General features: G+C 49.9%; 5 protein-coding genes across 23 annotated transcripts; all 5 read left to right on the top strand.

Moving 5' to 3' along the window:
• The first annotated feature begins 4,731 nt into the window (after positions 1-4,731).
• On the top strand, positions 4,732-41,537 carry Spire2 (spire type actin nucleation factor 2). The gene is made up of 15 exons (NM_172287.2): positions 4,732-5,039; positions 18,659-18,702; positions 26,038-26,394; positions 28,542-28,619; positions 28,733-28,897; positions 29,662-29,748; positions 30,129-30,252; positions 31,361-31,530; positions 32,092-32,281; positions 33,269-33,384; positions 35,038-35,172; positions 35,342-35,409; positions 38,855-38,882; positions 40,697-40,812; positions 41,191-41,537. Exons 1-15 carry the CDS (start codon positions 4,784-4,786, stop codon positions 41,411-41,413), a joined length of 2,157 nt encoding a protein of 718 aa, NP_758491.1. The 5' UTR covers positions 4,732-4,783; the 3' UTR covers positions 41,414-41,537.
• A 1,253-nt stretch (positions 41,538-42,790) lies between these two features.
• Tcf25 (transcription factor 25 (basic helix-loop-helix)) lies at positions 42,791-76,193 on the top strand. 12 transcript variants are annotated; one of them, XM_006531297.2, is made up of 19 exons: positions 42,791-46,083; positions 53,419-53,580; positions 54,546-54,620; positions 55,344-55,462; positions 56,368-56,433; positions 60,584-60,666; positions 61,684-61,814; positions 62,798-62,897; positions 63,600-63,693; positions 64,941-65,033; positions 65,151-65,256; positions 67,570-67,729; positions 69,026-69,113; positions 70,002-70,160; positions 70,535-70,625; positions 71,284-71,363; positions 72,644-72,716; positions 73,077-73,208; positions 75,166-75,834. In XM_006531297.2, exons 1-19 carry the CDS (start codon positions 45,892-45,894, stop codon positions 75,172-75,174), a joined length of 2,013 nt encoding a protein of 670 aa, XP_006531360.1. In that variant the 5' UTR covers positions 42,791-45,891; the 3' UTR covers positions 75,175-75,834. The 12 variants fall into 12 exon arrangements, with proteins under 12 accessions (XP_006531360.1, XP_011246789.1, XP_030099590.1 ...); XM_011248487.2 differs by having other exon boundaries at positions 75,169-75,834; XM_030243730.1 differs by having other exon boundaries at positions 73,095-73,208.
• A 2,907-nt stretch (positions 76,194-79,100) lies between these two features.
• On the top strand, positions 79,101-82,763 carry Mc1r (melanocortin 1 receptor). The gene has a single exon (NM_008559.2). It carries the CDS (start codon positions 79,529-79,531, stop codon positions 80,474-80,476), a length of 948 nt encoding a protein of 315 aa, NP_032585.2. The 5' UTR covers positions 79,101-79,528; the 3' UTR covers positions 80,477-82,763.
• Positions 82,764-83,571: 808 nt separating this feature from the next.
• Positions 83,572-94,034, top strand: Tubb3 (tubulin, beta 3 class III). The gene is made up of 4 exons (NM_023279.3): positions 83,572-83,681; positions 90,112-90,220; positions 90,959-91,069; positions 92,626-94,034. The coding sequence occupies exons 1-4, from the start codon at positions 83,625-83,627 to the stop codon at positions 93,699-93,701; spliced, it is 1,353 nt and encodes a 450-aa protein (NP_075768.1). The 5' UTR covers positions 83,572-83,624; the 3' UTR covers positions 93,702-94,034.
• A 20,940-nt stretch (positions 94,035-114,974) lies between these two features.
• Def8 (differentially expressed in FDCP 8) lies at positions 114,975-139,095 on the top strand. 8 transcript variants are annotated; one of them, NM_001253783.1, is made up of 14 exons: positions 114,975-115,070; positions 118,142-118,203; positions 119,336-119,382; positions 119,807-119,931; positions 121,320-121,417; positions 124,764-124,913; positions 126,248-126,389; positions 127,433-127,597; positions 128,425-128,552; positions 128,690-128,803; positions 130,370-130,450; positions 131,536-131,676; positions 131,836-131,945; positions 133,483-135,918. In NM_001253783.1, exons 2-14 carry the CDS (start codon positions 118,189-118,191, stop codon positions 133,583-133,585), a joined length of 1,419 nt encoding a protein of 472 aa, NP_001240712.1. In that variant the 5' UTR covers positions 114,975-115,070; positions 118,142-118,188; the 3' UTR covers positions 133,586-135,918. The 8 variants fall into 8 exon arrangements, with proteins under 8 accessions (NP_001240712.1, NP_001240713.1, NP_473387.1 ...); XM_006530975.3 differs by having other exon boundaries at positions 114,987-115,070; positions 118,117-118,203; positions 133,483-139,095; NM_001253784.1 differs by lacking the exon at positions 119,336-119,382 and having other exon boundaries at positions 118,117-118,203.
• Positions 139,096-140,163: the final 1,068 nt, after the last annotated feature.

Below are 140,163 nucleotides of genomic sequence, written 5' to 3' on the forward strand. Positions count from 1 at the left end.
ACAGATTAACTTCTAGAGCTTTCCCATTTATGGCTGTATAGTCATCAACCCACAGCCATCCCCCTGCGCTGCTACTCCAGAGGATGATTTTCAAAGCACCCAGCACAGAGCATGGGCAAAGGGATATATAACCCAGTTCCTTCCTATCAAGTACCCAAAATCCTCACTACCCTTCCTCCACTTATTGATTTTTTTTGTTTGTTTGTTTGTTTGTTTTTAGGGACAGGGGCTCACTGAATAGCTCTGGCTGATTTGAAATTTATTGTGTAGACCACACTGGCCTTAAAGTCAGAGATCTGCCTGCCTCTTCTTCCCAAATCTTGGGATCAGAAGTGTGCACCACCATGATTAGCTGCCGCTCCTCTTCCTCCTGTCTTTCTTTTCTTTAAGATTTACTTATTTTATTTGTGTGAGTACACTGTCGCTGTCTTCAGACACACCAGAAGAGGGCATCGGATCCCGTTACAGATGGTTGTGAGCCACCATGTGGTTGCCAGGAATTGAACTCAGGACCTCTGGTAGAGCAGTCAGTGGTCTTAATCTCTGAGCAATCTCTTTTTTTTTCATTTTTAAAAAAAAATTATTTATTTATTATTTTATGTAAGTACACTGTAGCTGTCTTCAGACATACCATAAGATGGTGTCAGATCTCCTCATGGATGGTTGTGAGCCACCATGTGGTTGCTGGGACTTGAACTCAGGACCTACGGAAGAGCAGTGCTCTTACCCGCTGAGCCACCTCTCCAGCTCTTTTTTAAAAAAGTTAAAAACCAAGATGTTTTGTTTCTAAAAATCCACATAGAAAGCTGGAGGTGTGGAAAACATATTTCTTCTTTATTTTAGTTTATTACTTGGTTTTTTAAAACAGCATTTCTCTGTATAGCCCTGGCTCTCCTGGAACTTGCTCTGTACAACAGGCTGGCCTCAAACTCAGAGATCTCCAACAGGCTGCCTCTACCTTCTAAGTTCTGAGACTAAAAGCATGTACCACCACCACCCAGCTAGACATATTTCTCCCAATTGTGTTCAACTTCAAAATTGTATGCAGACAAACTGAATGTTTTAGCCCAAGTGTCACTTTGTTTGTTTGTTTGTTTTTGGAGACAGGGTTTCTCTGTGTAGTCCTGGCTGTCCTGGAACTCACTCTGTAGACCAGGCTGGCCTCGAACTCAGAAATCCACCTGCCTCTGCCTCCCGAGTGCTGGGACTAAAGGCATGTGCCACCACCGCCCGGCTCAAGTGTCACTTTTAACTGAAGGAAACAGCCATCTTAACAGACTTCAATTACAAACAGGTAGAGTTCATTACTGCACCCAAGAGCACCAATCAGGTCAGAAGACAGTTCATCTAGTCACAGGACTGAGGTCAGTTTAATTAGTCTTTGAATTGATCTGCTCTTTGATTCTGATGACCCACTGTAAGTCACCCTGGGCTCCCAGGTAGAAATCCTTCTTGCTACTATGGTGACTATTAAGAAATTTGGGACTAATGTCTCACCTGAGGTCCATTTCTGGGTTCCTCTGACACTGTGAGCGATAGATAAGTAAATGGCCTGGGAGGAAAGAAAGAAACGCTTTCTGTAAGTGACCACAGTGCTGACTAACACTTCTGCTTCCTCATGTTGGCCGTGGCTAGGAGGAGTTAGTCTTTAGATAAGAGGAGATAGATAGCAGAACCTAACTTGTATATTTATTACGGTCAGGGCTTGGTTCAGTTTTACAGTGTTTACCTAGTATACACAGGCCATAGACACACAACTATCCTCAGCATCATGAGAACATCACAAAAACATGTATTCTCTCTGTGTGTGTGTGTGTGTGTGTGTGTGTTTGAATGCACTTTGAATGTGCATGTGTAACCCATTGTTTAATTATTATGGGATGTACTTAGAAGCACTTAGGGATTTTCTTAATAAGTTCAGGGTGAAAAAGTTAGCAGCTTCCTATAGAAGAACTCAAACACTTGAAGCCAACAAAGAAAATTCAAAGCTTTAAGAGAAAGAGAGTAGGCATGGAAGATACTTTGTTGCTGCGACAGAATTCCTTAAGAAACAACCAGCAGGAAGGAGAATTGATTTGGCTTTGTTGCAGTCAATGGTCACAGGGCTTTGTGAGTCCTGTGTGGTGAAGCAGGGCAGAGCAGAGTAGAGTGCTTCACCTCGTGACCTACTGGGAGAGAGAGGGACAAAGTCCTAGAACACGGCCTAGTCCCTAAGTACTTGCTTCTGGTGACCGACTTTCCCTAGCTAGGATCCACCTCCACGAGTCTGCACCCCTTCCCTGAGACTATTTAAATGGCAATTCTAGGGCTGGAAAGAAGCACAGTGGGTAAAAGCCCTGCCACACAAGCCTAACTATCCAAGTTCCATCCTTGGAAACCACAGTGGGAGGAGAGAATCACCCACAGAAGTTGCCCTCTGGTCTCCACACACATGCTAGGGCAATACGCATCTGCCCTCATATCACACACAGACAATAAAAACCAATAAGAAATATGTAGAAAAAAAAAAAGAAATATGTAGAATATCCATTGATTATGTCAGAGTCCTCACGATCCAATTGCCAATCTATGGTTGGCGCAAACAGTTAAGGCTCAAATCTTTAAGGCATGAGCCCTGTGATGATAATGGGAAATAGTGTGCTGCATCCTAAATAACTTCCTTGTGGATAATTTCCATCCTCTGCCCATTCACTTCACTGACACCAGAATGATGCATCTCCTGTGGGTGCTTCTGCTGCTAAAGTGGGGCAAGGCAGTACCACTGAGGGAGCCTGGGAGATGCCCGCACACATACACACTGCCTGACTTCTGCCTGGTCTCTTGCTGCCCTCTGGGTCAGGGACCCCCACACACTGGGTCTCCCTGAGAGGCACTTCCTTACTGTAAATCCCCAGCTGTGATCCATCACTCCCGGGTCACCGCACAGCGCGTGGGTGGCTCACTCCTTAATTGAGTTGTGATTCCAGGTTCTGAGCTAGTTACATCTCTCCATGGCCTCTGCATCCGCTCCTATTTCCTGTCTTGTGTGAGTTCCAGTCCTGACTTCCTTTGGTGATGAACAGCAATGTGGAAGTGGAAGTCAAATAAACCCTTTCCTCCCCAGCTTGCTTCTTGGTCAGGATGTTTGTGCAGGAATAGAAACCCTGGCTAAGATACCACCCATTAGAATTACAGAAATAGCTCTCTTACCTCTTATTCTCTTGCTCTTACTCCCTTGCTCCCCCTTTCTCTGCTTTCCCTTCCCCTCTCTCCACGTGGTCATAGCCAGCCTCTACTTCTCTACTCTCTCCCTCTCTCTGCCTTTCTACAATAAACACCTTAAAACCATTAAAAGAAAGAAAGAAAGAAAGAAAGAAAGAAAGAGGAGAAGAGAAGAAAAGAAAAAAGAGAAAAAAGGGGAAAGAAAAGAAAAGAAAAGAAAAGAAAAAGAAACACAGAAACCATTCTATGAGCCGGCCAACCAGAAACACCCTGGCCTCATCAGTGGGCGCTGTCAGCACACACTTGGTACTGTGTGACTCAGACTTTCCTTAAACTACTTGGATACAGGCTCTCATTCCTAACATAAGCAAGGAATGAGTTTCCTTGTGGGAGGTTCCTACTGTTCCTTCCCTACTGAGGTAGCCCTTGAAGTTTCTGAGGATTAGGGAAGAAGAGCCAGAGTTCCAGGTTGTCTGCACAATGTATCCTGAGCAGAGAGAACCTTCCCTTTCATTTCCTCTTCTCCAGTGTCCTTTGGTTCCGCTTAAATCTGTTGTGTCTCATAAGCTTGAGAACTGGTTGAAGGATGTCACACTCGCCCAGATATTGATTATAAACACTTTCAGGCAAAATTCATTTGTATCCTTTCTTTCCAATTGAAGACTAAGAATCCAGAGGAGATTGTCAGCCAGCCCTACACCAAGTCTCTCTCTTACAATTATGTCCCAGCCTTGTGCTTCCTAGGCGATAGTTCTACCGCAAAGCAAAGCCCGAGACCAACTGCCTTGTTATCATTTATCTCCCAGCTGTGTCTTCTCGCTCTGTTCTTCTCAACCGTCGTAAAGATGGCTGAAACTACTTTCAACAAAGCTGTGTGCTGTGCTTAGCTTGTTAACACTTTTGATGTGCCTTGGAATGAAGGCAACACACTCTGAGAATGAGGTGTTGTGTTAGCTCGGTCACATTGTTTGTCACTAAGACACTAAGGGTTTGAAGCTGATCCTTTCGAGCAGAAAAAAAGGACCATTTATGAAGTACTTCATCCCTGAAGGCTTGCATCATCTTTGAGCCAATCACACTATAGCGACCTCCTAAGGTCCAGGCCTTCCACAAAGACCATCACAGGCACTGTCTGCTTTAAAGAGCCAGAGCCAAGGGAGCGCGTGTACGTGTGCCTCTGTGTGTGTGTGTGTGTGTGTTCGTGTGCAAGGTCCCCATCATGCTTAACCCCACCCCTCTTCAGTCAGCTTTTCCTCCTCGCACCCCCAACCGGTTTCTAACAAACCTTAGTCCTCTCTTGTCCTGCACCCTCCCTCTCCGGCTGCCCCTCCTAGCTCTGCCCCTCCCCCTGGCTCGCCCCTCCCTACCGGTCTTCCCTTCCCTCCCCGCCCGGCCCCGCCTCTTTGACCATTAGCCTCCTCCTCCTCCATCAGCCCCCGCCCTCACCTGCATCTGCCCGCGAGGGGCGGGGCCGGAATGACAAAGCACACGGGCGGCGCGGGACCCGCCCCCTCGCTCGGCGGTGCGTCGCCCCGCTGTTATGGAGACCCGCCGCGCGCGCGGGCGGCGATGATGGGCGGCCATGGCCCGGGCGGGCGGCGGCGGCGCAGCAGCTCCCGAACGCGCGGGGGGCGCGGCGCGGCCCGAGCCGTGGGAGCTGTCCCTGGAGGAAGTGCTGAAGGTGTACGAGCAGCCCATCAACGAGGAGCAGGCCTGGGCGGTGTGCTTCCAGGGCTGCCGCGGGCTGCGGGGCGAGCCGGGCGGCGTGCGGCGCATCCGGGACACGGCAGACATCCTCCTGCGTAGGGACGGTTCGGTTGGCGCGCGGCTGGAGCCCGGTAAGGCGCACCGGAGTGGGTGGGGGTGTGGCCGGCGCGGCGGGCGAGCGGGCGGCCGCTGAGGGCACCCCGGTGCCAAGTGACGGGGCCTCGACCTTTCTCACATCAGCGCCCAGATAGCGCTCTACCGGACCGGGAAGGCCCCACCCTGCCCTCTGGATCTGGGACTCCTTGTCTTCCCTTCGACCTAGGAGAACCCCACAATCACACACACACACACACACACACACACACACGCAGTCTGGGATAACCCTACCAACAGCCCACTATCACACACACACACACACACACACACACACACACACACGCAGTCTGGGATAACCCTACCAACAGCCCATCGTTCTTGATGAGAAGCGGCCGGTTGGCTGCTCGCGCCCAGGGACGCTTTCCCCAGGGGAGAGTGGCTTTGGTTAAAAGCCGGAGTATCTTACGGTCAAGTCCTGAATTTCGGAAGCCTCTCCTTTAGTCAGTTCCCTTTAAGATGGTTTGGGGGAGTCTGCAGTCCTCTGGCCTTGCTCTGGCAGGGCCTGTGGGTGTTCCCGTGAAACTGGTACTCCCCTCTGGCGACACTGCAGACCTTGAGGCTACTTAGAGATGTGTGCCTTTTTCTAGGGGTAGGGAGAGCAGGAGTAATGTGCCTTGTTCTGAGTCTGTACTGAATTAATACTAATTTTTTGAGTTTAATTGTAAATGTAAGCAGAGTGTATAACCTGTGATTTAAAAAAAAAACCAAAACTTAAACAGTGAGAACCAACAATTGAGCTTTTGAAAGATTATTGTAGTCTATTCAGAGCGTTGAGTTCAGGCTCCTGTCTACTGTTCCGCCTCACTTTCCCCCTGGAGAACTGTAGTTCTAGTATGGGGCATACAGTGATAGTACCCCAAAAGTTGATACCCGGTTGGGAGCACAAAGGCAGGCTGTGTGTTTGCTGAGGGAAGGCTGGCCTCCCTCCAACCCCGAGAGCTGTGGGCTTGCAGAAATTCTCTCAGGCAGGCATCTGCGGGGGACTAGGAATGATAAGCAAGGCCAAAGAGAAGCAAAGGACAACAGCTGCCTCTGGAGCAGGAAGGGCCCATTGTGCGCACAGAGGAGCCGCCACCGTGGCTTTCCCAGGCTTCTCAGCCTATACCCATTTCCTCCCTCCCTCCACACCCCTGCCTGACACTTCCAAGCTGTTAAATTTTGCACAAAAGCCCCGATATATTGCACAGGGAAATAATAAACACAACACCCAGGTAGGCTGAGGTTTAACCTTGGCCAGTGCGCTCAGAAAGTGGCATGATTTGCATAAACCCTGCTGGGCTCCCTCTTCCAAGGCTGGCCTGAAGGGGCAGGTGCACCACCATCAACTCTTCACAGCCTTAACACTCCTGTGGCTCTGGCCGCCTCACAAGGCTATTCCTGGGCCCACCCCATTGCTTACCATAGAGAATATAACCCGGGATCTGGTTCCCAGCACTGCAGAGCAACACAGGATTGCAGGCAGCCTGCTTGGTCTGGCCTGTGATGTTTGGGACAAGAAAACTGAGGCTTAGGGTTGTAAGTGGCTTGCCACTGTAACGGTAGTGGGCTGCACTGTGAACAAACCCAGCTTAGCTCCCTGCTGGGTTTCTCTGGGAACATCAAAAAGGACACTCAACAGCCTAGCTCTCCACCCCCTAGAGTTGTACTGCCTTTTTGTTCTCAGACCAGTAGCAATTCCTGCTGGGTCAAAGTTCAGAGAAAGCACTCTATGTTGACCTTTGGGGAGAGGAACCTGTCTGTGGCAGGCACCAACTTCACTTTCTATCCACTGTTATCTTTGAATAACTATTGAATAACTCTGAATGTCTGTTGGTAAGCATACCCCATGAAGGCATATGAGCGTTTTAACTTGTTTGGGGGTTTGGTTGATTGGTTGGTTGTTTGATTTAGGACAGGATCTTGCTATGTTGTTCAGGCTGATATTGAACCCTTGAAGTCCCAGATGCTGGGACTACAGGAACTTGCTGGCTCTTGAAGGGTAAAAAAAAAAGTATTTAGCTGGAGCGAGCGGGGCTGAAGAGGTGGCTCAGTGGTTAAAAGCACTGACTGCTTTTCCAGAGGTCCTGAGTTCAAATTCCAGCAACCACATGGTGGCTCACAACCATCTGTAATGGGATCTGACGCCCTCTTCTGGTGTGTCTGAAGACAGCTACAGTGTACTTACACATATTAAATAAATAGATAGATAGATAGATAGATAGATAGATAGATAGATAGATAGATAGATAGATAGATTTTTTAAAAATGTATTTACCAGAGCAGTCTCTGAGCTTCATAAAGCCACTGAAACTTTAAGGTAGCCACTCCCTGAAAGTAGCTAGCCCTGTGTCTTTCTGGACTTGAGGTACTAGTGAATTCCCTGTGTAGTTTATTCCTGAAGGAGCTGGTTCTGATGCCAGTAGAGCGTCTTAATCTCTGCTGTGTGGGATATTGGAGACCCAGGTCAATCTCTGAGCCACGCTGGTCTGATTCTCCACCTTCCGCTTGAGACAGAGTCTCTCACTAATCTCGAAGCTCACCATTTTGACTTGACGAGCAGCTGCTTGGTATACCACTATCTCCAGTCCCCAGCACTAGGGCTATAGGATCCTGCGGCTAACCTCTGCTTTTACACGGGTGCTGCGGATCCAAATTCAGTTCTTCATGCTTGTGTGGCAGGTACCTTATCCCCTGAGCCGTCTCCCCAGCCTCCTGATTTTGTTTCTTTGACACAGTATCTCATGTAGCCCAGGCTATCTTGAATTGTAGCTCAGGATGGCTTTAAACTCATGAAGATCCTTCCACCTTTGAGTCCTGAATATTGAAATTTCAGACATGAGCTACCTTGCCTGGCAGTCTCCTAATCTTAAATTGGGAGATGTCTCCATAGTCACTCCTAAGGGTGTGTGTGTGTTTGTGTATACTTGTGTGTGTACACATACATGAGTGCAGGAGGAGTCTGCAGAATTCAGAGGTATTGGATACCCCCTGGATCCAGAGTTACAGGAGGTTGTAAGCTACCTAATGTGGGTGTTAGGAATTAGACTCAGGGGCTGGTGAGATGGCTCAGTGGGTAAGAGCACCCGACTGCTCTCCCGAAGGTCAGGAGTTCAAATCCCAGCAACCACATGGTGGCTCACAACCATCTGTAACAAGATCTGACTCCCTCTTCTGGAGTGTCTGAAGACAGCTACAGTGTACTTACATATAATAAATAAATAAATCTTTAAAAAAAAAAAAAAAAAAAAAAAAAGGAATTAGACTCAGGTCTTCTGGAAGAAGAATAGATACTTTTAACCACTAGGCCACTTCTCCAGTGTGAAGGGTGAGCAAGTTAACATGTAGAGGTACTAAAGTTATGTTGCGGGAAGGGTGACATTATTTTAATACATATTAAAGTATATGTATATATATGTGTGTGTGTGTATTATACATTGGTGTTTCGAGGTAGGGTTTCTCTGTGTAGCCCTGGCTGTCCTGGAACTCACTCTGTAGATAAGGCTTGTCTTGCACTCCTAGAGACCTGCCTTGCCACTGCCACCCGAGTGCCGTGATTAAAGGCATGTGCCATCACTACCCGCTATATTTTCACTCTTATTGCCCAACAATGCTAAAGACTAGGTACTTGCACGTCACAGAAAAGTGGTGGGGATGGGTTAGAATGTGTGTCCATAAGGAGGCCAACACTCTGGGGTCCTCTCCCTCCACCTCAGTTGTGTTCCTTGTTACTGTACTGAGTGTGTAAACGGCCACCTGTCTCACTTGGGTGCTCACTTGTCTGTCTCCCAGCCCAGTGCCTCTTTGAGATAAAGTAGATCTTTGGCTACTCTAAGAAATGTCCCTGAACCTCTGGAGTTGGAGCCCTAGAGCTTCACCAGAGACCAGGGGCTACCTGTTCCTCTGGCTTTTCTTCTTAAGATTTATGTATTTTTATGTATGTGAGTATACTGTAGCTGTCTTCAGACACACCAGAAGAAGGCATCGGATCCCATTACAGATGGTTGCCAGCCACCATGTGTTGCTGGGAATTGAACTCAGGACCTCTGGAAGAACAGTCAGTGCTCTATACCACTTAGCCATCTCGTATTACATGTGGCCCTGTCCAAGGACAGTGCTCTCCCAATCATCACGAGGGAACCCAACACTGATTAGGAGGAGGGAATTTGTCCCTCCCGAGTCTCCTGGGTGCCAGACTATTTGTAGTTGAAACATGTTTGTTGGTTGAGCCAGGTCCTTCCAATGCAGCTCCTGCTCATGTTTCTGGAGTCCTGGTCACAGCTGTGTTGCCCACCTCATGACTGCAAGGCACCCAGAGCTGTACATCCTGTGCCCCGTGAAGGTCACTCAGTTAAGTCGTGGAGGGCTAATGTTAGGCCACCTTGGATGGGTGCGAGTTGGATCGGAGCATGTTCCGAGATGCTCCTAGGCAAAGACCCAGCAGGGTTGGGCTTACTCTTCCTACCAAAGCATCTTATTGAGATCCCCACTGCACACGAAGAAACGGAAGATCACAGAGGAGAGGCAGCTGCCCAGAGTCATCAAGAGGGGCATGGCCTGGCACCTGCCTCAGAGCCAGCTTTTGTGTGTCTGTGGCCTTAGAGCACACCACCAAAAGGGAGCCCTGGCCCGAGGCACAGCAGCAGGTGTCCATGCCACACCCCTGTGTACCTTGGCCACATTCAGTGTGGGATACAATATCCAGGGTCCATGCAAATGAACCCTTGGCACAAATGCAGGCTGTAGCCTGAGGAATGCAGTTCTGCAAAGTGCCTCTACTGTACTTCTTGATGGCCAGTGGCCTATTCTTAGGACTCAGGAAGGGAGAAATGGTTTTGGGGTGGTGTCTTAATGCTATGGGGTTGTGGCAGAATGCCTGAGCGGTGTGGGTGTGAGCTGGGTATGTGTAGTTTTACCTCTGAATTAGGCCTTGCAGGAAGACAATTCTTCAAGTATATTTTCCCTCTGCCATACTGCCTGTGCCCAGGGTTGGCTGCCTAGAAGACTTCAAGACATGTGAAGGCAGGATGCTGGTTCCTAGCCCACCTACTTTTTTTATTTTTTATTTTTTCAAGACAGGGTTTCTCTGTGTAGCTCTGGCTGTCCTGGAACTCACTCTGTAGACCAGGCTGGCCTCGAACTCAGAAATCTGCCTGCCTCTCCTCCCAGGTGCTGGGATTAAAGGCCCTAGCCCACCTATTTATTTCCATGTTTTGTACTGTGCTTCTGGAAGGATAAAGCCCGGAGTCTCAGGCAGCCCGTGGAGTCCCTGTGTGACTTGCATGGTCCCGTCTGTAATAGGGGTGCAGCCCAGGTTCACTGCCATGGTCAAGGCCCTGGATTTCACCCATACTCTCTGTCACCACTCCACCCCCGCCTCGGTGTCCACAGAGAATCATTTCATTTTCCAGCACAGCGCAGGTGTATTAACAGTGCCGGCACGGTGAAGGTCCCCTCCGCCCTTCATCCTGGGAGTTCTGGTCCTAGAATGTAGACCATTTAAGCATCTCTGGCTGTTAACTGGTTCCTCAGAGAGAGTTGACCTCTGTGTAAGACATGTAAGGGGTGGGGGGTAGAGATGGCCTTGCTACCTGGAAATGCACCCTACTGGTTAGGCAAAGCAGCTGAGGACAGAGTACCCAGGAGAAGTGTTCAGCCCCTGCTTTCTCAGTCCAGTGACTTGTACTTTATTCCAGGGCAGAGGGCTTGCGGTCCTTTCTCCAGGGAAGCAAGAGGAGAGGGTGGGCAGAACTTACAAGAGAATGTATGCGGTTCCTTTGACTTGGTAAATACACTCTCACACTGCTGGCTTAAAACAACACTAACATATCCACTTCCGGCTTAAGAGGCCACGAATGCAGAATAACCTCTACCTTGAGGGTAGCTGTTTCATCTACCACACATCACAGTATATCCACAGGCATAGCCTGCCTGTGTGAGGGTATCGATCCGCTGGACCCGGAGTTACAGAGAGTCATAAGCTGTAAGCCTCCGTGTGGGTTCTGGGAGTTGAACTATCCCTGGTCTTCTGGACGAGCAGCCAGTGCTCTTCACTGCTGAGCCATCTCTCCAGCCCCTCCTTGTGATGTTGTCATACACGAACGTAGTGTATTCCCATCAAGATCTCTCATTCTCCATTTTATTTTTAATGCATTTCAAGGAAATTGTTGACACTTCCCAACCCCCCAAGCCTCCAAGCCCCCAACCCCCAACCCCCACTGTGTACTTCAGCATGGATGTTATTTGCTAGAATTTAGCATTTGCTTGGAGCCCACATGCAAGCTTGGGATGGAATCCAAGGCCTTGTGTCTGCTGTGTAAGCGCACTACCACTGAACTGTAACCAGGCCCCTAGATATTTCTTTCAATAATAATAATAATAATAATAATAATAATAATAATAAAAACCCGGCATGCAGCTGGGCATGAGGGCATGTTCTTAGGGGGTAGAGGCAGGAAGACCAGGAGTTCGGGGTTCTTTTCAGCTACACAGTGAGTTCAAGGTCAGCCTGAGCTGCATCAGATCTTGTCTCAACAAAACAAAACAGAAAGCAGGAAATGAATTTAAAACTGCACGTAACGAACTGCGTGAACGTCATGTGTGTATTCATCTCTCAGCTCTGTGCCCACACTTCTGCTGCGGAGGCTGCAGAGGTTTTACTACGTTGGTAAAGTTTCCAGAACTGGTTACCTTCTCATGGCCCAGAGCTTGGTTCCAAATGGTGGTTTTATCAACTGCTTTCTTGTTCGTCCCTGGTGGGCACATTATTACCAGGCCCTGGATTCCTACCACACTGTGTTGACTAGTTTTATGTCAGCTTGACATACCTCAACTTGGTATAAGCTGACATCATCTGAGCAGGAGAAACCTCGATTGAGAAATGCCTCCGTCGCTGGGGGTAGGGGAGGGGGTGGGGTGGAGGATGCATGCCTTTAATCCTGGAACTCAGGAGGCAGAGGCAGGTGGATCTCTGTGAGTTTGAGGCCAGCCTGGTCTACAGAGTGAGTTCCAGGACAGCAGAGCTGCATAGTGAAACCCTGCCTCTCCCCCCAAAAAGAAGGTTGGAATGGTAAGTGACCCGAAGCTGAGCACAGAAGTTTAAGTAGAAAGAAAAAAATAAAGAAAAGTTTGAGACTGGAGAGATGGTTCACCGGCTGAAAGAACTTGCTGCTCTTGTGGAGGAATTGGGTTTGGTTCCCAGCACCACAAAGCAGCAGCTTGCCCCTATAACCAGAGCCAAAGGATCTGATGCCCTCTTCTGGCCTCTGTGGGCACTGCATGCATGTGGTGAGCTTACATATATGCAGGCAAGGCACTCACATACATAAAATAAGATGGCTCAGCCAGTAAGAGCACTAACTGCTCTTCTGAAGGTCCTGAGTTCGAATCCCAGCAACCACATGGTGGCTCACAAACACCCGTAATGAGATCTGACACCTTCTTCTAGTGCGTCTAAAGTCAGCTACAGTGTACTTATTTATAATAATAATATATAAGAAAATAAATAAAATATATAAATATAAACAAATAAGACAAAATATATAAATATAAAATAATAATAATAAATAATAAATAAACCTTTGGGTTGACTGGAGCAAGCAGGGGGTCCTAAAAAATTTAATTCCCAACAACCACATGAAGGCTACAGTGTACATCTTTAAAAAGAAAAAATAAATCTTTAATATATATATTAAATATGTTATATGTGTGTGTGTGTGTGTGTGTGTGTGTGTGTGTGAGTGTGAGTGCAGGCCCCACGGCACACATGGAGATCACAGGACAACTTGCAGGAGCCGGTTCTCTCCTACCACAATAGGGACCCCAGGGCTTGGGCTCAGGCTGTTGGGCTTGCTGAAGCTCACCCTCACCCACTGAGCCATCTCATCAATGTCCCACCCCAAAGAATAGCATCTTTCTAACCTATTTTCACCCAGTTTATTTTCTTTCACATTTATTACTCACACTCTGTGTGTGTGTGTGAGACACGTCTGTGACTACGAGCATATGTGTGCCATGACACATGTGGATAACGTCCAGATCTTTCCTCCCCCCGTGCTTTTGAGGCCGGAACTCGGGTCTTCAAGCTTACAGAACAAGCACTTTTACTGGCTGAGCCATCTTGCTGAATCTAATTCTGCCAACTTCCTGCACTGTCTTCCGGCTGGGACCAGTGGTGAGGCCTTAGTGATGTGCTGTCAGAGGTTGGATATGGAGGTGTTCAGGAACACAGAAGCCAGGCCTGCCCATTGTTTTGTTTTAGCTGTTAATTTATCCTCCAGACTCCAGCCCCCAAGACTTGCCCATTGTTAGCGAATCATGAGTGTTCAAGGTTTGGGGTGCAAGGCAGGCCTGAGCCCTGTGCACTGCTGACCGGGCTCACCTCCAGACCTGCCACTGGTGGACGGGGTTCCTGTTGTAGCGAGGCACTTCCTGGGAGCGGTGTGTGGGCATGGCGCGTGTGGGTGAGCGCTTAGAGGAGCCTGCCGCTCTCACTCAGGCCGGATCAGCCACGCCCAGCTGTGGAAGAGCAGGGTGGCCACACCTGTATCCATCCCTTTGCCCCACAGAATTCTATTTGTTAAACAAACACGGGACTCTGACTGTGTGCCTTCCTGTGGGTGGTTCTCCCTCTCGGCTTTCTCCAATTTCCAAGGTTGATGTTTGTGAACCGGCTCACAGCTCAGTTTTACAGTTCATTTCTCGACAGTGGAAGCCACCCCCACCTGTAAGTGTGGCTTGCTTGCCGAGTGCCAGTCACTGGGTGTGTTTCCACCCAATCCAGACCAGCCCTCTGTGGTAAGTGATACCACTGTGCGAGAGGAAACTGGGACTGCTTAGTCACGTGATCTTTGACGCCAGTCTCTCTACTGGAGGCTGTACCCAGACCCAGGAGAAATGTCGGTGGTGTATTTTCTCTTTTCAAAATTTATTCCTTTTTAAAAAAAATTTTCGAGACAGGGTTTCTCTGTGTAGCCTGGGCTGTCCCGGAACTCACTCTGTAGACCAGGCTGCTCAAACTCAGAGATCCGCCTGCCTCTGCCTCCCAAGTGCTGGGATTAAAGGCGTGCGCCACCACACCCGGCTCCAAATTTATTTCTTGGGTTTAGCGAATCCATGTATTTTAAAATTCAGACAGCTTCTTCTTAAATTTTATTTCATCTGTATGAGAATTTTCCCTGGATGTGTGTATGTGTACCGCGTGCATGTCGGATGCCCGCGGAAGCTAGAGGAGGGAGCTGAATCCTCCGAAACTGGAGACTGTTACACGGTGCTGTGGGGCTGTCCTGTGAGTGTGGGGGATGTCGGCCCTCTATAAGAGCAGCCAGTGCCCAAATTCAGAAAGTTTAAGGGAAGACCTTGAAGGAGGCCTTGTGTTGGTGTGCCTGGATGCCCGCCCATCCTCCCTACTCACAGGCTGCCAAGATCGTGAGTGTTTCCTGCACATACCAGCACTCAGGCGTGTGTACTTCCTCCTAAAGGCAGGCGTTGCTTTCTGTTTTGTTTTTCTCCCTGAGTGGGAGCCTTGGATCAACTCAGCACACAAAACACATCTTATTGGTCCTTTATTTGAAACAGGGTCTTCCTTTCTGTGTTACCGAGGTTGACCTTAAACTTGAAATCTTATTGCCTCAGCCTCCCAGATCTGATTTCAAGTGAATTTCTTTTTCTTTTCTTTCCCTTTTCCCCCTTTCTTTCTTATTTTGGCTTTTTGAAACAGGGTTTCTCTGTGTAGCCCTGGCTGTCCTGGAATTTGCCCTATAGACCAGGCTGGCCTCAGACTCAAAGATTCATCTCTGCCTCCTGAGTGCTGGGATTAAAGCTGTGCACCACCGAGTAAATTCCTTAATCGACACCTTTCCTTGCTTTTTTCAGTGATACCTAATGTCCTGGGTGCAGGTGCCCCGTGTGTCTGTCTTCAGAGGACACTGGAGATTTTTGGTGCAGGATAGATGTAGCACTGAGTGATCTTGTAGGTGTCGTGACGCAGAGTGGTGTGCCTTCTAAAAGCCCACAAGCTATGTGAGAAGGTGAGAGAGTTATAACTGTGAGAGACTTGGCAAGCCACCTTCTGAGGGCTGTGGTCAGTTCCCTTGTCCGCCGGGGACTGCGTATGCCACATCTTCATTGCCCTGTGCCTGAGATGCAAGACAGGAAGTCTTTTGATCTTAAAAAGGATCTGCTCCTTCCAGCCTTCGTTCACTGTCAAAATACTCCCAGAAGCCCAGGCATGGGGCAGGGAATGTATAGCAAGAGGCCTCCCTAAGATGTATAAAGTCCCCTTTAGCAGAGTCAGGGGTGAAGTGGGGTTGTATCATATAGAGTGGGTAGTTAACCCTGACCCTGACCCAAACCCCAAGAAGGAGTTAGAGTCAGGAGCTCCCACCATTGCACGCGTCACTGCACGGCCGGGCACTGCGTATCCATCCGGTATCGCACCCTAGGACGCGTCTCTGCATCTGTTAGCTCACTTCTTCCTTGAGGTGATACCATGAGTTAGGCAGGAAGGTGCCATTTCTGTCCCCTAGATGATGAAGTGATATCATCCACTTACCCGTGACCGTGACCGTGAACCGGACAGAACCTGACTTGAGGAGGCAGCTCCACCCACCACCACTGGTGGCAGAGGCACTTTCCACTGGAGGAGGGGCTAGGCAGTCCTCTTACTTCCTGGATTTCTCATCTGCTATTTAAAGAATCTGGAGTGGCCATCTATGCTCAGGGCAAGGGTACCCTGCTTGGGTAAATTAGCACCAAGCTGCTTCCATAACAGAAACAATGCTGACGGAAACCATGTGTTCTGCTTCCGACTCTCATCCTGACTTAGCATTTCAGACCTAAAGGGAACTTGTTGGCCCAGCTCCATTATCTATCATCCATATGTTTTCAAGTAAATTTCTCAGTCTGCCCGAGCTCCAGTTTCCTCGTGTGTAGAGAAGATACCTTGGCAGTGGGGTGTGACGGCACACTTAGAGTCTCAGCCCTCAGCACAGAGCTGAGGACATCACTGTGGTCACTGTCATCCCAGGAGCTCGCAGGCCGTAGCTTGCTCATTGAAACCCAAGACCCCCCTGGAATAGTGATTATCCCTGTGATCCGAGCGCTCAAGAAGCCGAGGCAGGAGGATTGTCATGACTTGGAGCTAGACAATAATATCCTGTCTCAAAACAGTAATAAACAAACTCCCCAAATCTTCTGCAACTTGAAGCATAATTAGATCCATAAACAATTTTGAGACATCTTTTGTTATCTTAGTGACTATTGTACTGGCTGGCTTTGCATGTCAAACTTGACACTAGCTAGAGTCATCAGAGAGGAAGGAGCCTCAGCTGAGAAAATGCCTCCATGAGATCCAGCTATAAGGCATTTTCTCAATTAGCGATCAATGGGGAAGGGGCCATCCATAGTGGGTGGTGCTGTCCCTGGGCTGGTGGTCCTGGGTTCTATATGAAATCAGACTGAGCAAGCCAGTAAGCAGCATCCTCCATGGCCTCTGCATCAGCTCCTGCCTCCAGGTTCCCGCCCTGTGTGGGTGCCTGTCCTGGTTTCCTTTGCTAATGAAGAACAATGTGGAAGTGTAAACTGAATAACCCCCTTTTCTCACCAACTTGTCTTTTGACCATGGTGTTTTGTTGCAGGACTAGAAACCCTAACAGAGACAGCTGTTAGCACATTAAAAACATTCTACTCATGGGCTAGGACGGCTGCTCACTCAGTAGAGTATTTACAGGGCTCACAGAAGGCGGTGCTGGGCTTAGTCTCCACCGCATACACTGGATGCATTTGCACATGTCTCTAATCCCATGTCCTGGAGAGGAGGAAGCAAGAGGGTCAGAAATTCAAGTTTCTCCTCAGCTGTGTGCTGAGTTTCAAGGCCAGCCTGGACAGAGTGAGACATTGTCTTTTTAAAAATCCTATGGGGGCTGGCGAGATGGCTTAGTGGTTAAGAGCACTGACTGTGCTTGCTCTTCCAAAGGTCCTGAGTTCAAATCCCAGTAACCACCTGTAATGAGATCTGACGCCCTCTTCTGGCACTTCTGAAGACAGCTACAGTGTACTTATTTATAATAATAAATAAATCTTTGGGCCGGAGCGAGCGGGGCCAACCAGAGCAAGCAGATGTCATAAACTCAATTCCCAACAACCACATGAAGGCTCGCAACCATCTGTACAGCTACAGTGTACTCATATACATAAAATAAATAAATAAATCTTTAGAAAAATAGAAATAAAAATTCCAGCCAGAAAGCTGCTCTGGGCTGAAGACTAGGAGTCAGAACCAGCTAACGTCCACCACCCTCCCCGCCTTCCTGGCCCCCAGCGTGACTCAGCATGTGAGCTTTTCCAGGAAGCACCCTTATTCTTGCTCAGTTTTCTTTCATCTTTCCAGCGTCCGACACAGCTACAATGTTTTGTTAAGCATCTGATGTGTGCTGGGGACAGGGGACAGTCCCTGGGATGGCAGACCTCCGACAGCGTGCTCTCTCTCTCTCTCTCTCTCTCTCTCTCTCTCTCGTGTGTGTGTGTGTGTGTGTGTGTGTGTGTGTCTCGCCTCACTGATTTGGGGGCCTGATTGTCACTGATTTGGGGGCCTGATTGTTTTCCATTATTTTAATGGGGCTCACAGTCTCTATCTTTGGCAATCTTCTTGGTTCTTGATGCAATTTGAACATATTTGTGGCGTTAGCAGGTTTACTTAGCAGACGGTTTCATGGTTTGCTGATTTTTTTTATGTCTCACTTCATTCTAGAACTTAGGGACTCTGTGGTTCACGTCCTTACATGACTCTACCTTTATAGGAGATTAAAGGAGGCCTGGGGAACGGGGAGGGTTGGAAGTGGGGTAGTTGAGGGATTGCTGGTGGCCACCTTCTAAGATCTCTGGCCTGCCTCCTTGAGCCACCCTTACCTGCCAGTTGTGATGTCTGAGAGTCATCTGTTGCCTTCAGCTCCTCATCTGTGAAATGGGTGTGGAAGTTACCCATGTCCTGGGCTGGGGCTAAGCCAGTGAGTAAGCCCTTGAACGTGCTGACTCACGTCTTGGCATTCACGCTGATGTGTTTAGTAAATAAAATGCAGAGTCCAGCTTCCCATCTGCCCTCCAACCCGGGGACTGCTCCTCTGAGAGGTGCCGTTGGAAAAACCCCAACCCTTGAGTCCACCATGAGAGGTGAATTTGTTTACCCACTGGCCCAGGGTTTCTTACCTTCCTGTGTGTCCTGGCTCACAGGACCGCAGTTCTAGGGAGCCCATCTTAGATTATTGATCTTCCCTGCAGTGACAACTAAGCAGTCCCCCCTCTTCAGATGTACTCACACAGCCCTGCTGACTCTGCATCCCTGACTTTCTCCTCTGAGCTGTCGCTATGGACCGTGGGATGGAAGGCTGCCTATGAGGGTCCTCCTTATAGATGCCCTGTAGCCTGAACCCTGCCCACACTGGCTTAGGCTAGGCCTCGGGGTTTCTGTTCAAGGAGCCATGTGTCTCAGCCCATTGTGAGCTTTCTGGTGTTCCTTTGAGGATGCGCTGTACGTCTTGGGGAAGATGGAACAGACGGGATGAGCAATTTGTCTGTGGGGTCTTTGGGCTTCTAACATAAACTTGACTATTTTCTCTTGCAGAGCCTACAACCATGGTGGTACCACCAGCCAGCTCAGAAGCCCAGGTATTGAAAAGCAATTTTAAACTACTTGATATGTAATAAAATTGATCTGTTGTGCTGGATAGTTTTTGTCAGCTTGACACAAGCTATAGTCATCTGAGGGAATGGAACCTCAATTGAGGTTGTGAGCCAAACATGTGGTTGCTGGGAATTGAACTCAGGACCTCTGGAAGAGCAGTCAGTGCTCTTAACCGCTGAGCCATCTCTCCAGCCCCTGATGTTTATCTTTGTTGTTGTTTTATATGGTTTTGTGTAACCTGTACTGGCTTCAACTTACCATGTAGCTGCGGCCAATGAGGCTTGAACCCCCATCCCCATGCTCCTGCCTCAGTTTCCCAAGGTGTGCACCACTCCGCTCCACTTTCCATTGCCTTTTGGCTTTGTTTCATTTTGTTTTTTCAATGAGTTGTGATATTTATCTGTTGTGATATTCCATCTGTTTCTTCTACTGGCAATCAAGAGTCGAAACCACTTAAGTCCTAGGATGAGAAGGGACCTTTGGGGACCAGAAAAGAGCAGCGTGTGAGCGGCAGAGTTAGAAAGTGGGGTTGCAGGACAAGTGGCCCGCTCTGATGTTTTCTTCCTTTGAAATGTGGCCTTTCAAAGTATAACTTTAATAGAATAATTTATAAGGCTGTGTGTGCAGGGGTAAAGATCCGGAACTCCAGCTTCTTGGGAGACTGAAGCTTTGAGGGAAAATAAGGAAGAGATGTGAAGGGAGGGAGGGAGGGAGGGAGGGAGGGAACCTTTGCATCTATGTATCTAGTGTGATAGGATTCTAAGGGTGAGGTAAGCGTTGATCAAGGGGATTCCATGTGTTACATAAAGATAGCAACAAAGCCAGCACAGAATCTGTATGCCTCTTCCTCCCCCTCCCCCTCCCCCTCCTCCTCCTCCCTCTTCTCCTCCCTCTTCTCCTCCCTCTTCTCCTCCTCTGCTTCTTCTCTAACCTAAATCTTTCCTCAAGAAGAAAAATATTATACTTCCTTACATTTAATTAAATTGTTTGTCTATTTGGTTTTTTTGAGGCAGGGTCTCTCTATCTAGCCCTGGCTGGCCTGGAACTCACTATGCAGACCAACTTGGCCTCGAACTCACAGAGACCCACCTGCGTCTACCTCCCAAGGGCTAGGATTAAAGGCACGTGCCAATATACCGGACTGGCACTACACCTTACCAGCACACATAGCTCTGAATGCCAGTGGAAAGATACCCTGGGACCCTGGGATGTCACATCTAAGCTCACTGCTTGTGACCTATGTGAAAATCTCACTTTGATATATGTTTAGCTGGAAACCGGGAGATGAACAACTGAGCTTCTAAGACATCTGCATTGCCGGGTGGCCGTCGGTTAACTGTACTCACAGCTGTATCAAATCCTGGGTAGTTTATTTCCCTGAGTCCAGGTATGCTGGCCTGGGACATCAGCTGACCCTTGGTACCCAGAGCTCACACAGGTGCAGCTGCTACCACCCACTTAGAGGATGCCTACCATAACACTCTGGTAAAGAGCTTTGAATGAGGGAGTCCCAGATGGACAGTTCTCAGAGGCCCTCATGTGAACCTAAATGCTCCATCCCCAGGAAATTACGGTGAGGGAGCCACTCAAGAGTTAAGCTTCATTCTGGCTTCTTGGGTTGCAGGAACTGCCTGGGCGGCCCCTCTAATTGCTGTCAGATTCCAGGCTGATGGCCATGCTTGAACTTGTAGGGTCGGAGGTCCCGAGAACTGGCCAGCTGCCCAGCTTTGCTAATGGAAAGCATTCTCTGGGTTCTAGAGAAAGTTTCCAGTGAGTTGGGACAGAGAAAAGCTTTCACCAAAGCGGCCATCAGATAAGAGGCTTGGCTGGACTTAACCCTTCCCCTGGCTTGCTGCTCGTGTAGGCCAACAACCAGGACCAAGAGTGGCGTGGGGAGACTGGGTTACTTTTCTGCAGTGTGCATTGGGATGGGGGGGGGCGGCTTCCGGCTTGCTTCTCAGTCATGTGGAGCCCCTGCCAGTGCCACAGTGCTGAGCATCACAGAGCCCTGAAGCACACAGAGATCTTGTAGCACCTCACTCCTACCTGGCATCTCCCTCTACAACAAATGAATTTACTGTGTGAGCTCTCCATGTTTCTGTCCCCTTACCTTGCTAGCCCCCTCCCCTTCCATGATCATACCCAAGAGCAGTCCTGAGATGGTTCCTAGAGTCTCCAGTTTCCCAGAGCGCTCTACCCTGGCTGCTGGCTAAAGACCTGCCGTCTTCCACCCGTCGGGTGTGACCAGCCACTAAGTGATAGCGCCAAGCCTACTCACTCTGCATTCACTGGTGTGCCCTGGAGCCAGTCTGTGACTCTATCCTGTTTCAAGTAGAGAAAGCCAGAGTGGAAGCAGCCCAGGGATGGGCCAAGGCTTTGCTCTATCATGGCTTTACCCTTTCCACCAGTCCTCTTGGAACCTTAGGCTCCAGTGTCTTTTGAGATGGCCATGTAGGACCCAGAGACCTTATCTCTTGCCCAGCTCTGGCTTTGACCTGTTATTGGTCTGCCTGCCTCAGGCTCAGGTTTCCTGGGATACCGGGCTAGCCAGACATGAGTGGAGAGACCACTGGTGCATGAAGAGACTGTAGAGCATAGCACAGACAGACCCAACACTCAGGTCTCGCCTGTCCAGCGTCTAGGTGGGATGAAGTGGCCTGAGCTCTCCACGCCTCTGTCCTTCTGTGTGTGAGATGGGAGGTTCTATCAGGGCAGCATAGGAGGAGTTTTATACAGGCCCAGCATAGACCTGTTATTTGTGTGTGCCTTTGATATTCTTTTCTTTCTTAAAAAATATTTATTTTGTGTATACAAGTGCTTTTTTATGTCTGTCTGTCTGCCTATCTATCTATCTATCTTGCTTGCATGTATATATGTTGTTGTACTTTGTGCATACCTGGTGCCTGAGGAGGTTAGAGGAGGGTGTTGGATCCTTTGGAACTGGAGCCGTGGACATTTGTGAGTCACCATGCAGGTACTGGAAACTGAACCCAGGTCCTCCGTAAGAGCACCTAGTGCTCTTAACCATCGAACCATCTCTCCAGCTCCAGATAGTCTGCTCAAAGAAGGAAAATATGAAAACCATTCATTCAGTAGTACTGGAAATTGATCCTCAGGTCTTGCATGTGCTAGGAAGTATCTCCAGCCTCAGTTTATCTTTTTATTTTGTGATGGGATTTCACCAAATTGCCTAGGCTGGCCTCAGACTTGCAGCATAGTCCAGGCAGGTCTTGAACGTGGAATCTTCCTGCCTTTGCCCCCTGAGTACCTGCGATTATCAAACGGTGTCACCAACTTCAGCCTGCAAACCTTATAGTTGTATTTATTTGTTTTGAGCCAGGCTTTCATTCTGTAGCCCAGACTGGCCTCAAGGTCAGAATTTTTTTTTTTTTTGCCTCAGCCCCTCACAGGCCAGGATCACAAGTCTGTGCCACCTCAGCCAAATGTATCAAAGCCTTTGAAACATAAAAGCAAGTGTTAGGCAGATTAGGGCACTGTTAATCCTCCTTGGGCTCAAATGTGCTAGCGCCCATTGCAGTGTTCCCATGTCTGATTAAACCTAGCTGGTGGAGGGGATAGTCACATGGGCACAGAGAATCGAGGCGCAGCCAGCATCTGGAGAGCAAACATGAGAAACAACGTGTACTCCCCAGCCACTGTCCCCAGGTCATTGACGGCAGCTCTGAAGATAGCTCTGAGGGTTCCTTGCCAAGTGAAACAGAAATGCTGAGGTAAGAGGATGCTACAGAAAAACCTCAAGGATGTCTAATGTGCTTTAAAAAAAGAATTACTGGGGCTGGAGAGATGGCTCAGCGGTTAAGAATACTGGCTGTTCTTCCAGAGGGTCTGGGTCTGATTCCCAGCACAGACACGGCGCCTCACAGTGTCTGTAACTTCAGCCTCGGGGGACCTGGCATGCTCTTCTGACCTCCACAGGCACTGCATGCATGTGGTGCACAGACTGACAGGCACCCAAAACACTCACATACATTAAAAATAAAATTAGAAATAAAATGAAAGAAAGCTAAAAAAAGACTTGTTATAAGGTACAGAGGCACATGCTTAGAATCTCTTGGGAATCTAAGACATGAGGCTTAGAACTTTGGGGCTATCCAGGGCTACATAGCAATACTTTGTCTTGAAATAAGTATTATGGAGAACTTCAGGAATGCAGTCAACTGAGGCACCAATGGCTCTCACAGTGAGTTCCACCAGTCCCCAGGTCCTGACCATGTGCCTTCCGTACCTTCTCGCTCTGTCATGTGCCCTCAGTGTGGTTGCTTTGTTTCCACTTTGGTCAGGCTAATGTATATTCCCAGAAAAGTTATGTTCCTGTAAAAAAGATGCGAAGCTGGGTGTGGATGGCGAAGCACAGCTGGGTGTAGATGGTGGAGCATGGCTGGGTATGGATGGTGGAGCACAGCTAGGCATGGATGGTGGAGCACTGCTGGGTGCAGTGTGGAGCACTGCTGGGTGTGGATGGTGGAGCACAGCTGCAATCTCAGCACTCAGGAGGCTAAAGCAGGAGGGTCATGAGTTTGAGGCCAGCCAAAGCTACATAGATACCCTGTCTCAAAAGCACAGGCTTGTGACCCCCCCAGCACTGGAGGATCGGGAATACTAGGCTATCCTAAGCTACATGAGGAATACTAGGCTATCCTAAGCTACATGAGAAATACTGGGCTATCCTAAGCTGCATGAGGTACTACCTCAAAAAACAGACAGACAAAAATAAAGAGAGGGCCTGGAGAGATGGCCTCTCAGCTGACAGCACCATCTGATCTCCCAGAGAACATTGGTTCAGTTCTCAGCGTCCACATGGCTGCTCACAAACTATCTGTAACCCCAGTTCTCGGGGATCCCACAGCCTCTTCTGGCCTCTGAGGCTACTGTGTGCTTGTGGTGCATAGAGATACATGAAAGCAAAACACCAATCAATACACAGAAAGCCAAAAGAAATTAATTGATTAAAAAAAAAAACAAAAAGAAAGGAAGAGAAGAAAAATAGTGCTAGAGACTTAGCTCAGTGGTTAAGAAAACTTGTTTGTTTGTTTGTTTTTCCAGAGGACCTGGGTTCAATTCCTAGCACACACATGGCAGCTCACAGCTGTCTGTAATCCCCTCTTTACTACAGAGGACATTAGACACATACATGGTGCACATACATACATCTGGACAGAACACTCATATACATTAAAAAAATGTAGTCAGGCGTGGTGGCACAGGTAGAGAGAGGCAGGCGGATCTCTGTGAGTTTGAGGCCAGCTTGGTCTGCATAGTGAGTTCTAAGACAGCCAGAGCTAGGTAGAGAGAGAGAAACTCTGTATTCAAAAACCAAATAAATAATAAAAGTAAAGGAAGTATAATATTTTTCTTTTGGGGGCAAGATCTAACAATAGCCCTGATTGGTCTGAAAGTTGGGCTAGCCTCAAACTCACAGAGTTCCTCTGCCTCCTGAGTGCAAGCATCAAAGGTGTGAGCCGTTACGCCCAGTGTGGCGTCATTTCTTTGTGAGTACAAATGTCAAACTGTTTTCACAGTGAGGCGGGCTGGGTTACTGTAAGAAACTCCTCAGATAATCCGAAAGGGAAGATTTGGCAGCCAGTGGGGCTCAGTGGTAGAACGCTTACTCAGCATTCCACATGGCTCTGGAACTCGCCGAGGTCTGCCTGACTCTGCCTCCCAGATGCTAGGTGTATAGCCATGCCCAGCCTGGCCACCTCTTAAAAAGTTTCAACAGTTCCCCATGGAAGCAAGCTGAGGGCGAAAGCTTTAACACACGGGCCTCTGGGGGCCGTCTAAGAATTCAACGCAGGGGCTGGGTGTGCTCTAGTGGTAGAGCACTCACATCATGTGTGAAGGCCTGGGTTTGATACCCAGCACTGCGAAACAAAACCCCCAGCCCCCCAAACTACAGTAGGTAAGCAGCCTCACGGCCCGCAGTCGGAGTCAACTGGCCTTTGATTTACGACACACTGCTACGTGACACGAGACGCCGGTGCTTATCTATCTAGATACTTCATTCCTAATCATATTGGGGGGGGGGTATATACACAAAGCAGTCAGCACCAGAGCCAAGACAAGTCCTTTCCTTTTACATAGAGGCATCATGAGCTGTCCCATCCCAACTGTGCCCCCGCTCAGGGAGCTGATAACCCTTCTATTGAAGTGAATGAATGGGCTCCGCTTGCTTAGAGTCCAGCCGATGCAACCACAGCGTATAAAGGCTTTTCATCCGATCTGTGGTGTATGTGTGTGTGTTTGTCTGGTCCCTGTGTTATGGCGCCCCACTGTGGGCACATGCCACCTTGTCTCTGCTAGGAAGAAATTGTGACTAGTGTTGTGCCCCGATTCTGAGGGAAACCTGGAAGAGCTAGAGAATTTCGAAGGATGACTCAGATCACGATCCCCCACCCCGCCCCCTCTACAGCGTAGGTTCAGGGTGTGTGACCCCCGGCTTGGGTGCGTTAACACATACAGAGGAAGTAGAAATTTTTGAATGCTTAGGGTGAAGAGGAGGGGAGGCAGGTTAGGTAAGTCGTAGGGCAGTACTGTGAGGCTGGGAGGGGGATTAAAGAGTGTCTTTTGTGGGGCCATCAGGAACTAGTTTTGTGACCGGCCATGACTGACCGTGACCTCTGATTATGTCTTTTCTATGATTTAAGCGTGGGACCCTACTCTCTTTTCTCCAAGAACAGGCACCAGCTGCACCCGGTTGTCTGGCCTGGTGCTGGCCTGGGCGCCACTGAAGGGGAGGAGCTCTCGTCATTTGTCTTACTTGGGCTGGCACTCGCGGCTCCTTGAGTCCCCTGAGCGGCTAGGGAGGTGGAATGAACCCCTGCGTTTGCTGCAATGGGGAGAGAGGAGCAGGATTCCTGAGGGGCAAACTCCAAAAGTGAGCCTAATAGTGCATTGCTGAGGGAGAGATCCTAGGGGGACTGGGGACTTCTACAGGAGGGTGCAGAAGCTGGCTGTCTGTGCACCCCACTAGTTTATGAGCAAGTCTGGTGTGGACATAGTTTTCCATTTCTCTGGGTTAAATACCTGGGAGGGGAAGGTGCCAAAGCCATATCCAGTGCATATTGGTAAATATTTGCCTGTTTTCTAAAGTGGCTGCACGGTTTGGGGAACATCTTTTTAACAGCGGTCTATGGTTTGTGCCACGATGATTCCCCTGTGGCAAAGCTATGCTGAGATCTCCTCTCCCTGCCTCTCTTTCTGTCTGGTATCTCATTGGTCTTGTGGTTGTGGGTGCTGCTGGTTGCGGGCTCCAGTAACCTCGTGGCTCAGAATGACCGTATGACACCTCTGTCCCTTAGATGGTGCAGTCACTGGGCTTTGCCATTTACCGTGCGCTGGACTGGGGGTTAGATGAGAACGAGGAGAGAGAGCTCAGCCCGCAGCTGGAAAGGCTCATCGACCTCATGGCCAACAGCGACTGCGAAGACAGCAGCTGCGGGGCAGCGGATGAGGGCTACGTGGGTCCAGAAGAGGAGGAGGAGGCTGAGGGCGGCCCCCGAGCTGTGCGCACCTTTGCCCAGGCTATGCGGCTGTGTGCTTTGCGCCTGACCGACCCCCACGGCGCGCAGGCCCACTACCAGGCAGTGTGCCGAGCTCTCTTTGTGGAGACACTGGAGCTTCGTGCCTTCCTGGCCCGGGTGAGGGAGGCCAAAGAGGTGAGCAGGATGTGGGCTGCAAGTGGTTGGGCTGCTGATGGGCGGAACTGGGTTGGGGGGGGGGCGGGGGGAACTGATGTTGGACGGAAAGGCGGAGATGGATGGGAGGTGGGCATACAAATGGGAGGAGGTGGAAGTAAGGAGGTGGTGGGGTCCACCTTTGGTCGTCCAACAGGGAAGATCCTTGGTGCCTGACTGTACCTTCCACGGAATACCTCTAACTTTCCCCCTCCCCCAAGCTGGGCACTGTCCTAAATGTTCATACGTTTTTAACTTGATGCCTTCTTCCCACCGGGTTTTCAGAAGGAAATCAAAAGTGACTCCTAGCCTTTATTTCTCCTGTATCACCCGGGTTCTTCTAAAGTAGCCACTGCCCGCCCAGACCTCACTTTCAGCTCTGCAAGAGGGAGATCTGCTTACCTGCTGGCCTCTACCAGCCCCAGTTCCTTTGGAAAATGTGGTTCTAAAGATACTTGAGGAAGAGGCTATTCTTCCCTTGCAGAACCGCACAGGCAGGCCCATGGGCTCGGAGCTGTTGGGGATGGGTAGGTGAGGGAATCTCTTCAGGGCGTTTGCTGTCCTTGCCAGAGTCCTACTTCATCCTTTGGTAGTTCTAGGTCCTAAAAATGAACAGGTGCCACCTCTGAGAGTCAGGGTTCCCAGTCCCAGTGCCGAAGCCTGTGTAGAGGCTCCTGAGCTAGATTCCTCTAGGTCGTCCTGATTTCCATAACACAGTTAGGGCTTGACACCTTTTGACTGTATCCATTCTTTGTTGAAGACGTTGCTACTGCTTGAAGAGAGCCATTTTTTTTCCCTGTGAAGTAGGCTGTCCTGCTCCCTCCCCAACATTCTACTAATGATGGAGGTGGGCGGGGACTTGGCAGAGGTCAGGTGAGGCTCACTTCATTCTGTCTTGCTCAGGTAGATGCTCGTTTTTAAGTGAGTTGATGCTGATCTGTGAACCCACCTTGCCCTTTTCTGTGCTGGATCTCTCTTCCTGTAGCCTAAAGGGGTCATAGCTAGCTAGCATCCTGGCCCTCTGGAACCGGCATGGGCTCTAGGGGTGTTGGAGTAATGGAGTTTAGGCTTGAGCCCGTCGTTGATCCTCAACTTGTAACTACCACATAGCCAACCTTGAAAGGCTCTCTTGTCGGCTCCCAGGAGTCAGTGCACCGTGCCTGCCTCCCCTCTCCACTCCTCCCTGGCATCTTAGAGACACTCTTCTGACTATGTCCCTGTGGCTGTCCTCCATTCCCTTTGCCCCAGGAATCCCACACAATAGTGTGTCTCAAAGCAGTTTGGCAAGTAGCTTGGGGTGAAAGCCGGGGTAACTAGCTGGCTCTGTCCTTAGTGGATGGGAGCTTTTAAAGAGTAGATATTTCTCTGTAGTGAGGACTTAGTGAGAACAGATGCCCCTGGCTACTGTCTAGACCCAGAGCCACCAAGATAGTAAGTCCAGCATCTTCCCCCAAATTTCCATGAGTCCCTGGCATCTTCCCCAGACCCTCACCATGATGTTAGCACTTTATATCTGGACTGCTTCCTGGGTCCTGCTGGCAGCTCATCCTGTCATCTGATTGCCATCAATTCCACCCTTATTTGAAGACATAAGACACTTGCCACGCTACTCTGGGCTGGGGACTTAGAACAGCAGCCAAGGGAGCAGATACAGCTTTTGACACACTAGTATGTAGTGTGGGCTGTGCATAGAGAAGCAGCCACAAGCACACCAAGAGAATAGATGGGCTCACGGCTTGGCTAGGGTGTTCTGGGATGCTGGGTGAACTGAGATCTGGAGGGAAACAGGGGCGGGGGTGTTTCCTGTGCAGGACTGTGCCCCTCTGAGACATGTACATCAGATGGGAGCCTGTGCCATGTGGACACGAGGCTCTTTCCAGGCCCTGCTTAAGGGACGTGACCAGAGAGGAATTGAAAAGTCTCCTGTGCCATTCCAAAGCCAAGGGACAGTTTCCCAGATCTTTCCCAAGCCCCAGAACCTGGGTCGGGCACCTTCATGTGTCTTTTCTAGCTGGCCAAGTGGTAGATGCATGGTAGAGAAGTGCCTCCTGCTGGATGGGATTCGCAGGGCCCTGCTGTGTCCACCCTTCTGCCACTTCCACACTAACCAGCCATATGTATGGTCCCAGATGCTGAAGAAACTGGGGGAGGAGGAGCCACGGGAGAAGCCACTGGCCGAGCTCGACCACCTGGGACACACAGACTGGGTAAGACGCACACGCCTCCTGGCCTGGGACAGAGAGCACGGTACACCCAGAGGGGCTCGTGCTGGCAGGGCCATAAGTGCCAGGGCTGAGGCCGTTGTTGTTTCCTGGGTCAGGCCCGGCTGTGGGTCCAGCTCATGCGGGAGCTCCGTCACGGGGTAAAGCTGAAGAAGGTGCAGGAGAAGGAGTTCAACCCACTGCCCACCGAGTTCCAGCTCACCCCCTTCGAGATGCTGATGCAGGATATCCGTGCCAGGAACTATAAGCTGCGCAAGGTCATGGTGAGCCACAGCCCTGTCGCCCTCTCCAGGGGCCTACCCATTCCCCTCTGCAGGGTCTTGTCCTGCTGCCGTCTGCCGGTTGCCGCACCCTTCTCCCATTGCTTGCCACTCCTTGTCCCTTCGCTTGTGCTTGATCAGAGTTTAAATTAGGGCAGGAAGAAGATTCTTGGGGATCCGGAGGGGCCCTTAGAGCCAGTCACGTTTTTTTCCATTTTACACACATGCGCACAGCCTTATGTGCATTGGGACCAGTCTTAATATTTAATACAAAGAAGTTCGCTTCATTTTTTTCTAAGATTTATTTATTATATGTAAGTACACTGTAGCTGTCTTCAGACACACCAGAAGAGGGCATCAGATCTCATTATGGGTGGTTGTGAGCCACCATGTGGTTGCTGGGATTTGAACTCAGGACTATTGGAAGAGCAGTCACTGCTCTTAACCGCTGAACCATCTCTCCAGCCCAAAACATCCCATGAGATGGGCTCTTCAGCACTGTTTCCTGAAGAAGCTTTGGTTCCGGTAGTTCTGGCAGCTGAGTGTAGGGCTCATTAGGCCTTGAATGCTGTAGCCACTGCTGGGTGTGGCCCATGCATCTGCTATGCACCTGTTAGAGAAGAGCTGGGTCCCAGGGAGCGGAGGCCAAGGGAGGGAAGTTGGCTACGAAGCCCAGGCTGCAGTCAAAGCTGTGTGAGCCACCTTGGTCACCGTAGCACCAGCAGTTGGCCCTTGCGAGCTCAGCGTGGCCCTGCTCCTCCTGGCAGGTCGATGGGGACATCCCTCCCAGGGTGAAGAAGGACGCACATGAACTTATCCTGGACTTCATTCGTTCTCGGCCTCCACTGAAGCAGGTACCCGCTCCACACCTTCTCCTCTGGCTATTCTGGGGCCTGCTGCTCTCCCGGGACCAACCTAGGGGGGTGTCACCTGCTTTCTGAGGGATGCCATTGGGGGCTCTTTTGCCCGTTTGCTGGAAGGTTGGGCGTGTTCCTCAGCATAGGGCTTTTGGGTCTACGTCTTCTTCCTCTTGGGGAGACTTTTTGGCCTTTTACACCCCACACCACGTGTGCGCGAAGCTTCCTTGGGCAGTACTTCCTTCTGGGTTACTGAGAGGCAGCGCCCAGTCTCCCGCACTACTCCAGCGTTTCCCTAGAGCGGGGTGGGGGGGGGTGGCATATCACCACCTCCTTCTCCCCCCCACCCCCCACTTAGTGTGTCATGTTGGCGGCAGGTCTCAGAGAGACAACTTCGCCCTGTACCACAGAAGCAAAGAACACTGCACGAGAAGATCCTGGAGGAAATCAAGCAGGAGCGGAGGCTTCGTCCAGTCGGGGCCCAGCACTTGGGAGGCCGTGGTGAGCGGGGGCAGGGTGCATGATGGGAGAGAAGACATCCCTGTAGACCTGGCTAGGGCCACAGATCAAATCTTGGGATTGTTTTTAGCCCTCAGAGCTCCTTAAGTTTATTTTATTTTATTGTAATTTTTTTTTCTTATAAACCTGTGAAGACTTAACCTATAGAAGTGAAGCAATCTTGCACTCCGGGTGCTGATCTGACTTTTTGCCTTTGTGTGTTGTTATAATGGATGACAAATCTCGACACTTGAGAGGCAAATGAAGTGAAAGCCAAGTTTCTAAGTGATTGGCAGCCAGGTGTGTGTTCAGACATCTGAGACCTGGTCTTTCCTGCAAGATGAGGCTGGCGAGCTCAGCCCTGCTTCTTCGGGGCCTTTGGGAGGCTGGGTGGCTCTCCTCTCTAGGCCAGAGTTACCCGTTGTTAATGGATGGCCAGCCTTTGGGTCCCCCTTCTGAGTGGAGAATTAAACCAAGTGGTGCTCATTAAGCTGTCCATGCCAGAGGCCCCTGATCATCCACCCCGGCACCCCCACCTCTTCCTCCTGCTCACCGTCCATGTCTACTCCTGTCTTCCCTTAGCATCCACTGCCTTGCCCCTCCCCCCCAGTTCAACACCTATTCTTTTTATGTATTCTGAGAGGGGGTGGGGAGGTCTCTCGGTGTAACCCTGGGTGGACTGGAATGCTGTGTAGACGGGGCTGGCCTCAGACTCACAGAGATACCTACCACTGCCTCCTAAGTCCGCCACCACTCCCAGTTCAACATCTGTTCCTGCCCTGGCCTCCGTGTCCTCCCCACTTCCTCTCCACTCCTGCACAGGCCTCCTTGTCTTCCCTGGTCACTGTCCATGTGTACACTGGACCCTTGTCTTCCCTGATCACTGTCTATTCCTCCGCTGACTTCCACATCTTTCTCGTTTGTGGTCCACCCCTGCCCTGTGCCCCCTGTCTTTCTTGCCAGTCCTGCACTCTGGCTTTGTGCTCCATGCCCTCCCTGCCCCACATCCACCACTGCCCCAGCCTCCCTGCCTCTGCTGCTCCCATCCACCTGTGCTGACTCCCTCTCCACTCACCGTCCACCCCTGCCTTTTTTTTTTTCCTGCCTTCAGGGTTTGGTTCCCTGCCCTGCATCCTCAATGCCTGCTCTGGGGACATCAAGTCCACTTCCTGCATCAACCTGTCTGTCACCGATACTGGGAGCGGGAGTCAGCGCCCACGGCCCCGGGTCCTGCTCAAAGCCCCCACCCTTGCAGAGATGGAAGAAATGAACACGTCTGAGGTCAGAGAATAGAGATTCTTCAAAAGATCATGCTGACAGGGCCAGGAAAGGCTTAACAGGACAGGGTCTGTTCGGTCAGCTGAGTAGGCCTTCTCTAGCCATTGGGTGGCAGGTTGCCCCTTCCCTAACTTCCAGCTCAGAAGTACCCTGGATCAGAGGGCCAGAGCCCTCTGAACAGCACAACCACAAAGGCTAAAACTGGGAGTTGTTTTCTCCTCGTGGCCAGATGAGTAGCCTCAGATGACATGAGGAGCTGGTCCCAGGGAGGCTCCCTGGCCCCTAGGATGGCAGGGGACCTCAGTGCTGGCCATCTCCGAGGGCTCAGCCTCCTGCAGAGCTGCCTTCTCCAGGATTTTCTGGTCCAAAAGACCAGAGAGCTAGTGGTGTATAGAGAACCTAGGCCTCAGTGGGCTCAGTCAGTGCCCTGGATTCACTGCCTTGGTCCAAGGATGAGCAAGAGGACATGGAGACAGTGGTCAGAACTGGAGGCGGTGGTCGGGAGGGGTCAGTGGTGATGAGGGGGCAGCAGTCAGGAGGTGGCTCAGCCCAATGTGCTTTCAGGAAGAAGAGTCCCCATGTGGGGAGGTGGCACTGAAGCGGGACCGCTCTTTTTCGGAACACGACCTGGCCCAGCTTCGGAGCGAGATGGCATCTGGCCTTCAGTCAGCCGCTCAGCCCCCAGGAGGGACGGAGCCACCTCGGGCCAGAGCAGGTAGCATGCACTCCTGGAGGCCCAGCAGCCGAGACCAGGGTAAATACCGCCTTTACCAGTGCCTGCTTCTCTCACGTTCACTCCACGGACTTTGTGTTGCAGCCTGGGTCTCACGACTTCTGTGAGGAGGCAACTACCGAAGGCATGGAGCTGTGCCCTTCAGGGAGAGGGCACGGCCCGTCTCCACCTAAAGCAGGCACACTTGCTTTCCCTTTGAGACTAACCAGCCCGTATTCATTGCGAAACATTTTCTAAAGCACTTGAACCCTTGGGGGAGAGATGGCTTTCCTACTGAGGCACAGTCACCAGCCCCTGTCCCCACCAGAGGGCTTAAGCTAGAAGCAGAGGCGCTGGCCCGGTTGCACGGGGGTTAGTCCTGTCAGTTAGTGGCTGGACTCGCCCGGAGTGTTAGAAATGGAGTCCCGAGAACATGACCAACCAACCCAGAGGATTTTAGCACGGCCACAAGTTTCAGTTTAGTAGAAGTGTGCGTAGCCGTATCAAGTCAGGCAGGGACACCCAGTGAGTCACTTTCATCTCTAAAGGAGTCCCGTGTCTCCGGGAGGTTAGAGCTCAGCCTCATGCTCTCACATGACAGAGTTCAGCCACCGTTGATCAGCAGAACCCAGTGTTCATTCAGCACCCCGTGCAACTTGCCGCACATATTTTGACACCAGGAAGTGAAAACTCTGGAGGAATGCGAGTTTTTTCATGTGGCTTCCGTACAAAATTTTAAGATTAATTTTAAAAGCTTTTTTTATCTTATATGTATGGGTGTTTCACTAGTATGTCTGTGTACCGTGTGTATGTATGTGTGTATATGTATGGTGCCTGGTACCTGCTGAGGTCAGAGGAGGGTGTTGGATCTCCTGGATCCAACACCATGTTGTGATTCACCATGTAGGTGTTGGGAACTGAACCCTGGCCCTCCGCAAGAACCGCTGAGCCAACTCTCCAGCTCTCCGCTTGACTTTTAGCCTGCTGGCCATCCCCACTGAGACGCGCACGCTGTCGTTCTCTCTCCAGGTTTCTGTCCTGTGAGCGGCCAGTCCCAGCCTCTCCCCAGCTCTGCCTTGCCCAGTAGCTTGAGCTCAGTGGATGGACCTGAGGCGGCTTCACCAGATACCAGACACCTGTGGCTGGTAAGTGACAGGGCAGGTTGCCCGGGTGGCCTCTTCAGCATCAACTTCATCCTTTCTTTGTGCTCAGGAGGAGGAGATAGATGTGCAGCATCCCTCCCATGTGGCTGGGTTCCTCAGGGTCTGGTCCCTGATGCTGGTGAGATTGTTCTTTGCTGCCACTTGCTGGTACACATTGGTACTGCAGCCCCAACTGCAGAGACTTGGCTTTCAGATGGACAATAAGTGGGATCAGGATAGACAATGAACCCTGAACTCTTGGACTTGGGGTCAGAACAGTCTTTCAGGGAGTGTGCTGTTGGCTGGGACTTTGACATGCTGGGTCCCGTGAGTTTTGTGTTGTTTGTATGAAGAACTAATAGTTACTACTGCCCGAACGAGGTAACAGGTAAACAACCAGAAGAGAGCATCAGATCTTGTTACAGGTGGTTGTGAGCCACCATGTGATTGCTGGGATTTGAACTCAGGACCTTCTGGAAGAGCAGTCAGTGCTCTTACCCGCTGAGCCATCTCACCCCAGCCATAAATACCACGAGAAAGAAGCTGGGAGTCCTGATGCCTCGCATGGGGTGGGGCATGAGAAACTCCTGGTGCTGTTCCAGGACTAACAAGCCCTGTGCAGGGTTACCCACTGCACATCCGAGGAAAAACATCCAATTTCCTCCCTTGTGGCACTCTGTGTGCCGGTCCCCACCCTACCTCCGTGAACAACAGCTAGCATTTTGAGTTGTGTGTGCCATGTTGAGAACTGTATGTTATATTGCCTCAAGGGAGCTGAAACAACCCCATTTTACAGAAAAAGTAGGCTTAGAAGATCTACTGATGAGGGGCTGGAGAGATGGCTCAGTGGTTAAGAGCACCGACTGCTCTTCTGAAGGTCCTGAGTTCAATCCCAGCAACCACATAGTGGCTCACAACCATCCGTAATGAGACCTGACACCCTCTTCTGGTGTGTCTGGAGACAGCTACAGTGTACTTAGATATAATAATAAATAAATCTTAAAAAAAAATCTACTGATGAGATTTACGTTAAACCAGATAACTCATTCACTCATAATACTGAGTTAGGGCAGATGGCCTGCCTGGGTCCAGAAGAGCACACTCAGAGTCAGGCAGGCAGAACATACCCAGGGCTCCCAGGGTCAGCACAGATCAAGGGAGAGGAGGATTGAAAGATTAAATGATGGGGCTGGAGAGATGGCTCAGCAGTTAAGAGCACTGACTGCTCTTCCAAAGGTCCTGAGTTCAATTCCCAGCAACCACATGGTGGCTCACAACCATCTGTAATGTGGTCTGGTGCCCTCTTCTGGTGTGTCTGAAGACAGCTACAGAACTCATATACATAAAATAAATCTTTTTTAAAAAAGAAAGAAAGAAAAGGAAGGAAGATTCAGTGATGAAGGCCTCCCGAGAGAAAGGTGGAGTGTGTATTTCCCAGCGGGATGGAGCTTCAGTATGGATGGGGTCAATGAGGACAAGGATGGAGTCCTGGGGACGTGGGATTGGAGAACCTTATGCAGTAGCAGGGCCTCCTTGAGGCAGATCCAGCCCCCAGCAGTGAATGAGCTGATACCATGCTTTAGTAAGGACTGAGACCAGGTTAACTGGGGGGTCCCCAGGGCGTTGAGCAAGCAGGACCCTACCCCTCGCCCACAGGAGTTCAGCCACCCTGTGGAGAGCCTGGCTCTGACTGTGGAAGAGGTGGTGGACGTGCGCAGGGTGCTGGTGAAGGCGGAGATGGAGAGGTTTCTGCAGGACAAGGAGCTCTTCAGCAGCCTGAAGAGGGGGAAGGTAAGACTCGGATGCCCTTGGTGCAGGGCAGGGACCGTCCTGAACCACGGAGAGTCTCCCGAGTCTTACTTGGTGCTTGGGTAGAAACCCCAAGGCAGTTACATGTTGGGACTGGGCCTGGCTCCTGGGGTTTCACACAGCCGTGCTCTCACCTGGCCTCTCCCTACAGATTTGCTGTTGCTGCCGAGCCAAGTTTCCCCTGTTTTCCTGGCCACCCACCTGTCTCTTCTGCAAGAGGTGAGCTTCTGTCAGCAGACGGTCTAACCAGGGCATGATCCACCACATCCAGCCGATTCAGTGTTTTCTTCTCTCTGCCTCTGTCTCTGTCTGTGTCTCTGTCTCTCTCTGAGACAGGGTCTTACTGTGTACCCCAGACTGGCCTCAAACATGATCTGCCTGCTTCAGTTTCTTGAGTCTCAGGGACTATAGGTGAGTGCCACCATGCCTCATTTAGGTTACATTTATTTTGATTTGTTGGCTTGGTTTTGTTTGTTTGTTTTGTTTTGTTTTGAGACTGTTTCACTATGTAGCCTTGGCTGGCCTAAAATTCACTATGTAGACCAGGGTAGGAACCCATAGAGGTCTGCCTGCTTTTGCCTCCAAAGAACTGGGATTAAAGGCCCGTGCCACCAAGTCTGGCTTAGGTTAGATTAGTGAAGGGACATCCATGTTTAGCCAAAATGGGGTAACAGCCACTTTCTAGTTGAAACAGGCCCAAAGAATTAAACAAAGAGTATAAAACAATAGGCTTTAAGACTGGGTATCAGGTTAACAGTAAGAAGCTGACAGCGAGCTTGTGCCAGCCTGGGGATGTTTGCCTTCATCAGCTGGACCTGGGGTAGGAGCTAGGGCAGCTGGAGATCTTAGAAAAGGAGAGGGAGAGGAGAGAGCAGCACAGAGAAACCTGGAGATCTGCCTCTGAGATGTACGTGTGCACAGAGCAGTCACATGCTCGTAATCCCAGTATTCCAAACACTGAAACAGGGGGATCATGAATTTGAAGCTGGCCTGAAGAAAAATAATACTTATTTAATAACTCCACTACTTCAAAAGAAAGCAAAAAAATGAAAAAAAGGAACAAATATATGTGTAAAAAATAGCAAGATGATAAACATAAACACAATTCTGTCCAACTACTACATCAACTGTAAATGGCCTAAATAACCCAATTAAAATGTAGACTATGCTGGCATAGCTAACCTGCCACTGTCAACTTGCTGTGGAAGAGAGCTATGAATGTAACCCAACACACAAAAAAATTTACATTATAAAGTAGAGCTTTTGTTGTTTTAACTGAAGTGTAAACTTTGTAGATGGCCATGTCAATAGGTTGGACATGGGACCTGGAGAGATGTGTCAATGGTTAAGAGCTCACACTGCTTTTGCAGAGGATCTGGGTTTGATGCCTGGCTCTCACAAGGCCACTATCAACTGTCCCAGGGCATCACGTGACCTCTGCAATCACTGCATGTTGTGCACAGACATACACGCAGGCAGACACCCATAAAATATCATAAAATAAAAATAAAGGTTAACATTTTTTTTAAAGTTTGGACATGCCTGAGTTGTACACTTCTGAGTTTGAGTAAAAAAGCAAGACCCAGAGCTAAGATACAGTGGCTCATAACTGGAACCCTGGAACTCAGGAATCTGGGACAGGAAAACTGACAAGAATCTGAGACCAAATCCTGTCTCCAAAAAAACCAAAGACAATGAAGAAAGTAGATTTTAGAGCCAAGACTATTTCCAGTGATAAAGCAGTTCGTCCCCTAAGAAAGAATCACAATCTATATCATTAATAATCATAACAGATTCCAGGTACAAGCAGCGAAAATTATGCCACCTCAAGGAAAACTGAGTGCTCGTTCACATTTAGTGATCTCAGCACTTCTCACTCAAAGATCAATAAAACCAATAGACAGAAACGGAAGGAAACAGGAGACCTGGACAGCGGGTGCTTGAAAACGTTCCACCCGACAGCGCTGAGTGCACACTTTTTGTGGACTGTACGTGGGGCGTTTACCAAGGTTATTATCTTGGGCCACGAAGTGTGTGTCAGTATTTAGTTCAAGCTGAGCATGGTGACACACACCTGGAGCCTGAGCACTTGGGAGATGGAGGAGGGAGGATCAGGGATTCAAGGTCACTCTTGGCTGTACTTTTGAGTTTGAGGCCTCCAAGCTTGAGACGCTGTCTTTTTAAAGGGTAAGCAGGGGTGCTGGAGAGATGACTGGGCAGTTAAGAGTACTTGCTGCTCTTAAAGGACCCTGGTTTGAATCCCAGTACCCACACGGTGGCTCACAACCCTTCAGAACTCCAGTTCCAAGGGATCTGGTGGCCTTCTTCTGACCTCTACAGACACCATGCAAACATGCGATACACATACATACATGTAGGCAAAACACTCATACACATACAATTAAATAAATAAATCTTTAAAGCTTACAGCTGGGTGGTGGTGGTTCACACCTTAAACCCCAGCACTAGGGAGGCAGAGGCAGCGGATCCCTGAGTTCGAGGCCAGCCTGGTCTACAGAGTGAGTTCAGGACAGCCAGGGATACACAGAGAAACCCAGTCTCGAAAAACTGGGGGGAAAACAAAACCCCAAACCCCAAACCCTGCAATACTCAATTCATACAAAATATGTTCTGTGACTACAATGAAATTAAATTAGGTTAACCCAGGGATTTCCCCTCCCGCATCTTCAGTCTGGATATTTAACCTAGGGTGAGGGCTTTATGCATGGTAGACAAGCACTCTCTTGAGCCACACTCCCAGCCCCAACCTAGGGATTTATTGATGGGAAAGTAATTATAGGGCGTCCTTCCCAAGGACCATGGTCCATTGTTTTGAAAAGGAATTTTGACAACCTTCATTAATATGGAGAAGAGCCCAGGGTACATTTATAGAATAGTTTCTTTGTATCTCATTGTAATGAATCACATATGTTTTATTGGTATATACCTAAAGCAGTCTGAAGGCTGGATCTTACAGAATGGTTATCTAAATTTAGGGTTGACTTTTTTTTAAAGATTTATTTATCTATTATATCTAAGTACACTGTAGCTGTCCTCAGATACTCCAGAAGAGGGCATCAGATTTCATTACGGATGGTTGTGAGCCACCATGTGGTTGCTGGGATTTGAACTCAGGACCTTCAGAAGAGCAGTTGGCGCTCTTAACCGCTGAGCCATCTCGCCAGCCCCTAGGGTTGACTTTTTACAAGAAGGAATTTGTTATCTTTTTAATGAGGAACAGGGCCTTGCTATGTAGCTCAGGATAGCCTCGAACTCACAACCCTCAGTGCTGGAATCAGAGGTCTGTGTCACCGCGCCTTGCAGGCATTTACTTCAGAAGTTGAATATGGGACTTTTTAAAAAATACTAATTGCTGTATAAAATTGGACATTGTACTTGAAGCCTTTCTACTTAGATGGTGCTTCTATGGTGAAAGGCGCCAGAAATACTTGAGGCCAGAGAGTCCCGAGAGGGATGAGGGGCAGAGGGTAATGAATATCCCCAGGGAGATGAAAGGACGTGGGGTAAGATGAAAGGGAAGTGCCGGTGCCTGGGCTCTGGCTGAAGTGATGGTGGCTGACTCGGACATGAGGGGAGGATGAGGAGGTTTCTCCTCCCCATACTTCCTTACCACTGACATAGTTTTTTTCTCTATTCCTTCCAGAGCTGTGTGCACTTCCTGTAGCGTAAAGGTGAGGATTTGGGGGAACCTTTCTGGTCTTGGTGAGGTAGGATGGGACACCAATTGGATGTGTTGGGCAACCCCCGCCCCCTGTCCCACGAGGCCCTTCATCCAGTCCCTTCTAAGAAGGAATCCGCTCTTATTCTTTTCCAAGACTGCAACTAGTGTGCTGGCTTGTTTTGATTGTAAGATAGTCTCTCATAAAGTCTGGGGTGACCTTAAACTCTCTCGACTTTGAACTTCAGCTCCTCTTGTCTCTGCCTCCTGACTGCTGTATTTCAGGCAGGAACCACACACCTGCCCCAAGACTGTATAGGTGTGTGTGTGTCTATGTGTGTGTGTGTGTCTAAGTGTGTGTGTGTCTATGTGTGTGTGTGTGTCTAAGTGTGTTTGTGTCTATGTGTGTGTGTGGTGTGTGTGTGTGTGTGTGTGTGTATGTGTGTCTATGTGTGTGTCTGTGTGTGTCTGTGTGTGTCTGTGTGTGTCTATGTGTGTGTGTGTATGTATGTGTGTGTGTGTGTGTGTGTGTGTGTGTGTGTGTGTGTGTGTGTCTTTTAGGCAGGGTCTCACTATATAACCCTGGATGAGCTGAAACTCACTATGCCTGGCCAAGACTACAAATTTTTAAAACCTTTAATCTTAAAACCTTCAAAGGTAGTATTTTATTTTATTCTATTTTAGATTTTTGAGACAAGGTCTTCCTGTTTATAGCACTGACTGGCTTGGAACTGGCCATGTAGACCAAGCTAGCTTTGAACTCAGAAATCTGCCTGCCTCTGCCTCTTGAGTGCTGGGATTATAGGTGTGCGCCACCTTGCCCAGTCCTCGTAAGTAGTCTTAAAATCACTACGGTGCCAGAGAGACGCTCACAGAGTAAAGTGCGTGCTGCTGAGACAGAGGGCCTGGATTTGGCTCTCAGAACTTACATGACAGCTAACAAGTTTGCAACTCCGGTTCCAGAAGATCCGACACCCTCTTCTGTCTTCCAAGGACACTGCATGTACATAGTGCATAACAGGCAGAACCCACATATGCAGAAAGGAAAAACAAATAAGCAAAAACATTAAGCATCATGCGAGTAGGCTGGAGGCACGGTTTTTCTCTCCCCTTCTAAAAATTCTTCAATAAGACCAGGCTGCATTTAGGTCCATGCCTCTGCGCAGAGGTAATGGACAGAGACCCCTGGAAGTGTACCGACCGCTGTGCCGCAGCTTAGAAAGAGGAACCGACTTCTGCAAAGTCTTTATTTTTTTTTAAATGTTTTCTTTTTTTTTTCTTTTTAATTTTATTTATTTAATGTCTGAGTGCTCTGCTGCATATACATCCGCCTGCCTGAAGAGGGCGTCAGATCCCTCTATAGATGGTTGTGAGCCACCATGTGCTTGCTGGGAATTGAACGCAGGACCCCTGGAAGAATAGCTGTTGAGCCATCTCGCCATCCGTCTTTATATATGTCCCTGGACTACAGGAACACATCATCCTTGTCATGTGAAATAATGATTGCATTCAGAACTGAAAATCACACCCTTTGTGGTATAAAAAGATACAGTTCCAAATTTATATACATACATACATATATATATATATGTGTGTGTATATATATATATAATGTGTGTATGTTATGTGTATATATATGTGTGTATACATATACATATACAGTTCTTGACCCTAAGAAAGTTACAGTTTGGATAAGCAGGAAATGTATTGGTGCTAGATCTTCACTTAAGAATATAGGGGCAGCCCTCTGAGCCTCTAGTCCCCAGGGGTGGGAGGATGGCGTGCCTGGAGGCTGCTGAGGAACTTAGTCCCTTCCTTGTGTCGCAGATGAAGATGCCTTCCAAGAAGTATGGACACATCCCTGTCTACACACTTGGCTTTGAGAGTCTTCAGAGGGTGCCAACTACCAAAGCCACGCCAACACTGAGGAGAGATGCCTTCCAGTATGTTCTGTTGCTGGTATCCTGTGGTAGTGAAGGGTTGAAAGTAACTGGGAAACTGGGGCCCGTTCCCACAGACCTGTGCAGATCAAGCCAAGTAACACTAGCTCCAGAGGCTGCGATGGAGGAAACTGAGTTTGGGTGGTTGGGGGCCATCTGGGCTCGGGACCTCAATGCCCACAGAGGAAGGGCCTTTGTAGGGATGAACATTGATTGCTGGGTGGATGAGGAAGGAGAGAAGGAGGAGGAAGGTGAGGGGTGGCGTGGACATGAAAAGCAAGGTTTGAGATTCAGAAGTGGCAGGACAAGGCCTCTGGGAGATCCTAGCCCCGGTAGGGTTCTCTCCTCTCATGGTTCTTTCCTGGCATCTCTGCATTCTAGATCCCTGCAGGGACCAAAGTGGCGGAGCGTGGAGGAGGAGTTCCCCCACATCTATGCCCACGGCTGTGTCCTAAAGGATGTCTGCAGTGACTGCACCAGCTTTGTGGCTGATGTCGTGTGCTCCAGCCGCAAGAGCGTGGATGTCCTCAATGCCACTCCACGACGAAGCCGTCAGACCCAGTCCCTCTATATCCCCAACACCAGGACTCTCAACTTCCAATGACTGTTGTGATGGCCTCCCCACACCCCATCCTGGAACACAGCTGCCATCAGCCCCCCCACCCTTGCGCATGTACATATATACATATATAGATACATTTATAATATATATATGGCCTATATTTATATACATTGTCTCTTTCCCTACAGTTCATTCAGGGCCAACCTTCCTCCAGGACTTTCCCTCCTCCTTTCCTCTCAGGACTCCTTGGGAAGCCTGGGAGGGGTTGGGGAATGGATCTCAGAGCTCAGCTTCCCTGCCTGCCCCATGCCCTGGTTCTCTTCAGCAGTGAGTGTGTGGCAGCTTCTCTTCCCTGGGTAGACAGAACGCCTTGGTTCCTCAGTGAACCAGAGGACCAGGTCTACCTCTGAGTATGTGGGATTCTGCTGGGAAGAAGCCCAGGTGCTCCCAGGTCAAGCTTGCTCTTGGGTCTCTTGCTAGCGCTCGCTATGTGGCTTCTCCTAGGGAGATATGAACGAGCATCCAGATACGGCACTGACAGACCTAAGGAATGATTCCACTCACGTCAGCTTGACCAATCAATGAGTTTACTGAGCTTACTGTAATACAGCGAGGGGTTACTGACAGGAACATAAGTGACTCTCAGGTAAACGCATCACCGAGAAGCCCCACCCCAACATGGGTTGTCACCCATGAAAACTGCATCCCTGTAGTTCACACCCCCAGCCAATTTTCTACTTCCTATACCAAGACCACGGTGCAGCTGGGGAGGGGAAGGGGGTGGCTGGAATCTCCTGTGAGGGCTTGGTGACTTGCTTCCTATCAGGGAAAGTCAGTAAACCTACAACCATTGCCATAAGCTTGCATATCATGTTATTTCACTGCCATGGTTGCAGGCAATGCTTTCTGAAGGTTAGCACGGCTGCTCTGCCAAATGATGGTGATATCATGCTCATTAAGCCCAGAGGCAGTCCCGACACCTGGACTCAGGATGGGCCTGGGCTAAGCTCCCTGCCTGCTTACATGCACCCAGCAGAGGAGGGGGTCTCTCATCACTCCACTTTACAGATTAGGAAAGAAAAGCTCAGTAAGGTAGAGATTGATTGCTTATCTCAGAACATGCCAGAACTCCAACGGAAGCCTGCTAACTGAGCCCTGCTGGCTGACTCCAGCCTCCACCAGCTTGCTCAGACTAGAAGAGGCACCAAGGGCACAGGACTGTGACAGATGGACCTGTGCAAGTTATCTTTGAAATTGGAACACCCAGTAAAAGAGGCTAGCTCCTGGCACCCATTCATCTGAGCACCTCACAGACCACCTTTGTATTTTGACTTTTTCAAGTTTAAAAGATATGCCTATTTGGGTTACATGTTCGCTTACGTTAATTTATGTAAACTGCATGCGTGCGGGAGCCCATGGGAACTATCAAACTGGAGTTGAGGGTGGCTGCGAGTCACACATGGGTGCTAGGAACTGAACTCAGTCCCTTCGCTTGGTCTGCAGCAAGCACTCTAACCACTGAGCAGCCATCTCTCCGGCCCTTTGATTTAAAAGAACAGGCAGAAAATGTTAGGAATCAGTACTGTCACTCAGCCAGCAATGACAACACTCACATTTAACCAATTATGGAGGCTCACACTTGTTAAACCAGCAGCTGGGAATTAGCATGAGGAAGGTCACTGGTTTGAGGCTAGTCTGGGCTATGTAGCAAGCTGCAGATGTCTGAGCTATACAGTGAACTCTCAAACAAGAAGCCCCCTCATGTTCATGAAGTATTCTCATGGACATCCAGTGCCATGAACTACGTACAGTTCTTGATCTACAGACTCGAAAGCAGCCACATATCCAGCTCACACTCCAAGCATGGTGTCACCAGTTCTGATCCTCACACAACACAAATGAAAGCAATAAACTCATATTTTGGGAAACACCCAGCTGAGTTGCAGGGTAATGCCTGTGGTTGTACAGTGCCCTACAACCACTTCTGGAGGTTGTACAACAGCCTGTCCTGTCTTATGGTTGCTGGTCTTTTCTAAACAGTGGGTTGCATGTCAGCCCACTGAGCTAGCCTCAGCCTCATCCATCGGGACGATGCCAAATACAGTGGTTAGAACTGAGATTTTCAGAAGGACCAGATCTGCAGCAGTTTGGGGAGACACATTTGGAGCTAGTGGTTCAGGGAAGATCAACTCCATCCTTCAGGGTCCATGACTTGTGTCTCAGGAGAGGCAGTTCTAGACTGAGACCTCCCACTTTATTCAAAGGTAAGGCTACTGACCTGTGTAAGCTGGCCACAGCTCTGTGTGTGTGTGTGTGTGTGTGTGTGTGTTTTCAAGACAGGGTTTCTCTGTATAGCCCTGGCTGTAGACCAGGCTGGCCTCGAACTCAGAAATCCATCTGCCTCTGCCTCCCAAGTGCTGGGATTAAAGGCGTGCGCCACCACTGCCCAGCCTGGCCACAGCTCTTGATCACGGATGGCACAGAAGCCAGCCTGGTCCTGAACAGTCAGGGCGGCAGCATTGAGCCTGATGCGGAAGAAGCTGCAACTTTAACAGTGCGCAGGGAAGAGGGTTGGGGGGATGGGCACCTTGGGACAGCAGCTGTGAACCATCAACTTTGAAGTACCTAAAGATACTTCATAGTGTGGGCAGAGGGCTCAGCATCCAACCCAGGGACGAACCAAGACTCCTGGGGGAGGCAGGGTGGAGTGGAGCACACGGACAGTGGGACAGGGGGCTCACACAAGAGCAGGAACTAAGGGATTGCTGCCCTGCCTGCCTTCTCTGTCCTTGCCAACCGCCTACATTGTTTGGACTTTGGGAGTCACATGAATGCAAAACCGGGTTCTCTCTGGGAAACTTAGCTCATTAAGGCGTCTTCACCTGTAAAAGGAGATCTATCTCCCAAAATGAAGCTGGAATTTAAGATAAGTGACTGATTGCTTCTCAGCCTTTTGGCTAAGATCAAGTAAGAGCAGTGACTGGCCTAGCCCTCTCCTGCTCTCAAGCTGGGGAAAGGTCCAACCCAACCCCAGCTCATTTTACTTTGGAGGTACTCAATCCTGACTCGTCTAGGAAAGTTTTCCAAAAGTATAAAAATTGGGGCGTAGACATGAAGTAGCTCTGTAATTCCAGCCCTTCAGAACAGGATTTCCATAGCTTCACGGGTAGCCAGCGTTACAGGGCAAGATCTTGGTTTGGGTGGTGTACTGGCTAGTTTTGTGTCAACTTGACACAGGCTGGAGTTATCACAGTGAAAGGAGTCAATTGAGGAAATGCCTCCATGAGATCCAGCTGTAAGGCATTTTCTCAATTAGTGACTAAGGGGTGAGGGCCCATTGTGGGTGGTGCCATACCTGGGCTTGGGTTCTATAAGAAAACAAGCTGAGCAAGCCTCCATGGCCTCTGCATCAGCTCCTGCTTCCTGGCCTGCTTAGTCCCAGTCCTGACTTCCTTTCGTGATGAACAGCAGTGTGTATGTAGTGTAAGCTGAATAAACCCTTTCCACCCCAACTTGCTTCTTGGTCATGATATTTTGTCCAGGAATAGAAACCCTAAGACAGGTGGTGTTTTTGTTTTGTTTTAAAAAAAGGTCGGTTGTTGTTGCACACACTTTTGGTCACAACACCTGGGAGGCAGAGGCCAGCATGGTCTGCAAAGCGAGTCCCAGGACAGTCAAGGGTACACAGAGAAACTCTGTCTCAAAAAACAAAAACAAAAAGAACATGGAAAAAGAAAAGATCTGTGCCGAGGATCCCTATGTCCTTATTGTGAAAATCTTCCTGAATTAGAATACACATAGGTAGGGCTGCCGTGACTTCACACCACGGATCCACACCTAGGCAGCTCTCCCCTCACCCAATACCCCTGTAACATGACCACCCCTGTTGCGTTCGCGACAATAAAAAGCAAGCCCTAACACCTAACTCGGCTCGGTGCACGTTGTGGAGAGGAGTTACCCAGTCTGAAAGAAGTTAGGTTGGTTCTATTAAGGTGAAAACTGTCCCTTTGCAGTCTAGTAACAACGTGGAGGTGGGGGACATCGGACAAGTCGCATGGGTAGGCTAGCAGAGAGGGGTTGGGGACTGGGTCCCTCGCTCCTGTCATAGCAGAGGTCTTTGCACACGGGCCTTGCGGCGTGCGCACCTGCTCTCACGGCCTCCTCGCCTGCCCCACCCCTGCCCGCTCGCCCCCAGGCTCGCCCCCGGGAATCGCGTTCGTGCGGAGCAGCGCTCTGAGCCTGCGCGTTGCTGCCCGCCGCACAGCCGGCTTTCTGAAAGCCAGCCATCTCCAAAGCCGAAGCACCGCACCACGGCCGCCGCTAGGGCCCGACTCTCGCGAGAGCTCCCTGGGCCACCCTTGCACCTTCCCCGACTCCACGGGGAATTGGGAGGAAGTTCCGGAGAGCCGCGGCGCGCAAACGCGACACGCCAATCTTGCGCCAGCGCGCCGCAAGTGCGCAGGCGCCGCCACACTGCTGCTCTTCCTCGTCCCTCTGCCCACATCAGGCTGTCGGGTCCTATGTCGCGCCGGGCCCTCCGGAGACTGAGGGGGGAACAGCGCGGCCAGGAACCCCTAGGGCCCGACGCCTTGAAGTTTGTCCTCCTTGATGACGATGACGCAGAGGAAGAGGGACCAAAACCGGGGCTGGGTGGCCGGCGCCCCGGGGGTGCAGGGAAGGAAGGAGTCCGTGTCAACAACCGGTTTGAGCTGGTGAGGAGCTGGGCAACCTGAGGGGGGGGAAATGGTGGGGGCATGACGTCATGCGAAGGGGCACAAAGTTGGGTCTGGACTGCAGTCGAGTGGGCGGAGAGAAGGGACTGCGCCGCATCGGGGAAGGCGGGTCTTCAGCCGCAGGGTGGGTGGGGTGAGGAAGCCGTGTTCCCCGTCCGAGATCGAGTGGAAGGTGGAAGAAAATGCCGAGCGAAGGGGCTGCTAAAGGCTAACGGGGGTGCCGACAAGGGGCTGAGTGACAGGACTTTGCTGCAGCATAGGGCGTGTCTCGCGGCTGTGTCCAGAGACGTGACGTGACGCAGGGCAGGACGGGGCAGTGACGTCAGAGTGGGCGGGGCGTGACATCCGAGACAGCTAAGGGGGAGGGGCACTGTGGATGGCGAGTGGGAGGTGGGGTTCAGTTGGGTCTAGGCTTCACTGAAGGAGTAGGGTTGTTCTGTCCGGGGCAATGGGATGGTAGGGTAGGCTTGGTTTCATTTCTGCGACTTGAGGGAGGTCTCTCTTCTGCAAACATTTCGGCTTATTCATCACAGTACTTCTGTGTGTCCCAGCTACTTGTACCTATCGTATCGTATTCCTCGCAGCAGAAAATTGGGTAGCAGTCCTGAGCCCCGTGTTTTTCCTTACGACAGACTGACCTGGGTCTGCAGTTTCATATGTGTATAAATTATGATTCTGACTTCATGTGTGGGCAGATAATATGTCTTTTCCTCGTATCTCCAACTTCCACATATGGTAAGGTGTCAGTGGCCATTTTCGAGTGAGTAAAAAGATGTAATGTGTCTGAGACTCTCAGTCTTGCAGTGAATTGTCTCAGCTAGCTGGGACACACGGAAGTACTGGGTCTTCCTCAAGTCGCAGATATGAAACCATGTCTATCCTACTGTTGCAGCACCCAAGACAGCACTACCCCCAGTTGTCCCCAGCTTTTTATCAGTTAGCAGGTTTAAAAGTTCCTAGCAAAGATATTGATTGGTGTGAGAAATGTCACAGACATTTTGGAAGTTTGGTTCAGAGATTGTTTATTTCTCCCATAAGGAAAGGAAGGGATCTGTCCTGTAGTCTGTGGCGATGGTGAAATATGTCTTCCCTTGGTACAGAGAACTCGCCTGCCTCCTCTGACTTTGAGCCTGAGAGCAACCCCCATTCCTACTGTTTCTTCTCCCTTCACTAGTACTTTTCTTAGATTTACTTTTGCTTATCATCATTTCTTTTTCAAGACAGGGTTTCTCTATGTAGTCTTGGCTGTCCTTGAACTCACTCTGTAGACTACTTAGAGATGCTGTGTCTCAGACTCGGAAATTCGCGCACTTCTGCCTCCTGAGTGCTGGGATCAAAGGCATGTACCACCACCACCCAGCTATGTTTACTTTTAAACGTACACAAAAATTAGGAAAATACAAATAACCCGTATGCGCCCATGGCCCAGTTTCTGTCAGTCTACATGCCTTTAATATAATTTTAATCCCATTTCTCTTAAGAGGTGATTGCAAAACAGAGCCTAGATATCCCATCATTCACCCATCTGTAGCCTTCCTTGTACTGGGATTCCTCCCTTGACGGCAGCTGGGGTTCACTCTCAGACCTTAGGGATCTGAGACCATTGGTTCTTAAAGATTTTACAGCTCTCCTGAACTTGTCCTGCACTTCGCTTTCCCTGGTTCTTTACGGCTTTCACCTTTAGCCTTGGCTCCCTGTCCTCTGCTTTTGCCTCCCTCTGTCCCATCCCTGACACTCTCTCAAACTGGTCAGTGGCCTCCTTTTCATATGTCACGAAGTTGGCAATCTTGCCACCTTTGGGGCCCAGGCTACTGACTGCTCAGCTGCTTTGAATTACACTGCTGAGGTAGGCAAGCGGGGCGGGAGGCTGGTGATACAACCCAGTGGTGAAGGGCCCTTGCTGCTTTTCCAGAGGACTGGCGTTTGGGACCAGGGAATCACCTACAGATCAGAACCAAGGCTCGTGGTAGTAGACGCCCGATACAAAGGGAAGCAGTATTTCCGAGGCTGCACCTGTCAGCTGTGAGCACAGTTCAAGGCCTCTGGAATATTCAATGTTGAATATGGGTCGTCTGCCTTACGGTTTGGCAGACAGTTCTATTCCTCAAGGCAGCTGGGGTGGGGAGATTTCAACAATTGCCAGTTAGAGAACCAAGATGCTCTGTCCCCCAACGTCTTTGCTTAGCTACAGGAAATTAGCATCAGAATGTGAGGAGGTTTTTAACATTCGTAGAGTTTCTAACAGTGCCTCGAATCTGTACAGTACTGGGGTGGAGCGAGACCCCTTTATCTGTCTCAGGTCACAGGGAGCCTTCATTGCTGCTGCCACCATGAGAACGCAGTGATAGCTCTCCATTCCCAGCAGGTGTCTGCTATGCTAAGACACTTCTCCCTGACCTCGCCTGTTAGTAATCTTGCTCACTGTTTCAGCCGCCCTGACCTGCCTTTGCCTCCCCCGTCTGGCTGCGGTCCCCTTTGCTGAGACGCTAACATGAGACTTCCCCTCACATGGGCATGCTTACCCTACATGATATGATATGAACAAGGTCTGTTCTTACCATGTGCCTACCTTTACAGCCATCCCCATTCACCTTCCCCCTGGCACTCACCACCGGCCAGGCTGCGCTGCTCTTCTGTGTACGCTGATTGTGTCCCACAGCTAGCATTTGTTCCTTAGGAAAAGACTGCTGCTCAATGATGTACCACCGCCCCTCAGGACAGTGTTCACGTCTATCTGTGCTGATTTTAATAAAACAAACTACTACCCAGGCAGTGGTAGTGCACGCCTTTAATCCCAGAGTCAGAGGCAGGCAGATCTCTGAGTTCAAGATCAGCCTGGTCTACAGAGTGAGTTCTAGGACTGCCAGGGCTACACAGAGAAACCCTGTTTCAAAACAAAACAAACACTTGCTATTGGTTTTTTGGTTTGTTTTGTTTTTTTGTTTTTGTTTTTTTGAGACAGGGTTTCTCTGTGTAGCCCTGGCTGTCCTGGAACTCACTCTGTAGACCAGGTTGACCTCAAACTCAGAAATCCGCCTGCCTCTGCCTCCCGAGTGCTGGGATTAAAGGTGTGCACCACCACTGCCTGGCAACAAACATTGGCTTTAGACTTGTGTACAGGTCAGTGCTGCCTGTCCTGGCTATCCTTCTTTGTAGTCTGAGAGCCTGGATAGGACACTGAATGCAAGTTTGGGGGATGTTCTTGCTAACAGGTGGGGATGTCATGAAGCCTGTGCGAGCTCATGGGTGCGTCCTGTAGCATGTGCTGGGCATGTGATCAGCACTCAACAGAGTAGATGTGTCCTGTTGGAGATGGAAGGGGCAGAAGAGCTCTGCAAACACATGACGGCAAGCGGCTTGTTTGATACATTCTTAGGGGTGGACGGGGAAGGACAGAGATGGCCTAGGGCCATGCCAGACTCTAGATTAGAAGTCATCTGGACCATTTCAATCAGAAGAGTTTTTAAAAATCAGTTTGTTGGGCTGGAGAGATGGCTCAGTGGTTAAGAGCACTGACTGCTCTTCTGAAGGTCCTGAGTTCAAATCCCAGCAACCACATGGTGGCTCACAACCATCTGGATTGAGATCTGATGCCTTCTTCTGGTGTGTCTGAAGACAGCTACAGTGTACTTAATTATAATAATAAAATAAAATCTTTAAAAAAAATCAGTTTGTTGCTGGATGTAACAGCTCATACCTTGGATCCCTGCATTCACGAGGATTTCTGAGTTAGAAGACATTTCGGCCTACATATCAAGTTCTAGGCCAACCAGAGCGACGTGCTGAGACCCTGTCTCGAGAAACCAACTGATTGAAGTTATATAATAAAGTGCATGGAGTATGGATACCTTCGACGTCTGATGTGGGCTCCCCCATGCCCGGCCCCTTGCTCAGGATGTACCTCTGAGGTTTATTCAGTTCTTAGTGTTTATTGTTTGCTCCGTGTTATTGCTGGACAGTAAGTAAGATACTCTTGTTCGTTTTGCAGGGATGGGCTTGAACCCAGGCTCTTGGGCAGGCTCTGCAGTCCTTTTTTTTTTTTTTTTTTTGAGATAGGGTTTCTCTGTGTAGCCCTGGCTGTCCTGGAACTCACTTTGTAGACCAGGCTGACCTCGAACTCAGAAATCAGCCTGCCTCGGCCTCCTGAGTGTTGGGACTAAAGGCGTGCGCCACCACGCCCGGCTAGGCTCTGCATTCCTGTTTGTTTGTTTGTTTATATGACTTGGTCACCTGGGCATGGTGGTACACACAGAGGCAGGCAGACCTCTGTGAGTTGAGGCTAAGCAAGTCTACATAGTAAGTTCTAGGACAGCCAGGGTTACATATAGAGATGCTATCTCCAAGAAAACCAAAATAAAAACATAGTTATATACATATAGACTATGATATATATGCAGTATATAGAAATATATGCTTAACATAAATAGATAAGAAATATAAATATAAAGTAAGTATATTATAAAGTAAGTAAATATAAAATATATAAGTAAATATATTTAATATCTGTAATAAAATATATATTTACATAAACATATAAGTAATAAACATATTAGTAATAGAAACATAATTATGTATATTTATGGCAAATTTATGTTTTTATATATAAATATATAAGTAATATAAATATATAGCTAATATATGTTATAAACAACATTGTATTGTAATATATTTATAGATATAATATTAATTAATAGATAATATATTTATGTACTATAAATAATATAGTTATATAAATATATTACTGTTATATGGTGGCGCATGCCTTTAAACCCAGCACTCGGGAGGCAGAGGCAGGCGGATTTCTGAGTTCGAGGACAGCCTGGTCTACAGAGTGAGTTCCAGGACAGCCAGGGCTACACAGAGAAACCCTGTCTCAAAAGACCAAAAATAAATAAATAAATAAATAAATTGCTAATGTATATAATAAATATATTAGTAATATATTTATATTACTTGTATATGCACATACATATACATTCAAAAGAAAAAAGACAATAAATTTCAAAAAAATTGACTCAGTTGGGTGTGGTGGCACATGGAGGCTAATGTGGGAGGACTGATGTGAGTTCAAGGCCAGCCTTGATTATGTAGTGAGACTGTCTTTAATAAATAAATAAATAAAAATTGGATGGGCTGGAGAGATTGATGGCTCAGTGGTTAAGAGCTCTGGCTGCTCTTCCAGAGGTCCTGAGTTCATTTCCCAGTACCCTCATGGCAGCTCACAACCATCTGTAATGGGATCTGACGCCCTCTTCTGGTGTGGCTGAAAACACCGACAATGCACTCACTTATTTAATAAATAAATCAATCTTTAACAACAAGAATAAAAGCTAGAGCTGGGAGGGGTGACACTTGCCTTTAATCCCAGCAGAGCCAGAAGCAGATCTCTGATCAGAGTCTGATTAGAGCTACACAGAGAAACCCTGTCTCAACAAAACCCAAACTAACCAAAGAGTTCAATAGCACTTTTGCACATCACAGTGATTTCATAATTTCAGAACAATGTATAAATCACTCCCTAAGCTCATCCAAACCTACATAAGCAGGATTCCCCACAGTTGCCGAGTATGAGGGGCACTCACATGACTGCCCTCCTGACACTAGTTCCAACTGCAGGGCTTCTTAATTGGTGAGAAATACAAAATTCATTTTCTTCTGGCTTATGGCTGCGAGCGTGTACAGAGTGAAGCGCCAGAGCTGTGCCTGCGCCTCGCTGTTGTGCACAGGTGACACTTCTCATGCATTGACGGTGTGTGTGGGCATTCCCAGCCTGAGTGTCCATGTTCAGGTTTCTGTTGTTGTTTGGCCCCAGGGGTTACAGGATGAGCTGTGTACATGGTATATTGGTGGGATTCACTAAAGGGGGCTTTACTGTACAGCTCCCATGACTGACCTGGGTCTGCAGTGCTTCAGGAGGCTGAGTTACTGCCTTTGGATACCTCAGATCATGTTGCTGCCATTGACTTGGCTTAGGGCCCCTGTAAATTCTCTGATCAGTGTATGTCGATGCCCCAGTGGAGAAGACATTACTGTGGAAAATTACTAGAGGCTTAGACGTTAACTACACAGAAGCCAGAGCAAAGGCCGGGCCTTTATTTGGATAGGACAAAACGTATTACAAGACTATATGACGTGGAACTAAATATTTACTGCCAAAGCAGTATGTTCAGTGGCATGAGGGTCGTGATGGGCAGGTTCTTTTTTTTTTAAATAATCATTATTTTTATATGTATATATATGCTTTGTCTGCATGTGTGTCTGTGTATCACATGTGTGCCTGGCACCCAGGACAGCTTGAAGAGTGCATTTGATCCCTTGGAACCGGAGCTATAGATGGTTATAAGCATCCATGTGGGCTCTGGGACTCAAACCCAGGTCTTCTGGAAGAGCAACCAGCGCTCTTAACTGCTGAGCTCCCTCCCGTCCAGGGTCATTGGTTTTCGTCCTCCACCTGATGAGGCCATCTCTAGCAAGGTTTGCACAATGAGTATTACTGTGAGGAAACACAGAGTTTTTCAGCAATGAAAAAGAAAATGTGGATGTTCCCAGGTGTTTGGTCACATCTGCCCTATACATGTCTGTTATTACACCTGGTTCCTAGGTACATAATCACTCTTCACAGTGAAGAATTCTGCTGGCTTCTACCATCACAGAAAGTAAATTCTCTTCACAGTGATGGAAGTCTTACAGTTAGAAATAGTTTATTGAATCTGGAGATGGCTCAGTAGTCAAGAGCATTAGCCGCTCTTCCAGAGAACCCAGGGTTAATTCCCAGCACCCACATGGCAACCTACAGCTGTCCAACTCCAGGGCTTATGACACCCTCCTCATGTCTCCGTGGGCACCAGACATACATGTGGTGCGTATGCATGCATGTAGGCAGAATATACATAAGAGAAGAAATTAAAGTCCCTGCATGGTACTCAATAAATGGGGTCACTGTGGCTTGGGGATTCTGATTGTCATGCCTAACAGTGATGCACATCTTCAGTGCACTGACTAAGCCAGAACTCATCACAGGCTTAGAGATGTGCTGGTGCTGTGTGGGTCAGGCCCTCTCTGTTCCCAGCTCTCTCTGTTCACAGTCCTCCCTGTTCACAATCTTCCCCATTCACAGTCCTCCCTGTTCACAGCCCTCTCTTTTCCCAGTCCTCCCTGTTCCCAGTCCTTACTGTTCACTGTCCTCCCCATTCACAGTCCTCCCTATTGACAGTCCTCCCCATTCACTGCCCTCTGTGGTTTCAGCTGGACGGAGCCTCCAGGTGTGCTGCACTGGGACGCTCAGTTGCTTTCATCTCCCCATCGTTTTTGCAGATAAACACGGAGGATCTTGAGGATGACCTTGTGGTAAATGGGGAGAGATCTGACTGTACCCTGCCGGACTCTGTGTCATCAGGGAACAAAGGAAGGGCTAAACATGGAAACGCAGAGACCAAGCAAGATGGAGGGGCCACCAAAGCAGGGTCCTCGGAACAGGTATAGAGGATCAGTCACATGGTATAGAGTCACATGGTGGTGGGACACTGTGAGGCCTGCCAGAGAGAGAGCCCCGAGGTGCTGGCCACATCCACCCTGCACTACCAGTTTCTTGAATTCTTCCGAATTTGAGCTCAATTGTTTGGTTGCCCTGAGGAACCTGGGTGGGTTTCCTGTAGAAATCTGAAGGCCAGCAGTTGCATAAGTGTGTCCACCTGCTCTTGTGGGAGAGCCTGTGCCTGATGACCTGATGAGAACATGCAGCCTGGTGAAGCTCGAGTTCTCACGGGACTTGGCTACAGGAGGTGTTGTGGTGGAGCAGAGGCCTCATAGAGCCCCTGGCCCAGGGAGCCCCTTCTGCAGGGGTGGTAGAGCACAGCAGGGAATGGTTGCCAAAATGAAGATGGGATGGCAGCGTCCAGGTGGCTGGGTGGTCCTGTGAGTCATCTACTATAGGTCATGGGAAGGCCCGAAGCACAAGGGGCAGGGATATGAGGGAGGACTTGATGGGGACTACCACAGAGTGGGTTGGGGATTGGGGTTGCTTACATTTTTGTTTATTTGTATATTTTATTTATATATTATTTTGGGTTTTTGAGACAGGGTTTCTCTGTGTAGCCTTGGCTATCCTTGAACTTGGTCTGTAGACTCTGCTGGCCTCAAACTCAGATCACTTGCCTCTGCCTCCTGAGTGCAGGGATTAAAGGCCTGCACCCCCACTGTCCAGCTTAAATTTTTTATTTTTATTTTTTATTTGTTTTTTTAAATTCAGGTCTCACTGTGCAACCTTCACTGCCCTGGAGATCTCTATATAGATCAGGCTGACCTCAAACTCATGGAGACCTGCCTCTGCCTGTCTCCTGAGTGCTGGGATTAAAGGCTGTGCCACCAGGCCTGGCTGCTGGGTAGTTCTTAATGTTTATGATTTTATTTCTTTCCATTGATTAAAATGTCTCTTCCATTAGTCTAATGCAAGTGGCAAACTCCGAAAGAAGAAAAAGAAGCAGAAAAATAAGAAAAGCTGCACAGGAGAATCCTCGGTATGTTGTCCAACAGTCTGGTTCCTCTGCCTGAGCCGCACTGGTCCCTGCTGGTGCCTCAGGCTGGCCCTCGCAGGAATTTTCTCATTGAGCACTTGGCTGGCTTCCCAAGGGTGTAGCTCAGAGATGAGGAGAGCAAGGGGGAAGACCACGTGCACATCCTGCATCTGGTCAGTTCCCTGTGCTCCCTCGTGAGCAGACCCCATTCATTCTTGGGCTCTGTGTTCTAGGGCATGTGTTCCTTGCTCATCTGCCCTTGCCTCGTCCTGAGGACTTGAAGTGAATGTAGAGCCCAGGCGGACCCACCATTACCAGATGGTGCCGTCCTCTTCCTTCCTCATGCCCTGTGTCTTAATTCTGGAAAACGTCATAGCTTTGTTACTGCCAGTGAGGAGTCATGACTCAGTTTACCCAAGGAAGTCAGCTCCTCCAGAAGACACAGTGGTGTTCTGGCCTGTGGTTTCCAGGGCCCTCTTGTCTGAGTCTGGGATTCCAGCTCTTGTGGATTTCTCTGGTGAAACATGTCTCCTTTGTGTGTCTGTGCAGCGTATGATACTATCTTCTAGGAAATAAGCCAATATAAGGATTCTATTTCACAGTAAATCATTCTGTCACTGGGAGTATCACATTGGAGGTCAACTCAGAGCCAGGTGCGGTGGCACATGCCTAGAATCCGAGCAGTAGGAATCAGTGCAGTGATTAACGGCTTGTTCTGGCTTTTAGGAGAATGGACTAGAAGACATCGATCGCATCTTAGAGCGGATTGAGGACAGCAGTGGGTTCAGCCACCCCGGCCCCCCTCCACTGAGCTCCAGGAAGCACGTCCTATATGTGGAGCACAGGTATCTCGTCCGCCCTCACTCCATGAGAGAAAAACGGTATTTAAAAAAAGGCAGCCTAGGTTGTTGTGGTGCACGCCTTTAATCCCAGCACTTGGAAGGCAGAGGCAGGCAGATCTCTGTGAATTGAAGGCCAGCCTGGTCTACAGAGTGAATTCTAGGACAGCCTGGGCTGCACAAAGAAAACCTGTCTTTAAAAAAAAAGGCAGAAGAAAGTTTACTGTCTTTTTAGTCAGGTCTCCTGGCAAACACCTGTAACCTCAGCCCCAGCGCCTGTGAAGTAGACACAGGGCCAGCCTGGGCTGCGGAAGATGAACTCCAGAAAGAAAGTGTACTGTATGTATGGAAAGTTGGGGGAGTGTACACCTAGCACGTGGCAGAACCTGGATCCCATCTCCTGTACAGCTTCACACTCGTTCCTCAAAAACAAAACAGTGTAGAGCTGGGCCCGGGGTTTACACTTGTAATCCTAGCACTCGGTGGCCCGAGGCCGAGTCCCAGGTCAGCCTGGGCTACAGACAAACAAATAAGCGTATTATTAAGCATCTAAGAAGTGATGAGGAAGAAGCACTCCTCCATTTTCCAGAGGGCTTTCCCCCTGATGTCTTGGACCCCTGAACTGTAGAGCAGCGTTTCATATTCGGGTGGGTCCCCATCTGTTGCTCTTCCATTTACTCAGGAGTGTATAGTTCCTGCCACAGTTGTTGCCAGCTTTTTGAAAATTGGTCTCAGTGTGGTCAAAGCTGACAGGGACCCCGATCCTCCTGCCTCAGCCTTCCAAGTCCTGAGAGTATAGGCGTGCACCACCACTACAGGACAAGCTCCCTACGAGGCTCTTAGGTGACTTTAGAAAAGTCCCCAGCACTGTAAAAGGACATAACTTTTCTCTCCAAACCCTTGTCTCACAGACACCTGAATCCAGACACGGAACTGAAGAGGTATTTTGGTGCTCGAGCGGTCCTGGGCGAGCAAAGGTGAGGCCCCGCTCAGTCTGTGGTCTTCAGGTTTTGTCGCTCTTTCTCACACTCTAGATGGAAGGGTGTGTTGAGGGAAACTGAGGCAGAAAGTCTGCCATGGGTTCTTCACAGGGGGAACATATTTACATCCGTAGTGAACGAATAGAACTCTTAGCATGAGGTTTGTGGGATCACTGAGGCTCCTGGAGCTGTCTCCGTCCTTCTCACCTTCCTCTCCAGGATATGTATCGTATTTGCAGAGATGCCAAAGACACCGTGGTCGCCGATTTAATAGTTCCTAGTGTCGGGCGTTATGCCACAGGGACGGCGGTGCAGTGTGTCCCATGGTTCCCTAAAGGAAGAGAGCACAATGGTCCACCTCTGGGAAAGTTGTTAGAGGTGTGCATTCTCTCTGCTTCTCCCTCAGAAGGCCTAGGGAGCCTTATCTTTGTTTGACTGTTTATAATAGGATCAGCTCTGAGACCCAGGTCTTGTCTCTCAAGTGCGATGATTATAGGCTTATGCTGTCATTGTCATTAATACTGATAAAATATATAAAAATATAGTGCTTCATGAGAGTGCATGCATAAAGTGGCTGCCTGTCTGAAAATGTACTGTGTACATGCAGTTACCTGCAGAAGCCAGAGGGGGCGCCAGGTTTCAGGAATTGTAGTTAGATAGTGTTTGGAGCATTCATGTGAGGCCTTCTGGGAGGGCAGTGAGCTCGAGCATTCTAAGCAGCTGAGCCCCTTTCCAGTCCTAGCATTGTCTTTTTCAGTTTTGTGGGTTTTTCTTGGTTGTAAACAAGAACTTCTTGTTAGAAAATGGAGTCCGTGTAGCCATGTGACCTTTGACTCACCACACCCCGAGTTATTTTTGGTAATTGATTATAGCTTGCAGGGCACGTGCCAGTCTCTGCTTTATGTGGCCATGAGAGAACTCAACTGGCGCTGTGACATCCTGTCTTGCATCTCCGGTTTTCTGTGTTGTCATTCTGTGTGCTGTGACATGCCAGGGATGGTTAATTACCCCAGATGCTGGCTTGTGAGACATCCTGTGAGACAGACCTGCTGCCTGCTGCCCTCAGAGGAGTTGTGCAGCTTAGATCTTAGACTCACACTTCGCCAGGGTCAGGCCTTTACTTTCCCCATGGCAAACGCAAGATGGTTTGGGTTTTGATGTTGTTGCAGCTCCTATTTCTTATAAGGCTCAGGCCTTGAGGCCACTGCTTTTCCTTTGCTCCTTGCTGCTGTTTTCTTTGTGTTTCCTATGTGGTTTCATCTGGGCTTTTTTGTTCTTTTGTATTTATGAGATAAATCTCACAATGTAGTCCTACTTGGCCTGGAACACCAGACTATCCTGGAACTCAGAGTAATCCACCTGCCTCTGTTCCCCAGGTACAGTGTATGCCCCCGTGCCTGGCTTACCTATTTATTTCTTGTTTTATGTTTTTAATGTAAAATATTTTAACTCTTATGTCGTCTTTTGGGAACACTGATGAAAACCTTTTCTATTTTAGATGTTCCCTTTTGGGGCTGGGACTCTAGGCTCACTTGGTAGAGTGCTTACTTAGCATGCTTGAAGTCCTAGGTTTATCCTCAATACTGTATAACCCAGTCATGGTCACACACGCCATCTGCAGCACTTGGGAGGAGGGGGAGGCGGCAGGAGAACCAGGAGTTCAGAGCCATCCTCACTGCTGAGTGAATATGAAGCTAGCCTGGATTACATGAGCCCCTGTTTGTCTGTCTGGCAGGCAGTCTGGCAGGCAGGCAGGCAGGCAGGCAGTCGTTCGGTCTTTCTCCTTCCTCACCCTTTATTGAGTCCAGTAACCCAGCCATAGGATGGGTCACATTTAGGGTAAGTCTTTTCGGTTAGTTCATAGAGATATGTCTTAGTAATTCTAAATATTGTCAAACTGACGACGAGGGCTTACCCTCCTCCCCACTCCACTGCAGCCATGCTCTGTCTGTCTGCCATGTTATTATAGTCTATATGTCCTGTTTCTGTAAATTAGAGTTACTGACATTAATAATTACATTTATTTCATCCTATGTAGTGCTAGGATTAGACCCACAGATTACTAAGTCCGAGTGCTCACTGAGCATCCCTCAGTTCTGGTCCTGAACAGCTGAACAGCTGCGGCTATCACCACAGCCATAGTTCCTTTGGTTGTTTTTCAAGACAGGGTTTCTCTGTGTGTTCCTGGCTGTCCTGGAACTCACTCTGTAGACCAGGCTGGCCTCAAACTCAGAAATCCACCTGCCTCTGCCTCCCAAGTGCTGGGATTAAAGGTGTGCGCCACCACGCCCGGCTTCTTTAAAACTTTAAGTTGGGCCAGAGAGGTTGCTCAGTGAGTATGGCTGCCTGCTGCCAGGTTCAGTCAGAATCCGAAAGGATGGAAGAAGAAACCAATTCCCCCAAGTTGTCTCCAACCTTCACACTGGAACCATGGCACGCATATGCCCACACATGTGTGCATGAGTGTGAACACACATGCTTATATCAAATGTAAAAAGCAGGCCAGAGAGCGGACTCAGCAGTTCAGAGGTCTTGCTCTTGCAGAAGACCTCATTCTGTTCCTGGCTCCCACAAGGTGGCTCACACCTTCCACAACTCCACTTGCAGAGACCTCGCACCCTTTTCTGACCTCCACAGGTACCAGGCAGGCTGTAGTACTCATACATACATGTTTACAAAGCATATACATAAAACAAATGTAAAAAAAAAACGAACCTTTTAAAAACACTGTCCTTGGCTAGACAAGGTGGCTCACACATGTAATCTCTGTACTTAGGAAGCTGAAGCCAGGGAATCTCAAGTTCAAGGCCAGCCTAGGCCACGTCAGCATTTTCCTTTCAGTCTCCACCCCTTCCCCTGCTGCTCTGAGGCAAAGCCTAGAGCCTCCCCTCCTCCTGGTATGGTCAGTGCTCTTTTGGGGGACTCGACTTCCTGTTGAGTCCAAAGCTCCTCCCCAGGCCCCTCTGGACATGGCCACTGCTCTGTGAGGCTGCAGCCTTCCAGTGTTCCTCCAGGTTTCCTTTCCACCTCAGGCTGCCCCTCGGGTGAAAGGTTCACTGCCACGTCCTGCCAGGGACCCCGCTCTTGAGTCAGCTGCCTGCCTCGTTCCCCTTCAGATCTGACTGCTTCTCTAACACACTTCTTTTTTCTCTGCAGCTTTTTTATTTCGTTTTGAAGCTTTCCTATCTTATTCCTGGAAGTACAACTTGTTACTCATTCATTTTTGCCATAGCTCAGATGATCCAGGAAGCATAGAGAATATCACGTGTTCATGGGTCACTCATTCAGGTCACCCGGAAGAAAGGCAGCGCCTCCCCACCTTGTCACTGGTCACTGTCTGATCATACATGGGAGGGTTTGGCTCCTGTGATCTATACAAGATCTATCTGAGGAGCCTGGCCTTCTTCTTCCTGCAAACATTAGGTGTTCTTCTGTTGGGCTAACGCTCTTCCCGAGCTGCACCGGTGCCTCCAGTATTCTTCTCCATTACCATAGCTTCCATTTCCCACTTTGTTTGTTAGTCACACATTCAGCTTGTCCTCAGGTCCTCAGCACTAAGCCGGAACCAAGGTCATCTGATGCCCTGGGGAGCACGCCACAGCTCCCTCCTGTCAGCAGAGCAGCAGCACGGCCTGTTCCTGTCATCCTAAGTCAGGCTTTCATTTTTCTGGTTTCCTTATTGATGGTCCCACCATTTCATTCAAGGCGTGGTCTTACCCTATAGCCTCGGCTGTGTCTCTACTTTATGCAAACCAGGTCAGTCTCAGACTCAGAGATCCACCTGCATCTGCCTCCTGAGGACGGGGACTAAAGCAGAGCCCTCAGGCCTGGGCCCCTCCCTCTGCCTGCTTATTGGACTGCTGGACTTATTTCTCTTTTACTTTGTTTTTGCTGAGGATGAACCGAGAACCTCCTGTGTACTTCACCTCCAGCCTGAATTTTCTTTGTTTCTCTGGTTATGTGGTGGTGACTACCTCTGCTGCCAGTGATGTGTCCCGTCCGCACACTAGACACCCTATTCATTTCTCCTCCTTGTATCTTCCCTGCCTGCAGCTTGACTTTCACAGTTCCCGTGGGCATTAGGTAGACCAGCATGGTCCCTAACCACCAAGGAGACTAAAACTGTGCTGTTTTCTGTTTAACCCAGGCCTCGACAGAGGCAGCGTGTGTATCCCAAGTGTACATGGCTGACGACCCCTAAGAGCACCTGGCCCCGGTACAGCAAACCAGGTATGTCCCCGCTGGATTAGGCAGTGGCTTGGGTCCAGAACTAATGCTCTCAGTTCTCCTGGGCAGTCAGTTTATTTTAACTTGTTATGGTTTTATATTTCACAGCCAGCTACCAATTGTGTATAATTTAAAGAAAGAGGGCAGCGGTATGGACAGAGGCAAGAGAGCATGCAGTAAATAGCCTTGCTAGGTAATTGGCTCTATGGCATGGAAAAGTATCCGGTATCTTGATTGACAGACAAAAGAGCCCCTCACAGGGCAGAGGCAGGGAAGTGCATATTGGTGTGTGGCTATCCTGGTGATAGTGGTAAAGTGGGCCCGCCCCTTCCCAACAGTCCTGCCTCTTCTGTGCCTGTGAACCCCTGTGTAGGAGCCCTGGGCCTGTACACTGGTGCCTGACAGTATCTTCTGTTGATGCCAGGCTTCTTGTCGTGCCAGCAAGAGCACCTGTGCACCTTTGCGGGCGGGGCTATTGACCATGGGTTCATGCCAGACTCCAGCCTTAGGTAGAACCACTTTAGGACGGGAACTTAGAGTACTGGCCTGTTTGATGGAAATTTACCAGGGAAAAAGTCCCTGTACACCCAGCCTTGTCTCTAAGGAACAGCGACCAAGAGTCCCTGGTCATAAGTCAGAACCACGTGCTGGACCCGGTGCCATGCTCACTGGTGCAGTGCTCACTGTACAGCCACTGTGGGTGCTTGGCTCCTAGCCAGCCATAGCCACCTGCACATTTCCCTCTGTGTATACTGGGTGGATCTGAGGAGCAAAACAGACAAGACTCTAGGGCTTGGTGCAGCTCACACAGCTAGAGCAGGCCTAAGCTCTCTGCAAGAGCTCTTGGCAGATGTTAGCTTATGCCTGTCAGGAGTGTAGCCCCAGAACTGGCCAACCTGCCCCAGATGCTTTAGTTGAGCTGTATTCGTGTGACATACTTGTGCCAAGAGCAACAGGAGAGTTGTGAATGCCTAGAGCGAGGTGCCACAGCCTGCCCTCTCTGAGCAATATTCCTTGCAGGTCTATCAATGCGGCTGCTGGAGTCCAAGAAAGGCCTTTCTTTCTTTGCATTTGACCATAATGAAGAATACCAACAAGCACAGCACAAGTTCCTGGTGGCTGTGGAGTCCATGGAGCCAAATAACATTGTGGTGTGTGACCCTGCAGCTCCTGACGGATGGGCGGGGGGGGGGGGGGTGTCCAAGTGCTGTGCTGCGCCTGGGCTGGGTTCTTCTGGGATGTGGGAGTTATGTCTGAGGGACGACTGCTTCCCCCTAGTGTGGAAGACGCCTGTGTGCAGAGCAGTCAGATCATGTGTTCAGAGGAAGTGTGTTTGGGACTAATGGTATATATAGCCTGTCCTCAGAGGAAAGCCACACTCTGCTCTCAGGTCCCTTCTGGGAACTGTGTGCAGGGCATTGTGGGATCTTTTCCCAGCTGTATTTGCCTGTAGCTTCGGTGATGCCGCACGGGGACTGCTTGGTCCCCTTCTCCCAGGCAGCCTGTCCCTTCTGTGATGCAGCAGCCTGCGTTCTGTCTGCTCCATCCTTGGGCCACACTTGAGTTTGCAATCACTGGGGACAGCGAGAAGGTCATCCTCTGTGCCTTTGTGTACCTGACCCCTAAATGCTGTCGTATTTCTTTGGAGAGAAGAGAAATTCTGGTTTCCATTGCTTTTGATTGGGGCATAGAGAGCTAATTAGGACCGTTTCTGAGTTCTCACCTTGAACTAGATCAGTGGTTCGCCTGAGCCACACCACCACATACTCTGAGTTAAAATTGAACTATGAGTTAGGCATGGTGGTGCACGCCTTTAATCCCAGCCCTGGAGAGGCAGGGTCATGTGGATTGCTGAGTTAGAGGTCAGCATGGCATACATAGTGAATTCTAGGCCAGCCAGGGATACATAGTGAAGCCCATATCTCAAAAATACATACATACATACATACATACATACATACATACATACATACATACAACAATTAAAAACAAAAAAACAAACTATGACTTCGTTGTGATCGTTTGTCCCAGCATGAGGCATGGCCTTATGCCCTTTGGGGAGCATGTTTCATGGGGTTTCTCTAGGGCTACGTGCTACCTGCAGCCTTTCTAGGGCTGTCTTCCATTCCAACAGGTTCTGCTCCAGACAAGCCCCTATCATGTGGACTCCCTGCTGCAGCTCAGTGATGCCTGCCGCTTTCAAGAGGATCAAGAGATGGCTCGAGACCTTATAGGTTAGCCAGCCCCCTGCACCTGCCGCCGAGCAGCTCCGGCTTACGGGCGATGTTCCATGAAGTGACAAAGGATGTTTCATAGAGAAAGAGTCCATATGCCATAGGATTCGCTCGTGTAAAATGTACCGCTCATTGTAGTTAGTGTATGCAGCCATTCAGCCATCACCACCATCTGCGTCAGTCAGTTTTAAAGCAGGCCCTACTGTGCTCTGCGGTTGTGCGTGAAGGGTGGAGTCCATGCGTCGAGAGGCCCTAGCTTGGCATCCTTCATTTGCCACCTTTGTGGTCCCAGCTGTAGCATGTATCACACTTCTACCTGTTTGTTGCTATATAACTCTATCTGTGTGTAGACCAAATCTTGTGTATCTGTCATCAGTTGATGGACGTTTAGGTTGTTTCTCCGGCTGTTGGGAATGTGTCTGTGCAGGTTTTGTGACGATGCATGTTGGCGAACAAGTGGGTATGTGGTATTAGCAGATCACAACACCAGTTGTATCTCCTGGTATAGGAAGCTCTCCCTCTGCAGCTTACAGATGTATGTTGCGCTAAGCTAGAGTCATTCAGGAATGCCTAGGAAGTCTGTGTGCCATCCCTCATCAGGGTCCCAGTTACATGACCTCCTTCCTTCCAGAACTTTCCTTGTTGTGAATTTTTATAATCATTGTGTCTGTGACACCCCCCTCTGGTGTTTGTGGCCCACAGAGAGAGCCCTGTACAGCATGGAGTGTGCATTCCACCCCTTGTTCAGTCTCACCAGTGGAACTTGCAGGCTGGATTATCGCAGACCTGAGAATAGGTGAGTCTGGTCCACCCTAGAGTGAGTAACGGGTACCCTCAAGTCACATGAGTGACTGTTGTGATACAAGATTGTCCTGTCCCTGGGGATGGAGCAGGGCTCTGAAGGTCCAGGGTACCTTTTAAGCTTTGACGTGTTTCCAGCTGAACTGCAGAGGGCTGGCTCAAAGAACCAGGCATCAGACTGGCCCCAAATTAAACCTGTTCAAGTTACAAGTGAGCATAACAAGCCATGGAGCAGTGAGACCTGGAGTCATGCTTCTCATGGCTTTGGAGGGACCCCCCCCCCCCCATCCCAGGGAGGTTGAAGTTCTGCAGCGCACTTTGTGGCTGTGTCTCCTGGTTCTGAAATCTGAGATGAGCTTAGGTTTAGCTTGACTTCAGAGATCACACAGGGAGCACTCCCTTCTGGCCTTCTCTGAGCCCGACCACCCTCTGGTTTTAGCTCATGCGTGCCCTTCCTTCCTTCCTCTGCTTCTCTGTATATCCCTGGGCTGCCGTAGCAGGCCATCCCCCACCTCAGTCTCATCCACTGTCCACTGGTGCACTGAGTGTTGGGTTTGGAGCTCCTTCTCTGGGCTCCCAAGTACTTATTGCTGTGTCTCTTCTAGTTAAACTCGCACTTCTTTGAAACAGGTTCTGAGTTACGTTCACCAAGATAACTAAAGCCACCCAGCTTTATGCATCTACGTGTAGTGCTATGACAACTGTTAAGGTTTGAGCATGTGTTAAGATTATAATTATACAGGTTTAATTGCCTGCCTTTTAAATGGCAATCTGTAAACAACTAGCAAGAAGACAGATTTGCAAGCACAATGGCACGGGCACAGTCTCAGCCCTGAGAGGTCAGCCTTGGTGACATAGGAAGTTTGGTGCCAGCCTGGGCTATGTAAGATCGCCTCTTAAGAAACCAGGAAAGAAAAAAGAAAAAAAAGTCAGGAGTTTCACATACACTTGGTTAGAGCCAAGCGTGTGGCACCTATGTAGAGACTTGGCGTCCAGCGTTCAGAAGTAGCTCTCTTGAGCCAAGGATGGTTCAAGGTCAGACTTGGCAACATAGTCAGATCCCATCTAACACCAGAAAAACTTCATTCATGTGTAAGTGCGTTTATAACTAAACAAAGAGGACATATTTCCTGGCCACTTAGGAAATTGGGGGACGGGGGGGACGGGACACAGTGCTGGCCCCTCGGCCATGTTCTGTTGCTTTTCTGTCACTCTAACGCACGGGAACTGTCTCTGACCCAGGAGCTTCTACCTGACCCTCTACAAGCAGATGAGTTTCTTGGAGAAACGTGGATGCCCACGTACTGCGCTGGAGTACTGCAAGCTCATCCTGAGGTAAGTATTCACTTGGACTGTGTGGCCGCCTGTGCTCACCACAGACCCGTGGGGACTCCAGCCGTGACAGCATTTCCTCTGTCTCCCTTGTTCTCCACACCCTGCTGCCTCCGGAAGCCTTGAGCCAGATGAGGACCCCCTGTGCATGTTGCTGCTTATTGACCACCTGGCCTTACGGGCCCGGAACTATGAATACCTGATTCGCCTCTTCCAGGAATGGGAGGTACGTGTAAGCCGTGGAAACTCGGGCCTTGAAACCGCAGCTGTGGCTCCTTTACCTTTCTGGCCCACACTGTGTATGTTGGGGGACAGCCTTAGGACAAGATGCTGGGAGCCTGACTCAGAGTGCAGGTAGAGCAGGCAGATCAGGTAGACCGGGTAGATCGGGTAGATCGGGTAGATCAGGGCCTCCGGCTTTTTTGGCTCCCTTGTTATTACTTTTGCTAAAGATCCAGTCTTCCTAGAGGGTGTTCCAGCAGCCCTGTGGGAACTTCTGTCCACAGACCTGAACTGAAAAAGTGTGCAAAACAGTGGTGCTAGTGGTGATGAAAGGTTGGGGACACCCAGGACTCCCTGTGGTCACACAGGTAGCAGTCACGACGCAGGGTGCCATATGAGACTGGCACAGGCAACCTCTGTGCACAGACTCACATTCTGCAGAAGTCCTGGACAGACAGACATATAACCATAACCAGTCCCTTGTACCTTGCCAGATTTGCCTGGAAATAAAACTGGAGGGTGAGCTGGACCGCACTGCCACCTGGCCCAGCTGCTGTGAGTGCTCTCAGCACACACTGGGTGCCAGACAGTGCCAGGAAATAACATAGACTTTCCAGCCCGTGACTGTGGACATGTTGCAGTGACAGTTTGAGTCTATTGGGTTAGCTACCATGCTTTAAGATCAGCCTGGCCATTCTCCATAATGCAGCTACCAGACAGTTTAAAGGAAGACAGGATCCCATTCAGGCCACGTTTGGTTCTTGGAAAGAAGGGATACATGGGTTCTGTGCTGCTTGCTTCCAGCAAGGGGCCAGTAAGGGAGTTTTCACAGTACATATTTTACATTAACTAGAAAGAGATAAAACATCTTAGGTTACACCCTGCTTAGTATAGTTGGCCAGGAGATTTGCTTCTTGGGATCTAGTTTATCCTTGGAGCTCATGAAGAGGACAATTCTAGGACATCTGTCTCTAGGAGACGTCGTGTGGGGCTGCAGGGGAGCAGTCATGGCTTCTGTAGCTGTACGATTCTGATGATAAAGGTTCCCGGGACAGAAGGACGAGGACAGTGTCTCGGTCACTCAGGTGCTCACTGTAGAGAGTGAGGGTGTGAGTGTGGGTATCCAGAGCCCACATAAAAGGCAGGGCACGGTACCGTGGGATGTCACCGAGTTACTGCAGGCACGGGGCAGGGGCATGGCTAGCAGTGGATGAGCTGCAGGTGTGCTGAGAGGCCTTGTCTCGGAACATGAAGGGAGGGAGCCACAGAGAGGGCTGGGTGGGCAGAAGCACTAAGCCCGATGCCCTGGTTTGAACCTTAGAACCCACATATGGAAGGAAGGGGCTGACTTCTGCAGCTTATCCTCTGGCCTCTGCCCACGCGCCATGCTGTGCATACACACACACGTGCCCCGCTGTGCATACACACACACGTGCCCCGCTGTGCATACACACACACGCGCCATGCTGTACATACTCACACACGCGCCATGCTGTGCATACACACACACGTGCCCCGCTGTGCATACACACACACGTGCCCCGCTGTGCATACACACACACGCGCCATGCTGTACATACTCACACATGCGCCATGCTGTGCATGGGTGCATACATACACCAAATACATAAATAGAATTTAAAGGTCAGAATAATGAAATATAATTGCAGAAAGACACCAGAATTGACATTCAGCCTCTGCACTCATGTACACATGTGTGCACCATGCATGCATGCACACTAGAGATGACATATACACGCACTTCTCTCTCAAAACGCAGGAAGAAAGGAGGGCACTGGGAAAGGCTTGTGTTAGGTGGAGTCAGATCCTTCTCTGCTGAATTGGCTTTGTGAGCTTTGTGAGCTTTGTGCTTCCAGAGCTGAGGTGCCTGACCCTAGAAGCTCTGAGCCCACCTGCTGCTGTAGCATCAGTCATCTGACTGGGCTGATCCCTGCCCTTCTGTGTCCCTTTGTCTGTTCTGCATGTAGAAAATGGGGTTTTCAGGCCTGGTGGTAGTGGCACACGCCTTTAATCCCAGCACTTGGGAAGTAGAGACAGGCTGATTTCTGAGTTTGAGGCCAGCCTGGTCTACAAAGTGAGTTCCAGGACAGCCAGGGCTATACAGAAACCCTATCTTGAAAAAAAGGAAAAAAAAAAAAGAATATGGGTTTTCTTATCTTAAGGTCAGAGGCCCAAGAGGAAGCAGCTATGGCATCCTGGCATACACTACACATCTGTAAAGCCCTGCACATCTGTAAAGCATGTGCTTTGTCCTCACAAGCTTGAGGCTCAGACGTCATTTCTTCCTCTCTTACAGGCTCATCGGAACCTGTCCCAGCTCCCAAATTTTGCCTTCTCAGTTCCACTGGCCTATTTCCTTCTGAGTCAGCAAACAGACTTACCTGAGCATGAGCTCAGCTCTGCCAGGCAACAGGCTTCCCTCCTGATACAGCAGGCACTCACCATGTTCCCTGGAGGTGAGTGCTGCCACCTCTTGTGGGTATGGAACTTGTCTTTCTGGGGATTGAGTCTAGATCACAGCCCTCTCCGTGCTGGATGCAGAGATTGCATTCTCCTAAAGACTTGGCTGTAGCTCTTGTTAGACAGTAATTTACAACCTCCAGTGAGCCTACTGCAAGTTTGGTGAGGTGTCGGGGGAGGGGGAGCAATGCCCTCTCTGGGAGTTAGTTTCAGGATGGGAAAGTGGGGCTTTTTCCAAACATGGTGCGTTAAGATAGCCTGTGGTACTAGAGAAAGAAAGCAAAAGTAGCATCTGGAGAGGCCCAAGGCTAGCCCAAAGAGGCCCAAGGCTAGCCCAAAGACGCTTCAAAGGGCCTTGACTATGAGTAGCCAGGAAGAAACCCTGGTGCACTTCCCAGGCGTTCTTAAAATGTGGGGCCAGGAGAATCGGGGAGAGAGAGCGTGCCCAGGTCTTTCCTAAGAGTGCACACAGAGTGGCACTGACATAAGACTCTGTGGCCAGCTGCTCCCTCTGTTAGAAAGTTCCAGAATTAATGCCACATTGTAGATTCTGAGTTCCCCGAGTCTTGGCCAGAACTCTTGCCTACCAACCAGACCTGGCAGCCCCAGGCAGAAATCCTATTTGCTGACTCAGTGAGGGCCAGTTCTGTCACTTAGAAGCTGCCTCTGCCATCTGGCCTGAGGTCGCTTGCAGGGCTTTTTCTGTCGGGGACCAGCTAACTGGGCATCGATTGGTAGCCCGTGCTCTGTGCTGCAGAGTAAGCACGTCTTCCTCACAGCCCGCTGCAGCACGAACATGTCCCCAGGAAGTCGCTGGGACGGCTGGGTCGTGTTCTGGTAGACTACCAGCATGAGAGCAGTTCGGAGATGTTAGCACTTAGTGAACAGCACTACAGGCAAAGAGAGCCAGGTTGGCTCAGTTGGTCATCCGTCGGATCCTGGTCCCTGCAGAGTTAGCTACAGTCAACCCCACTCTCTAGTCTGCCTTCAAGTCTAGCCTTCATATGATTAAAACGTGCAGCCATCTATGCTTGAAGGTGATAGACAAGAAGTATTCCTTGGATACAGATGAGATGACATGCATCCACTTCCCTAGAGTTTAGAGCTATGTTGGCGCCTAGTGTGAGAGACCCAGCCTATGTACCAATTTTGTGATGGTAGTCAGAAATGAGTCCTTTAACTTCACAGCACCCTGTGGTATATATGACAGCTACCTTCCAGTGTCTCTTGTCTTTTGCTGTGAGGCTGGGACAAGGACTGCACAATCCATGGAACCTTTGCTTCCCCTGCAGTTCTTATGCCACTGCTGGAGTATTGCAGTGTGCGACCTGATGCCACGGTCTCAAACCACCGCTTCTTTGGGCCGGATGCTGAGATCAGGTACAGAGCCCTGCAGATGTGAGACTGCGGGTCCTGCTCCCTAGAGCCCTGCAGATGTGAGACTGTAGGTCCTGCTCCCTAGAGCCCTCCAGATGTGAGACTGTAGGTCCTGCTCCCTAGAGCCCTGCAGATGTGAGACTGTAGGTCCTGCTCCCTAGAGCCCTGCAGATGTGAGACTGTAGGTCCTGCTCCCTAGAGCCCTGCAGATGTGAGACTGTAGGTCCTGTTCCCTAGAGCCCTGCAGATGTGAGACTGTAGGTCCTGCTCCCTAGAGTCCTGCAGATGTGAGACTGTAGGTCCTGCTCCCTAAAAGAGGAGCGGATCCTGTCCTGGGGGCTGCCTGCCCAACTAGAGTAGTGGAGGATGGCCCTGGAGCCACACCCATGTGCAGGGTGTTTCTCTTGTATGGGCAGGTGAGCAGCTGCCAGTCTCAAGAATGAGACCCACAGGATGCTTCCTTAGAAGAGTTGTGGGCAGGCCGTGAAGCCAGGAGGCATAAACGTGGGAAGAGAAGGAAGGTGGCGGGGCTCGTGACCGTTAGTATCATGAACTTTTCCAAGATTTCTAGACTGTCACATTTCTCAGAAACAAGAAAAAACACACAGAAAAAGCTGTGTCATGTGGTGGTTGCCACCCCTCTGCAGGTGCCCAGTCAGCAACTGTAGGCCGGCCCTTGGTGCTGCTCCACAGAAACAGAAACAGTCAGCTGTGTCCTTCCTTTCTCACATTCCTGTCCACAAAGTCCTCAAGTAACTCCAGCCAGGGGGAGTGTCCTGCTCAGCAGCTGAGGGGTCGCCGCCTTTACTCCAAGGCACTAGGCTTCTCCTGGATATCCTTTGTCTCCCATGAGCTCTGAGAAAGGTCCGCTTCAACCCTTGCTTTTCACAGCCAGCCTCCCGCCTTGGGCCAGCTGGTGAGTCTGTACCTGGGGAGGTCACACTTTCTTTGGAAAGAACCCGCCATTATGAGCTGGCTAGAGGAAAATGTCCATGAGGTTCTGCAAGCGGTGGATGCTGGAGACCCTGCTGTGGAGGCCTGTGAGAACAGGTGAGCTGAGCCTGGCAGGTCCACTAGAACCTAGCTCAGGGAGGAACCCTGCTGGCCTGAGTCCCTTCCGTGTGCCCTCCTGGGTCTTTATCGCAGACACTGGGCCTCAGGTTTCAGTTTAGCTTTTGAAGGAGCCACCAGTGGTCCTGGGCATGGTTGTTGCTGTGAAGTGTGTGGGTGTTGTGAACTTGCTGTCTGTACAGATGTGAGGTGAGTGGGCTGGTAGCACAGCTTCAACCCAAGAGTGACAAGGGAAGCTTTCCCAGAAGTCAGACAAGCCAGTGCATACCGGGGCTCTGCAGACTGGCTATGGGTGACTTGGCACTTTGCACCGTGGGCGCCAGTTTATCTGCTGTTGTCTACTCTGGCCTCAGGCGGAAAGTGTTGTACCAGCGTGCGCCCAGAAACATCCACCGCCACGTGATACTGTCTGAGATCAAGGAGGCTGTTGCTGCCCTACCCTCGGTAAGAGGGGTGTGGAATGTGTGCCGGTCATAGAATACAGCTACCCACTGGTCGGCCTGTGTGCCGTATGGGTTGGAACTGGTGCAGAACGTCTGCCCCCATGGCCAGTTTCTCTGGGTCTTCCTCACCATGTGACTACCTCGGTGAGCTATTCCAGCATGGTGTCACACTGTCTGTGACAGAGACCTAGGTCTTCCTCACAGAACCCTGCAGTAGTCCCTGTAACACACGCCCCTGCAGCAGAACCTCGGCTCTGCCCTCACAGATCCCTGTGTTTGGCCTCTAAGGTGTGGCCAAGGGTGGATCATTTGGTGAACCAGCAGCTCAGCGGGACCCTGGCTCCCATCCCTAGACCGTGGTCTGCAGTCAGCACAGTCCATCATTGGCAACATGAGTACAGATAGTGCCACCTGTGTAACGTGCCCTTTGCCCTATGTCCACTGACTGGGGCAAAATGTCACATGTTCCCCCAGACTATTCTCTAGGAGAGACTGTTCCACCCAGACCTAAAGTTTCTTGGAGCAGAAACGGCCACTTCTGCCAGGTGTTGTCACTGCCTCCCGGCAGATAGGTCAGCTCTGAGGTGAGAGCAGCTGAAGCTTTGGAATGCAAAGGTGGCCAGCACTGCTCCAGAATCTGTTTTGTGTCCTCTCCTAAGGATGTGACCACACAGTCTGTGATGGGGTTCGACCCTCTGCCTCCCCTGGACACCATCTACTCTTACGTCAGACCAGAGAGGTACCGCCCCTGCTTTGTCCTCACGCCCACACAACCCACTTTGGTACTTTGGGGCTCGCTGGGGCTGCCCTTACAGACTAGAAGGAAAATGGCAAACATGGGCTGGACAGGCCAGTCCACTGGGGAGTAGGGAAACAGTGTGACACGGAGCTCCTCGAGTCCCCAGAGGTCTGAGCACTTCCCTGTGGGTTCTGTAGCAAGTTGAGAAGTGCAGAATAAGAAGCCACCTCTGGCCTGGTGCACTGCAGCAGACAGCAGACACCACGCCTAGAACCAAAGATGGGCAGCAGTCACATTTGTGTGGAACCTGTGGGGAAAACGTCTAAGAAGCACGTGCCACACTGGGAAGTGACAGTCACCTGCTTTGTAGAAAGGTGTGCCCCAACCAAAGGGTGACAACTAGCCCTCTGCTATGTGCAAGCTGTCTCCCAAGAGCACAGTGTAAGGTCTAGTGAGTGCTGAAGGAAGGTCGTGTGGCTTTGGGGGTGGGGGGGTAAGCGCTGACGTGGGCATGCCTGTTGTGTGCATGGGGCAGCGTTAGAATCTGGGTCATGAAAGAGCTCTCTTCCCTTCCCTCCTAGCCTTCACGGCTGCCCTGCCTGGGTCCATTGCTCCCATGTCTGTCTCAGGCAAGAGCCACAGGCCTTCTAGACCCTGACAGGAGGTAGTGAGTAGAGACTTCCGTTAAAGTTTTAGATTAATATGAGAATTTTCAGTGTGCTCAGAAACATCCTACCAGGCTGTCATAGCCCAGCCATTCTAGTCTTCTACCATGCTCATGGGGTCCCCAGACATAAGTGTGACCACACTGTGCTATAGAGCTGTGCTTGGCCCCTGCAGGGGCCTCCCAGGGTTGCCCTTACCTTTCCTGTCATCTTTTGTGACTGACCCGTCTTCCCCAGCATCATATACTGTAGTCACCTTGTAGTCTCTCCATGTGACCCAGCAGATGAGGTCCCTAAAGAGCCAGCATCTGGGGCTCCCTCCCCACTTCCCTTGTTGCCCTCGGGCAGGCTAGTAGTCAGCAGTGCTGACCCCAGATCCTGATGTGCAGTTTAGGGCCCAGAGCCTGAGTTCCACTCAAAGGCTGCCTGTCCCCAGCAGTTAAGAGAGTGGGTAGGGACAGCTGACCCGGGCTGGAACCCCACAGTGTCTGTTAACTTTAATTTTCTGACCCCTTTCCCTCCTCCCTCCCTCCTTCCCTCCCTCTCTCCCCTTTCCTTTCCCTTGCTTCCTTTCTCTCTCTCTCTCTCTCTCTCTTTCTTTCTTTTAATTTTCAGGCTGAGTCCAGTCAGCCACGGAAACACAATCGCCCTCTTCTTCCGGTCCTTGTTGCCAAATTACACCACAGAGGTATGTTGATTAAGCACGCTGGTCTTTCCCCTCCCAAGTTAACATGGGCAAGTCCTGCTCAGGGTGGAGGCAGAAACGGGTGAGACTGTACCCTGCCTGTGGTGCCATGCTTATAAGTGGGGACTTGGCCTGCTGGAGTTGCGTGGCTATTCTAAGGTGAGTGGTGTGGGCTGAGAGGCGGCTCAGCATCATGGTAGGTTGGCTTTGGCTAAGTGAGCGCATCTGGCTTTCTAGAGCAGCTGCTTCTTCTTCTGGGCAGGGACTTTGGGAGGGGACAGGCTCAATCTTGGGGCCTAAGTTGCCTCAGCCGTTGAACCCAGGATCTCAAGTCTACCCAGACTCAAGTCTATCCCCACTTAGCTGTGTCTCATTGTTCAGGGGGAGAGGCTGGAGGAAGGAGTGGCCGGGGGTCCGAACCGCAATCAAGGCTTGAACAGGCTGATGTTGGCCGTACGTGACATGATGGCCAACTTCCACTTCAACGACCTGGAGGTGCCTCGGGAGGACAATCCTGAGGGCGAGGGGGACTGGGACTGAACTGTCCAGATGCTGTGCCCAGAGCCGTGCAGTCACGTTCCCGAATTCATTTCTGGTTGGAGTTAACCAGTTCCGAGTAGAAATGCTGACCATGCCATCACCCGTGTCTTTTGTTTTCCCTCTGAAGGGAGTGGGTTATACTCTGGGTGAGCTTCCTCCAGTGTCCTCAGAAACAGTCCCAGAAGCAGTGCGCCCCACACTGGGTGCACCCTATCATGTGCCTCACACTTCAGCATTTGTAACATGGTGCATAGAAGGGTTGTCCCAGGGTCTGCAGTACCAGGACCCTATCTGCTCCTTGCTAGAGGCCCCTGAACCTTCCACACATGCTACACCCAGCATGTTTGCAACACTGAGGTCAAACCCAGGGCCTGGCACATGGTCTGCTGCTGACTGACAGTCTCAGCCTGGGAACCTTAGAGGAAACTGGAAGGGCTGGAAGTGTCGCAGCTGGGCAGCTGCTCCCTTAGTATGCACTGCAAAAGCCAGCGGTGCTGGTGTTCGTGTGTAATCTCAGCATTCAAGCAGAGAGGGGGACAAGAGGGTTAGAAGTTCAGGATCACCCTCTGCTACATAATTAAGTTCAAAGCCAGTCTGAGTTATATGAGATCCCATCTCAAAAGAGATGCATGAGGGGCCTAGAATTCAAAGAGACGTTAAAAAAAAAAGAAATTGTCCTAAGCAGGTAAGGAATACTTTACAGAGATTAAAGGGTATTTGATCTAGGGATGAGTGGGGAACCCTGACCAAGAACCCGAGTCCAGTGGCAGGAACAAAGACCATAGCCAGGCAAGGCCGGAGGTCTGTGTCTCATAAGCTGTTTGTGGAAAGCTCCAGGCTGCTGAGGTGTTACAGCTGTGTCAGGTGTCTCCCAGGCAGCACTGACGGTTTGCATCCCACAAAGCCTAGCGGAGGCTCTAGTCTGTGGAGCAGAGTCTTAGCTGTGCAATGACAGCGAGGGCCCCCTAAATCTTGGTCCATTGATGCCTTCCTGGGAGTCTACGTGTTTCAGACTGGATGATTGGGTTTGGAGTACACATAAAACACGCTTTAGGACTGAGCCATTCTGATGTAACGGTACTGGCTGGCAGGCCCGATGGCCTGAATTCAGTCCCCAGGACTCATGTGCTGCACAGTGAGAGCTCGCTCCTGTAGCTTGTCCTCTGACCTCCACACAATACACTGCCAGGTGCACACCTACAGAATTACACCCAGGAAATGGAAAAGGGACAGTTTGGGGTTAAAGCACTGTGCAGAGGCCCAGGCTGTGAACTTAAAGCACACATGGAGGGTGACTCACAACTACCCATGATTCCAGCTCCAGTGTACACTTAAGGAGGTCTCTTAATAGGTGCTCTGGGGCAAGGGGCCCTGGATGTGACTGAGCAGGGGCCCAGAGCACTGCCCCTTCAGCAGAATATTGAGGGCTGACTTGTTTCCATCTATCAGCCTAATGTCATAGCCCATTCCTAAGGGGGCCATTTACAGGAGGGACTCCGTGTTCAACGTACATGCCTGGTAAGAGGTCACAGGTCACATGAATTGGTGCTGAATGTCTTTTTTTCTCCAGCATGAATTGGCAAGGCCATGAAGTCTGGATACAGGCTCTACAACTTCTGCTCGTGGGTCAGCAGGGGCCTGGGAGGGCAGGCCTGAGGGGCCTGGGGAGGGCAGGCCTAAGGGCATGGCTCCCACCAGTTGCCTCACCTATCCCTGGGTTTGGTGGGATGATCTACACCCAGTCCTGGGGAGGGTTACTGCTGAGATGGGCCTCATTCAATGTGAGTTTCCAAGTTGGAATGGCCTGTGGTGAGTTTCAGCCAAGGGGAGGAAGGACTGCCTAGGAATGGATGTATGTTGTGGAAATGACAAGCAAGCGCGGAAAACCTGGCATCCTGCCTCTTCCTTTCAGCAGCTGTAAGTCCATCCGGATGAGGATGTGACATCTGGAGCTGCAGCAGCTATTCTGCAACCACGTGACAACGAATTCCAAAATGAAGAGCCATGCTCTAGGAACAGTGAAGCAGAGGATACCCCAGGCCTTCAGGAACGTCCCACCTGCAGGCCTGTTTCCTGAGAGGCCATCAGATGATCGGCTTCAGAAGTGTTGCTCAGCCTTGCAACTGAATTCATTTCTAATGGTGAAAAATAAAACCAGTCCTTCACACCACCTGTGGATCATCATCGGGAAAAGTAACTTTCTGAGACAGAGTCTCACTGTGTAGCCCGTAGTGGCCTGGAGCTTGCTATGTAGACCAGGCCGCCCTTTACTCTGTAGACCAGGCTGGCCTCGGAGATCCGCCTGCCTCTGTCTCCCAAATGTTAGGATTAAAAGAGTGCACCACCACACCTAACCTGCATGTCATCTCAACAGCTTTAAAGTCTGGCCTGTCACCCAGGTAGGGGTGACAGTGTGTCCCGCTCCTCCCGTACCTCCCTGGCCCCTTTCCCAAGAGGCGCCTGCCTATGTGTTCTGTGCAGAATTGTTGGTCATTTGTGCATTTTCATGTAGTCAGGGAGAAAACCTGTTTGCTGCCTCTCAGAGAAAGTTCACAAGAAATGAAAGACTTTGAAACAAAAACATGGTGATATGGCCTTTTTAACTTTGTTTTTTTTTTGTGTGTGTGTGGGTGTTTTGCCTGAGTATGTGTCTGTGCACTGTGTACGTGCCCACAGAAACCAGAAAAGGACATACAAAGAGGCTGTTGGATCCCTTGGAACTGGAGTCAATATCCCTTTTTCCTTTCTATTTCTTTTTGTTGTTTATCTATTTGCTTATTTTTCGAGACAGGGTTTCTCTGTGTAGCTTTGGCTGTCCTGTCCTCCTATCCTGGAACTTGCATTTTATGTGAGGCTGGCCTGGAACTCACAGAGGTCCGCCTCCTCTGCCTCCTAAGTGCTTGGATTAAAGGCATGCGCTACCATGGCTCAGCAATCACATTTCTTAGTCAGCTTGTGAATGGTGAAAAGCAAACCTGTGTCCTCTGGAAGAGCAGCCAGTGCTGTTCACTACTGAGCCAGAGCCATCTCTTTAGCCCCAGGCATGGGCTTCCTGGGAACCTGTGCTGTCCTGTGTGACCAGAGCCAGAAGGGACATGCTCACATTGCCTGAGGGCTTTCCAGATCTAAAGACAGGGCTGAGCCTCTCCCCATTGGGATGCCGGCTGCTCTTTGCCTCACAGAGAGATGCCCCCTTAGCCAGTCTGCAGGCAGTCCCCCCTGCTAAGTAGGTACATGCTCCTGTGTGCCGTGTGTCACGTATGTCTCCCAGGGCCACTGAGAAGTCAGCCTTGAAGCATGAGCTTGAGGCTATTCGGCCCCATCACAGCATAGCCAAAGCTGGTTCTCCCGGCTCTGCTCCGCTGCTCCCTTCCCTGGAGGTTCTAGCAGTTGTACCATCAACGTCCAAACGAGTCCTGCGGCGTGCATAGTCCCCCTCCTCTCAACACTCAGCAGCAGGGGCTTGCAGGGAGGATGTGGCTGCCTCTGCCAGAGACTCTTTGGTTCTGCCTCCCTTTGAAGTTAGATTGTCTGGAGGGTAAACTGTAGTTGTCTCAAAGAGTTCATTCTGAAGCCAGAAATACCAACGTCTCTGAAAGGCTATGGCACAGGAAGTTAGGGCAGGGGGGGACACTTGGTCTTTCATGTCCCAGAAGTGAAAAGTGGCCTGCAGTCCCAGGATGCCTAGTTATCATGTGGCTTCAGAGGCTAGGCCCGCATGCCTCCACAGCCACGGCTCTGACCATCCCATTGGACCTAAGACCTCCACTAGAAGCAGAATAAGGCACAAGTTGCAGGCGGCAGACAGCTGGGTGAATGTGACAGTGTCAGCCCTGCCTCTACAGGCTTCCGTGGAGGCTTGGGACACTCAGGCCACCCAGAGTCACTATATCCTCCTCTGTCCCTGTGACACAGGACACCTGAGGGTGTGAACAGTTTGTAAATCAGGTCCACCATCCACCAGTGTGCAGGGTGGTTTGGCTAGATCTGCTAAAGCTGAAGAGTACCTGTGTCATGTCTGCAGGGTTGTACTGGTCGGGGTCATACACATAAGCACATGTGTGTGTCTGCCAGACGGTATACAGGACCTACCAACAGCTAGTCATGATGAGGCTGGCCACAGGCTGCCAAATGTCCAGCATGGGCCATCGACATGGCGGACGCTGCACAACCTGAATGTTTTAATCACCTAACTAACAAGGTGCCTTAGTGTGAACAAAGTATAAGCCTGAGGATTCTTTTCTCTATGAGGTTCTGAGACAGACAGTGGATAGTCCTGAGGCCCAGGGAGGCCCAACACAACTCTGCTGTAAGTTGTATCTTATCAAGCGATCCGGGAAAATAGACCTGACCACGTTTGACTTAGAGGGTGTCACTTCTATTTGTCATTTATTGCAGGAGTAAAGACCAACGTCTGTTAATGTATGCTTTAAGTGTTGCTCTGTGGCTTGGGAACCACCTTGTGAGCAGACGTTGCCAGAGTTGGCAAAGAAGGAACTGACTCCTAGTTGAACGTGGTCGAGCACACATTTGATGCCAGCACTCTGGCAGCAGAGGGAGGCAGGTCTATTTCAGGTTACATAGTGAGACCCTGTCTCAAGACAACAGAAATGACTCTTAAGGGGACTGTTACAGACACTGAAAGTGCCCTCCAGCGAAGCCCTGCCTCACTCCCCTGCTGCCTTTCTTTTCTTTTTTTTTCTTTTTCCAAAACAGGGTTTCTCTATGTAGCCCTGGCTGTCCTGGAACTCACTCTGTAGACCAGGCTGGCCTCGAACTTAGAAATCCGCCTGCCTCTGCCTCCCGAGTGCTGGGATTAAAGGCGTGTGCCACCACCACAGCCCAGCTTCTGCTGCCTTTCTTAAGTTACTCTCCTCACCTGTATGCAGAAGGGGCCATCCAGTGCTACTGAGACAGCATTGGATACCATGGAGAGAGTCCAGCAGCAACCAAGGGTGGGTTGCTACCACCACTGCGTGCTATCCTGACCACTATGAATAGTCACATGCCCAGCTGCTGGCCCACAGAGGCTGGAGACAGATCTGCCCTGATGTGGTTCCTGGCTCCAGGGCTAGCATGTGCTCCACAGCGGAAATGAGACTCCTCAAGGGAAGGGGTGGGGGGTGAGACTAAGAAGATGGGATGTGACTGACCAAAGCTTGCTGGCCAATAGCCTCGGGGCCCCCTCTAGTCAGTCAGCTTCCTACCACACCCAGAACTGTAGTTAAGGGAGGCTTCAGCAAGCTTGGGCCCATGAGGGACTTAAGCATCAGCTCTGCCAGAGCTCATCTGAGCCCCTTGGCATAGGGCTCTTTCCTGCCTTGGCCCTGCCTCTACTTGTTGATTCTCAAAGTTCTTGGACCAGCCCCTAAAGCTACCTTGAAGTCAGTAGCTGAGTTGCTGCTATATGAACACATCTTCAGCTTCAGGTGGAAATGCCACTGCCATTGGCACACTTCTAATGGAGAGTGGGAATGAAGGTGGGAGGTAGGGGTGCCTCATTCACACCCAGTGGCTGCCTGAGGCAGCGCAGCCTGAGAGAGAGAGAAAGGAGGTTTCAGACAACCCAGGAAAGTGATTTTTGAAGTGGGCTTGGAGCTTTAGGTAGGGCCACTCAGGGCAGGTTCTAGTGAGGTTGAATGCCTGAAAGAGATTGGTAAGTCACAGGGGCTTTGAACACAAAAGGGAGAGGCAAGACCCTGTGTTGGAGTCCAAAGCTAGTTTTCCGGTTTCTCGGTGCTGCCTCTGCCCCCTAGAGGCAGCCTGGGGCACTACACATCCCTGGCACATGCCCATCATGTGGCCACCCTCAGGAGGAGGGGCTCCAGGGATGAGTTAAAAGATTAAGAGAAAAGCTCCCTTCTTCTCCAGAGTCCCGTCTACCCTGGCTTGGCGAGGGAAAGGAACCAGACATATATCAGAGGCAAGTAACCAAGAAGTCTGGAGGTGTTGAGTTTAGGCATGTCTCTACCTGAGCCACTTGGGAAGAGACAGGGAGAACAGCAGAAGGCTAAGCTACTTCACACTGGCAGTGAGAGTCCATGAGCAGAGCTCAGGGTCCTCAGCAGGAAGTGTCTATGCCATGCCGAGGCTGGCCTGTCCAGCCAGAAAGAACACAAGTGTAAAGGAAAATCGGAGCGTGCCTGTATGGAAAGAGGCCGGTCTGAGGGATGTCAGAGACCCCCGACAACAACATGAAGTGAATCAGAAGCTGGGGGCTGATACCACCTGGAGCTGCAGCCTCCACAGACCGCTTCCTACTTCCTGACAAGACTATGTCCACTCAGGAGCCCCAGAAGAGTCTTCTGGGTTCTCTCAACTCCAATGCCACCTCTCACCTTGGACTGGCCACCAACCAGTCAGAGCCTTGGTGCCTGTATGTGTCCATCCCAGATGGCCTCTTCCTCAGCCTAGGGCTGGTGAGTCTGGTGGAGAATGTGCTGGTTGTGATAGCCATCACCAAAAACCGCAACCTGCACTCGCCCATGTATTACTTCATCTGCTGCCTGGCCCTGTCTGACCTGATGGTAAGTGTCAGCATCGTGCTGGAGACTACTATCATCCTGCTGCTGGAGGCGGGCATCCTGGTGGCCAGAGTGGCTTTGGTGCAGCAGCTGGACAACCTCATTGACGTGCTCATCTGTGGCTCCATGGTGTCCAGTCTCTGCTTCCTGGGCATCATTGCTATAGACCGCTACATCTCCATCTTCTATGCGCTGCGTTATCACAGCATCGTGACGCTGCCCAGAGCACGACGGGCTGTCGTGGGCATCTGGATGGTCAGCATCGTCTCCAGCACCCTCTTTATCACCTACTACAAGCACACAGCCGTTCTGCTCTGCCTCGTCACTTTCTTTCTAGCCATGCTGGCACTCATGGCGATTCTGTATGCCCACATGTTCACGAGAGCGTGCCAGCACGCTCAGGGCATTGCCCAGCTCCACAAAAGGCGGCGGTCCATCCGCCAAGGCTTCTGCCTCAAGGGTGCTGCCACCCTTACTATCCTTCTGGGGATTTTCTTCCTGTGCTGGGGCCCCTTCTTCCTGCATCTCTTGCTCATCGTCCTCTGCCCTCAGCACCCCACCTGCAGCTGCATCTTCAAGAACTTCAACCTCTTCCTCCTCCTCATCGTCCTCAGCTCCACTGTTGACCCCCTCATCTATGCTTTCCGCAGCCAGGAGCTCCGCATGACACTCAAGGAGGTGCTGCTGTGCTCCTGGTGATCAGAGGGCGCTGGGCAGAGGGTGACAGTGATATCCAGTGGCCTGCATCCTGTGAGACCACAGGTACTCATCCCTTCCTGATCTCCATTTGTCTAAGGGTCGACAGGATGAGCTTTAAAATAGAAACCCAGAGTGCCTGGGGCCAGGAGAAAGGGTAACTGTGACTGCAGGGCTCACCCAGGGCAGCTACGGGAAGTGGAGGAGACAGGGATGGGAACTCTAGCCCTGAGCAAGGGTCAGACCACAGGCTCCTGAAGAGCTTCACCTCTCCCCACCTACAAGGCAACTCCTGCTCAGCCCTTCAGCTCATTCAGCCTGGGCTCTCCTGCTGGGACAGACATGAAGTCTCTAAGTTAAAAGAATGACAGACAAGCCGGGCGGTGGTGGCGCATGCCTTTAATTCCAGCACTTGGGAGGCAGAGGCAGGTGGATTTCTGAGTTCGAGGCCAGCCTGGTCTTCAGAGTGAGTTCCAGTGACGGCCAGGGCTATACAGAGAAACCCTGTCTCAAAAAAAAAAAAAAAAAAAAAAAAAAAAAAAAAAAAATGACAAACAAGAGCTAAGGGGGAGCAACTACTCTTGGTGGAAGCTTCTGATAAGAGGATTTGTGGCCATGAAAACCCAGCCATAGCCATGCAGTAGGCAGCTTAAGGAAGTGAGACCCTTCCTCAGCACATGGAGCAGAATTGTAGAATGTGCATCTTGCAGGAGGGGCCTACCCATTTGCACAAGCGGTGTGGGACTGACCTAAAAATGGCTCCTGGGAATCCCAAGAGGTGGGCACCCAACTGCTCACACCAGCAGGCTACTCTGTCAAGTGCCTCCTCCACCAGCTGCAGGGGAGGCTGTTGGCTTATCACTGACCACAGCCTGTGTGGCTCTGAGCCAGGAAGCAGTTGAAATGCTAAGGTCAGAGGGAGGGAGCCTCCTTGCCATCTTCCCTAGCTCTCTCCAGAAGCTGAGTGAAGTTTGGGTGAGAGGACAGGGAGAGTGGTCACATTAGGGAGATGGGAGTCTCAGAAGCCACAGCTAGCTGCCTGCCTGATTTAGGAAACCACGGTCCCGTCTTGGCTTCCTCTATGACTACAAACTTCAGATCAGAGCAAGCAGCGGCAGAAAAAGTTTCCTCGTGCCTCTATGGTGACAAGAATCCCTTTGTTCAGGCTCCTTCTGGTTCATCCATACACTGTAGCAGGACCGTAGCATCTCAGCCCCTGATATGACACATCCGTAACCTTGGCCAGAGCCTGTCCCTTTCCTGCCCCCACCCCACCCCCCATGTGTAGGACTTTCAACCTACTTTGAGCTCTCCTGAGAAGCCCAGGGGTGGAGAGTCCCTGAGGCACACGTAGGGTGGACCAGGACCAGGGGCTGAGGTCTGTTTCTATGGGACACTGCCCTTCTGGGAGGAGGTGGGGTGGTCTCAGTGCTCTGTCAGATTTGGGAATTAGACAAGACCTTTCAGGCGTATCTGAGTCCCAGGAGAGTAGCACCTGGGGTGAACTAAGAAGCTTGCACATCCCTGAGCCTTTCTGCTGCTACAACCTGGGATTCCTGCAGCAGAGTCTATCTTGAGTCCCCACTGGTACTGAACACTTCTTTGTCCTCCTCCTTGGGGTGGCCTCTCAGTCTGGAGTGAGATGCCCTCAACCATCAAGTCAGGAAATGGCACCAGGCCAGGACCTAGCCACACTATCAGCTCCAGCCCTGCTGGACTGAGATTGGAAGCTGGTTCCCGGCAGGGCCAGCCTTTGCTGGAAGACAGGACCATGAGTCAGCCTTTAGCCTGACACCATAGCTCCCTGGGGACACAGAGAGCTCTGGCCTGATGTCATCTGTCAGAGAAGCATCCCAGGCCTCTGGATGCTTCTAAGCATCTTCTCTGTCCAGACAAGGAGACAGAGACAGATGCTCACCCAATACTTCTTGAGCCAGGCCAGCTGGAACCACAGAAAGCCACATCATGGACACATTGTGGGGGAGGGGCATCTCTTGAGAACAAAAGACCCATTTCTAAACTCGGCTAACTTGGATGCTTACCCTCAGAGAAAGTTGTATGCGCAGCCGCTCTATCCAGCGTGCACCCGTGCGTGCAAACTGGACGAAGGCATCTGCAGGTGTTTTTAAGCTTTTTAGCGGCTCTTGTGAAATGAATGTTTGTGGACCATTGAAGTGTGGTACTATTGTCTCAGATTCTTCCCGAAGAATTTTCTGTCACTGAAATATCAAATAGTCCTCATAAGGTGTCACTGGTCCTAGATGAATATTAAATCAGTGTTGTCTGTGAATTTGCATGCCCTCCTGATTCTGCTTCCCAATGGGCCCCCTCCACACACAGTCTCCTTACCTAGGTAGCTCCAGCTCACCTCGTGCCCCCTCTTCACCCTCACTTGTACCAGAAGCACAAGGGTACCAATGACATCAGGCATGGCTCAGACAAAAAAAGACTGTTCGACATGCTCCACTGAGTGGGTTGTATATCCTTAGAATTTTTCACAGAGATTTTCATGGAGCAGGGGTACTTGCCAGATACTGTGTGTGCATCCTCACACCCCAGGTACATTTGCACCCTCGGCGCAGCCCTTTGTGGAGCCGCGGACTGGTAGCCCTCTCTTCTCCAGAAAATAGTGACCTCAGAGTTCGGAGCTATAATCCGCCACCGTCCTGACTAGCGTCCCCAGGTCTGCACAGAGGTCTCAAGAAGGGTTTCGCTTCCCCTGCCTCTCCCACCTCAAGCGACTCGGCGGACTCAGAGAATATGGGTCTTGATTCTTAAGCACTTGAGAGAAAGAAAGACCCTCTTCACAAAGCTGCAGGGTGGGGATGGGGCAGGGACAAAATGGGGAGGCAGCTACTGGGGTGGGGCACTAAGGGGCCTGGGTTCTATTGTCCCCAGAGCGGATTGCCCACCGGTGGCCCCTCCTCCGAAGGCGCGGCCAGACTTGCTCCGCATTGTGCGGGCGGATCTCGGTGCCGGTGCTGATGCTGCAGAGCCTGCCGCATTGTGCGGCGCTCCAGCATTGGCCCGCAGCGCTTACATCAGCCAGCGAGGGCGGGGCAGCCTCTTATAAGAGGGCGCGGCGGAGGCTGCCGATCCTCCGCAGCCTGCTGTCCGCCTGCCTTTTCGTCTCTAGCCGCGTGAAGTCAGCATGAGGGAGATCGTGCACATCCAGGCCGGCCAGTGCGGCAACCAGATAGGGGCCAAGGTGAGGCTGAGCCGTCCGGCGTCCTGCGTCCCCACAAGCGCCAGCCCCAGGGCGGTGGGTGGAGGGAGAGAAAGGCGACTCTGGGAGCCGCTAGCGGAACAAAGGGAAGAGCCCAGCCCCTTGCCCCGCTCCTGGGACCCCGGGGTCCCCAATCGGTTCCCCTCAATCACGCCACTCTGCACTGCGCCCAGGTTGCAGGAGAAGGCTGGGGGTAACCCTTCTGACTCGCATTCCCATCCATTCTGCGCACCCACACACACCATCAGGTACAGGGGATGTGGTTGGGGGGCGCCGACTGGGCGTGGCCTTCTTTGAGGTTGCCACTTAAGCCTTGAGTAAGATGGGTGTGTCGGGCAACTTTGGGTGGGGCTCTCCCCTAAAACCATAATGACTGTACATGCCTGGATCCCCACTGGAGAACTAGACAGTCTTCAGGGAGCAAGGCCGCCCTCATATCCCCAACCTTGTTCAGCTCACCCAGTTTCCTTGCCCCACCCTGTTCCTTTGTTGGAGGAGTTCGGCCTGCACTCCAATGACCTTGATCCAGAACTGGACTCTGAAAATCTCCCATCTCTAACTGTGCGCTCCCAAGGCCTCCCAGTCGGGATTGAGCACAGAACAAAGCCGACTGCAAGGATTGCCTCAATTTCCCCTCTATTGTTAGCCCGCATCCAGGTGTTGAAGCCAAGGCAAAAGAAAAAGAAAAAGAAAAAGAAAAAAACGGGGGGGGGGCGCGGGGTTGGTGCAGTGACTCCGCAATCCTACTATCATTAGTGAGGTAGCTGTCCTGTTTCCAAGTCCTTAGGAGACTGTTCCTTACCCAAGGTCACACAGCAAGTGGCAGACAGAACTACTTGATTCCTGCAGAAGCCCAACCTCCACTTGGGTTGCATTTGAGTGGGTGGGGTCAGCTACCTCAATCTTCTCCCTTCTGAACAACATGAAACGGGAGCTTTGTCCAGATGAATGCTGGACGGGGCTTAGGGATGCTAGTTCCCAAAGGAGGAGGTTGGGTAGACAGGTCCTGGGAGGGAGGGGACGAAGCAAAGAGTACCTCTGGAGGCTGTTGCCATAGAAACCGGGCAGGAACAAAAAAGCTAATTACCACGGGCTGGGCCAGTCACGTGGCTGACATGTAAATTACAAGTTTGGCTCTTGGGTGGAGGTTCCTCTAGTTAAAGGGGAAGGGAAGCGGCACCACAGAGACTCCCTAATCACAGGGGAGACAGCTGCTTCTGCCCTACAAGGGAAATTTGGGCGGGGTTGGGGGGGTGGCGGGTAGGGGGGCATACAGAGGAAGCCTAAGGCAAGGGGCCTCAGATCAAATCAGGACTCCTGGGATGATCGCTGACAGCTGCCCTGGCCTGAAGGGAGGGTGAGGGCTCATTAATGTGGTCACAGGTGCCAGGCTTTCCCTGGACGAACATCTGCTCCTGAAAGGGCCTGGGGTGAGTGGGGGAGGGAAGGTTTGCCATCGGAAGGCCTGTTTGGTGAGCTTGCTGCATCTGTGCTGTTCTGTGCTCTCCTCTGGGTCTCCTGTTGAGTAAGGGCCTAGAAGTCAGGTCCACCACGCCCAGGCTCCGTGTGTTGCGCTATGGCCACAGAACATTTCTGAGTGCTGGACCCAGCTGAGGTCTCTTATGCTCCTCAGCACTGTGGCCCATAGGCTTGCCCATTTTTTTTAATATTTAGGGTTTTTATATATATATATAATTACGAGTGTTTAAATTTTTAATGCCAATTCTTTTTAACAATGCAAATAATGAGTAAATTTTCTTCCATTTCCACCGGCTCCCTTCTTAGTAATCAGTACAAGGCGTTTTTGGCAGGTTCCATCCAGCCCTCTGCCCTGGAAGATCTCTGAGACCAGACTGAAGGCCCAGGCCCTGTGGGACGTTACCTGCTTAGTGTCTGCCCCAGGGAAAATAAACTTCCTTGACCAGATTTACTTCCTATTTTGGTAGCTGGCCCTTGGGTCACTGCTGCGAGCTACAATGGAGAAAGTTCTCCCTAGCCACCTGCAGCAACTGAGGGAGTGGGCACAAAGAGCTGCTTTTTTGCTTATCGGTCTTTGGGTGGTCCCTGTCTTAGCACAAAGGACTGCTGGCTTCAGAGAGGTGACTGGGTAGAAGTATGGGCTGGGTGGGGACAGGGAGAGAAGTGTGAAGCCAGGAGAATTTCGGGGAAGCAGCAGAAGGGGGGCCTTAGCAATTCATAAGTTTCTCACCCGCTGTGAGCGTGTTAAAGCACCAGGCCCAGGCTGGTGCACTGTTACACCTTGTGAAGTGTGGCATGGGTGTCACCCTCCCTTAAGGCTGAGAAAGATGAGGGTTATGGAAGCTGAGTCACTCAGCTTCAGATCACACCATGGATTTGGGCAAGGCAGGAATTTTAGTCTAGGTGTGTGCAGATGTGTCAAGGCAGGCGGTGACATGTGCCCCCACCAGCAGCAGATGTGACTGGTCTACCCTTTGTGTGCTCCCTTTGTTAGGGCCTGAGCTCCTAGATGCATTCTCCTATAAAGGGGTGCCCTAGTAAGTGTCTTTACGGAGCTTTTGTCTATGACTCCTGTCTGTGCCCCATCAGCTGCCAGAACACACCCACCCCAGTAGAAGTCTCTGAAGGGTGTGACCCATTGGAGAGCCAATGGGCCCGGTGAGAAGGGTGCTGAGAGTTTTAGGGGAATTGAACATCTTACAGGGCTTTTGCTCCTGTCTTTGGGAGCCACACCCAACTCTGCTTCTGTTCATGTCCCACTACCCTGCTGTCGTTGGCGACCCTCGCCCCAAGTGGGTCAGCACCTCGGACAGCAACCCCGCGGTTTGCAGACTGGAGCCTGGAGTTTCAATTGGGTTCACTGCACCGGGTGGTTTTATTTTCTGTAGTGATGCTACTTCATTTATATAATTGTATTAATTTACATATTAAATAGTCTGCGGTAATATGTTCTTATAATGTCTTTTGTGTGCTATTCTATGTTAGTGTCTTAATGTGTAGCTCAGACTGGCCATGAACTCATGGTCCTCCAGCCTCCACCTTCTAAGTACTGGTATTATTACAATTGTATTCTACTGGACTGGGAAGATTTTATTTTTGAATCATGTTTTATTATTTGTAATTTATATGTTGATATGTTTCTCGTGTTAAAATCAAAACACCGGATAGTGGAGATGTGGCTAAAGCACGTGTTTAGCATGTAAGAAGCCATTAGGTGCACACTCATAGTTCCAGTTACTGGAGAGGCTGAGGCAGGAGGATTGACAAGATTGCTTCTTGATTCTAAAAAAAAAAATAATGATAATAAAATAAAAGGAACACTGCAGATAAGGTATCCTACTATATATTAATTTTAAAATGTATATATTTAATTTAAATAGTGTGTGTGTGTGTGTGTGTGTGTGTGTGTGTGTGTGTGTGTGTGTACATGCCTGGCTCAAATACTGATCAGAAGAGGCTATCAGACCTCTGAAACTTACACACAGTTGTGAGCCACCATGTGGGCAGTGCTTGGAACTGAGCTTGAGTCTTCTATAACAACAGCCATGTGTCCAGCCCATGGTGCACACCACATTTGTGCACACACACATGCACATGCCCATACTCACCCAAACTCAGACACACTCACACATAATTGAAACTAAAATAAAAATTTTAAATTTATTTATTTTATGTATATGAGGACACTGTAGCTGTCTTCAGACACACCAGAAGAGGGCGTCAGATCCCATTATAGATGGTTGTAAGCCATCGTGTGGTTGCTGGGAATTGAACTTAGGACCTCTGGAAGGGCAGTCAGTGTTCTTAACCGCTGAGCCATCTCTCTAACCCAAAATAAAAATTTAAAAATACACAAAAGAGATGAAATCCAGGGGCTGGTGAGATGGCTCAGTGGGTAAGAGCACCCGACTGCTCTTCCGAAGGTCTAGAGTTCAAATCCCAGCAACCACATGGTGGCTCACAACCATCTGTAACAAGATCTGACTCCCTCTTCTGGTGTGTCTGAAGACAGCTACAGTGTACTTACATATAATAATAAATAAATCTTTAAAAAAAAAAAAAAGAGAGATGAAATCCAGACCCCTTTGATGAGGGATGGCTTCTGAGATAGGTCCCTCAGAAAGATCCCTGTATGTTCTAGAGTGATGATGATCTGTTTGGACTATTTTTAGGCTTTTAAAGAATTTTATTTTTTTGAAAGATAATTCTATGAGTGTGGGTGTCTTGCCTGTGTGAACATCTATGCATACTATGTATGTACAAGGCCAGAACAGGAGTTGGATGCCCTGACCCTGGAGTCACAGATGATGGCTTGCTGCCTTGGGAGATTTTGTGAGATTTGTGAACCAATCCTGGTCCTCTTCAAGAGCAAGAAGTGGTTTTTTTGTTTTGTCTGCTTGTTTTTTATTTTAAATTTTATTTAATGTCTGAGTGCTCTGCTACATATACATCTGCCTGCCTGAAGAGGGCATCAAATCCCTCTATAGATGGCTGTGAGCCACCATGTGGTTGTTGCTGGGAATTGAACTCAGGACCTCTGGAAGAGTAGTCAGTGCTCTTAAGCCTGCAACAAGTGTTTTGGGGTTTTGTTTGTTTGTTTGTTTGTTTGCTTGGTTTTTTTTTGTTTTTTTTTTGTTTTTTTTTTTTTTTTTTTTGAGACAGGGTTTCTCTGTGTAGCCCTGGCTGTCCTGGAACTCACTCTGTAGACCAGGCTGGCCTCGAACTCAGAAATCTGCCTGCCTCTACCTCCTGAGTGCTGGAATCAAAGGCGTGCGCCACGACGCCCGGCTCAACAGTGTTCTTAACTGATGAGCCATGTCACCAGCCCACTTAAAAGTATTTTTTACTAATTAAAAATCCAATGGCACCAAAATGTAGAAAAAAAATGTGAAAAGTCTTTCTGTCAGCACAAGCCGATGCCCCAGGACTGGCACTTGCTGACTGTTTTCTGTCCTGCTTTCACCTCTGAGCTGTCTTCTCCACAAGACTGCCACAGAGAGGCCCTTTGTCTCTAGACCTTTGTATCAACAACTTATCTGCCAGTCACTCCCCTGCCTGACCAGTGATGAGGGATCTCAGAGCCCAAGGAGGCAGCCCCCCTCCCCCCCCCTCCCCGCAGGCAGGCTGGGTAGTCTGCATGTCCTGATAAAATGTCTTCCTGTGTGCAGCCCTTTCATCCCCTCCCTCCCTGGCCCCCAGAACAGAAGGCTGTGTTCTCACAAGAGCCTGTTGTCATGCAGTCAGCCCATTGTACAGAGTGGGAACACCAAAACTAAGGCCCTATGGGGCAACTATGCACCCTGCATCTCCGTACTGTCTTGCCCCTCTGAAATGATGGCAGCCCCACGTGAGGAGCATTGCGTTCTTGTGCAAGGGGCTGAGTGTAGCAGCCAGTGAGCCAACCATCCTGGGTGTTGCCAGGCTCCTGGATACGGTGGCATGTGACCTCCGACAAGCCATTCTGCTGCTGGAAACTGTGGTCCTTCACAGATCCACCTGTGGGTCACACTGCCTGAGGCTAATGAGCTATCAAGATGGACTCTGTCAGAGGCCATGACTTGCCCAGGCTCTGAGGGTCACATGTAACAGCTAGAGCCCCATGCTGGACCTGATCTCTCTGCTTCCTGTGCTTCCAGCTGCTCTGGGCAGCTTTCTACCTTGTGTGTGCCTCGAGCTGTGTAGAACCCACCTGTGTCTTGAGTCCTAGTCCATTCTAGGGACCTGGTTGTTAGTACCAAGACACTCCTAGCCCCGCCTAACTATGTGACCCTTGAGCTGCATTGCCAGGCCAATGCCCCTCAATCCCACAATCCACTTGGCTCAATTCCCACCCTCACTGGTGTGACGTCATTTTCCCTATAAATTAGGAGATCACCCCCTCCTCTCTCTCTCTTTTTCTCTCTCTTTCTTCTCTCCCCCCTCTTTCTCTCTTTTTCCTCTTCTCTGCCCTTCTACCTGCTTCGCCACCCCTCTGCCTCTGCACAATAAACCTCTCCCACGTGGAAACACCTTAGCCTGGTCTGCTGTTTGGTTTATCTGCTCAAAATATATATGTATTAATATTGCTTGATATTAATTAATTCATAAAACTGGTAATGTCCTCCAGATAGTGCAGAGAACAGGTATGCATATTTACTCTTTTCTAAAGCCTTATGTTAGATCTAGAAAGATCTCAGAGTTTTTTAATTTTACACTGAGAGCTTTAAGACTTCAGAAGAAGCCGGGCAGTGGTGGCGCACGCCTTTAATCCCAGCACTCAGGAGGCAGAGGTGGGCGGATTTCTGAGTTCGAGGCCAGCCTGGTCTACAGAGTGAGTCCCAGGACAACCAGGGCTACACAGAGAAACCCTGTCTCGGAAACCCAGACCTCATGAGAGCACAGGTTCGGTAGAGCGTCGATGTGTGATGAGCTCTTTCTTTCCTTCTGTCCTCAGTTCTGGGAGGTCATCAGCGATGAGCACGGCATAGACCCCAGCGGCAACTATGTAGGGGACTCAGACCTGCAGCTGGAGCGCATCAGCGTATACTACAATGAGGCCTCCTGTGAGTACCGCTCCACACCCACCCTGACCCCGGCAAAGAGGGCTCCCATGTGAATAGAGTCCTAGCGTCCATATCCCCACCTTTCTTGATTTACCAAGAGGCTGGCGGGTATGACTGGAAACGAGGCATCCAAATTGACAGGATAAAGAGTGGTTACCGGGCTGGAGAGATGGCTCAGTGCTTAAGAGTGGTTACTATGGTGTGAGATGAAAATATATTTAATGGTGGTGATGACCTTATGTAGTCTAGGGACAGGCAGGAGACTCAATGATACATCCTTAGCAGGGGTCACTGGGGGCTTGATTGAGGCTACTTGATAATTGATACAGTCTTTTAATTTTAATTAGATATTTTCTTTATTTACATTTCAAATGTCATCCCCTTTCCTGGTTTCCCCTCCAAACACCCCGTACATCCCCCCTCCTCCCCCTGCTCACCAACCCACCCACTCCCGATTCCTGGCCCTGGCATTCCCCTACACTGGGGCAGAGAGCCTTCACGGACCAAGGGCCTCTCCTCCCATTGATGATTGACTAGGCCGTCCTAATTGGTCTTAACCAGTATAGTAGAGCATATGACTTGAACCCACCTGCCCTGGGTGTGAGCCATCACACCATGGTCAGGCCAGAGCTTCCCATGGGTCCATGTCTATGATATAAGTTCCAGCTCTTAGAGTAACTGCAGGAGATTGATCCCTTGACTCTCTAACTCCTATCACTGAATCCTCTTGCCCCTCAGCTCACAAGTATGTGCCCAGGGCCATTCTGGTGGACTTGGAACCTGGAACCATGGACAGTGTTCGGTCTGGCGCCTTTGGACACCTATTCAGGCCCGACAACTTTATCTTTGGTAAGTTCCCCTGCTCCAGGCTCTGATGACAGAAACCTGGTCCTGGAGAAGCCAGGTTGACATACAGAGGCAGAATGTCTGAAGGAGATAAAAGTCAAGTACTGTCCCCTGGGACCCTCCCTGCACGGTGAAAGGGACCTTCCCGTTCTCCAAAGGGCGTTGGTGGTCCAGAGAAAGGACTGTGCAGGAAATAATCCCTCTCCCATATCTTACAAAGAATGAGGTACAAAACGCAGGGAGTGTTACAGATTTATGTGGACAAATCAGGGGTCTCCGGAGGGACCTGAGTATATGAGCCTGTGTTTAGAGGCTGTGATGGGGCTGGAGAGATGGCTCAGCGGCTAAGAGCACTGACTGCTCTTCCAGAGGTCCTGAGTTCAATTCCCAGCAAGCATATGGTGGCTCACAGCCATGTGTAATGGAATCTGACGCCCTCTTCTGGTGTGTCTGAAGACAGCTATAATTGTACTCATATACATAAAATAAATCTTTAAGCCTTTAATCCCAGCACTCTGGGAGGCAGAGGCAGGCGGATTTCTGAGTTCAAGGCCAGCCTGGTCTACAAAGTGAGTTCCAGGACAGCCAGAGCTACACAGAGAAACCCTGTCTCAAAAAACAAAACAAAAAACAAACAAACAAACAAATAAATCTTTAAGAAAAAAAAAACAGCAGCCATGATGGTCCTGGCGCCTATGCCCAGCCAGTGATGGGCCCTCAGTGCTCACACCGACCCAGGAAGACAGGTGCACCTCACTTCTGCTTTCAAGATCCAAGCACCATGAGCCAGTAAGATGGCTCAGCAGCAGATAAAGGGCTTGCTTTCAAACCTGAAGATCTGAGTTCAATTCTTGGGACCCAAGTGGCAGAAATAGAGAACTAACTTCTTCTTCTTCTTTTTTTTTTTTCCTCGAGACAGGGTTTCTCTGACCAGGCTGGCCTCGAACTCAGAAATCTGCCTGCCTCTGCCTCCCAAGTGCTGGGAGAACCAACATGTGTGCCCTGGCATGTATCCACCTATACACATACACATAACCACCACACACATATTCTCTCTCTATAAACAAATGTGGTGTGTTGTTGTTGTTGTTGTTGTAAGATCTTAGACTAGACTAGCAGGTGCCAGTTCTTAGTCAGTCCTCAGTTACAATAACTGCTCAGGGATTTTTTTTTTTCTGGAAAAGAGAAGTTGGCTTAGAGGGGTGAGGACAGCAGGCCAGGTGGCTGAATAAGGGACAGCCCTCATCTGACATCACAGTCTCAGCAGACCAGTGGGAGGGAAGGGAAGGCTGACCTATTTATCCAGGATGCCCCTGAGAGATAGCAAGGCCCAGGTCTTATCCCAGATCCCCATTCCCTGTTCAGAGCATCTGCAGCAGGGACCCCCTGCACTCAACAGTGATGCCCAGGGTGGAATGAGATGTTATGCAGTGCAGACATTTTATAGAATACAAGGGAACCAACTTTCTTCTAGAGGAGAGAGCGGTTGGCAGGTCCTAGAGGTCTCTGCACTGTAAACCCCCGACCTTACCTCTTACCTGCCTCTTCTCTCCTCATAGGTCAGAGTGGTGCTGGCAACAACTGGGCCAAAGGGCACTATACGGAGGGCGCGGAGCTGGTGGACTCAGTCCTAGATGTCGTGCGGAAAGAGTGTGAGAATTGTGACTGCCTGCAGGGCTTCCAGCTGACACACTCACTGGGTGGGGGCACAGGCTCAGGCATGGGCACACTGCTCATCAGCAAGGTGCGTGAGGAGTACCCCGACCGCATCATGAACACCTTCAGCGTGGTGCCTTCACCCAAAGTGTCGGACACTGTGGTGGAGCCCTACAACGCCACCCTGTCCATCCACCAGCTAGTGGAGAACACAGACGAGACCTACTGCATCGACAATGAAGCCCTCTACGACATCTGCTTCCGCACCCTCAAGCTGGCCACACCCACCTATGGGGACCTCAACCACCTTGTGTCTGCCACCATGAGTGGAGTCACCACCTCCCTTCGATTCCCTGGTCAGCTCAATGCCGACCTCCGCAAGCTGGCTGTGAACATGGTGCCGTTCCCACGTCTCCACTTCTTCATGCCCGGCTTCGCCCCACTTACAGCCCGGGGCAGCCAGCAGTACCGTGCCCTGACGGTGCCTGAGCTCACGCAGCAGATGTTCGATGCCAAGAACATGATGGCTGCCTGTGACCCGCGCCACGGTCGCTACCTGACCGTGGCCACTGTCTTCCGTGGGCGCATGTCTATGAAGGAGGTGGACGAGCAGATGCTGGCCATCCAGAGTAAGAACAGCAGCTACTTCGTGGAGTGGATCCCCAACAACGTCAAGGTAGCCGTGTGTGACATCCCACCCCGTGGGCTCAAAATGTCATCCACCTTCATTGGCAACAGCACGGCCATCCAGGAGCTGTTCAAACGCATCTCGGAGCAGTTCACAGCCATGTTCCGGCGCAAGGCCTTCCTGCACTGGTACACGGGCGAGGGCATGGATGAGATGGAGTTCACCGAGGCCGAGAGCAACATGAATGACCTGGTGTCCGAGTACCAGCAGTACCAGGACGCCACTGCGGAGGAGGAGGGGGAGATGTATGAAGATGATGACGAGGAATCGGAAGCCCAGGGGCCCAAGTGAAGTTGCTCGCAGCTGGGGTGTGGGGCCAAGTGGCAGCCAGGGCCAAGACAAGCAGCATCTGTCCCCCCCAGAGCCATCTAGCTACTGACACTGCCCCCAGCTTTGCTTCTCACCAGCTCATTAGGGCTCCCAGGTTAAAGTCCTTCAGTATTTATGGCCACCCCCACTCCATGTGAGTCCACTTGGCTCTGTCCTCCCCATTTTAGCCACCTCTGTATTTATGTTGCTTATTCGTCTGTTTTTATGGTTTGTTTTGTTTTTTTACTGGGTTGTGTTTATATTCGGGGGGAGGGGTATACTTAATAAAGTTACTGCTGTCTGTCAGATACCTCTGCCTGGTATTGGAGATTTCTTTTTCTTTATCTTTTTCTGCCCCTCTTAAAAAAAAAAAAAAGACAAGGATGACACGGAAGCATGTTTCATAGAAATAAGGTTTATTTTTGTTTCAGGGAAGAGAAATGTAGATCTAAAAGGGGTGAGAACAATTAAGGGCTGTCCTTATCTCCCCGGCTGCTGACGAAGATTTGCTCAGTAAGCGGCTCAGGTTGTATCCAGGGAGTCAGGGAGGGGAACTAGAGAAGGAAGCTCTGCGTGGATTAAATTCCACTGCAGAACCCCTGGAATATCTTTTGACTCAGAAGGCAGCCCACCCTGTTCCTGGTCTTCCCACAAGGTGACTCATATCCAGCATTCTTCCTGCTGTCTACACTGAAAGTCAAATGTAAGCAGCCATATAAAGACGCTGAAACCAGAGACTTGAACTGGAGAGACGGGGAGGGGAAGAGAAAAAAACGCAGGGAAGGCTGGGACTTGGCTTTTGAGAAGGGCTACCTGAGGGCTAGGTGGGGCTAACGAAATAACGAGGGGGGGTGGGGTGGGGGGCGGCAACCGCGGCAGCGGCAGCGGTGGTCAGGATTCAACCCTGTACTGGCTCCATGTGCCCCCTAGTGGTGGTTTCCCACAACTTCAGAATGCCCTGTATCCAGTCAGTCAGAAAGCTTGCCGCCTCCAGAGAGGCTTGCCCAGCGTTCTCCCTCCTCCTCAGGGAGAAGACTAAAACCAAGAGAGACCAACTCTTTAGAGATCCACAGTAAGTGTACAGAGCTGGGTGAAAGCAGAACTTCTAAACCCAGACGCTCGTCTGCCCACTCCCTTATGGTCAAGGGTGTTGTCAAAGCTTGAGCCCCTACCCTTTGCTTGGTGGCACCTGAAAGAATTTGGTGTGCACAGTGCTTTCTCCCATCCTCTCACCATGTGGCCATAGGTGCTGAAGATGTGCTGACCCTGGCTTCAGACTAGGGCTCTGCCCCTAGCAGGGCACCCTGTCTCCTTTTTTGGCCCTGATGTAGACTGGGCTGTGGAGTTCAACATGAATACTCCTGTGGGTTTGTTGTTGTTGTTTTGGTTTTTTTTTTTTCCTTTGGGGGGGGTTGGTTTTGTTTTTTGGTTTTTTTTTTCGAGACAGGGTTTCTCTGTATCCTGTATAACTCAGAAATCCACCTGCCTCTGCCTCCCAAGTGCTGGGATTAAAGGCGTGCGCCACCACGCCCGGCAAGGATACTCCTGTGTTGTCTCAGCTGTGGCTGTGAAACAAACATCCCTGAAATTTAGTGACCTGACCTGAAATCTGGAGTAACAATCTATCCCGTGTCAATAAAGGTTTGGTTTTTGAGACAGGGTCTCTTTACATAACCCTGGCTGTCCTGGAACTCATTATATAAATCAGGCTGGCTTTGAACTCACAGAGTTCACTTGGGTGGTGGGATTAAAGGCTGACAGTGAAGTGACTGTTTTACTTCCTGTGTGTTGGCTGGGATAACTGTGAGGTCCAGCCTTTCACTCTCGGACTTCGCTGGGATGGAACCAAACTGTCTCTTCCCTGCAGAGGCCTGTGCGTGGCTACCCAGTCTCTCCAGCCTACGTTGATTCTCTCCTCCTTGCCCTTTTGTCCTGATCCTGAGGTGAGTGGCTTTGCTCTGTCGACTTTGCACTCCGTGCCCCAGTGAGAGGGGCAAAGGGCAACAGGTCCACAGGAGCACAAAAGGTACACCTATCAGGTATCAGTTACATCCTGCAATCCTTGTGAGTGTATTAAGGGCTTCATTTGATGCCAGTAGGTATTTGGGCGGTCTGCTACATAGCATAGTGTACTGGCTGGTTTTTGTGTCAACTTGACACAGCTGGAGTTATCACAGAGAAAGGAGCCTCCCTTGAGGAAATGCCTCCACGAGATCCAGCTGTAAGGCATTTTCTCAATTAGTGATCAAGTGGGGAGGGCCCCTTGTGGCTGGTGCCATCTCTGGACTGGTGGTCCTGGGTTCTATAAGAGAGCAAGGTGAGCAAGCCAAGGGAGGCAAGCCAGTAAGTAACATCCCTCCATGGCCTCTGCATCAGCTCCTGCTTCCTGACCTGCTTGAGTTGCAGTCCTGACTTCCTTTGGTGATGAACAGCAATGTGGAAGTGTAAGCTGAATAAACCCTTTCCTCCCCAACTTGCTTCTTGGTCATGATGTTTGTGCAGGAATAGAAACCCTGACTAAGACACATAGTGTGAGGCGCAGGTGTGGCAGCAGTCCCAAGAAGACGCCAGGGACTGCAGCTAAGTCGTATGACTTGCACCTGACTTCCTCATATAAGCCACAAACATCTTGAGAGCTGCGCGTGTGTACCATGAATCCATTTTGATGGAGATATGTCCCTGCTGCCCTGATTAGCTGAAGCTTCGTGCCTGGTGAGGTGGCGTGGCCTGCTGTGCGTGGATGGGAACTGAGAGTATAAAAGTGAGAGGCCCAGGGTTCGGGGGAGATATAAACAAGGGAGATATAAACAAGGGAGATATAGAGAAAGAAGAAACAGGACTGAATAAACGTGTGCAGAAGGATCCTGTAGCAGCGTCGTTCTTCCTGGCCAGTTGGGCGCGCGCAACAACATAGATAGTGGCCCATGAAAGCTCTGGTTTACTTGACCTTGGTGTCCTCCCTCCTTCTCTCCCTCCCTTCTCTCCCTCCCTCCTTTCCTTCCTTCCTTCCTTCCTTCCTTCCTTCCTTCCTTCCTTCCTTCCTTCCTTTCTTCCTTCCTTCCTTCCTTCCTTCCTTCCCTCCCTCCCTCCCTCCCTCCCTCCCTCCCTCCCTCCCTTCCTCCCTTCCTATTTTCTTTCTTCCTTTCTTCCATGTGCATTGGTGTTTTCCCTGAATGTGCATCTGTGTGAGGGTGTCAGATTCCCTAGAACTGGAGTTACAGGTATGAGCTGCCATATGGGTGCTGAGAATCGAACCCCAGTCTTCTGGAAGAACAGCCAGTATGCTTAAAGGCTGAGCCATCTCTCCAGCGCCTATAGTTGTTCTCTCTGATTCTGTTTCTCTCTCTCTCTCTCTCCCCCGTCTCTCTCTCTCTCTCTCTCTCTCTCTCTCTCTCTATCTATCTATCTATATATATATATATATATATATATATATAATTTTTTCCTTTTCCAAACTCACTCTGAAGATTATGTTGGCCTTGAGCACAGATCTGCCTGCCTCTGGCTCCCAAATGCTGTAATTAAAGATATGTACCACCACTGCCCGGCTAAGAAGAAATTTCTTAAAATGCCATACTCAAGCTAGGCATAAAGGGGTGGGGTGTGCAGCCCATTTTTCCCCCAGGCCTCCCACTGTGACCATGTGACTCCCCTTGACCATGGAGCAGGGAAACCGGACCCCACTCAAAGGCAACTTCACCAGCAGAGGGTGGTTTCAGCTAGAGATGGGTGGGAGAGAGCAAGTGGACTCCGGTGGAAGAAGAAAGAGATTTAAGAGGAACAGCGCAGGAGTGGCGGATGGTGCTGGGGAGGAGAGGAGAGAGATCAGAGCCGTGGCGTTGGAACCACCTGGCTCCTGGAGAGAAAGGCTATCACTTTGCTCTGACATCTCTTCCCCCACCCCCTTGTCCTCTTCCACCCTCCCCAACATCAGAGGGCAACTTTGATAACAAAAACATAGTCAGACTGTAAGAGTCCAGGTTTCTATGAAGGATGGTATTCCATACTCAAATAGTACGTAAACACAAAGAGTGTTTTATTCTGCAGAAGTCTAGCATGCCGGGGTCTCCCATGACCAGAATAGAAAGACGTTCAAGTGAGCTTGAAAGACCCCCAAGCTGGGCAGTCAATCACTCTGAGGAGACCCTCCCAAGGATCAGCGAGACCACGATTCGGATGCAACAGCAAAAGGCTTTATTGGATACACGGGTACCCGGGCGACTCAGTCTATCGGAGGACTGGCGCGCCGAGTGTGGGGTTTTTACCCTTTTTATAGAGCTGGGCAGCAATAAGCGCGGGTACAGAAGCGAGAAGCGAGCTGATTGGTTAGTTTAAATGAGGCTTGGGGTTGATCCCCGGTCATCTGGGGAACCTTGAGACAGTTTCTGGGTCTCTTGAAACTGTTGTTGTTTTAGCTATTTCTGGGGACCATCTGTTCTTGGCCCTGGGCCGGGGCCCTAGTGCTTGACCACAGATATCCTGTTTGGCCCTAGTCCCGGTACTTTCCAGCCTCTCTGTACTTCCTTGTTCTTGTTTTTCTGAGAACATCAGCTCTGGTATTTTCCCATGCCTTGCAAGATGGCGTTACTGCAGTTAGCTGGCTAAGCCTTATGAAGGGGTCTTTCATTCCCCCCTCTTTCTGTAAACTGAATAAAATCTTTTATTCACGTGATTTACAATCTCCTATTGTCTTAAGTTGATGATATTGTTGAGTCAGAACCAGGGCCTGCACTACCGAAATCCTGTCTTTGATAAACTGGACCAGGCGATTGAGAATACAAGGCCCAAAGAGTAAAATTAACAAGAGGATTATCAGGGGACCCATGATGGTGGATATCAGGGTGGTGAACCAAGGGGACTTATTAAACAGCCCTTCAAACCACCCTTGTTGGGATTCAAAGAGCTTTTGTCTCTGACTCAATCTTTCTCTAAGTTTGGCCATGCTATCCCGTACCAATCCTGTGTGGTCGGCATAGAAACAGCATTCTTCTTTTAAGGCAGCACACAAACCTCCCTCTTTTAGGAATAGTAGATCTAGGCCTCTACGATTCTGTAACACTACTTCGGACAAGGAGGTCAAAGATTTTTCTAGATTAGTGATGGACTTTTCAACTTCTTTAAGGTCATCGTGCATGGCAGCCTGGAGTTGTTGGAACTGCTGAGTGGCCACTAGGGCGGTAGTCCCTGTTCCCACTCCAGCGGCAATTCCGCCCATAGTGAGTCCTCCTAATAGTAGGGCCAGAGTTAGTGAGACGGGTTCTCTTTTATATTTGGCTCGTCTTTCAAATTGGTGGTAAACATAACTAGGGGAATGGTAGGTCACCCTTGGCCAAAGCTCGACCAGGACACAGTAATCGGTGGTGAGGTCAAGTATGGTGGTTGAGATACAGGGAGTGAGTCCAGTACTACAAGCCCAGGTAGTTCCTGTGGGAGCGGCCAAATAGTAGGACCCATCGCTTGTCTTTTGGGTGGTATTACACAAGACTTGATGGGTTTTAGGGACCGCTCCTATGCAGAGTCCCTGTCCGGTCACTTCGGACAAGGTCAATTTGTGTTGAGAGGCCACAGAGCAGTTAGCTGGGGCAGAAGTATGGTTGGAGTAGGTACCTAGGACGGCAACCCCCTCGTAGTATGGGGGTCCCGATACTAGGCATAACCAGCACTCTTGGGTTTTATCAGGACTGGTGAGGTTGAGGGCTTGGTAGGCTCCTTTTACTAGATTTAACAATCGGTTTTCGACTCCCGCTGGCGGGGGTTCGGGGAGGGTGAGGGGTGTCTCGGTTGGGGTGGAGTTTGAAGGCGGGGGAGATCTGGTGGGTCTAGGCCGGGAAGGTGGTCGTCGGTCTGACAAGACGGGGTTTGGCCCTATTGGGACCCGGGGCCCCGAGTCTGTAATTTTAAGTCGGATCCCAAAGATGAGCCCTGGGTCATGTCCAGAGACGTATAGGCGCAATCCCCACCAATGGCCTGTGACCCAGGAGGTGGCCTGTTTTCCAAAGCTCGTGAACCGGATAGTTAAGGAGTTGCACCACTCATTACCTTTGCATACTGGGGTTGCCTGGTCTGAGGTTAGATTGTTGCTTACTGTGATGTAGTCCCAGGACGAGGATGGTTTCCAGGATGCTCGGCCTGTGGTTTCGCAGCCCCAAGAGGCACAATAGAAGGATTCTGGACCACCACACGACCGGGCCCACCGGGGGCGATGTGGCCCGGGGCAGACATAGAATCCTTCATTGTGGGCATGTGTCACTTTAGATAACTTAAGTCTGTTCCAGGCCGTATTGCACCGGGGAGTATATGAAGTCAGGGGCTCCTCACAATCTCTGGAACAGCCTGGCGTGGAGTCGCTGCTTCCTGAACAGCAGGGGGGCCCCGGGGGAGGAGAAAAAGGAGCCCGATATTCTAGGCCCCAATAGGACGGCCCGTGGAGGGCCAACATACAGAGATCTGGTGTGAGGTCAGGCCACCAAGTCCACAGAGGGTGATTGCCGGTTATTGCCCACACCGTTTCTCGGTCTCCATTAGTCACTTCCCAGGAGAGGTTAAAAACCTGGTGGGGGCTGTTTCCCAACGCAACGGGGTTGACCCCTCCGAGAATCAGAAGGACAATTAGGGGGCCCCACGGGTTAACCTGATTTTTAAAGGGTTTTGAGAGCGTTGTACTCTCCATGATGGTTTTATCGGGGGTGTGGTCGCTGCCTTGACGTGGGCGGCGTGTATCCATGCAGAGATGCCGTCTACCTTGAGAGCGGTGGGGGTGGTCAGTAGGACGGTGTAGGGTCCCTTCCAGCGAGGTTCTAAGTTTTTGGTCTGGTGCCGGCGCACCCACACGGAGTCTCCAATCCGGAAGGGGTGCGGTATCACTGGTTGGTCTAGTCGGTCCCGGTAGGCCTCGGCCAGTGGTTTCCAAATTTCTCGCTGCACCGTTTGGAGGGCCTGTAAGTGAGCTTGGAGAGATGGGCTATTAGTTAATTCTGACATGTCGGGGTCATGGAAGTTGACAAGGGGCGGGGGCGCCCCGTACAAGATTTCATACGGAGTCAATCCATGGGGGCCCGGAGTGTTCCGGGCTCGGTAGAGAGCTAAGGGGAGTAGGAGTACCCAGTCTCTAGTGCCAGCTGCAAGCGTTAATTTAGTTAGAGTCTCCTTGATGGTTCTATTCATTCTTTCTACCTGACCTGAACTCTGGGGTCTATAAGCACAATGTAATTTCCAATCGATCCCCAGTAAATCGGCCACCGACTGACTTACCTGGGAGGTGAAGGCAGGCCCGTTATCAGATCCCAATACCTGTGGCATTCCGAATCTCGGGAATATTTCTTCCAGCAATTTCTTGGACACGACTCTTGCTGTTTCTCTCTTGGTTGGAAAGGCTTCCACCCAACCAGAGAAGGTGTCCACGAATACCAGGAGGTACTTGTACCCATACAGCCCTGGCTTGACTTCTGTAAAATCGATCTCCCAATGGGTGCCTGGCCGATGTCCTCGTACTCTCACTCCTGCCCCGATTTTAGCTTTGCTGGCATTTACTTGGGCACAGACCGTGCAGGAATCTGCCACATATTGGAGGGTTTTGTCCCGGTTTAGCATGTAGTAGGGGCTTTCTCCTCTGTCAAGGAGTGCTTTCATTTTCTGGTAGCCGAGGTGGGTGAGCCGGTGGAGTGAGTCTAACAGTTCAAATACAAATTGGTCGGGCATCACCGGCTTGCCTTGGAAGACCCAGTATCCTTTGCTCTGGTTATAGGTGGCCCCAAGCTCTCTGAGTTTCTTTAGATCTGTTTCAGTATAATGGAAATAGGCAGGCGTATATGGGGTTGAATCCTCTATAAGGAGAGTGGATGTATCTGGAGGCGTCTTTATGGCTGCCTCCCGGGCCGCTTGGTCTGCTAGGCGGTTGCCCCTAGCCTCGGCACTATCTCCTTTTTGATGCCCCAGGCAGTGGATTATACTGAGTCTCTTTGGCAGAAAAAGAGCTTTCAGTAAAGCCAGGATCTCGCTCTTGTTTTTGATTTCTCTACCCTCTGAGGTTAGCAACCCTCGCCTCCTATAGATCTCTCCATGGATATGGGCCGTGGCGAAAGCATATCGGCTGTCAGTGTAAACGTTTAGCCTCTTACCTTCTGCCATCTTCAAGGCTTGAGTGAGTGCTATCAGTTCGGCCCGTTGGGCAGATGTTCCAGCCGGCAGTGCCCTTGCCCAGATTACCTCGGTCTCAGTGGTCACCGCTGCCCCAGCCTTTCGCTGTCCTTCTTGCAAAAAGCTGCTCCCATCGGTATACCAGGTGTGGTCGGCGTCTGGGATGGGCTGGTCGGTGAGATCCGGTCTGGTTCCATGCGTTTCAGCCAAGATCTCGAGGCAATCATGGGGGGCTCCTTCTTCCGGGAGAGGGAGTAAGGTGGCAGGATTGAGGGCCACCACTGGTCCGAACTGAACTCGGTCAGTGTCTAGGAGCATTGCCTGGTAGTGGGTCATGCGGGCGTTGGATAGCCAGCGGTCAGGGGGTTGCTTGACCAGTGCCTCTACTGCATGGGGGGCCAGGATGACTAGCGGCTGTCCCATAGTTAGCTTGCCTGCATCTTTTGTCAGAACGGCAATGGCTGCTACCATCCGTAGACAAGGGGGCCACCCAGCTGCCACTGGGTCTAGCTTTTTGGACAGGTAGGCCACGGGCCGACGCCAAGGTCCCAGTTTTTGCGTTAGGACGCCTTTGGCGTAGCCCTGCTTCTCGTCGACAAAGAGTTCAAAGGGCTTAGTCAAATCTGGCAATCCCAGGGCGGGGGCAGTTAGGAGGGCCTGTTTGATTTCTTGATAGGCCTTTTGCTGGTCTGGGCCCCAATTGAACAGAGTCCCCGTTTTGGTAAGAGGATACAAGGGGGGTGCCATTTCCGCAAACCCAGGGATCCAGAGGCGACAGAAGCCTGCCGTCCCTAGGAACTCCCTTAGTTGTCGAGGGGTCTTCGGAGTAGGCTGCCCCATCACAGTCTCTTTTCTGGCCTCAGTCAGCCATCTCTGACCCTCTTTTAGGAGATACCCCAGGTACTTGACCTGTTTCTGGCAAAGTTGGGCTTTCTTGGCCGAGGCCCGATACCCGAGGTTTCCTAGGGTTAGTAACAGGGCCCGAGTACCTTGTTGGCAGTCGAGCTCAGAAGTGGCGGCCAGTAGTATGTCATCCACGTACTGTAGCAGGATCAAGTCTGGGTGCTGGATCCGGAAGTCTGCTAGGTCTCTGTGTAGTGCCTCATCAAACAGGGTGGGACTGTTTTTGAAACCCTGTGGGAGTCTGGTCCAGGTTAATTGTCCTGAGATTCCCATCCCTGGATCTCTCCACTCGAAGGCGAAGAGAGGCTGACTGGTGGGGTGGAGTCTCAGGCAGAAAAAGGCATCCTTTAAATCAAGCACAGTATACCACCGGTGGGACGGTGGGAGCCCACTTAGGAGGTTATAAGGATTGGGCACGGTGGGGTGGATGTCTTCTACCCGCTTGTTGACTTCTCTCAGATCCTGGACAGGCCTATAATCGTTAGTTCCTGGTTTCTTAACGGGTAGCAGGGGTGTATTCCAGGGGGACTGGCAGGGTACCAGTATTCCCTGGTCCAACAGCCTCTGTATGTGGGGCTTGATCCCCAGTCTGGCTTCCTGTGACATGGGGTATTGTTTTATGGACACAGGGGTGGAGGTTGCCTTCAGAGGTATGATTAGAGGCGCCTGGCGAACTGCCAGTCCCATGCCCCCGGTTTCTGCCCAGGCCTGGGGAAAGTCGGAAAGCCAGGTGGACCCAGGAGAAGCTTCCGGCTCTGCTGAGGTCTCATGAAGCCGATACTCATCTTCTAGGTTTAGGGTCAACACCTGTAGAGGCTGTCCTTTTGGTCCCACAACCTGGGCTCCTGATCCCTCAAAGTGGATCTGGGCTTTTAGTTTAGTTAACAAGTCTCTTCCTAGCAAGGGGTAGGGGCAGTCTGGCACATGGAGGAAAGAGTGAGTGACCTTACCGGTAGCTAGGTGTACCTTGCGATCTGTGGTCCAGCGATACCGCTTTCCTCCAGTAGCCCCTTGGACCCAAGCCGACCTGTCACTTAGGGGCCCAGGATTTTGAGTCAGCACGGAGTGTTGGGCCCCAGTATCCACCAGGAAGGTGACGGGTTGCCCCCCGACAGTGAGGGTTATCCTGGGTTCAGGGGGGGGCTCCTGACCCTGACCCCCCTAGTCGTCTAAAGTCAGGAGGGAGGTCTGGGGTCGCGGTCCTCGGGGACCCCGTGGCTTCTTTGGGCAGTCTTTAGCCCAGTGTCCTTTTTCTTTACAGTAGGCACATTGATCCTTGTCAAGTTGGGGCCTCCTTCGCTCTCCCCCCTGTCTATCCTGTCTCTGTCCACTAACTACGGTGGCCAAAAGTTTGCTCATTTCTCTATGTCTCCTACGGTCCCTCTCTTTCTCTTTCTGCTCCTCTTCTGCCCTACGCCGCTCTTCCTTTTCCTCTGTCTCCCTCCTAACGCGCTCTTCTCTTTCTTCTGGAGTTTCTCTTTTATTAAAGATCCTTTCGGCTTCTCTCACTAAATCTCCTAAAGTTTTACTTTTTAAGTCTTCTAACCGCTCTAACTTTCGACCAATGTCTGGAGCGGACTGCCAGATGAATGACATAGATACATTCGTTTCTTGCCCAGGGTCCTCAGGATCATAAGGAGTGTATCTGCGATAGGCTTCCTTGAGTCTCTCTAGGAAGGCTGAGGGGGACTCATCAGGTCCCTGGGTTATTCCTTTTACCTTGGCCAAATTGGTGGGGCTTCGGCCCGCGTTTTGGAGACCCGCTAAAAGCAACTGGCGATAGAGAACTAGGTGGTTCCTACCTCTTTGGGTGGTGTAATCCCAATCGGGACGTTCAAGGGGAAAAGCAGCGTCAACCTCGTTGGGCAGTTGGGTGGGGCGCCCATCGTTGCCCCGGACAGCTTTTCGGGCTTCCAGGAGCACCCGCTGCTTCTCCTCCCCGGTAAGCAGAGTCCCTAATAATTGCTGGCAATCATCCCAGGTGGGCTGGTGGGTGGTGAGGACAGATTCAATCAATGCAGTCAGTTTACCTGGATCCTCAGAGAAGGAAGGATTATTATTTTTCCAGTTATATAGATCAGAGGAGGAAAACGGCCAGTACTGCAACTGACCATTACCCCCCAAACGGAGTGGGAAAGCCCGAGAGGTGGTGGAATCTGCCGCGGGGGGGTCTCTTTTGCCCCGCAGGCGAGACACTATGGGAGAGGGGGCAGGAATCTCAGAAGTGGAGGTGGCCTCTTCTCTGTCGCCATCTCCGTCAGAGGAGGACGGTCCCTGTCCTCCGTACGGCGGAGGGTCTTCTGAGAGAAGGTCAATGAGAGGTCCGCCATTATCGGAGAGAACCTGAGGTTTAGAAGGTCTGGGTTTTATAGAGGGGGTAAGAGCAGGGTAAAGGGCAGATCGGGGCGGAGGTTGGGTCGAAGGACCGGATGGGAGGATGGGAGCGGTTGGAGAGGGGGAGAGTTTGGGAGAGACAAAAGGTTTTACCCACGGAGGGGGTTCATAGGCAATAGCCTCCCAGGTGACAATATATGGGACCTGATCCGGGTGTCCGTGGGGACCAGGAGAGAACACCTTAGATTTAACCTGTAGAATAATGTCCAAGTTAAAAGTACCATCTTGTGGCCACCCTACACCGAAAGTTGGCCACTCGGCAGAGCAGAAGGTGACCCAGCGTCTCTTCTTGACATCTACGGACTGATTGGACGCGATGCGCTGGACATCTTCCCAGTGTTCTAGGGTCAGACTCAGAGGGGTGGTTACGGTCTGTCCCATGTTTTTAGAAGCGGTCCAAAACAATAACGAACAGACAAATAACAAAACAATACTGAGACAGACAAGACGCGCGGCGCGGTTTCGGCGAAAAACCGAAAGCAAAAATTCAGATGGAGGCGGCGAGGGCTTGGACCTCTCGTCTCCTAAAAGAACCACGTACCCCTCCGACAAAGGAGGGGCCCCAAATAGTCCGAATCGGTCAGGACTCGGACTTACTGATTGGGCCACCCAGCGGGCCCCCGATGCCTCTGAGACGTCTCCCAGGGCTGCGGTCGGGAATACGAACTCGTCAGTTCTTCCACGGAACCGCCAGATACAGATCTAGTTAGCTAACTAGTACAGAATCAGACGCAGGCGCAAAAAGTAGATGCCGGCACACACACACACGCACAAAGACAGAGACGGAGACAAAACGATCGCTGGCCAGCTTACCTCCCGACGGTGGGTCGGTGGTCCCTGGGCGGGGGTCTCCAAATCCCGGACGAGCCCCCAAATGAAAGACCCCCAAGCTGGGCAGTCAATCACTCTGAGGAGACCCTCCCAAGGATCAGCGAGACCACGATTCGGATGCAACAGCAAAAGGCTTTATTGGATACACGGGTACCCGGGCGACTCAGTCTATCGGAGGACTGGCGCGCCGAGTGTGGGGTTTTTACCCTTTTTATAGAGCTGGGCAGCAATAAGCGCGGGTACAGAAGCGAGAAGCGAGCTGATTGGTTAGTTTAAATGAGGCTTGGGGTTGATCCCCGGTCATCTGGGGAACCTTGAGACAGTTTCTGGGTCTCTTGAAACTGTTGTTGTTTTAGCTATTTCTGGGGACCATCTGTTCTTGGCCCTGGGCCGGGGCCCTAGTGCTTGACCACAGATATCCTGTTTGGCCCTAGTCCCGGTACTTTCCAGCCTCTCTGTACTTCCTTGTTCTTGTTTTTCTGAGAACATCAGCTCTGGTATTTTCCCATGCCTTGCAAGATGGCGTTACTGCAGTTAGCTGGCTAAGCCTTATGAAGGGGTCTTTCAAGCTCACAGGCCTGATTTAAAGCACATTAGGGAATTCCGAGGTAGGTTACCTCTATGTTAATCTGTTGGGCCCATCTCTACCGACATTCCATTACCCAGGTGTGTGGGCTGGAAACTTCTGGGGGTTGAGGAGGTCTGGAAACTGACGCTGACCCATTGTCCTCGCCTCAGGCCAGGAGGCAGGACAGCTTCGGAGGCCTGGACCTTCCTGGAATCACCCAGCTCTTAGAAACAGAGCTTTAGGACAAGTCTCCTTAACTGGCAACTTGAAGCCTGTCATGGAGTCAGCCAGCCTTCTCAGGACATGGTGGGTCATATCTGTGATTCCCACATGTGGGGAGCTGAGGCAGCCTGGGTTACTTAGTGGGTTACAAACTAGCCTGGGCTACAGAGTGAGCCCCTATCTCAAAAAGCCAAATCAATCCAAACTCCAAACAAAAAAACAAACAAACAAATCTTACTTCCCAGCTCAAAAGCGAGTAGTGTACCAATGGACACTTAGTGACCATTGGATGCTAAAGTTCTATGTAATGATTTGAGTGAGAGAGAAAGGCCCCCAATGTGGGAGTTCAGGTACAAAAGGGGTTAAGGAAAGCTTCCAGAACTACATTGACACCCTCAACAGCTCACATGTTTAAATATTTTATCCTAGCTAGTGGACATATTTGGGAAGAAGAAGAAGGTGTGACCTTGTTGGGGGATGTGTGTCAGTGGAGATGAGCTTTGACATTTCAAAAGGCCACACTGACCCCAATGTCATTCTGTGCCTACAACTTGTGCATCAGCTGTGTGAACTCTCAGCTCTTGCTCTAGTGACACACCTGCATGCCTGCCTCTGTTTTCCTCACCATGATGGTCATGGACTTGCCAACCCTCTGAAACTGTAAGCAAGCCCCTTAATTAAATGCTTTCTTTTGTTTTTGTTTTGTTTTGTTTTTTCGAGACAGGGTTTCTCTGTATAGCCTTGGCTGTCCTGGAACTCACTTTGTAGACCAGGCTGGCCTTGAACTCAGAAATCCTCCTGCCTCTGCCTCCAAACTAGTGTGCTGGGATTAAAGGCGTGCGCCACCACGCCCGGCAAATGCTTTCTTTTGTAAGTTGCCTTATAAAGGTCCCGGTGTTTCATCACAGCAATAGAACAGTCACTAAGACATCCTGCCATAGGAATTGATAGGCTATTTCTCCGACATTGAAAAAGGCCTAATCAAGCCAGGTTAGATTATATTAAAGGCAGGCTTATTGAGAAGCTGATCTCTGGCGAGTTCACTGGTCCCAAGGATTGAGGCAGGGGCGTTGCTATGGAGATGAGGAGTGCAAAGGGAAGAGAAGGAAAGAAAGGGTACAGAGAAAGGAGAAGGAAAAGAGAGATCAAGAGACCAAAATGTCTGGATTGTATAGGGAAGAACCTCTGGGGAAAGGGCAGCCCAGCCTTTGGGCTGGAAAGTTCAGGGTTGGGGGCAGTGTATGCCAGGTAGGATGCTGGCAGAACCTGGAGGCCAGCTCTGCTTTGGTGTGTCAAATATGCACCTCAGTCCCTTGTCCCCAGGATACAAAACCAAACAGGATTCTGAACTGGCACAACACTGAAAAAAAAAATTAATAGTTTCCTAGATAATCAAACATAAGCTTCCGTTTCTGCTGAGCATTCGTCGAGAGAAGCAGAAGCACAAAGACTCTGCACAAAGACTTGCACATGGGCAGTTATAGCAGGTTTATTTGTAATAGCAAACATTGGCAAACAGCCCGGATGTTCATCTCCAGGTGAATGGTCTAGCTGTACCATGAGCCTAACAGTAAAGACCAAAGCATCGCCGTCTGCTGTGACGGGGGTGAGTTTCAGTTCTGTGGAGTGAAAGAAGGTAGAAAAAAATGAATCCACACTGCTTAGACTCATTTCTGTAAGACTACAGCAAATCCAACCCAAAAGCAAGCATCAGCGGCTCTCTGGAGGCGGGGGGAGGATAAGGAGGGAGGTGAAATGTCATGAGGAAGCGTGAGAGGATGATGGGTGAGTATACTATCTTTACTACTGCTTTCTCGGGTCTATACATATATCAGCACTTTTCAAGTATGACATTGTATGTTGATTGTATCCAATTTTTTTTTTTAAAGAAAAATAAAAGTCTTCATTTCACCACAATCAAAGCCGGCCTAGTTATGGCTGGGCCAGAGCTCCCTCCTTTCCCATCTGTTTTTACTTCATCTTCTGACAAATTTAATTCTGTGGGTGCAACTCCTGGAGGCCTCTGTATAATTTAGCTTCTTTCTTTCTTTCTTTCTTTCTTTCTTTCTTTCTTTCTTTCTTTCTTTTTTTTCTTTATCTTAGTCAGTGTTCTATTGTTGTGAAGAGACACCTTGCTGGTTTGAGTGGAAACAAAACAAAACAAAACAAAACAAAAAAAACGGCTCCCATAGACTCATAGGGAGTAACATAATTGGAGGTGTGGCCTTGTTGAAGTAGGTGTGGCCTTGTTGAAGTAGGTGTACTCTATTGGAGAAAGTGTGTCTTTGAGGATGGGTTTTGAGGTTTCAGATGCTCAAGCCATGCCCAGATCCCTCTTCCAGATGTCTTTGGATCTGAACACAGAACTCTCAGCTTCTTCTCTAGCACTGTATCTACCTGCATGCTACCATGGTTCTCTCCATGATGGCAATGGACTGAACCTCTGAACTGTAAGCCAGCCCCCAATTATGTGTTTTGCTTTATAAGAGTTGCCATGGTCGCCGGGTGTGGTGGCGCTAATCCCAGCACTTGGGAGGCAGAGGCAGGGTGATTTCTGAGTTCAAGGCCATCCTGGTCTACAGAGTGAGTTCTAGGACAGCCAGGGCTATACAGAGAAACCCTGTCTCAAAAAACAAAAACAAAAACAAACAAACTAAACAAACAAACAAACAATAAAAGAGTTGACATGGTTGCTGGGCAATGGTGGTACATGCCTTTAATCCCAGCACTTGGGAGGCAGAGGCAGGCAGATTTCTGAGTTTGAGGCCAGCCTGGTCTACAAAGTGAGTTCCAGGACAGCCAGGGCTACACAGAGAAATCCTGTCTTGAAAAACCAAACCAAACCAAACCAAACAAAACAAAAACAAACAAGCAAACAAAAGAGTTGCCATGGTCATGGTGTCTCTCCACAGCAAATAGAAACCCTAACTAAGGCAGAAATTTACCAGGAGTACCTGGTACTTAGTACCAGGAGTGGGGTGTTGCTGCCATAGGCCTGACCATACTTTTGTTTGAAGGAATATGGAACACTTTGGGACTTTGGACTAGAAAAGTGATTGGACACTTTAGGCAGACCTCTGCAGGTCATACTAGTAGAAGCATGGAAGACAGTGGTGCTGAGGGGATTTGAACTGTGGGGAACCCAACCGAACACGTTTTAGAGGAGAAGACTATTAATATGTGGTCTAGAGATTGTTCTTGTGAAATTTGGGTGAAGAATGTAGCTGCTTTCTGCCCTTGTCTATGAAAATCTGCCCAAGGCTAGATTGTACAGTTCTAGGTGAACAACTTTGGCAGAGGACATTTCCAAACAATCTAACACTGGCTGAGAGGATGATGGATCACAGAAGTTCCACTTAGACTATGATAACCCTAACCACTGGGTGAAACTACCTCCAGTGCCTTGCCTGCTTCCAGGACCTGGCCCAAACTATGGACAAGCAGGACACTGGAGAGTTGATTGCCCCAGGTTGCTGATAAAGTAATGTCAGTCCTCTGAGTTCCTCCTCCACAGGAAAGCCTCTCAGATCTTCTGGGCCTGGGAGACTGAAGACAGACACTACTCTGGGACCTGTGTCCCTTACAAAGTCATCAACACCACAGGAGCCTGGTGGGGTGACCATCTAGGTACTTGGCAAGTCTTTGTCATTTTAACTGATACATAGGCCATTTGGATTATACTTCCTGTTATAATTTATCCTTCTTAGATCTCTGATGCCACTGATGGCTAGACTAACTAACTTTGTCAGGCTGGTACCAGCAGGCAACCAGCTCCTTTTCCCCTAAGGCTGCAGCCACCTTGTCAGTTCGTTTCATATGTACACATCAGGCCTTGCTTTTTCTAGAGCTATTAGGTCTCCTGTTGACAAAGACAGACAGGTTTGCCTTGCTAACAGGCTTCCAACTGATGAATAAACAGGTTGTAGGTGCAACGTAGATGCAAGGTTTTTCCTGTTCCTTCATTGCTTTGTGCTTAGTAACGACTGGACTCAGTAATAACTCCTGACGATTCTGATGACTTGTGAGATGGGAAGAAAAAAGGATTAAAATTTATGCAAGTTCTGAGAGTCTGAGAAAATGATTTAACTATGTAAAGGCAGAGTGGAAAGGTGTAAGAGAATAATTTAAGGAATATGAAAAATAAAATGTTTTGGAATTATTTTATTTTATTTTATTTTAATTTTTTATTTTATTTTTTTGTTTTGGATTTCTTAACCCCTTTCTATGCTATTGTTACAATAAGACTTCAAAAATTCAGAGTTTTAACATTGATCAGTGGAGGAGTTCTGATATGCTCTGTCCAATCTCTCTCTCTCTCTCTCTATCTATCTATCCATCCATCCATCCATCCATCCATCCATCCATCCATCCACAGCTTCCTGGACAGAGGGAAAAAGTTTCATGCTTTTTAACCCAAAGCGAGGCTCCTCCAGCTGTCTTACAGACACGTTAGCTGCCTTTTCTACAATGTGGATTTTAGTACAACGGTAATTCTAATATATCTAAAACATTTCTCTTTTTGTAAACTAAAAAAATTCGTGGGAGCTTCTGGGGCTTGAATGAGTCACAAAACATGAATCCACCTCTCACAGGCAGATTTCTGAGTTCGAGGCCAGCCTGGTCTACAGAGTGAGTTCCATGACAGCCAGGGCTACACAGAGAAATCCTGTCTCAGAAAAACAAAAAAATAAAAGAAAACAAACAAACAAACAAAGCAAGCAAGCAAGCAAGCAAGAAAACAAGCATTTAATTGGGGGCTTACTTACAGTTTCAGAAGTTTGTAAAAGTAACTTTTATTCTCCTGCATAATTGTCATCTCCCGGGCTCACTGCCTCAGTCTGCTAACCTAGGCTTAGCCTCTGTACAATCTTTTTTGTTTGTTTGTTTGTTTTTGTTTTTCAAGACAGGGTTTTCTCTATATAGTCCTGGCTGACCTGGAACTCACTCTGTAGACCAGGCTGGCCTCGAACTCAGAAATCCGCCTGCCTCTGCCTCCCAAGTGCTGGGATTAAAGGCGTGTGCCACCACTGCCCGGCACCTCTGTACAATCTTATATAGGCCTAGAATATTTTCAGTTGCTGAGACTTACTGCTGAATAAGCTCATACTTTCGTGTTCTTTCTGAGCTCTGGCAGGCTGGTTCAACTCAGCTATTCTAGCTCAAACTCCTCTCCAAGATGACTGATTCAAACTGGTCTCTCTCTCAGCCTCTGGCTGAATTGGTCTGCATGGCCTCATGCTAACTTTGGCAATTTGTTCTGTCTGCTGCTCTGATCTTCTTGCTCCTTCTCTGGCTTGTTCTGTCTTCACCTGTGTCTAGTTTGTTCTCAGTCTGCAACCTGTCTCTGTACAACTGTCTCAGTAAAACCGCCTCCTCCCCCCCCCCCTCTCTCTCTCTTTCTCTTCTCTTCTCTTCTCTTCTCTTCTCTTCTCTTCTCTTCTCTTCTCTTCTCTTCTCTTCTCTTTGTACTGCTCCCTTTTATGTTGCCTCACTTTCCTCTCTCTTCTTGGAAGAGTTGAGCAGATCCTATTCTCTGATCTGGCTTCATTGTTTGGGATTAAAGGTGTGTACTAAGGGCATGTCTGTACTCTAGCCAGAGAGATTAAAGGTATGTGTTAAGAGCTGAGCCACACATCAATTAGAAGAAAAAAATGTTTCTCCAGTAAATAACACAACCTTGGGATTCACAATGTGATCAAATATCCTGCAATAAAGGTTTAGTCCATTTTCATCATGGAGGGGAGCATGGTGGCATGCAGGAAGACATGGTGCTGGAGAAGGACCCAAGAGATCTCTATCTGGATCCTCAGGCAGCAAGAAGAGTGAGACACCGGGATTGGCTTGGGTTTTTTGAAATCCCAAAACCCACCCTCAGTGACACACCTCCTTCCAAGAAGGCCACACTCACTCCAATAAGGCCACACTTCTAATCCTTCTCAAGTAGTTCCAGTCCTTGATGACTAAGCATTTAAATTTACAAGCCTATGGGAGCCGTTCTCATTCAAACCGCTACAATTTTCCTTTACTTTTTGCTTTTTTTTTTAATGGGACAGTGTCTCCTGTAATCCAAAGTAGTCTTGAACTCTCATGTAGCTAAGCCTTGTCTTGAACTTCCAGTATTCCTATCACTGCCTTTGAACTGTTGGAGTTACAGGCTTTCCTGTCTGTGGTGGTTTGAATGGGAATGGTCTCAGGGTTCATACATTTGAATTTTTTGTACTTAGTGCATAGAACTTGTTTTAGAAATGATTGAGAGGTATTTACCCTCGGGGTGGTTTTTGAGGTCTCAATAGCTCAGGCCAGGTCCTGTCTGTCTGTCTGTCTGTCTATCTGTCTGTCTCCCTGTCTCTGCCTCCAACTGTGAATCAGGATGCAAGTGCTTAGCTACTACTCTAGCACCATGCCTGCCTCTGAAACTATAAGCAATTCCCCAGTGAAATGGTTTCTTTTGTAACCGTTGCCTTGGTCATGGTGTCTCTTCGCAGCAAAAGAACAGGGACTAAGATGCCACATTCTTCAAATGTCATTTTCTAAGTGTGTGTCAACTCATTTCCTTTTGAATCTTAAGTCAGACGTCCAGCCTCACTATCTAATCTCAGGCCCCGCCTTACTAGCCTCTGTGTCCTTCAGCACACACCTGATCCATTTGCCTTTTCTACTTGTCTGTCTGGTCCTTGGGCAATGCAGCCTCCTCAAGTCTTGTCCTGATCATTTTCTGGTGATGTGCCTGAGCATGGCATATAGTTGTACTCAATAAAAGTGCTGTTGCATGCTGGGCGTGGTGGCGCACGCCTTTAATCACAGCACTCGGGAGGCAGAGGCAGGTGGATTTCTGAGTTCGAAGCCAGCCTGGTCTACAGAGTTCCAGGACAGCCTGGGCTACACAGGGATACCCTGTCTCGAAAAACCAAAAAAAAAAAAAAAAAGAAAGAAAAGAAAAAAAAAAAGAAAAGAAAAGAAAAGAAAAAGTGCTGTTGCATCAACGGAGAAACTGTCAAGACTCATAGTAATGAAGACAGGCAGACGTGGCTCCATCCTTGACTCTCTGTGAAGGTGAGGGCCCAGTGCTAGTACAGATATTGGCTCATATCACAAGCACTGGTATAGGCCTTCTAGCACAGAAGTAATAATCCAAAACACTTGCCTTTAGCTCTTAGCCTTTGGGATGAGGAACAAAGAGTCAGTAGAAATGTCAGAGGAGAGTCATCAGACAGTAACGAGTGCCTCTCCGATATCTCTGCTCACAGATGAGGAGGAAGTATTAGGAGAGACATTTGGCTGTGGTTAGGAAAGACTGTATCCTAAAGGCTGAGCCAGAGAGGCCTAAGTGTGGACCTGGCCTGTTAGGGGTAAGGAGGGTGAAGTCTGGTGAGAGAGCTGGGAGGTGAAGTCTGAGGCAGACTTCTTCCCTGGGATCCTCCAACTGCTGGGCTTGAGGTGCAGAGGGAGTCTGAGGGTGCTGAGGCTGTCATGGCTGTGGTGTCACCGTGGGGTGGGGAAGAAGGGCTGGTCCTGAGTCCGGTGGAAGTTAGATCAGACAAAGGAATGTGATCAGGAACGCACTGAAGGTTGGCCTCAGGTGGGAATGATTTATTCACTATCAGACAGAGGTGTGTTAGGTGTGTGGTGTGTGTATGTCTCTGTGTGTGTATGTGGTTTGATGTGCGTGTGGTGTGTGTAGTGTTATGTTGTGTGATGTGTATGTGTGGTGTGTGTAGTGTGTGTGGTGTGTGTAGTGTGTATGTAGTGTGTCATGTGTGTATGAGGTGTGTGTGTATGTGTATGGTGTGTATAGTATGTGTGTAGTGTGTATAGTGAGTGTGTGGTGTGTATGTGGTATGTCGTGTGTGTGTCGTGTGTATGAGTGTGTGGTGTGTAGTGTGTGTGTATGTGGTGTGATGTGTGTGTGTGGTGTTATTGTTGTTTTCTCAGATAGGACCTTTGGAGCTTGAGACGCACCTTAAATGTCTCGATGGTGGTGTCCTGGGGACAGCTGAATGTCAGTGTTGGGGATGTGGGGACATTGAGGGGTTACCACTGTGGAACCATTCCCTTGAATGCAATTACTAAGGCGTGGGGGTGGGGGAACTCAGGAGAAAAGACTCAGGGCAAAGGTAATGGACTCTATGGACCAGAAGCAGGAGACTTGGAGGTGCTCCAGCGAGCCAGCAGGGCAATCGGTGTCATGAACCTCCTGGCCGGAGGCGGCAGCAGCGGGCGGAGGAGCCGGTACAGTGTATCAGCGGCGGCGAACTACAGTGTAGCCAGCCGGTCCGGTACAATGTAGCGGCAGCCAGGTAAGCCAGAAAGCGGTCTCTGTAGGTGTCGGGGGGGTCTGGTGGGAAAGCAGGCGAGGGTCCAGATCTCAGCATGCAATCGCCACTGGTCGGACTCCGGGATCGGGCTTCTGACCCACGCACTCATGGTGCAGAACTGGCAGAGGCCTCAAGCAAGACGTCCAGCTCCCGGCTGCCGCCTGCTGGCTCTCCGCTGTGCGCAAGGCCTTGGTGACCTCATTGGTCCCCGCAGTACGTAGGGCAGAGCTTAGCGTCCACAGATGCCGACCCCCACCCCCAATCACCGGGTGGCTTCAGAGCCTGAGTATGGGACTCCCGGCCCAAGGACCCGCAGGGACTCGCCTTCTGCTATGTTGAGCTTTTCTGAGCCTTCGGTTTCACAACTATGAAATGGGTGAGGAAGGTCGTAGAGACCTGCCCCAGTGGGGACAGTCGCATCCTCAGAATGAATTCACGTTATAGCGGGTAGAAATGTGAGGTGCGCTTTGTTGCGCCTTCTGGGGTAGTTGAGAATTATTAACACTGGTCCTGCTTGGCCTGGATTGCCTGTCCATCCTTTTTAAGGGTGTGAGCAAATAGGATGTACTTTGGACTCCTGTGGCCCTTGGACTAGCACTTTTTGGTGGCTAAAGTAACACACCGGAGGCGGGCTCTTATTCACCATAATCTGTCTTGAACTTTCACCCAGTGCCTCTGATGTACCACAGACCCTTGGTCTTACTCTGAGGGTTTCAGTTGTCAAGTTGTAATTATTATTCGATTTAGGAGAGACCTCTGCAGGGGCTGGATGGAACAGTTTTCTTTTTTTTTTTTTTTTTTTTTGTCCTTTCTTGAGTATCTTTCCTGAGGCCAACCACGGATTCTGGGTGCAGATCTCTGTAAGGCTGGTGGGGAAATAGGAGATGGGGTCCTACTCAAAGCCGGCTGTTGCTTCCTGCAGCCTGGGCTGGGCTGAGGTGCTGTCTATTCGTACTCAGCTGAAAGAGCAATATGGTTCTCCAAACTGGTTCCAGACAAACCAGGAAGATGGGTTAAATGGCTCCATTGCTTAATTCATTCCTTGCTTTTGTTCCTGGTCAGGTGGTGGCAGTGCCAGTCAGGACATACATAAGGGAGCCATTTTCCTGGGAAAGGTAGCCCAGAGGAGAGTGGAGGGCAAGCTCTGGTCAAGGTCTCCCTGTCCCTCTGACTATATTCTAAACCATCGGGAGGTTTCCAGAGAAGGCGTCTGGAAGGGGCTCCTGTGGGCTCCACCCAGTTCCTTTAGACTGGGCTGGTCACCACATGGCGTCGGTGACTGCCCAGCAGCAACTCCCAGTTTCTGTTGTTACCAAACCACACACTCGTCCTTCCGCTCAGTCTTGGGCAAGAGAGTAGGGCTGCAATTGATTTCTTTCTTTCTTTCTTTTTTAAGATTTATTTATTTATTATATGTAAGTACACTGTAGCTGTCTTCAGACACTACAGAAGAGGGCTTCAGATCTCATTATGGACGGTTGTGAGCCACCATGTGGTTGCTGGGATTTGAACTCAGGACCTTCAGAAGAACAGTCAGTGGTCCTAACCACTGAGCCATCTCTCTCTGTCCAGCCCAATACATTCTTTTTTGGTTTTTTTTTTTTTTTGGTTTTTGGTTTTTGGTTTTTTCCAGACAGGGTTTCTCTGTATAGCCCTGGCTGTCCTGGAACTCACTCTGTAGACCAGGCTGGCCTTGAACTCAGAAATTCCACCTGCCACCACTGCCGGGCTTAAACCTTTTTTGTTGTTGTTTTTGTTTTTTTTTTTTTGAGGCAGGGTTTCTCTGTGTAGCCCTGGTTGTCTTGGAATTTACTCTGTAGACCAGGCTGGCCTTGAACTCAGAAATCCACCTGCTTCTGCCTCCCAAGTGCTGGGATTAAAGGCGTGCGCCACCACGCCTGGCGGAATTTTTCATTAATGAAGATTATCGTTATAGCAATTCTGATACCAGACCCCATGGAGATTGTCCCAGTGGTGATAGAAAAGAAAGCGGTCTGTGTGTGAATGCTTAGGCAGAAGTCTGTGTTTGTTTTTTGCTTTTTGTTTAGGCAGAAGTCTTAACTGCAAAGGAGAAATTTTTAGAGAAAAGGAACAACTGGTTTTGAGCAGCTCATGCTGCCAACAGAAAAATGAAGGCATTTTATGGTTTTTGTTTGTTTGTTTTTTGTTTGTTTGTTTGTTTTATTGGTTGGTTTTTCAAGACAGGATTTCTCTGTGTAGCCTGGACTGTCCCGGAACTTGCTATGTAGACCAGGCTGTCAGCCTTAGACTTGCCAAGGTCTGAGACAAGGCCAAGGTGAAGAGTTCTGCCTGCCTCTGCCTTCCAAGTGCTTCGATTAAAGGTGTGTCCCACCACTGCCTTGCAAGAATATAGTGTTTAAAGAAATGTCTTTCTCGTGGTTGAAGAGGATTTTTTTCCCATGAAGATGGAGAGAAGTGGCAGTTTGTCCCTGGAGACCTCCTGTCATTATCCTATGCCTGGTGGCGTTTTCCCTTGCAATATTGGGGTGGGTGATGGGCATGTCCCATAGATTGCTAACAAGAAAGGGGAGGACCTGGGCGAGTGCCTTTATGGATTAGGGGCTGAGCATCTGCCTCTTCCTGTGAGTGCTTAGCCCTACGTGGTAGTATTATTATTGATCTTTTGAGTGAGAAACTGGGAGCAGAGAAAGGCCAGGAGGCCGGTGTTCAGGCTGAGGCTGTCCATCTTCTTAGGGTGAGGTGACTGGAATGGTCTTTTGGAATCTTTTTTTGGCTGCAAGAGGCAGAGCTCAGCCTTCCAACAGCAGTGGTCTAAACAAGTCTGCTTCTGCCTCACCTGACTGAAACCTCGTGGTGAGCGGCCAGAGCGGAGGTGGAAGCGCTTTAGATCTGTCGTCTGGCAGTCCTCGTGAGTGGCTTCTGTCATAGCTCAAGGTGGCTGTGTCAGCTTCACTCGTTACGCCTCCGTTCCGGTCAGAGGAGGAAGGGCGGGAGAACAGGTCTGAGAAGCCCTAAGTGATCTTTCTGTTCGTGTTCCATTGATCAGGACATAGTCACATTACCATGCCTAGGTGCAGGGCAGTCTGGGAAGTCACGTGACAAGAGTGATGCCCTCCTCATGCAGGGTGAAAGGGTGAGTGAGCCCTGGGACAGTTTAATCTCGCCTGTACTCTGGCTGCTCCTTAGGATGCTTGGGAGGTACTGGACATTGGTCGGGGACCCACGACTGTAGCACCCAGGGTGACTCATCCAAAGGGATCAGCCAGGGCCCCTGCATCTCCTTAGACCCTTAGCAGCTGTTGGTGCTTAGTAGACTGGAGCTATGGCCTTCTCCCTGAATGGAGGCAGGGCCAGCAGGACATGGTCCGTGTGGCTCTGGAGAGAGCTTTTGCCGAGCGCTGAGGGGCCGTCAGTCCAGGATACCACCCCACGTGGTGAGGATTGAGCAGGACTTGCCTCTCTGGGCTTAGTGCTTTTATTTCTCTTCAAGTGAAAGAGCAGGGAAAGATTGAGTTCATCTTGTTTCTGACTGATGTAGGCACGGAGAAAGCACACTACGTCCCCAGGCACCCACGGCCCCGCTCTACACTCACCTCTGACTTCCCATCGTCATAGCAAACCTTGTATAGATGTTTGTTTTCAAGACAGGGTTTGCTCTGTAGACCAGGCTATCCTCTAACTCAGAGATCTGCCTGCTTCTGCCTTCCCAGTGCTGGGATTAAATGCATGCAATGCCACACCTGGCATGTACAGATGTTATTTTGTGCTCAGGGTCTATGAATAATTTCACCCACAGTGACCCACCTCTGGATGAGGGAGCAGAGGCGGAGAGAAGCTATGGAATGTGGCTTGACTAGATAAGTGGAGAACTGCATTCCAACTGCTCCTGGTTCATTCAGACACAGACAGCCCCTCCCTTCTGCCAGGAGCCACCAGATTTTGTGTTCCCATTGTGGGCTGAGCCCTAGGGAGGGGACAGAGTGTCTGGTGATCTTAACTTCTGACAAGTGCGGACCTGAACACTTCTGCTACACGCAATCCCATGGCAGGGACAGCTCAGGCCATGTGGTCGTGACGTAGGACAGGAACTGAAGCTTGAGAGGTACCATCTCCTACTAGAACCCAGTTGCATTGTTGGGGCCCGGGGAGGGGCCTAGGTCACCCTGCCAATAGCAGGCCAAGGATGGGCCTTGGATTTAACTCCAGAGAATTCCCTGGTAAACACTGGTTAACGAGGATGGTATTTTTTGGGTGTTTTGTTGTAGGGAACATCTCAAGTAAGGGGACAGGAAGGAAGATCCAGTTCCAAGAGGTGTGTCTCATAGGAGACAGCTAGAAGCAAGGGCCTGACTAGACTGGAGCCAAGTGAGAAATCTGCCCTCTTGAGGCCTAGCACAGAGCCGGCTGAAGAGTTCCAAGACCAAGTGAAACCCCTCCAGGAGTAGGACCTAGGATTCCAGACTTTCTGTCAGACACCCTTGGATAAGCCTGTACCCCTGGGCTAGCCCTTATCACTGGGGAGTTCTGAGGAAATGCCACCAGGGGAGCATGGTTAGAGGTAGCTGTGTTGGCTTTAGGGGGAGGGTAAGGATTGAGGCTGCTTTGTGGGGTTGCCCTGCTATATCTACCCCATGTCCCCAGCCTTGGGGAAGTGAAGGAGCCAGGGTGTTGTTGGAGAAAGGGGATGAGCCATGACGAGCCTGGGACACTCATCTCAGCCGTGCTGGGCCCTGCAGGTGGGATGCTATGGAATATGATGAGAAGCTGGTTCGGTTCCGGCAGGCCCACCTCAACCCCTTCAACAAGCAGCTTGGTCCGAGGCATCATGAACAGGAACCCAGTGAGAAGGTCACTTCTGAAGGTGAGCTTTGGTGCAGGGTGACACCCTGCTGTGTAGATTGACAACTTAGATCAACCCTGTCACTCTTCCTGCTTGTAGCCCTTCCAGTGGGTGGTCATAGTCACATTCCACCTGCTCTGAGGTTTTCTTTGTCTTCCTTTTTTTTTTTTTTAATTTGTTTTTGGGTTTTTTGTTTTTTTTTTTTTGTATTTGTTTTTTTTTTTTCAAGACAGGGTTTCTCGGTATAGCCCTGGCTGTCCTGGAACTCAGCTTGTAGACCAGGCTGGCCTTGAACTCAGAAATCCCCCTGCCTCTGACTCCTAAATGCTGGGATTAAAGGTGTGTGCCACCACCACCCTGCCTTCTTTTGTCTTCCTTATCAGAATGAACCTAAAAGAACGGGAGTTATCAACCTGTGGGTCTCAACCCTTTGGGGGTTTGTGTAACCCTTTCACAGGGGTTGCCTAAAACCATCAGCAAATTCAGATATTTATATTATTTATAACAGTAGAATTGCAGTTATGAAGTAGCAGTGAAAGTAACTTTACGGTTGAGGATAGACGTCTACACAGCAGGGGAAGCTGCATCAAGGGTTGCAGCACAGGAAGGGAGAGTCTCTGGTCTACAGGGCAGGGGTCTGATTCTGGGGAAACACTGTTGAGTCCCAGGGCCACCCAAGGTTGGCATTTAGTGAACTCTTGGAGCAAACTCAGAGCCGAGATTTAAGGAGAAGAGTCTAATGGCTGCAGTATCTGTGGGTAGACCCTCACCTTCTTGAGACCAGAAAGGTAGGAGGGCAGGGGGTTCTGGGTAGGGAAGTTGGGGAGTTCTTGGGACCAGTGTAGTTGTTGGGGTGACCTGAAGTCTATGCAGGACTTAATGAAGCTGTGATGTAGCCAGTCAGTGGTTTTTCTTGGGACTAGTCAGAAATGATCTGCCTTAGAAATTGGGTTTGTTTCTTTGTTTCTTTATTTAGAGACTGGCTGGGTCCATCTATGTAGCCAAGGGCCTCTGTCTCTGCTTCCTAGCTGCTAGGTTTACAGGCAAGTGTGGCCACGCCCAGTTTGGGATGGTTCTATAATACTATCTTGTAGACCACTCTGAGTACCACTCAGTGTTCACAAATTTTTTTTTTTTTTTTTTTTTGTAAGCAATGCACACAAGAGTCAGACATTTTACAGGGGGATCAGAAACTGGAATAAACACTTGCAGTTTTGACTAGTGCTTTCTGGTCTTCACAGTGACACGGGCAGCTGAGTGGCTATAGCTTTTCCCAGTACCCCCTTTTTGTGGGCTTCCCGATACTCCTGGCTCAATTCTATCCTCCCCAGCTGCTTCCCTAGGTGATGAGTGGAAAGATGTAGCAGGCAGACTCTTTACCACCCTTCATGCCTGTCCTCTTACTCCAGACACTTTGCCTGAGCTGCCCGCTGGGGAGCCTGAATTCCACTACTCGGAGCGCATGATGGATCTCGGCCTGTCTGAGGACCACTTTTCCCGCCCTGTGGTAAGGTTTGAGTCTGGGCTTTTAGGTGTTACCCTCATTAACGAGACTTGCAGGTGGCTCATTGTTCAGATCCTCTCACAAGTTGGGGTACAGTTTCCTTACTAGCTAGTCACTACCACTGGGATCAGGGGCCCCCAAGTCAACCCAGGGTCACCTGGGTTTGGAATCTGAAACATTGATGGCACCTTCATCTTCAAAATCTGAGGTCTGGAGACAGTTGGAAGGCACGCATCTTCTTTTCTCCTAAGTTTCAGGTTGTTTTGTTTTGTTTTGTTTTGTTTTGTTGGAGACAGGGTTTCTCTGTGTAGCCCTGGCTGTCCTGGAACTCACTCTGTAGACCAGACTGGCTTTGAACTCTGAAATCCACCTGCCTCTGCCTCCCGAGTGCTGGGAATAAAGGCGTGCGCAACCACTACCCGGCAAGTTTCAGGTTCTTAAGGAGTGAGTGTGGCCGGGTAGTGAAGATGCATGCCTTCAATCCTAGCACTTGGAGGCAGAGGCAGGTGGATCTCTTGAGTTTGAGGCTAATCTGGTCTACAGATTGAGTTCTAGTGCAACCAGGTTCCATAGAGAAACCCTATCTTGAAAAAAAAAAAAAAAAAAAACAAGAAACAGAAAAGAAACAGATGTTAGAGTTGATTCCCTTTGGAGTCCCCAAGGGTGTTTTATAAATGGCACTTTACATACACACCTGTTTGGCTTCGTCTGTATTTTGTTCAACAGATTTGTTTTGAGGAGAAAAGAGAAAGGAGAGACCTAGTATGTTTGGAAAGCCCTTTAGTTTTATGCACGGCATCTCTACCTTATTTGAGAGAAACAGTGACTCTTCTCTTCCTCTTCCTCTTCCTCTTCCTCTTCCTCTTCCTCTTCCTCTTCCTCTTCCCCTCCCCTCCCCTCCCCTCCCCTCCCCTCCCCTCCGTTCTTGTCCCTTCTCTTCAGACAGAGTTTCTCTGTGTAGCTCTGGCCATCCTGGAACTCAATCTGTAGACCAGGCTAGCCTCAAATTCAGAAGTCTGTCAGCCTCTGCTTCCTGAGTACTGGGATTGAAGGTCACACCTTGAATCCTTTAAAGGCAGTGACCCAAGCCTTCAGAAGTTTCTAAGGCCAGCTTTAAACTTGCTCTGTAGCCTAAGCTGGTCTTGATTTTTTTAATTCTCCTGTCTCAGCCTCTCAAGCAGTTGGATTCCACGCCCATGCCGTCGAGCCCAAGGTGTTTTATGTTTCTTATAACATGTCACACTTCCACTTAGCCGCAAAAATGAGCTCCAGAGAGGAAGGACAGACAGCACTACCTTTCTGCCTGAGTCTTTAGAAATCTATCTCATGGAAGGAGGAGGGTGTCTCCTGAGGACAGAGTCAGCTGACTTCCCTGGCTTTCAGGTCTGAATGGAAAAGGAGCAGTCTAGGCGTGGGGCCTTAGCTAGACTGAGCCTTTGGGTCGGCATATGAGAGAGCACCCAGAGGTGCTGAGTCTGGGGTGACTGCAGCATTCGGCTGCTCTGCTGGCTCCTCAGCCGTTAAGCCAGAAGCCTCTTCCTCATCTTCTCAGCCTTTTTAGAGATGAAAAAGCTTGGCTAAGAAAGCTGTTGGGTTTGGATTTCTAAAGAGGAAGTGTGTTTGTGCTTGTAATGCTGGGGCTTCTGGTGTGTTAGATAAGCATTCTACTTACCTAACTGCTTACCTAAGTGATACACCCAGCCTTAGAAGTCACCCCTCAAGACAGAGTCCCTCTGTATAGCCCTGGCTGTCCTGGAACTCACTCTGTAGACCAGGCTGGCCTCGAACTCAGACCTGCCTCCTTCTGAGTCTCCCAGCACTGCCTCCAGGTGCTGGAATTAAAGGTGTGTGCCATCAGACCTGGTATTTTTTTTTTACAATTTTCTTAAATGTGTGTTTGATGTATGAGTCTGTACATGATCTCATGTGTGTATGACACATATGTGCAGAGGCCAGCTGTCAATGTCAGGAGGCCCTCTCTATTGCTATCTACTCTATCTATCTATCCATCCATCCATTCATCTATCATCTGTTTACATAACTATCTATCTGTCCACCCATCCATCCACCTACCATCTGTTTATATAACTATCCTTCTATCTTACTACCTGTCAATCATCTGTCTAAATATCTGCCTGTCATCTGTCAGTCATCATCTATCATCTGTCTGTCGGTCTGTCTGTCAGTCTGTCTGCCTGCCTGCCATCTCTCTGAGATAGGATTTCACTATGTAGCCCTGACTCACTATATAGACCAGGCTGGCCTTGGACTCACAGAGATCCTCTTGCCTCTGCCTCACTTGCTCCATCTTATTTACTTGGAGACAGAGTCTCTCACTGACCCTGGAGCTCATTCAGCCAGAACAGCTGGCCCAGAACTGGAGGGATCACCGCATTTCCCTTCCCAAGCACCGGGATTACAGACATGTTCTGCCGTGCTCCCATGCTCCGCGTTTGCTCCGTGTGCTGGGGAATTCCTCCTCAGATCCTCATATGTCCATGGCAAGGACTTCACTTACGGAGCCATCTCTCTCTAGCTCCTGTTTTGTCTTTAAGATAATCTTAAGAAGCCCAGGTTAAAGCCGGCCGTGGTGGCGCATGCCTTTAATCCCAGCACTAGGGAAGCAGAGGCAGGCGGATTTCTGAGTTCGAGGCCAGCCTGGTCTACAAAGTGAGTTCCAGGACAGCCAGGGCTATACAGAGAAACCCTGTCTCAAAAAACCAAAAAAAAAAAAAACCAAAAAATAATAATAATAAGAAGTCCAGGTTAGTCTCAAACTTGCTATGCAGCTGAGGGTAAACTCTTTTTTCCCCTTCCTCTTTTTGAGACAGGTCTATAGCCTACTCTCTCCTCCAGTTTAACCTCTGACCTTCCTGCCTCCACCTCCTGAGTGCCTGAATTATAGACCTGCATCGTCAAGTGTGGCTTATTTGGACTGAACCCAGGATGTCGGTTATGCTTGGCACGTTCTTTATCAACAGAGCCACATCCCCAGCTGTAGAAGCTGTTTGTGAAACATAGCCTGAATTCAGTGTTCAGAGGCCCGTGGGCAGATCAGTCCAGCTAGGAGCAGGGAGCATGGATGGAGTCTTTTTGTTTGTTTGAGACAGGGTTTCTCTGTGTAGCCCTGGCTGTCCTAGAACTCACTCTGTAGACCAGGCTGGCCTCAAACTCCGAGATCCATATGTCACTCATGTTCTTCTGTGTTACTAACTCTCCTGGGCCTTGAGTAAGTCCTCCTTTGGGTGAGGGAGCTAAGGTCTGCTATATTACTCATGGGGACAGGCCTACCTTCCATGGGGAGAAACTTTTAAGTGGTCATCTGACTGCTGCCTTCCAACCCGGGCAGGGTCTCTTCCTGGCCTCTGATGTCCAGCAGCTGCGGCAGGCCATCGAAGAATGCAAACAGGTGATCCTGGAGCTGCCCGAGCAGTCAGAGAAGCAGAAGGACGCTGTGGTGCGGCTGATCCACCTCCGGCTGAAGCTCCAGGAGCTGAAGGTGGGTTCAGACCTCTGACCTGCCCGCGGCGCCGCATGGAGGCAGGGGACAGGGAGCTGTCCTTCTGTGGTCTTTGAGAGGCTCAGGTAGGGACAGAAAAGCAGAGTGAAAGTTAGGCTAGCTACTTCCCTGACAGTACAGCCCCCCTTGATTGTGAGGGACAGAAACCCAATCTTAGGGCCCTTAAAGGCAAAAGAAGAAACCATTGTTTTGTTAACCATTTGGGGTTGGGGGTAGGGGCTTCTAATGATGTCAGGAATCCTGTATTTTTTTATTTTAATATTATATATACATAAGTACACTGTACCTGTCTTCAGACACACCAGAAGAGGACATCAGATCCCATTATAAGATGGTTGTGAGCCACCATGTGGTTGCTGGAATTGAACTCAGAAGAGCAGTCAGTGCTCTTAACCTCTGAGCCATCTCTCCAGTGTCCTCCCCGCCCCACTCTGCCACCCTCAATCCTGAATTCGTCTTCACGGCTTTCTGTTAGTCAGCCTTCGGGCAGGCACACAGAGGTGGCAAAGGTGAAGTCAGCAACTGATAGCTGTCAGGTCAATCGTGATTGGCCAGGCCTGGCTCACAAGCTTAGGGACATTCACAGTGATTGGCTAGTCCTGGATTACATGTTTGTCTCTGAGACCATCACAGTCGTGGGTTAGTTTTGTGACTACCCACTGAAGCAAGTGTGTTGACATAATTCCTCTCTTTGAGATGCACGGCCTAGGAGGGCAATCACCTGAAGGTGTCAATGGGAGGGGACAGTGTTTCATAGATCCAAAACCCACACAAGGCTAGGATGCAGGTCGGGCCTGTGTCTCTCTACGGACTCTGAGCCTCAGGGCGTTTATAGTGGAACATTCATTAGGAAATGGGTAAGAAAAATACATAGTGGAGATACATAGTAGAGAACATATTCCAAGATACAGTAGTTTAAGGACACACATGTAATTTTCCTTATGAGAGAAAAGCGTGTAGTTGATCTAGGTGACGGCCAGAAGTGTTAGGACCCTAGGTCATCTTTTGTTCCTCTGCGGATCCTGAAGGGAGTCCAAGGTCACCCTCCTGTGGCAAGCAGAAGGCAGAGGCAACCTCCATCCTGCTTACAGGTCCCTTGGATCTATACAGTGCCTGGATGCTAAGAGGCTGGAAAAAGTTGTCTGTGTGCCTAAGGGCTGGTGATTCACTACAATTCTGTTGCTAATGAGAGCAGGGGAAGTGAGCCTCAAAGTCTCTGTGACAGGCAGGTCCTGGCAGGCGTGTGCTGAGGATCCTGGGAAGGAGCTGCTGCTTACCTCACCTATGACTTTTCCATTGCTCTTCCCTGACAGGACCCCAATGAGGAGGAACCCAACATCCGGGTTCTCCTGGAACATCGCTTCTACAAGGAGAAGAGCAAGAGCGTTAAACAGACCTGCGATAAGTGCAACACCATCATCTGGGGGCTCATCCAGACCTGGTACACCTGCACAGGTGGGCAATTCCGAGACCCGCTCCTATATAAGCCCTGCTCCCAGCCACGGGTTGCGTGTAGGTGAGTTATGTAGTGTGTACTGATGACTGAGCATCACCGCGTGTCGGAGAGAAGAGGAGCAGAGGTGACCACACCTGTTTTACCGGCCCTGCATCTAGATCTGAGCTGTTTAGTGTAGTGGTGATGAGACACGGAAGGGTTTTTAAAATTTACATCCACGGGAGTCGAATAGGTAGTTTAGTTTCATTATCTACTTTACAAACACTGAAAAGCCACAAGAAGCTGGCAGCTACCGTATCGGATAGTGCAGAGAGGATATTGCAGGATGATGGTAGTGTTCTGTATGAGAAGCCAGGTTAGGAGATGACATGGTATGTTGGGCGGTGCTGATAAAGGAAAATAGAAGGGGGATGATAGGGTACAGTAGGCCCTTGGAGGTCAGGGCACAAGCTAGGAGTATATGTAAAGAGGAAGGATGTGGTATGGAGGAATTGTATGTGCAAAGGCCCTGTGGTTGATAAGTGTCTACTGCCTTTGAGGAGCAGCACCAAGTCTAAGGGTAGATGTAGAAGAGGTACACTCAGAGGTGACCAAGGGCATCTCTCTATGTGCAGTGAGGACCATGCGTGCTGGATTCTTAGACTCTGGTTGCTAAATCGAGCTAAAGGAAGAGGGGGGTTGTCTCTGATGAAGGTTTAGGTAGGAAGTAGGTGGGGTCAGTGTTGGCTGCAGAAACAAGTGAGGAGTCAGGATGACTTCTGAGGTAGTCTCAGTCCTAGACAGATGGAGTTCTGGAAACCTGAGATGGGAAATAGGAAAAGACAGAGAGAGGTTAGGAGAGGAAATATCCAGAGACATGAGGTTCTTTGGGACTCTGAGTCACAGAGCAGTTCTGGGAGAAAGTCCTGAGTTAATATGGACATTACAGGGAAGCCAATGGTGTGTGTGTGTGTGTGTGTGTGTGTAGCAGTCCAGGTGAAGGTCCTCTTAGGTCGTGGTGATCTGTACAACTTTTGAGAGAGCTGGGTATTTCCTACTGCAGGGTGTTGTTACCGCTGTCACAGCAAGTGCCTGAACCTCATCTCCAAACCATGTGTCAGCTCCAAGGTCAGTCACCAGGCTGAGTATGAGCTGAACATCTGCCCTGAGACCGGGCTGGACAGCCAGGACTACCGCTGTGCGGAGTGCCGTGCTCCCATCTCTCTGAGTGAGTGAAAGATGATGGTCCTCTTCCGTGCTGGGCAAGAACACAGTGCAGAACGGAGCCAGGAAGGCTCCTGGTGGGTGTGAGAAAGCTCTCTACGGCAGCTACATAAGGGCCTGGGCCCAGCGCAGGCCATGCACCTTGTTTCTGGGGTGTGACAAAGGAATGTTACAAGATTCTTTCAATTCTTATAGAAACAGGCCATCTCTGGCTGTTTGATGACTTGTCTAGGTCTCTCCAGGGCTGGTCTCTGATCTCTGACTACAGTGCCTTCGTGTTACCACTATCAAGGAAAGCTCACAGAGACAGGGACTAGGGGAAAACAAGGAAGCTGGACAACAATCACGTACTTCTTTTTTTTTTAAATAGTTTATTTTTATGTATGTGAGTACACTGTTGGCTCTCTTCAGATATGTCAGAAGAGGGCACTGGATCCCATTACAGATGGTTGTGGGCCACCATGTGGTTGCTGGGAATTGAACTCAGGACCTCTGGGAGGGCAGTCGGTGCTCTTAACCGCCGAGCCATCTCTCCAGCCCTCCACAATCACACTCTAGAGATGGAAATTGTAATTACTATTAATTTAGGGGATCCCTTCAGAGGTTCTTTCTGTCTTACTATTTTGTTGTCTCACTTTGCTGGTGAGTAGACAGGGTGTTAAGACACTAGGGTGACGTAGGGCCTCATTGGGAGAACCCCTAGCACAGCTTGCTCTCCGCCACAGCCTTGGTGAGGGGAGATCCATACGATGTGAGTCCTTGGCTAGGGAAGGCAGACCTTAATCAATCCCAAATGGCTACCCTGACCTTGTAACCACGTGGTCCCCACAGGAGGTGTGCCTAGTGAGGCCCGGCAGTGTGACTACACGGGCCAATACTACTGCAGCCACTGCCACTGGAACGACCTGGCTGTCATCCCCGCGAGAGTGGTGCACAACTGGGACTTTGAGCCACGCAAGGTTAGTTTTGGAGATACGGTGGTTGGTGGGGGGCGGGGGGTGGTGGAGTGGAGGCTTGGAGGTGAGGGGGGCAGGGAGAAGATGGGCGTGACCAGTCCTAGCTCTGCAAGCTGGTCACTCAGCTACCTGCCCTGCAGGTGTCCCGTTGCAGCATGCGCTACCTGGCACTGATGGTGTCTCGGCCAGTGCTCCGGCTCCGGGAGATTAACCCTTTGCTGTTTAACTACGTGGAAGAGCTGGTGGAGATCCGGGTGAGGCTGGGGGCCTGGTTAGGGTCCGGATGGATCAGTCTCCCTGTGGGAGGTGTACTTCTTTCTCTTAGGTATCTGGTGGGTCAACAGTGTTAAACCAGAGACAGTGTTAAGTTCCCTAATAATCTCATTGAAAAAGTGGGGTGATGCCTCATCCCTTGATGAGCATTAGGGAGCTAACATAGGAGGGTCGCCAGTTCAAGGTCAGCCTAAGCTTCATAGTCAGAGCTTGTGTGTGTGTGTGTGTGTGTGTGTGAGAGAGAGAGAGAGAGAGAGAGAGAGAGAGAGAGAGAGAGTATTAATTTTAATTCTTTCCATCAATCAACTATTTACCTACCTACCTACCTACCTAACTTACCTGCATGGTTGGGAATGTAACTCTGTTGTTAGGATGCTAGCTTGTTTGTTGTAGAGTATAGCTTGTTAGAATGCTAGCCTAGATGCAGGGAACATGGGTTCAACTCCCAGCAGTCTGTGAATCTGGCATGAGAACACACATAGCTCAGGCCGACCTTGAATTTGATAGCTAGCTGAGGTTAGTCTTAAATTCCTGATCTTCCTGCCTCTACCTCCTGAGTGTAAGATTAAAGCAAATATGTGCTATATAAAAGTATGCACCTATATAATAGTCTATTTTCTTTAGCTCAGTAGAACCAATGTGTTATTTTTATTATTATTTTGTTCTTTTGTTTTGTTTTTCAAGACAGGGTTTCTCTGTGTAGCCCTGGCTGTTCTGGAACTCACTCTGTAGACCAGGCTGGCCTTGAACTCAGAGATCTGCCTGCCTCTGCCTCCCTCGTGCTGTGACTAAAGGTGTGCACCACCACCTCTGGGCTGAACCAAAATATTATAATATACAGTCAACGTACAGGGTTGTCAAGATATTTTACTCCTTTTGTATTCTCTGTGAGTTTTGGATTGTAGAGTGTACTCTATACTTAGAGCCATTCAAGTGACGTCTGGGCACTTCAGCAGCTCCACATGACTGTTGGCCACTCACAGCGGAAGAGTCAGGGCCAATGTCAGATCAAGCTGTAGTTCAGGGACGAGCTGATGATGTCATGAACAAGGTGGAAAGGTCTTAGAGTCCATGTTTTAGTGGAAGAGTCTGAGGTGGTGCAGGGTGAGTGGTCAAGGCCAAGGCATTGGTGAGAGATATGGTATCGACCTAGGATTTTTGCCCACTGCATTGGATATGACTTAGTGCTGTCCTGAGGTGGTAGGATGGGCTCATTGCTTACTTGTGGAACTGGGCCAACAAGAATGGGAGATTTCAAGAGCCCAAGTTTAATGAACCTAAGTTCCTATGTAGATTCAATGCTGACGTGTACTTGAGGTTGGATAGACGACCAAATGTAGGACCATCCAGTGGAATTTGAGGGCACCTTCCCCAGTCCCTCCTGACCTTACTATCACCCCAGCATATAAGGAAGGGGAAGCCACCCTGTGAGTGTGGCCGCTATGAAGCCAGTACAGTACAGAAGCAGCCCGTTAGCCTTACAGAACGAGCTGCAGTGCCACCAGTGTGCCATGGCTGATATACCCACCTATTGTCTGAGTCCACAGAAACTGCGCCAGGACATCCTGCTCATGAAGCCATACTTCATCACCTGCAAGGAGGCCATGGAGGCGCGACTACTGCTGCAGGTCAGACTGCTAGAGGGACCAGTCCTGGGTGTACTTCATGCTCAGATTCCTCAGATAACCCTGTAGTTCGTCGATACATTGTTACTTCTAGCTGCAGTTTGAGCCCTGTCTTCTGGGAGTGTCACATCTGTAATAAACTGCCCAATGTTCTACCCAACAGCAGTGTTCTCTGAGGATCTTAGTTTTCCAAACTGAGATAAACAATTACAGTGTTTGGCCTCAGGGAGGTAGGTGGTCTAGACCTTAGCCTCCTCAGGCAGGCAGATGGAACAATATGCAAGTTTTTTGTTTGTCTTTTTGAGACAAAGTTTTTTTGTGTAGCACTGAATGTCCTGGAACTCACCGATCAGGCTGGCAGCAAACTCAGAGATCTGCCTGCCTCTGCGTCCCACACTCTAGGATTAAAACTATGCACCGCTGTGCCTAACCAAATACAAGTTTTTTGTTTGTTTGTTTGTTTGTTTTCGAGACAGGGTTTCTCTGTGTAGCCCTGGCTGTCCTGGAACTCACTCTGTAGACCAGGCTGGCCTTGGACTTAGAAATCCGCCTGCCTCTGCCTCCCGAGTGCTGGGATTAAGACTCACCTACTGCTTTGCTCAATAAGTGACCTAAGACAGTAGTCTAAATTATGGGAACAGTGAACAAAACAGGCCCTTAGAGAGTAGCCAGTGGGTCAGGAAAGCAAGGGAAATGGACAGTCTGTCATGGCGTGGCTGCTGTGTACAGAAGCAAGCAGGGCAAGGGGTGTGAAGAACCCGAAGGTTTTAAATAGACCAGGACCAGGAAGAGGCTCGGATGACAGGGGAAAGTTCTGGGGAAGGGTTGGGAGCACTGAGCAGCCACTGTGGCTCGAGGAGCATTACAGGCATGTGAAATGAGGTGCAGGGGAGTATAGATTAGGAAATGGTGCCCTGGCCATATCTTCCCTCTGGCTTCTCCAGAATCTCAAGGTCCCTAAATGGATCCCCTATGTAACTTGTGGTTTCTACCAGAACCCTGGGCCCGACAACAGGAGTGGCCGTGGGTGGCGAGTGGGGGACCTTGCCGTGCATTTGTGGTAACTAACACCTGCTGGGTCTTGGCAGCTCCAAGACAGACAGCATTTTGTGGAGAACGATGAGATGTACTCTATCCAGGACCTCTTGGAAGTGCACATGGGCCGCCTCAGCTGCTCGCTCACTGAGATCCACACGCTCTTCGCCAAGCACATCAAGTTGGACTGTGAGGTGGGTCTCCCTCGCCCCTCTGCAGTGATGGCTCTGGCTAGAGGAGACTCTAAGCTGTTCTAGCCACCAGGGCTGAGGGCCAGGATTGGCCAGTGAATGAATGCCTGGCCTGAGCTGGCACTTCCTTGCCAGTCACTACCCTGATTCCCTTTTCAACAGCGGTGCCAAGCCAAGGGGTTCGTCTGTGAACTCTGCAAAGAAGGGGACGTGCTCTTCCCGTTCGACAGCCACACGTCTGTGTGCAATGACTGTTCGGCTGTCTTCCACAGGTGGGTGAGGCCTGTAGCTCACTCTCGGCTAGGTGTGGAGGCCCCTCCCCACTTTCTAAGCAGAATGCCTTCCCTTGTCCTCGGCTGCAGCTGGTCTGGTGGAACCTGGCACTGCTGCCCTGAGAGAGGAGACAGACATTGGGCTTTCGCTGTCTTTCTTTCAAAGTCCTTTGCTGGAGTTAGGCCCTGGTGTCTATGTCTAAACTAAAAGTTCTATTAAGGGGTGGGGAATGTAGTCTAATATACATGAAATCTTGTGTTTGATTTCAAGCACAGAATAGAGGTAGGTCTAGTGGTAAAAAACCTGTAATCTTTATTTATTTTGGGCATAAGTCATAACTTACTATTTTTATTATTTATTTGCTTATTTATCTACTATGTATATATCATACAGCTTTCTGCCTATATGTATGCCTGCAGGCCAGAAGAGGGCATCAGATCTCATTACAGATGGGTTGTCAGCCACCATGTGGTTGCTGGGAATTAAACTCAGGACCTCTGGAAGAGCAGTCAGTGCTCTTAACCTCTGAGCCACCTCTCCAGCCCTATTATTATTATTATTATTATTATTAAATCTTTTTTTAAGTCTAGTTGTTATCCCTCTCTCAGTCCTCTGACAGTTCCTCATCCCATTCTACCCCCTTTCCTCCTCCCACCTCCAAGAGGATGCCCCCACCCGCCCACCCCACCCCGACCCCTGTAATCTTAGCATGTGAGATGCAGGAGCAGCAGGCTCGAAGTTCAGTCATCCTAAGCTACATAGCAAGTTTGATGCCACCTTGGGCTACTTGAGACCCTCTCTTAAGGAAAAACAAGTTCCATTAGGAATGAGTACCTACCTGCGCTGGGCCACTGCAGCCTAACTTATCCCAGAGCAGCCTCTGAAGCCCTCCTGGCCCCGAGCTGCCCACAGGCCCCACTCACTGCTTAGCTCTATATCTACATTCAAGTTACTCTTTCTGGCCCAGTATAGGCCAGGTGGGCCCAAACCTTACTACCTACCCTTCATGCTCAAATAGAAAAAAAAAATTAAAATCAAAGTATAAGGAGTTTGCAGAGCCATGCTACACTTTGACACACTGAGAAACAAGGGAAGAAAGCTTCATAGTATTGTTAAGTTATGGTTGTGGCTGAATAAGAGAGCTAGAGGGCTGACAAGATGGCTCAGCGGGTAAAGGAGCTTGCAGCTAAGCCCAGTTACTCGAGTTCCATCCCTGCAATCCACATGGTAGAGAGAGAACCACCTCTTGCAAGTTGTTCCTGTTTTTTATAGGTGTGTCACGGCATATGTATGCCTTGGCATGTGCAGGTACACACATACACACTTGACAAGAGCTTGGGTATGAGTGCTGGCGGCCCCGCTCGTTAGGAGAAGCCAGCAGCTGCGTACCAGGCTTTGTGGAAAATCCTGCAGATGCCGATTCTGTTTCTGTCCTGTGGCAGCAGCGAGCCTCTCTGAACTTGTAGGAGGATACTGAGAACTGGCCTAGGGAGGGAAGTCTTCTGGGCAGACCCCAGCCTGTCTTTCTAACCTCAGGGACTGTTACTACGACAACTCGACCACGTGCCCCAAGTGTGCCCGGCTCACATTGAGGAAGCAGTCACTATTCCAGGAACCTGGCCTAGACATGGATGCCTAGAACACTGGAGAACGCCAGGCACCGTATCCACCCCTCCGGCTGGTGCCTGCTGGCCTTGCCCACCAGATGTGCATTCTACTCTGGAGACGACCCCCCCCCCCCCAGTATATCCTCCAGACCTCTTCGTCTCGGGCCAGAAGGAAGTGACTAGTGGCCACCGGGACTCATTCCTCAGGTGCTTGTGGAGACTTCGAGTGTGTATACCTGGCTGTTGATTGGGTGTGCTGCTATCGGGGGGTCAAAATACTGCCTGTGCCCCATTGTAGGACTCCTTAGGCAGAGGAGCCTGGGTGTGACTCTCCAGGAAGGTGGGGGAGTCGCTCTCTTATGGCACAGAGCCCTCCAGGCCTTTAAAACCAATCCTTCTGCACCATAGAGATGGCCTTGCTCCTGTCTAGTACACCCTTACAACTGGTCAGAAACTTGAGAGGCCAGTCCAGTAAGACCAGAGGATGCCTCCTGACTGAGTTTTATCTCTGCTGAGGAAGATTTAGGTTCTACTCAGAGGCACCCAACCCTTTTAGCACCTTGTCTCCTGAGGGACGTCCGGTTTTCTCTGACTGGGGCTGTTCACTACTGTGTCCCGTGGATCTTCCCCTGCATCCTGAGAGTTGTCATCGTCATCCTTAATCTGTCAGTCACGTGTGCTTCCCCACCCCCCTTTGTACAATAGGGAGGGAAGGGGTCTGTGGAACTTCTCTTGGCAGATACGCCTGCTTCTGCCACAGCCTAGTCCACTTTATCCTGGTGCTCTGAGCCGGGCAGCTAGGAACCCACCCTAAAGAGGCTTAGCATCCAGTTCCATAGGTGGGACTGTGTCCGGGGAGGAGGTTCTAGGTCAGGTGAGCCTGTCAGTTATCATTGGCCTCGGTGGCATTCGGGGGATGAAGCTTTTCCACAGAGGTCACTGTCCTGCTGACGCAGTGCACTGCTTGAAGATGACCAGTCGCTGGGTGTTAACGTAGGAGCCTGAGGTCAAGAGCTAGGAATATTTGCTAGACCCCCAGCAGGAGGCCCACGGCCCATACAGGAAGGTCTAAGTTTTGAAGGTGGGTGGGGCCTACACCTTTCCACCTCCATGCACACACCCCATAAATCCTACGATGGAAGATGTGTGGAGACGAGGGGAATCTCACAATAATGTGGCTCCTGTCTTTCTTCCTGGGAGGCAGGAGTTGGTTGTGTCTGCCCCTTTGCTCCTTGTCTGTGAATTGCTGTTGACACACACAACTAGTGGGCAAAGGCCAGGGCATGTCACAACCTGGATTTCCTTCACCTTTAATGAGGCACAAGAAGGGACTTCTCAACTGGCCAGTTGAAGCTTAGCTTACTGGCGTGTTTGGGGGAAGGACGGACACACTGCCACCTCCTCCTCACTGCTCTTTGCCATCAGGTGGCTTTACTCATGCTGTTTTTCTGTTTCAGTTTTCCCATCTGGAAAGCATTGGGGAGGGGGAGTTGACCTGCCTCAGGGTGAAAGATCAGGAGTCCTTTGAGTGTGATGTGGGTCAACAATGGGTCCCTGTTCCGCTTCCTCTTTGGCGTTAAAGAGGGTCTTAAAACCAAATGCCATTTCCCATACCCCCAAATCTGTGTGTTTCCTGCCATTGTATCACATGTCTGTCCTGAGTCCTTGGCCCTTCTTGAGCCTCCTGTGTAATCAACATCACGTTTCCAACTATAAATCATAGTGTCTAAAGGAAATGTTACTAGTCTGCCATTTGTTGGGCAAAGTCTTGGGCCTTCTCTGAGAGCACACTCCAAACCTCCTTCCTCCATACTTCACTTCCACCATTGCCTTCAGGATGATGCAGATCTGGTAGAAACATGCTATGAGTCCACGGGTGGGTATGAAGAGTCTAGCCAGCAACCGAAGCCCATTTGGATGGCTGACACTTTCTGGAAGAGTATACCCAATGGTATCCATCATGGAACCAGGCTGCCAGCGGGGAGGCCTGGTCACAACAATTGCCACTGTGATCTTGGTCTCATTAATTACGGGATATCTAGGTTGGTGTGTGGTGAATCTGGGATAAAGCAGAGTTAAAATCACATACAAGCCAATGACAAGTTTAGGAAATCATCCTAGACTTCCATAGTTCTTGGGTTTGAGTATGATATTTGAGTGAAAATAATAGTTAGGGACTCATTGAGAGAAACATTTAGGTTGGTGTCAGACAAGGCCCAAGCCTGTCCTGACACTGAGTCATTTCCCAACGAAGACCAGTTTGGTCTTCAATTGGGTGAGATGGGCTGCCCACACATGTACCTTGGGGGCTTAGGTTCCAGGAATTATTTCACTTGTACTTGGCATGGAAAGAACGTTGTGTGATAGGAGTCATGTTTCTCTGGCTTCCTTAACTGTCTTATTTACTTAAATATGAGATCCTCCAGTTGTGTAACCATGGCGGATTCAGCTAGAGTTCTACTTTAACTCCTGGGGACATCATTCCTCTTTATAAGGCAGATGCAAGGAAAGTGCCGTTACTGCAGTTCAAGGCTTTAACTGTGCACTGAGGCCTTTAACTGAGGCTTATCCGTTGCCCTTGTGCACTGGCCTCAGAGGAGCTATAAACACTCTTCCAGTGTGTCCCAGCATGGTGGTCCACCCCGGATGTCCCAACACTTGACAAGCAGAGTCAGAGGTCAGCTTGGGACACATGGTGGGATAATGCCTTAGGATTTCTCCCAAGTAAGGCACTGTCAAACAATTCCAGTCTTGATGGGCTACTGTGCTGTACTCTCTGCTGGAGAGAAGCCTAAGGACCAAGAGAAATGCCTTTCCCTCTGTTGGCACACTACACAGCACAGAAGACCCTGGGCTGAGATGCGTGTGTCTCCGGGCACGGTTGGCGGCTGTAGTCTGCACTCTGTCCACATTGATCTAGAAGTGGACGGCTCCCTTGCTTTCCAAGCTCAGTGCTTGTTTTCTTCCAATGCTTTTACTTTAAAGTAGACAAAACTGCCTATTTGTCCATTTTCTGGATTCCCTAATGTTAACATTTGTCCTGCTGACTTTATTCTCTCTCTCTCTCTCTCTCTCTCTCTCTCTCTCTCTCTCTCTCTCTCTCTCTCTCTCTCACTCTGTGTGTGTGTGTGTGTGTGTGTGTATGTGTGTGTGTGTGTGTGTGTGTGTGTGTATGTGTGTGTGTGTGTGTGTGTGTGTATGTGTATGTGTGTGTGTGTTTTCCTTTAGAATATTTCTTTTGGAGGCTGGAGAGTTGGCTCAGCAATTCAGAGAATTTGTTGCTCTTGCAAAGGACCTGGATTCAATTCCCAGCACCCACACAACAGCTCAAGAACATTCTAACTCCAGTCCCATTGGATCTGATGCCCTCTTCTGACTTCCGTAGGCACCAGACAGAGATGTGGTGCATATACATACATGCCAGCAAAATACGCATACACATAAAATAATAAAATGAGCTTAAAAATATTTCTTTCCAGCCAGGTGTGATGATACATGCTTTTAGTTCTAGCACGCAGACACAGCACTTGGGAGGCAGAGGCAGGCGGATCTCTGAGTTCAAGGTCAGCCTGGTCTACACAGTGAGTTCAGGACATACACCAGGGTTACACAGAGAAACCCTGTGTTGAAAAAAAGCCAAATACATTTTTGTTGTTTTTTTTTTTCATGATAGGGTTTTTCTGTATATCCCTGGCTGCCCTGGAACTCACTCTGTAGACCAGGCTAGCCTTGAACTCAGAAATCCACCTGCTTCTGCCTTCCAAGTGCTGGGATTAAAGGCATGTGCCACTACTGCCCAGCAAATGCATACTTCTTTTCATGGCCTTAATTAAACCATCAGAGGAAACTAATATTGACATTAAGATCTTATTCACAGAGCTGGGTGTAGTGGTTCATGCCTTTAATACCAGCTCCCAGGAGGTATAGGTAGGTGGATCTCTGTGAATTTGAGGCCAGCTTGGTTTGCATAGTGAGTTCCAGGACAGCCAGGGATATACTGAAAGACCCTGCAATCAAACAAACAAACAAAAACCAAGAATATCTAGTCATTCACAGATGCAGCTCAACTGGTAAAGAGCTCACTTAGCATGCCTGAGACACGGTTTTGACCTCTAGCCTGCATAAATGGGGCATGGTAGCACATGACTGTAATCCAACACTCCCTGCAGATAGAGGCAGTAAGATCATGAATTCAAAGTCACCTTTGGCTACATAGAGAGTCTGTGGGCAGCTTAGAATGAATGAGACCCTGTTAAAATCCAAACAAACAAAATCCAACCAAAGCTGCCTTTGCTCCTGTAAGACTCCTTGTTAATGTTCAGCTGCCAAGGCTCTTCAGGCTTTAAAGCAAATCATTGACCTACTTGAACAATGTAGGTGTGTGTATGTGTTTGAGGGTCTGTGTGGAACCACGGCATTTGCACATGCCAGGGAAGTATTTTGCCACCAAGCTAAAACCTCATCCCTATTTGTGATGAATATCTCCAGTTTGGGTTTGTCTCCTGTTAGGTTCCAGCTTTGGATATTGGAAAGGAACCACACAGTTGTGATGTGTGTTCTCAGTGTGACCTGAAGGTATACTGGTGGTATGGCCCATTGCTGAAGACCTTGTGTGGTGCTTTGAATGAGACCCTATAGTATAGGCACAGACCTTTGAATGGTTCATAAGTTGATGCAACTGTTTGGGAAGGATCAGTAGGTGTGGCCCTGCTGGCAGAGGCATGTCATTGGGAGTGGGCTTTGAGGTTTAAGAAGCCCAGGACAGGTTCAGTTTTTCCCTTTCTGCCTCCTGCCTGGGGATCAGAATAATACCTCTTGGCTACTGCTCCAGAGCCATGCCTGCCTGCCTCCCCACTCCCTGCCGTGATGATCAGGTCTCACCCTCTGAAACTGTAAGCAATCCCCCAATTAAATGCCTTGGTCTTGGAATTTTATCCCAGCAATAGTATGGTAAGTAAGACACCTAAGGTGGCATCTATACTTTTTCATTGTTTTTAAAAAATATTTATTACTTTATTTTATGTATATGAGTAGTACACTATAGCTGTCTTAAGGCACACCAGAAGAGGGCATCCGGTCCCATTACAGATGGTTGTGAGCCACCATGTGGTTGCTGGGATTTGAACTCAGGACCTCTGGAAGAGCAGTCAGTGCTCTTAAACAGTGAGCCATCTCTCCAGCCCTTGTTTGTTTGTTTGTTTTTACTTTTTCATTGCTGTACCACTTGATAGAACAACTTTGGCCAGGTGTGGTGGTGCATGTCTTTAATGTCAACACGTGGGAGGCAGAGGCAGGCAGATCTCTGAATTCAAGGCTAGCCTGGTGTATATAATGAGTTCCAGGAGACCCAAGGCTCCATAGTGAGATGGTACCTTGGGGGTGTGTGTGTGGGGAAATAAGAACTTAAAAGGCAAGATTTATTTAGGCTCAGGCTTTCAACAGATTTGACCAGTAGTCCTTGACTCTACTGATTCTGGACCTGTGGTGGGGAAAGCATTACAAAGGTGGAAGCAGTGGAGAACACTTTATCTCATGGTAAAGAGCCGGCAAAGGACTGGGACCATGGAATACCTTCAGAAGCATGACCTCAGGAAGCTACCTCCTCCTGCTGGGCTCCAGCTCCTAAGCTTTCCACCACTTTGAAAGGCAGCCTCCCTACCTGAGGGCTGAACACACGAACTTTTGGGTACATTTCATATTCAAACATAGCAGGTGTGTTTGGGGGTTTCTCCACTAAGGTTACTATTCAGGGGCTGGAGAGATGGCTCAGAGGTTAAGAGCACTGTCCAGAGTTCAATTTCTAGCACCCACCCACATGGTGGCTCACAACCATCTGTAATGAGATCTGGTACCCTCTTCTAGCCTGCATGATACATGCAGCCAGTACACTGTATACATAATAAATAAATAAATAAATCTCTAAAAAAGAATACTATGTGTCTTTTTGTTGTATCAGACTTGAAGAGACTCTGGGACTATTGAAATATCCACTTTCTGCTGTACTGTCTGCCAGTTCTAGCATCCACTGATAATTTTTGCTTAACTCAAGTATAACTGTGAAATGGCGATTCATTCTGTCTGCATTTATGAGTTGATGTTTTAGTACAAAATTTTTCTAATGTTCCTTCCTGGTTTCTCCTGCTGACTCATGCTGAGACTAAGGCCTGGCTGTCTCTGCTAGGTAATGCAACCGCTGCTGACTCGTGTTTGCTATCCCAACTCTACCAAACTAGACTGCTGGTGCATCTGTAAAGGGTTTAGGAGTAAATGGAGCTGCACTGTTAACCTGTGAACTAAACTGCCAATTTCTAGACAACACAGGAGTTGCTCCCAAGAACCATTTCTAAACAGGTCCACTTCCCCCATATCCTTTCTTTTCCACTACCTCTAGTGGATGGTGAGCTACAAAAAGAGGTTAAAGCTTTTTAAAAACCATCATTAAGCCAGGCAATGGTGGCACACGCCTTTAATCCCAGCACTCGGGAGGCAGAGGCAGGTGGACTTCTGAGTTTGAGGCCAGCCTGGTCTACAGAGTGAGTTCCAAGACAGCCAGGGCTACATAGAGAAAAAACAAAAAGAATAAGAAAAAGAAAACAAAACAACAACAATC

The sequence above is a fragment of the Mus musculus genome, chromosome 8, assembly GCF_000001635.26.
Source record: "Mus musculus strain C57BL/6J chromosome 8, GRCm38.p6 C57BL/6J".
NCBI classification, from domain to species: Eukaryota; Metazoa; Chordata; class Mammalia; order Rodentia; family Muridae; genus Mus; species Mus musculus.

Bases quoted from the DNA above. Each gene is read 5' to 3' on its own strand.
- Spire2 (NM_172287.2), top strand. From the start codon at position 4,784: ATGGCCCGGGCGGGCGGCGGCGGCGCAGCAGCTCCCGAACGCGCGGGG. The intron at 5,040-18,658 runs GTAAGGCGCACC...TTTCTCTTGCAG, and splicing joins TGGCGCGCGGCTGGAGCCCG to AGCCTACAACCATGGTGGTA. The intron at 40,813-41,190 runs GTATGTTCTGTT...TCTGCATTCTAG, and splicing joins CTGAGGAGAGATGCCTTCCA to ATCCCTGCAGGGACCAAAGT.
- Def8 (NM_001253783.1), top strand. The intron at 119,383-119,806 runs GTGTGTCTCATA...TGGGCCCTGCAG, and splicing joins GGAAGATCCAGTTCCAAGAG to GTGGGATGCTATGGAATATG. The intron at 121,418-124,763 runs GTAAGGTTTGAG...CAACCCGGGCAG, and splicing joins ACCACTTTTCCCGCCCTGTG to GGTCTCTTCCTGGCCTCTGA.
- Tcf25 (XM_006531296.4), top strand. From the start codon at position 45,892: ATGTCGCGCCGGGCCCTCCGGAGACTGAGGGGGGAACAGCGCGGCCAG. The intron at 63,694-64,940 runs GTGAGTCTGGTC...TCTCTGACCCAG, and splicing joins TATCGCAGACCTGAGAATAG to GAGCTTCTACCTGACCCTCT. The intron at 65,034-65,150 runs GTAAGTATTCAC...TGCCTCCGGAAG, and splicing joins TACTGCAAGCTCATCCTGAG to CCTTGAGCCAGATGAGGACC.
- Mc1r (NM_008559.2), top strand. From the start codon at position 79,529: ATGTCCACTCAGGAGCCCCAGAAGAGTCTTCTGGGTTCTCTCAACTCC.
- Tubb3 (NM_023279.3), top strand. From the start codon at position 83,625: ATGAGGGAGATCGTGCACATCCAGGCCGGCCAGTGCGGCAACCAGATA. The intron at 90,221-90,958 runs GTGAGTACCGCT...CTTGCCCCTCAG, and splicing joins ATACTACAATGAGGCCTCCT to CTCACAAGTATGTGCCCAGG. The intron at 91,070-92,625 runs GTAAGTTCCCCT...CTCTCCTCATAG, and splicing joins GCCCGACAACTTTATCTTTG to GTCAGAGTGGTGCTGGCAAC.